This window comes from Gouania willdenowi, chromosome 24 (genome assembly GCF_900634775.1).
Source record: "Gouania willdenowi chromosome 24, fGouWil2.1, whole genome shotgun sequence".
NCBI classification, from domain to species: domain Eukaryota; kingdom Metazoa; phylum Chordata; class Actinopteri; order Blenniiformes; family Gobiesocidae; genus Gouania; species Gouania willdenowi.
The window spans coordinates 1,203,999-1,348,177 of record NC_041066.1 but is presented as its reverse complement, the minus strand read 5'-3'; the positions used below and the strand labels follow the sequence as shown (position 1 = coordinate 1,348,177).

General features: G+C 39.2%; 1 protein-coding gene across 1 annotated transcript; it reads right to left on the bottom strand.

The window, feature by feature from the left end:
* Positions 1-31,068: 31,068 nt before the first annotated feature.
* Positions 31,069-82,009, bottom strand: lama4 (laminin, alpha 4). The gene is made up of 41 exons (XM_028439595.1): positions 81,914-82,009; positions 81,393-81,809; positions 70,465-70,566; positions 70,256-70,383; positions 70,068-70,148; positions 65,765-65,979; positions 64,719-64,819; positions 61,767-61,947; positions 61,314-61,397; positions 61,063-61,214; positions 59,518-59,628; positions 59,288-59,399; positions 57,354-57,518; positions 56,048-56,241; positions 55,721-55,837; positions 54,021-54,169; positions 50,954-51,095; positions 50,771-50,864; positions 50,568-50,684; positions 48,384-48,569; positions 48,153-48,292; positions 47,908-48,072; positions 46,848-46,993; positions 44,716-44,878; positions 44,510-44,643; positions 44,170-44,341; positions 43,819-43,950; positions 43,586-43,728; positions 42,883-43,012; positions 42,664-42,801; positions 42,418-42,551; positions 42,015-42,179; positions 39,384-39,534; positions 37,953-38,137; positions 37,664-37,853; positions 37,382-37,537; positions 35,078-35,237; positions 34,617-34,744; positions 34,441-34,534; positions 32,163-32,282; positions 31,069-32,076 (listed from the first exon to the last, which is right to left on the bottom strand). Exons 2-41 carry the CDS (start codon positions 81,525-81,527, stop codon positions 31,931-31,933), a joined length of 5,658 nt encoding a protein of 1,885 aa, XP_028295396.1. The 5' UTR covers positions 81,528-81,809; positions 81,914-82,009; the 3' UTR covers positions 31,069-31,930.
* Between the last annotated feature and the right edge of the window lie 62,170 nt (positions 82,010-144,179).

The window sequence follows — 144,179 nt, the reverse complement described above, 5'->3', positions numbered from 1 at the left end:
CATTTAGCGAAGTGATTTTTTTCCTTCACACTTTCAGCAGTCCTTTCCAAAAGCTGGGCACTGTTTGGGCACATGCCTGCTGCCGCACCGACTGCAGCCCGCTGAGCTCTGCTGTTTGCTTTGCTACTGCTTTTTCTGTTGTCTTTAAACCACACAGCATTGTATTGAGTGCACTACTTCCGGTTTCGGGTTCATGACATCACTATGTCGCAGTTTGTTTGGGTTAAAAAAAAACACACGCACACACACGGCTGATGCGCGTGCGTGTGAGAGTGCCGGGATGTGCAATGCTGAATGCACACAGAGCCGTTTAGAAAGAGAGTTGCGACTTTGGTGTTGCAAAACATTTATTTCCGGGTCTCTTTTTTAATCTCTCAACAACCTGTGACGGATTATGTGCATGTGCGTGGATGCATGCACATAATCCGTCACAGTCACACACACAGTCTTTATAATAAAAAAAAATACTAAATTAGTCAAATCAAAACAAAAAAACTAAACAATATTTATACAAAAAGTACACAAAACAACAACAGAAATGCACAAAAATATACAAAAGGCTCCAAAAACACATACATTACAGAAAAATACACCAATCAAAAAAAATATAAAAATGAGTCAAAAAAACAAACACATTTATCATGCGCATGTCCCATAGAATTAAACCAGGGAAATCGCACACTATTTCACTTTGCAGCTGCAAATATACCCCTTTATAACACTACAGAGTACAGAGTATGTACACCTCTTTGTACATCCAACTTTGAAACACATATTGACCATTTGACCATAACTGACAACTTTACTTAAGCTACTCCCAATATATGAATGCATACTTCCGATGGGCACTGTACTAGTGTATATAAATTAGCCATTATAAGACACCAGCCCGGTATTAGAGTATGAGTTCTCACTTTGAAAAGGTACATTTATGAGGTACACCATTTATTAACCAGGTCCATATGATTATTTTTTATTAAGATTTTATATTATTTAAATTTACAAATTTGAAGGAAGTGCACAAGATGAACAGGTCCTTTAATTTGCACATTTTCCTGCGTAGTCTTGCTCCTTTTTTCTGCACATTCAATTATCATTATTAGTGTTGTTTTTTTTTAATACACTGCTCTTTGCAGTTTATACTAAACTATATATTATACTTTATTAAACCCCTCGGTGTTAATAAAGTATTTTCTGATTTTGATTAAGTGAAACAGCACTGATCAGCCGATTCATGTTTACAAAATTTGAGTATAACCTGGATCACTGTTGAAACATCAGGCAAAACCGGAATTTTCAGTTCATGTGCAGCATTAGCTTGAGCAGCTAACTCGATCTTTCTGCCATGGAGACTGATGCCACGTTTGCGTAAAAAATATTTTAAGGAATCAGTGTTCCATTGACAAAAAAAATCTAAATCTCTGTCAAACTCGCTTTTTACACCGTCAGCCATGGCGAAGTCAAAAGTCAAGCGGGATCTCTTGCGGAAAAACTGAACCAGAGCAAAAGTGTGAAAAGGCTTATTAAAACAACACAATTTCAAAGCAGTTCAGCACCACGGATAGTGACCGCATCATCTTGACACCCACTTTAACCATTTCAACTCAGAGCCTGTATCAGTAGTGTTAGAGTTTTTGAGCTAACTCTCGTGTTCAATACCTGACATTGCAGACAGAGAGACACAGTCAGAAGTTTTGCTTTGCTGAATCAATCAATCAATTTATTAGAGATGAACAGAAAATGAATCAACAGCAATATCAAATCACTAGAAGAACCGGCACTCATCTAAAACACAGATGTAGGCATCAGGGTCGGTTTACTCAATGGGCCCCGTATGTAGATTTCTCAGCATTTTTATTTTAAGTTATCTGGTGTTTCTCCTCCCTTGCTTGGCACATGGCTGGGACATGTGTCTTCTTTTGTTATGATATGTAAGACATTTGTGATTGTCAGGGTAAAACATGAGCTCATCAAAGAAAAAGACATACATGCAGGAAGAAATTTGCAAGTCAAAGCACAGTTTTCAAGTTACTTGTAATTAGTTAAAGATGACATTTAGTAGTGATTTACAACAATACAAATTATCTTCAAGATTATTGATTATTATTTTTTTTATCATTTAGGGGACTATTGTGTCCGTTTTTTTGATTTACAGTATTTAGGTATAATCTATGAACATGAGTTGTTTAATGTGTATTAAGTTTAACTTTTAAAATGTAATTATTGTTAGTTAATGATTAGTTAACTAATTAATGTTAATGATTTAGATTCTGTGCATATCTGTTTTGTCTCTTCGCTTACGTACATGGTTGTGTTTTTGTTAGATTTAGATTGACTATATTAAATTATGAATAAGACAAACAATTTAATTCAGACTATGTTTTAATATGTTATATTAATGTTATTTGGACATTATAATATCATGTTACTTAAAATAAGTTTGTTAATTTAATTAAACTTTATTTTATCCTTTAATTTTATTTCGTTATATTCCTAATTTCTTTACTATTGTTAAAGTGAACAGAACAAAATACATGATTTGTGTTTAAACTGAATATACACAGCAAACTTGAAATTAGCCACTTATAAAAATCTGTACAAACAATAACTGGAATACCTGCTCATCAGAATCAAGGTTACATGGAAAACATCACATAATTACAAAAGGTGTTCTAAGAATTATTCAATACAGATTTTACAATTTCTTTATTCACATACAAACACATATAGTGGGGTGAGTCCATCCATCCATCCATTTTCAAACCCACTTGCTCCCGTTTAACAGGGTCGCGGGGGTCTGCCGGTGCCAATCTCTGAGTAACAGAGTGTTTAACTTTATGTGCACAGTGTGCAGCAGGGGTGAAAGAAAGAAGGTAAATAATATATGAATAATATATGAGCATTTAACGACAACCTAATGAATCCGTGTATCTTTCGTTATTTGGTTATTTTGTTTCAAAACCAAATTGAACGAATTTAAAAAACGGGTTGGTTTTTTTGGTTTTATTAAAACCAGAAACAGAAAAACCAAACAAGCAGCGTTTTTCTGTTTCTGGTTTTATTTTTTAAGTTTTTATTCATATTTCACGCATTACAAATTATCGTCACTCATGTCATAACATTTATAAAGCTGTAGTGAAGTATCCTTTTAACAAACAAACAAAACAAACTCTTCGGCAGACGGTCATTTAAGCAACGCAAGATATGCGGTAATACAAAAGACAACAATAATCATAGTTGTAGTGATGAAGTATGGTCAGCGCACTTATAACAGAATCAAGCACTGGTATGATGGGACCGAAACATTTATGTCAGTCCAAAATAGGTAATAGCCGGATTCCACCTTTTCTTGAATAAGTCCATAGTCAAATTGAGGCTTGCTGTTATTTTTTTCATTGTGTACACTTTTATGAGTCTCTGTTTCTATTGTCCACTGTAGAGGGTAACGGTTTCAACCAAGACACTGTAATCATCTTCTTAGCCACCAACACCAGTATTTTAAATAAGTACATATTTGGTTTATTTAAGTATTCAGGGGGAGCACTCCAAAGACAAAAGCCAGCGGGTCACTTTCAAAGTAAGCGTGTAAAAGATTTGAAATTTCATTCCTAATTTCCTCCCAGAATTTTTTTAATTTAGGGCAATCCCAGAAAATGTGTGTGTGGTCTCCAACCTGACCACAGAGTCTCCAGCATTGGTCTGTTGTTTTCTTATCAAACTTGGAAATTAAAAAAGGAGTTTTAAAATATCTAGTATTTACTTTCCAAGCAAATTCGTTCCAAGTTGGACTGCTGGTCAATTTGTGCCCACTTTCACACACTTGTTCCCAAATTTGATCTTCAATCACAATGTTCATCTCCAGCTCCCACCTTCTCTTCACCTCCAGAGATCCCCCCCCCAACTCGCCTGCAGACATTTATATAGGTTTGACACTACTCTTTCACATTTTTGTTTCTTATTTCCCCCTCAAACAGATCATTTATCAATAAAAGCCCTTTATTTGTCCATTCTCTGAATCCATTTTTCCTGGTTTAAAATCTGCAATATCTGTAATCTTCATTGCCCTAGATATAGAAAAAGGAGAATTGTTTTTTTTCCATATGTTGGTAAAAATTTTAAGTGTACATTTCATCCGAACATTTGAGAGTTTATTCTTATTCTCGTTGGAGCACCGCGGCAGAGCCTGAAGAGGAATTTCAGGGCATGAACTCTGCTCCAGTGTCAACCATGTTGTTTCTTCGTTTTGTGTCTGCCACTCCACCACCCCGCGCAGCTACGCTGCCCAATAATATAGTTTTAAATTAGGTAAATTGAGGCCTCCGCATGTTTTAGAGTTGGTCAGTTGTGTGAATTTGATTCTTGGTTTTTTTTTTGCCAAATAAAAATAGAAATCATTTTTTGCAATTTCTTAAACATAGTTGCTGGGATCCAGATAGGAAGTGACAAAAACAAATATAACAGCCTTGGGAGAATATTCATTCGTATAGTGTAGGGGTCTGGAACCTGAGGCTCTGGAGCCTCATGTGGCTCTTTGACTCTTTTGCAATGGCTCCCTATAGCTTTAAAAAAAACCTATTGAAATAAAGAGTTGTTATTTTCCTACAGAGGCTATTATTGATTAATGACAAACAAAATCAAGATATAACAATTTGTTAACCTAAAAATAAATCACATTGTGCAATGACTCAGCACCTTCCTACTTCACTTCCTGCAACATCTACAGACCATCAACTTTCCTGCACCTGTGGCTAACCTTAAGTTTTAAATCCCTGGTAAGAAAACTAAACCAACAAAAACACTATTCTGGAAGAAAATAGAGATTTTAATAGTGTGGGGATGGATTCATTTAACCACCAATGTGCAGGTTAAATATGCATGTTTTATGTGTGGCAAGAAATGAGAAATTAGCATGTGTTGATCACATGATCATGTGTTATCAAACTTCAAGTTACTTTTTGTAGCTCTTTAAATACATTAACATTGTGTTCATGTAAACTGAGATGTGTAAGAATTTGAAGATGCAAGATACTGTTTAGTTGTTATTTCTTGATGTTAATTTATTTCATTTTATTTTAATCTGTTTTTAAGTTGCCATTTACATGATCAATATAAATCAAATCATGAAATCAAACAGTATTCTATGTCATTTTAACTGTATAGAATTTCATTCACTGTATTGTCTTCATTGAGAAGGTTTTTTTTCTGGCTCCAGGAGGACTTTAATCCAGGTGAGATGAGGCAAAATGGCTCCTTTGAGAGTAAAGGTTGCAGATCTCTGGTATAGTGTCAACCATTCCAAAAAGAGAGAGCGGCAATATCTCCCATCTATCTAAATCATCACGAATTTTGTTTATTAATTTTTCAAAATTTGCTTTATACAGCCGGGAGGTGTCAGCCGTGATCAAAATACCCAAGTATCGAAACCCTTGTGACCAGTTAAATTGAACTGTGTTGGATAGCTCTGGAGGGCAGCAGCCCTTATTCATCATTGCTTCAGATTTAGTTTAATTTACTTTATAGCCCAAAACATCGCTGTAGGCTTTCAAGCACCTCATAACTTCAGGTATGGAAGTAGCTGGCTCTTTAATATACAGGATGACGTCGTCTGCATACAACGATAGCTTGTGAGTCCTGACTTTATCTGATATACCTAATATTAATGGGTTAGTCCTAATACATTCAGCCAGAGGTTCAATACAAACAGCAAACAGGATTGGTGACAATCCACAACCCTGACGGGTGCCTCTTTGTAAAGGGAAACTGTCTGAAATATAACCGTTTACACGTACCTTGGAAATGGGATTTGTATATAACGCATCAAACCAATCATTAAATCTTTCATCAAAACCCATCTTCAATAACACATGTTTCAAGAATATCCAGTCCACCCGATCAAATGCCTTCTCAGCATCTAGGCCAAGAAGCATTGATGGGTGGGACTGCTCTCAAGCAGCTGATATGATAAGAGTGCGCCTAATGTTATTTATTCCAAGCCTTCCAGGTATAAAGCCTGTCTGGTCTGGATTAATGAGTTTATTGATTACTCCCTGGAGTCTTCTAGCTAATAAAGCACGTTAAATTTTTACATCGTTACATAGTAAAATAATTGGCCTGTAGGAGGCGCACTGTGTGGGATCTTTCCCATCTTTATATATGACAGAAATTAATGCTTCCGCCCAAGTCTTTGGTGGGTCTTTTGAACTCAACGCGTGAAAAAACACTCTATGTAAAATGGGAGTGAGCTAGCTTTCAAAGCATTTATAAAATTCACCTGGGAAACCGTCCGGTCCGAGCGGACTTAGAATCATCTTCATCAAGTTTTGAGAGACTAATTTGTTGAAGAAACAGCTTAATTTGTTCTGATTTATCCAGAGAGGTTGTTGAACTATACAATTGAGCGTAGTACTTTGAGAATGCATTTGCTATGGTCTTGGGATGGGACACCATGTTTTTGGAAGTGGGACATGTAACTTTTTAACTATTCGATTGGCTTGGGATTTCTTTAGTTCAAAGGCAAGTAATCTGCTTGCTTTGTTTCCATATTCATAATACTTTTGATTAGAGAAACGTAAAGCGCCTTCTGCTTTATATGTTAGTATTTCATTTAGTTTCTGCCTATATTTGTTAAGTTCTGTTAGTGTGTTGTCATTATTTGTTCTTTTGTGATCCATCTCCAGCTGTTTGAAACTGTGAAGTTTTTCACTTTTTATTTTTATACTCTTTGGACCTACCACCGCAAAACAAAACTACAGCGTCAGTACTGCCCGCAAATGCCCCCCCATGACGCCGACATTGGATCAGGTTCCAAATTGGAATAAATGTAGTTTTAATTGCCTGTTCTATTTCTATTTATTATTATTATTATTATTATTAGGTTCCGATGTCCCAGAATGGGACAGAGGAACCTATTGTTTTCGCTTTTATTAGGTTCCGATGTCCCAGACCCAAACCTATTGTTTTCGCTTTTATTTACTATTATTATTATTATACCCCGTCCGCCTTTGATCGCTAATTCGACCCCCTAAAAATGCCCGAAAACTCACCGAAATTTGCACGCACCTCAGGCCTGGCGAAAAATTTGATAATTTGGTGGCGTGAAAAAAAGACGGACAAACAAACGATGGAACCACACGACCGCCAGGTCTGACCGATTTGCATGAAAATCGCCACATGTAGTCTTCGCCCCAGAATGAGCAAAAAGTTACATTGTGACCCCGCCCAAAACCAAACAGGAAGTCAGCCATCTTGGGTCAAAGGTCAAAAATGGCGTTTCGCCCTCGAAACGCATCTGCGCTATCTAGTCTGAGGGGATTCATCCGATTCGCTTAAAACTTGGCAACACCACATAGGACCCATTGAAGATGAAAAGTTATCGAAAGAATTTTCGTATCTGTCACGGTTTGGTCATGGCGCCGCCACAAAAATGCAATGCTAATTTTCGTTAGCACGCAAAAAATTCCAAATCTCCATAACTCTGACACACAAACTTCGATCAGCTTCAAATTTCACACAAAGGACATGTGCCCACGCTTGGTCATGACTGCTTTGAAACTTTTCCCATCATGCCTTGTGTTTTCGACCGGTGTCATTTAAGGTCATGTACACGGTTAGCATTTACAGGACGCCGTTCTAGGAAAAAGCTTATAACTCTAGAATGCAAACTGCTTCATATTTGATACACATGATGACCGTACAGCCATAAACAAAACTCGAGAACCAATTTACCCATAATGCCTTGCGTTCTCAGAGGGCGCCGCTTCTGTGGTCGTTCAACACGAGCAGCTGTAGCGGACAGACGATATGTCGTGTTGACTTCAAAACACTGTAGGATGAACCTACACAGAGGGTAGCAAATTGCTATGGAAGAAAAAACAGGCTGTGATCAGTGGGAGGGGCCTATAATGACACGGGAGAATCCTTCGCCATCAGCACGCTATAATAGGAAAATGCTTATAACGCTTCAATGCAAAATTCAAACTGCTTCATATTTGATGCACACGATGATTGTCCATCCATAAACAACGCTCGGTGACCAAATTACCCATCATGGCCAGTGGGAGGGGCCTATAATGACACACGAAAATCCCTCCCCATAACTACGCCGTTATACGAAAACGCTTATAACTCTAGAGTGCAAAGTTCAAACTGCTTCATTTTTTATACACACGATCACTGTCCAGAGCTAAACAACAAACGATAACCAATTTACCCACAATGCCTTGCGTTCTCAGAGGGCGCCGCTTCTGTGGTCATCCAACACGAGCAGCTGTAGCGGACAGACGATATGTCGTGTTGACTTCAAAACACTGTAGGATGAACCTACACAGAGGGGAGCAAATTCCTATTGAAGAAACAACAGACTGTGGTCAGTGGGAGTGGCCTATAATGTCACTGGAAAATTCTTCGCCATCAACACGCTATAATAGGAAAATGCTTATACCGCTCCAATGCAAAGTTCAAACTGCTTCATATTTGATACACACGATGATTGTCCATCGATGAACAACGCTCGATGACCAAATTACCCATCATGGCCAGTGGGAGGGGCCTATAATCACACAGGAAAATCCCTCGCCATAACTACGCCGTTATACGAAAACGCTTATAACTCTAGAGTGCAAAGTTCAAACTGCTTCATTTTTGGTACACATGATGACCGTACACAGCCCTAAACAACAAACGATAACCAAAAACACCCACAATGCCTTGCGCTCTCAGAGGGCGCCGCTTCTTGGGCCGTCCTACGCCAGCAGCTCTAGCTGCAAGACGACATGTCGTGTTGACTTCAAAACACTCTAGGATGAATCATATTAGATGGAAGCACATTGCTATGGCAAATAGAGCAGGCTGTGAAAAGTGGGAGGGGCCTATCATGACACAGGAAAATCCTTCGCCATAACTACGCTTACAACTCCAGGCCAATTCCCAAATCCCCAACAGTGGTATACGTGACCGTGGGTTACCGCCCCCGGCTGCTTCATCGGAACCTATGACGCCGCTCGCGGCTTTAATTATTATTATTATTATTATTATTATTATTATTATAGTTCTTATTCATATTATTATTATTCAAATTAATATTTTTTCATATTTATTTTTATTCTTATATTTATGTTTTGCTATTTTCAAAAACAAAGTTGCCCGATATTGGATCAGGTTCCAAATTGGAATAAATGTATTTTAATTGCCTGTTCTATTTCTCCCACCTTTGATTAGACGTTTTGGGAGGTGAAGTTGTCTTTATAACCTCAGGTGATCAGCCACTGTATCTGCATTCTGGGCCAGGGTCTCTATATATGATTCCTTAATGTATTAAATGAATGTTATCCTAAACCTAGTCTGTTATTAAAATAATTTATTTCTTTACCTTTTATCTAACAAATACGACTTTTATTCAAGCTACAACTGTAAAGTATTGGGGAGTACAACAAAACTAAAGTCAATCAACTCTGTTCATCAAAAGAAAGATAACGGTACATGAAAACTGCAAGTATGATATCCAAGTTATTCTAATTGTAATTTCGAAAACATCAACGTATGACCAATAAGAAAAAGTTTTTTAGTAATTATAGTTAAAAAGAAAAATGCAAACCCATCTTAATTTAAAATATTTAAAGAATTAAACAAAAACTGGTATGTGTGTAATCCTGTATGTATATGTGTGTATGTGTGTAATCATTTATGTATGTATGTGTGTGTATATGTGTGTAATCCTGTATGTATATGTGTGTGTATATGTGTGTAATCATTTATGTATGTACGTGTGTGTATATGTGTGTAATCTTATATGTACTGTATGTATGTGTGTGTATATGTGTGTAATCTTATATGTACTGTATGTATGTGTGTGTATATGTGTGTAATCTTATATGTACTGTATGTATGTGTGTGTATATGTATATTCTGTTGTGAGTGTTTATTTTCTAGGGCAAACAATGTTATTTTTATATTCTTTCTGTATCAGTTGTGAACACGTGTGTTAGTGTGTTATATAATGTTCTTTCTTTCACTGAATTACAATCACACACACAAAGAGTTTCTTAATCCTTCATCATTTATGTCAAAAAGAGAAAAAATTGATTGGTGATCTATTTATTAAAGTTGTTATAATTTTTGTATGTTGGTTTGGACATATCTCTTCTCTCTCTTTTTTCTGAATTAAGATCAGAAAAACATTTGTTTAATGCATATTTATATATATATATATATATATAATTATTAAATAATGTAATAACGTGAAAGTTGTGACTTTTTAGTGATTTTAAGTTAAATATTCAATACCAAATTAAAACAGAAATAGTGTTGTAGTTCTGTGTTTTATACATTTTAGGTTTAACTTTTCAAGAACATTATTGCTGGTCTATAGAGGGGATATATTTTATGCCAAACATTTCAAATCTAACTTAGAAATAAAGGAAATTCATCTGAACTTGTATATCAAGTTTCTAAACCAAAATATGTTTTAGTTTATTTTTCTAATTTGATATTACAATTTTTATTTTTTAGTTTGTTCAATTCAGTCTGTTATTTTTTATCTTATTTTATTATTTTATTTCATTTTATATTATTTCATTAATTTATTCATTTTTTTAATTAAGCATGAGATAAATTACAGAATTCCTCATGGGAATTTACCATATAGTTTTGATTCAATGATTTCTAAACTGATCCGTTTCATGCCAACATACACTGGAAAGCCATTGAGAGACCAGCAGACAAAATCACCATGAAGCTTCAATGCAATATCAGTGTTCAATATTCAGAGATCAGAGTTCATTCCAAGTGGTTTAACGTCTCCATTTATTCCAGAGTTCATTTTAGCAGCAGCAACATTGAGTTCAGTGTCCTTCAGCCTTCACATGTTTTATCAGGAAAGGATGATAACAGTTTTGTTTAGTCTTTTTTCAGTAGGCAGCTTTTGAGAGTGTTTTGCTTTGAGGGAGAGTTCCAAAGTGTTCATAGTAGCAGAGGTCATCTGACCAAATCACCAACAGCCACTGGCAGATGACATGTCCGAGATCAGTTCAAATTAGATTCGTATTTATTATTATTATTATTATTATTATTATTATTATTATTATTATTATTATTATATTTCTTATTCATATTATTATTATTCAAATTAATATTTTTTTCATATTTATTCTTATTCTTATATTTATGTTTAGCTATTTTCAAAAACAAAATTGCCCTGCTTTTTTATTTTATCTTCATTTTATTTTAGCATTACGTGTGAGGTTTTTGGTGGCTTTGGAGATCAAGTTATTTATTTACTTATTTAAGTATCTATTTCATTAATTAATAATTTTTTTAAATCTATTTGTGTGTCAGCCTTCGTTTATAATTTAATTATTTTTTTAGCCTACATTCTATAGTTGCACAAATTAGAGTAGTGAAATAACTTTAAACTAACTATTTTGCTCATTAGTTCTAATGTTAATTATTTGTATGACGTTGTTCGACTAATGCTCAGGTCTATGTTTTTTTTTTCTTTTTTTTCTTTTCTTACGTTAATTTAGTATGTGTGTTGTGTGTATATGTACAGTATGTATGGCTGTAGACTAGGGATGTAACAATTAATCGTAAGGCAGTTAAAAATCGATTCATAGGTATCACGGTTGACATCGATACTTTGAAAACTGAATCTTGTCCAGCAGTGTACTGGCGGGCAGAATCTGCTACTACTTTCTTTTTGGCCGCCTTCTACTCTTAAACACGGTCATAAATGATTCCTTACTCCTTTAGCACCGAAAGAATATCTGTAATATTACGTGAATATCTGTAAAAGTCACGTTTTTCTATTAGCTCTGTCTGCTAGCATAGCATCTCTTTTTCACTGCAAGAATTTCTGCATGCCAACCGACCACTGGGTTACCAGCGCCCTCTGCTGGTTGAAACAAATATCTGACGTAAATCAGTTCGACTGTTTTTTTTTTTTAAGTCCAATTGTTAAGGCACAAAATACATTTTCAGTTGTACTTTTAAAAATAAAAATAACTATTATGCAGTTTTACATTGTTTACTATAGAACCAGAATTAAAATTAATAGGCTTCTTCTTCGTTTGTATTATTCCTTTATTTATTTCATCCAAGGTTTATTTTTTAGTTAAATTGCATTATTTTGAATAGTTTATCAAGGGATTCTTTTGACAATGAAAAATAAAAGGAAAATAGTACAGTATTTTCTGTTTTTTTTCCCTAAAAATAATAAAGGAATATTTTTCAGTCATTTATCTACAGTCCCATTTTGTAAAATAAATCGTGAGAGAATCGTATCGGGAGTTGAGTGAATCGTTACATCCCTACTGTAGACTGTATGTATGTGTGGAATTACATTGAAGTTTTCAATTTTATTGATCTCTATATATCATGTATATATGGGTGTGTAATTGCATGTGTATGTATATATGTACATTTATGTGAGTTATGTTGAAGTTTTAGATATAAAGTCATCAATACATTTTATCAAGATTATTGTTGTTATTTATTAAAGAAAAGTGTTGAGAGGTTACAAATTATATTTCTGTGAATGTGTTATGTCTTATGTTTAATTTTCCCTTTTATTATTTTGTTTTTGAAATAATCACTAGATATTGGTACATTTTGAGTAAATTATTTGTTTAATGTTAATCCCTTGTCTTTTATTTGTTCTATGGAATAATGTACTTTTACAAAGGTATATGAAACAAAAAGGTTTGTTCAGCATGTGTATTCACTTATTTCCTAATAGAATTTATTAGAATCTATAAGACAAATGTATATAAAGAGATCATCTAAATACAAAAATGAAAAGAATAAAATCTGTACTACTACCATAATAACTTATTTAAACTGCAAGTTATAACTACCAAGAAGACTTTTACTCAATACATGAAAGATGAAGACATAAAGACTAAACAAAAGAACCCATTTTACCAAATTAATCATAATATAATGTTTGATATTGCGATTATTATTCCAAATAACTACTGCAATCCTATTCAACAGCAAAAACGTAATCACAGTTATTGTCCATTATAAGTACAGTATATTAACTCTAATTAGAGAAAAAAAATAAAAACACAAACAACTAATCATGAATGCCTATTACTTATAAGTCAACTCTTATCTGAAAAAACAAACAAACTGTCACGGTTGCATGTTGGTGTGGACCCAAATGCAAGGAGAGATGGAGGCAGGATGGATGCATAGCGTTCTTGGAACCAGTCCATGTTTATTTCTCAGAGAAAACGTAACTTAAATCCAAAAAGACAGGAGGTACAGGGCGCAAGGTCCAGACGCAGCAGAACACGAGGAAGGAAGACAATGCCATTAACAACAACAATGAACCAGCAAACACACTGTGACCAAGCACTCAGCTAAATAGTTTAGGAGGCCTGATTGGGAATGGGCCACACCTGGGTGAAAACATAAAGAAGCTAATCAGTCACCAACCAAGCACACATACATCACTGGGGGGTGGATCCACAAGCAGGAACACCTGAAACACAGACAAGAGTTAAACACATGACCAGACTCAAACCAAATAAACAAAGACAGAATAACTTAAAAAAAGACCCCAAGGACTAAATAACAAACAGAACCTGACACCAACAAAGTCAAAATCACAATTATCTTAGCAAACTACTGACCATATTTAATACCAACCTATAAACACAAACAAGTGATTAATGTCGAACATTTACAAGCCAAAAGCAAACAATGTTTAAATTCACCCCAAAGACAAAAACAAATAACTTATTCATGTAACACAAATAAATATACCAACTCTCCCCTCACAAACCATAAACAGTTAATGTGTAAAATCACAATTCCAAAGCAACTCATGCTTAAAATGCACACTAAATAACATTACAGTCAATGTCAAATGTATAGCCAAAAACCCGTAAAGTTTAATAAAAATGTTAAAGTCAAAACAATTTTTAAATCACTGTTCTTAAAAATTTGAAAAAACACCAACATACTAAAATGTTTAATTAAAGCTAATAATTAACTACAACAAGTTAAATTAAGTCAATATTAAGCTTTTCAAAGTGTTCAGTTTAACCACAAACATTTAATTTCAACAGACAATAATCAAACTCAGATAAATTTCTATGTTAGACTTTTTTTTAAGACTCCTCATTAATTAAATTACACACCAAAAATTAAGTTATACACGCCCGCTGGGTTTTCCAAAGGGTCTGACTCTGGGTGGGTACAGATGCCAGTCGGCTATTCTGGTAGATGGCCAGTTGACCTCTTTGACGTGGGGACTTTCACCCCACACGCTTTTTTTTAAATGGAGTATGAACTTATAGTATAACTCATAGACGTAAGGAAATATCTTATCATGTAAGAAATTTTCATCTCACAATTTAAAATGAAGTCGGTTCTACTGCTTCTTATTGACTAGCTATAATAACATTACAAATGTAATTAAAGGACTTCATACATAAAACCAATAAACCACATTTACAGTCATTAGTTTTTGTGAGGTGTTTTAATAGTGCTTAATTTCCATTCATGTGTTATCACTCCTGAGAGAGAACCCCAGCTTGCATGTACTACTTGATATACCTGGGGAGGACAAAGATCAAGCAACCAGTTTTATTGCTTGTGTTCTCAAACCAAGATTCTCTGTACCGGGGTGTAACTGGGGGTTTCCACTGGATACGTCTCCACGGCACCGATCCGGTTTTGCTCTGCTGTCGGCCGTCTGGTAATCCCCGCCGGTTGCGTTTTGACCGGTTGGACGACTGTGACGTCACGAGACAGATGAGTTCTCATGATATTTATATAATCGTGTGAGAATGCAGTTAAAGGTATGTATTATCAGTGTTGGGAACGTTACTTTAAAAAAGTAATTAGTTATAGTTACTCACTACTTGTTCCAAAAAGTAACTGAGTTAGTAACTGAATTACTCTATAATAAAAGTAACTCATTACCAAGGAAAGTAACTATTTGCGTTACTGTTAAAAAAAATAAAAAGTTGCTATATGTCAAACAATTCCGATTAACTCATTAAATTTGAGTTGCTTACAACGGATGTGGACAAAGTCTTCACTCCTGGATATAATGTACACTTCACATGTACATTCTTGCCTTTGACCACAATTAATTTAAAGTAGTGTTTGTATCGTCATCTTAAAAATGACAACTTTTCATCGGACTGCTCCACGCTCACCATCTCTGCTGCTTCATCAAATCTGCTGTGCGTGTCGCGTGTGTGTGTGTCGCGTGTGCTGGCACGTTGCCTTAGCCAATCATAATCGCTCACCTTGTTTTTAACCCACCTCCTCACTACTATGAAGCTGGGGATGCTTTCAGGTAACAGTTTATTCAATGAATACATGTAACGCACCGTATTTAACGTTCAGTAACGATAACGGCGTTGTAACGGCATAAAAAGTAATTAGTTAGATTACCCTGTTACTGAAAAAAAAACGCCATTACCTAACGCCGTTATTTTAAACGCCGTTATTCCAAACACTGTGTGTTATAAACACAATAATAAACAGATAAACAGGTCAGTGTTCCTAACGTACACGAAGGTTGGACTCTCTGGGTTTGTCATTGCCACATTTTTTAGCAACAACCAACAGAGAAGAGATAAAACTGCATCAGTAAAACATGAAGTAAATCAAAGTTGCTGCATTTTACAGTGCAGTTACAGTATGAGAGGAAACAATATAGTGAATGTGATTTTCTTTTTACACATTATGGCGTTTTGGTAATGTTGTTACTTGAAATATAATCTGAATTGTTTTATTTTGAAAAGTAACTGGATATTTTATTGCGGAGTACGTTCTTAATTTCCTGTTTAGCTTCATTTGCTCTGTGCTGATAGATGTGTCGTGCTCCGCCAGATATACGCAGGGCTTTTATTTCTGGCGGAGGGCACACTGGCAGATTCATTTTAATTTAAACTCATGATGTTGCACTTGTTTTGTTTATCTATCTCAAACACAATTATTTGTATGGTTGCTTATAACTGACAGACTTGATTACTAAGTCCTATACGTACCACCTTACCAATTCTTAGCAATGAATATAGAGTAGGTTTGTCGCCAGATTACCAATACATTCATCCATCATCAATCAAGTAGTTGTTGACTTAGTTTTCCTTGAACTTGAATAATTTCCAGCCTCCAAGTAAACACTTTTTTCATTTTGCTTTTAGATAAAGAGTCGACAGAGACAGGATTCTAACCAAGGACGAGGAGGTACTCATGGACACTTTGAGCCCTGGTCACATCTTTGCATTTGCTACAGAGAGCGCTGTTTAAGAATGCCACAAAACTAAACCAAAGTCTGCACCATAGTGGCTTAGCTGATCCAAAATATTGTGAATGAATGAAAGCTGTAATATATTTGTACAGTACATCAATGTTCATCTTTATACTTGAGTTTATGTTCACAGTAAATGTTTTTTAACAATACTTTACTATTTCAAATGTCTGCTTTTACGCTGCTCCTGTTTAAACAGCCATAATTGGCAATTTATGACACCAATCACCCTACAACTTTATATTTCATTTTCTTCAATTGTTAGTAGGGATGTAACGATTCACTCAACTCCCGATACGATTCGATTCACGATACTGGGTTCCCGATACGATTCTCTCATGATTCTTTCACGATTCTCTCACGATTCTCTCACGATTTATTTTTAAAAATGAGACTGTAGACAAATGACTGTAAAATATTCCTTTATTTGTATTTTTTTCAACAAAAAAAAAAAAAACTAAAAAATACTGTTATATTTTCCTTTATCTTTCATTGTCAAATGAATCCCTTAATAAGCTATTCAAAACAATGCAATTTAACTAAAAATAAATCCTGAATGAAATAAATAAAGGAATAATACAAATGAAAAATTTATTTTGTGCCTTAACAATTTCACTTTAAAACAAATCCCATAATAAAGAAATTATATAAAGAAACAAACTACCTTCCCTCTCTGTGTTCCTCTTAACTGGGATTTCACATGTTCTTTTTAAGAAAAATCAGCATGTCTACATGTTCAGGGAGAAGCTGATACCTCTGGTTATTCACAATGTCCCCTGCTGTTGAAAAGACCCTCTCACTAGGGACAGAGGTGGCGGGTATGGAGAGACGTGCTTTTGCGAGAGGGGAAAGAAGTGGGTACAGCGGACCTTTTTCTTTCCACCACTTGAGTGGACAACTTGTGAGGGGAATGGGCGTTTCATTTTTATATTTATCCATTTCTGCATTCATTCCATTGCTGGAACGTGCTGCTTTGGGGAAAGTCCCTCCCAGGAGGTCTTCCAAGGCCGTCTTCTTGGGAGGAGGTTGTGCCAGCTCATCTCCTGCTGTGTCTGTGTGGTCAACAGACTGTTCTGCTGCATCCCCATCCGTTTCCTCCACATTGAAATAGGACTAAATAGCAGTAATAGAAAAGGAGCAACAGTTAGATATTATAATAATACAGGCAAAAACAAACATAACATAATAAAAATCAATAAATAACAAAACATAATAAATGTAATACAGGCAATAACAAAAATAATAACATAAAACATAATACATTTAATACAGGCAATAACAAGTCAAATAAACCAAGTCATTAAAAATCAATGTACAGATTCAGAGAAAGAGAGTAAAATAAATATTAAATACCTGGCTGTGCAGCTGCAAAGCTTTTTCCTTCAGGCTGTGAAACACATCCAGTCGCTGGTTTTCTTCTAGGTGGGGCAGACTTCGAAATCTGGGGTCTAATGCGGTGCACTCCAACAGGTATTTGCATTCCCCACTGTATCTGTCCGAGAGGTTGTTGAGGATAGCTCTCTTCATGTTCATATGCTTTAATGGCACAATGGGAGACACAGTTGGGTTTTTTTCGTCACACAACACGGTCGTGGCTTTTTTCAGAGGTTTAAGAAGCCTAACTATGTCCTCAGCATCACTGATGTCAGAGCCATCCATGGTGTCAATTTCACGTGCACTTCGTCGGACATCTGGGCTAAGGAGAGCTGCCGTCACAGCTGCTTGCTGTTCGAGATAGCGTTCCATCATATCCAGACTGCTATTCCATCGCGTGGTGACATCGATGATAAGCTTGTGCTGTTCAAGCTGCAGCAGCTTCTGTTTAGACATTAACACAGCAGTGGCTGTGGGGCTTCGGTGGAAGAAGCCTGCAATCCGTCTCACTCTGCCCAGCAAACGGCTGACACGGGGCACATTCAAACCCGCTTGAGTGGCTAAGTTTAACGTGTGGGCAAAACACTTAACATGAGGCGCTAGCCCAGCCTCTCTAACGGCAACATCCATATTTCTTGCATTATCTGTAACGACAGCAATTGTGTGATTAGGCCTTTCTAGCTGCCATTCTGTAATCGCCGACTTCAACACTTCAGCAACGTTCACCCCCGTGTGTGTTTCAAAAAGGGGCCATGTTTGAAGCACAACGTTAGCCATTTCCCACTCGCTGGTGATTACGTGGGCTGTGATGGTGATATAACTCTGTGTAGCCCTGGATGTCCAACCATCTGTTGTTATCGCTATGCTAGCGGCATCTCTGAGTGTCTGAGCCACCTTTACTTTAGTTTCATTGTAAAGCGCAGGCATTACACACTGACTGAAGTGCGGGCGTGATGGGATGTGGTATTTGGGCTCAAGCGTGTTTATCAAAAGCCGAAATCCATCATTTTCAACCACAGAAAACGGCCTCATGTCTTTTGCCATGAAAACACCAATGCACCTCGTAATTTCTTTGGCTCTTGCACTCGTTTGGGAGAGTGGGGCCGCAAACCGGCCCGTCAGTGTGGTTTGTCCTTTTAATGTTTTTTTAACAAGGGGAGGTGACTGGAGTTTCTCGCTGTGGTGTCGGTTTAAATGCTGCATCATGTTGGTTGTGCTATTTGTGTAGTACCCTGTCTTCCTGCAATATTTGCACACAGTTTTTGTCCGTTACTTCCTCACCTCTTTCATTTTCTGTCTTGGGGAAGCCAAAATGCTTCCACACCTCCGACTTAAAACACGGCGGTGCATCCTGAATTTCAAACTTCTGCTCCGCAGCAGCCATGTTAAGGCTTGCTCAACTAGCCTACAACCAATCATTGTGCTCTCCTGGCGCAGACGCTCACATCACGTGTGAGTGACGTAGTTCAAGCAAGAGAAGGATAGAGCGCCCTCTGCTGTTTAAAAAAAGTACTGCGATTCAATTTTTAAAATATCGATATGAATCGTGACCCCTATGAATCGATTTTTAACTGCCTTACGATTAATCGTTACATCCCTAATTGTTAGTCATGTGAAAAGAAAATTACATTTTGGAATCACAGAGTACCTTGTTATATGGTTTAAGCAGAATACAGTATTAGACAATGACATGCAGTTTTGGAAGACAGTCTGTTATACAAATCTATACCTGTGTAACTGAATAAGACAATAGAACTTAGAGACTATCTATACTGTTGTATTTTACTTCAGTACTGCTTTTATTATTTTGAAAAATGTTTAGCATTTTTAATATGCGCTTTAATGTAATTTTCAAACATCAACACATTGGCGAGAGGCTTCACTTCTAGAAAAATGCACAATTTCAACTGCCACAGTCCTTTAGTAGCAAGACAAAACTTATTCTTTTTGCAACATTTAGGGGTACTTTTGAAAGTATGTACATATAAATGTTAGACAGATTTTGGTTCTGTTGAGGTCACACATTTACAAGTTTATTAAAAATAAATTGCTGTGTTCTCTGAAACATTTTTCATTTTCTTTATTGTCATAATTTTCAAGAGGGTTATGAGTTGTGAAGATGACGTAAATGAGTTAAAAGCTGAACTGGAGTTTCCTTTTTTTTGATGAAATAGAATGATTGTTAGATCCAGATTTTAACTCCTCCGGTATGTGGTTGATTCTGGTAGGAAGACATAATGGCACCAGGTGTTCCCAGACTTCATCAAGTGTGCACTTCTTGAAGAAAGGTAATCTGGAAGTGAATCTCCCAGAAATGAAAGCATTTTGAATTTTTATATTTAAACAACAAAACACATTCTGTTTAAATGTTTAAATCATATGTCAGTGAGGGAGAAGCTAGTAATTTCTATCACACCCTCTTTTGTATTCTTTAATCTTTCTACTTCTTCCTTTCATCTCCTACAATTGTTCCTTTTCTTTTCATGATCACCCCTCTTCTCCATTTCCCAATGTCCAGCTTTTTTTTTTACCCAACAATATTCCTCTCCACCTCACATGGGGGTTATTTATGATAAAGATCTGATAAATGCAAAAATGTCCTGAAATATTGCTTTGGTGAAACAATCTCCACATGAAGTCTTCTTCTCACTGCCCCAAGTATGCATATCAGTCCATTTACAGCTTTTTATGGTCACTCTTTAGTGTAACCTGACTGATACACCGTTAGTTCTTAACGTGTACTATCGCATCAGGAGCGACTATGTTGAATCCAGACGTGAACGCTTCTGAACAAACCTAACGTGGTGATTTGGCAACTTTATGCTGTTTATTGTTTCCTTCTATAACAAACGATCTCATTTTCAATCCAGGCTATTGCAGTGATTTCTTTTTATTTCTCTCTTTATGTGTGTATGTCAGGTACGTAAGCTTCTCCATCAGCCTGTCCTGTGCACGATCTCTTCTGATAAACCAAACATGGTGATTTGACAACTTTATGCTGTTCAATATTTCCTCCTATTAAAAACTGGCTGAGATATCTTATATTTTAAAACTTATTGTACTTTTTATACACTCTTCCCACCATAAATGCATACAAGCAGCACCGCTCCCCGGTCCTGAAACTTCCATGTATGTGTCAGGTTTTGTTTTAGTTTGTGTGTAGCCCTTGTGGTTCTTTTTCAGTTGTTCTGTGCCTTTGTTTATTCTGTTTGAGTCTGGCCTCCTGTGTTCAACTCTTGTCTTTAGCCGTTTCTCAATTCTAAGTATGCATACTCCGTACTTGTGAACTCCTGGGTACGGACTCGTGGGAGCAGACTTGAAGAACGGACTTGCGGAGTGCGCAAGCGCGGACATTGCATACTCGTCATTTTGGGACAAAGCAAACTTCCTGACATTGTTGTGAGCAACAGTGTGGAGTACTGTATGTGCGTTCCACTGTAGACATCAAAGAAAATTATATTTATCATTGAGTAGATGTCATTGTTGTACATATTAATTATTTTGTAAACCAATAAAACATTTGGTGATAAATAAAAAAATTCTGAACAGAATTTATGAACATTTTATGTATAACAATAATTAAATATTTTATCTCAAAATAAGGTGTAATTTGAATTCTTACTTAATAATTCGATTTTTTGGTATTGAATTCCTAATAATTAAAAAAAAAAAAAAATAATAACAATAATTCAGGATAGATTTTGGAAATGCTATAGGCCCACAAACAACAAGAATAATGTTATTAATAATAATGATAATGAAAAAAAATATAAAAGTAATTCTCTTTGAATAAGGTTTTTTAATTCTCAATGATTACATGTTTTAGGTATTACATTTTTAAAGAAAAACAAAATTCTGTCCTGAAAATATTATCTGTAAGACAAAACAGAATCTGCACCACTTCAGGTATGAAATTAAACTTCTAATCTAATGCAGTAGCAGCCAGTAGCTGGAGCTACCAGGCTACTCCAGTAACAGCAGCAGCCAGTAGCTGGGGGTACCAGGCCACTCCAGTAGCAATGTAAGGCCTCAGGCAGCAGCTTCTACATCAAGACACAGTTAGCCTAAAATGTACGAGCTATTTCACAATGCCACCTCCGAAGAAAAACATTACTGCCGAGGAGGCTGGCGAACTCAGGAGATCACTAGAAACCCTAACTGACGATGTTGCCATGATACGAGAAAACCAAAAGAAAATATTAAGTCTGGTTGAAGAAGTCAAGAAGCTGCATGACGAAAATAAGGAAAAAGACAAGATGATAGTGGACCTTGAAAAGAGAGTCGACGAACTGGAGGATCAATGATGTTGTCATAGCGGGACTCACGATCAGACCCAGATCATATGCTAACGCTGTGGCCATTGACAACAATGGGGAGAGCTAAGTGAGGAAGAGTCGTGCTCCGCTGAACAACAGGTAGCAATTGTTCTCCAGGCTAATGGTATCACCCTCAGCGTGGATGACTTGGAGGCCTGCCACCCACTTCCAAAAAGAAGAAAGGAGGACAAGCCAACACTGATCTTACGGTTTAACAACCGGATAAAAAAGATTGCACGATTGAAGCAAGGACGAAAATTGAAAGGTACAGATGTTTACATAAATGATCACCTGACCCGAAAAATGCTGAAATTGCCAGAAAAGCCAGACAACTGAGGAAACTGAATAAGATACAAAGCCGTTGGGTTAATAAAAGATTTTCAGGCCAGGGTGATGGTGATCAGGAACCTCAGTGCTTTGGACAGATTTGACAGAACCACTGCCAGCGCGCAAGCTATTGGATTATGAGCTACAGATCATATGAAGACAAAGATGAATTTCATGAGGTTATGAGTAACTGTTCAGTCATATATTATAATTTATATATTGGCTTAAGCTTACAATAACTTATAATGATTGACTCTGAACCACAACAAAGAATTTTAAGTTTGGAGAACATGGAACTGAACTTATTTTCATATACTGAGCATGATGAACAAGACTTGCAAAATGAAACAGACCCTGATAAGTTTTTCTCATTCTTTGATATAGACAGTGAATACTAAACAGTGGATGATTATTCACAGTATGTAAAATCAGAAGGAAAATTGTCGATAATCCACTTCAACTGCAGAAGCATGCATGCAAACTTCAGTGCTATCAAAGAATATTTACATCAGTTTTCACACTCATTTAATATTATTGCTATGTCGGAAACTTGGTTCAATGAGGAGAAAGGGATAGATTTTGAGATTGAAGGATACAAACTTAATTATGTTAACAGGAAAAATGAAACTGGAGGAGCAGTAGCGTTATATGTGCATAACAGCTTAAGGTTTGAAATAGTTGACAGTATGACAATTGCTGTCAACAATATTCCTGAATGCATAACAATAGAGGTAAATAATAAAAAGAAAGGGCGTGTTGTTATAAGTATTAGTATTTAATGATTGGGTAGAAAAATATTTTCCAAAATAAGTAAGAAAACTATTTTTATATGTGGGGATTACACCATAGACCTGTTAAATCCTGATAAGCATAAAATGACTTTATTAACAGAATGTTTAGCACGAGTATCTATCCAACTATAACTAGACCTAGTCGCATAACAAATCACAGTGTGATTGATAACATTTTCACTAATAATATTAGGAATGACACTATCAGTGGTCTGATGATCTGTGATGTAACTGACCATCTACCAGTTTTTTTTACTGTATGATGAAAATTATTATTATTGTATTATATATATTAAAAGTATAATAATAGTAATGAAGATAAACACATATAAACAAATACAGAACGAAGATCACTGAAAGACTAGACAAGAGAGCAGGATGTGGACAGAGCTTTTAGTCATTTTTTGGATATGTTCATGGTCTTGTACAACAAAAACTGTCCGTTAAAGAGGTATGTCCCTAACAAGAAGTTTGCAAAATGTCCTTGGATGACTAAAGGGTTGCAGAAGGCCTGTAAAAAGAAAAAATAATCTTTACAGAAAATCTATTAAACTAAAAACAAAAGAATCCAAAAATAGGTATAAACTGTATAAGAATAAGTTGACTGATATAATGAGATCTCGTAAGAAATTATATTATAAAAAACTCTTAGAATTGAATAAAAGTAACACCAAAAATGTTTGGGGAATATTAAATATTGTAATAAAGAATGATTCTAAAAAGATAGATTATCCAAATTATTTTATGGATGACAATGAAGAATATGATAATATAAACAAGGTTGTAAACAGTTTTAACAAATTCTTTGTCAATGTTGGTCCGGATCTTGCATTCAAAATTACAGATACAGGTCCTATGTCATGTTCTGTTGGTTAAGTTCAGTTATTCGGTGTCTTTGTTTATTTTGAGTCTCGTCTGTTGTTAACTCTTGTCTGTGTTTCAGGGATTCCTGCTTGTGGCTCCACCCCTCAGTGATGTCTGTGTGAGTGCTTGGTGATTGAGTAGCTCCCTCATGTTTGCACCCAGGTGTGGCCCACTCCTAATCAGGCCTCCTCCACTATTTAATGAGTGCTTGGTCACAGTGTGGTTGCTGGTTCGTTGTGTAATGTCAGGTTCGTTGTCTCCCTGTTCGTGTACGTTAGTGTCTGGTCTTGCTCCCTGTTCCTGCTCCCCTGTTTTTTGAGTTTGGATTTAAATTTTGATTTTGAAGAATAAATATGGACTGGTTCCACGAACGTTATTCCTCTATCCTGCCTCCATCTCTCCTTGCATTTGGGTCCACACCCACACTGGACCGTGACATCCTAACAATTTTGCATTGACAGAAATCCAAAATCAATCTTTCTTACTCCCGTAGATGAGCTAGAGATCATAACAGTTGTGAAAACATTTAAAAACAAATCTTCAAGACTGCTTCAACATTGATATGGCACTCGTCAAAAAAGTTAGAAGTAGCATTGCAAAGCCTCTTGTATACATCTGTAACTTATCATTCTTATCAGGAAAATTTCCAAGCAACATGAAAATTGATAAAGTAGTTCCATTATACAAAAACGGATATAAACACATTTTTTACAAATTATAGGCCAGTCTCTTTGCTCCCACAATTTTCAAAAATTCTAGAAAAATTATATGATAGCAAATTAGAATGTTTTTTAGAAAAATGTGAATTATTAAATGAAGGTCAATACGGATTTCGGAGTTAAAGATCTACGTCTATGGCGATTATTGAAGCTATAGAAGAGATTAATAATGCATTAAATAAGAAAAAGTATGCAGTGGCCATATTTATAGATCTAAATAAACTTCTGATACGATCAATCACTCAGTATTGTTAAGAAAATTAGAACTGTATGGTATTAGGGGAGTTGCTTTGGAATGGATGCAAAGTTTTTTGTTGGGGAGGATGCAGTTTGTAAAAATGGGTAAGCATGCATCGAAATGTGTTTGGACATTTCCTGTGGAGTGCCCCAAGGTTCAATTTTGAGTGGAAAATTATTTAACTTGTATATAAATGACATATTTAAGAATTCTCAGCTGTTAAAAATGATTCTATTTGCAGATGATACTAATATGTTTTATTGAAATGAAAATTATTGTAAACTAATTATTACTGTCAACGATGAACTAAGGAAAGTGAAAAAATGGATGGTCATAAACAAACTATCCTTAAATCTGAACAAGACTAAAGCTATGTTTTTTGGAAACTACAAAAATAAACCTGAAAAACAATTAAACATAGATGGTATCCAAATTGAAAGGGTATCTGAATGCAAATTTTTCGGTATAACAGTGGACAACAAACTATCATGGAAGCCACACATAAGACTTATACAATCTAAAGTTGCAAAAAGCATTGCAGTAACAAACAAAGTTAAAAGCATTCTTGAGTATGATGCTCTCCGCATGCTGTACTGCACATTAATATTACCGTCTTTACTGTAACTTATTGCTCAGAAATATGGGGTAACAACTACAAAAGCTCACTACATCCTCTCTTTTTATTACAAAAGCGTGCGATAAGAGTTATACATAAAGTTAGTTACATTGATCACAAACTGTATAATTTTAAAATGTGGACTTCTGAAGCTCACTGATTTGGTAAAATACTGTACTGTAACAATAATGTATTGCCATATAACATCCAGAAATTATTTTGTAAAAATGAAGGGCATTATAACCTAAGGGGATGTGGAAAAGTTGGTGTGTGTCAGTATGCGGAGTCCTGCTCTGGAATGGTTTGCAGAACCATATAAAACATTGCACAAATATTTACAAGTTTAAAAAGAAATATAAAGGGAATATGTTGTCAGAGTACGGAAATGAAGAGGAATATTGACTACTGAAAGTGAATTTTGCAGGGAGTAGATGGAAAAAAAAAAAATAAAATAAAAAAAAAATATATATATATATATATATATATTTTATATATTTATATAATAAATGGCAATAACAGTGCTAAAAAGATTGTTGTGCTTGATGACGCTGGACTATAACAATAGCGATGATTTTTGTGCCTAAAAAATAAATAAAATAATAAAATATATGTATAGACTATAAAGGTAAAGGGCGTACCTGGGTGAACAATGTGGGAGGTGTTCTTAGTATAAGAATGATATGAATATATATTATTAAAAAAAAATGTTTTTGTATATTTATGTGTATACATATGTATGTTTCTTGCATGTAAACTGTTTATGTGTTATGTTAATTGTTTTGTGAGGATCAGCACCTCCAAATCTGAGGCCATGGTTCTCCACCGGAAAAAGGTGGCTTCCCCTCTCTGGGTCGGTGGAAAGTCCTTGCCTCAAGTGGAGGAATTCAAGTATCTCGGGGTCTTGTTCACGAGTGAGGGTTGGATGGAGTGTGAGATTGATAGACGGATCGGTGCGGCGTCAGCAGTGATGCGGTCGCTGTATTAGACTGTTGTGGTGAAGAGGAAGCTGAGTCGGGGGGCAAAGCTCTCAATTTCCCGATCAATCTACGTTCCTACCCTCACCTATGGTCATGAGATTTGGGTAATGACCGAAAAGACAAGATCGCGGATACAGGCGGCCGAAATGAGTTTCCTTCGCAGGGTGGCTGGGCGCACCCTTCAAGATAGGGTGAGAAGCTCAGTCACTCGGAGTAGAGTCGCTGCTCCTTCACGTCGAAAGGAGCCAGCTGAGGTGGCTTGGGCATCTGTTTCGGATGCCTACTAGTCGCCTCCCTCGGGAGGTGTTTCAGGCATGTCCTATTGGGAAGAGGCCTTGTGGAAGGCCCAGGACACGCTGGAGGGACTATGTCTCTGAGCTGGCCTGTGTCGCCTCGGAGTCCCCCCAGAACAGCTGGAGGAGGCGTGCGTGGATCGGGAGATCTGGGCATCTCTGCTGAGACTGCTGCCTCCGCGACCCAGCCCTGGATAAAGCGGAAGAAAATGGACGGATGGATGTATATATGAAAGTATGTTAGTTTGAAAAGAGTCATGTGTATATGTAATGTATAATGAACTCGGAATAAACAATCAATCAATCAATCAATTATTATTTTTATTATTATTATGTTCAATAAACTGTCAATGTATTTTTTGTAACTAACACATGTGCGGCTCATCCTCCTCCGTCGTCATCTTTCAAATCATGCGCTTGTTCGAAGAGCATGCTGGGAAATATGGCTGACGGAGTACGCACAAGTCTCCTCTGATGCATGCTCGGTAAAATGGGCGTGGCCAGTTCCCATCCGAGGATTTACAGCGGACTTGCTGAGAAGCGGACTTTGAATTGGAACAGGACTTGGGCTGTGTTTGATGACGTTTCACGAATCCACGAGCATTCAAGTCTGTACAAGTACACAGATTGAGAAACGGCCATTGGTGTTTCAGGTATTCCTGCTCATGTCTCCACCTTGATGTCAGTGTGTTTGAGTTGTGACTGATTAGCTGACTCATGTGTTGTACCCATGTGTGGCCCATTCCCAATCAAGCCTCCCTTACTATTTTGTATATTGTCGACCTTGCTCGTGTCCTGCTGTCTGTTTCTTGCTCCCTGGTTTTCCTTGTGCCCTGTTGGATTTTGTTTTTGAGTTTGGAATAAACATGGACTGGTTCCAAGTACTATACGCCTGCCTGCTGCCTCCATCTCTCCCTGCATTTGGGTCCACACCACCACCACCACATCGTGACAGTATGACCGGTATTTGCTTTTTATTCAAACAATCTTATTTTAGACAGAAAATAAAGAATAAAAATTCAACAGATGTATTATATCTGCAGTCTCTCGCTCTCACTCTCACACAATTTCTGTCCACTCGGGCACCATCCTGCAACCGTCCTGTCATTAAGCTGTGCGTGCTTTCCCTTTTCCTACAATATCCCAAGCTCATTGTGATGTTCAGTGGCTGTTCCAGTTCAGTCATTTGGCTGTAAGGGTGACTGTCAGTAATAATTCTGCCTCCAGACAGCAGCTTTCACTGGACTCATGTTTGCAATTTAATGAAAAATCCACACATAGAGCGCTCCGCGGTATTGTTCCGCAGCCCCAACTTTAAACAAAAAAATAGCATCCCTTAGGCCATAAAATATGGTGCCTGGTCAGTAATTGCTTTACTGTGAGCTTTCAGTCTTGCAATGTTTTTTTTCATTTTATTTCAAAATGCTCAAATTGTTTTTCACTCCGAGAACGTCAACTTTTGACAGCTTTATGTGATCCAAAAATAGGGTGCTGATGATGGGGATGATCAGAAACTACAGGATATTGGAGTGATGATTGAGGGTGGTGATTTTTTTTGCTCATCTACACCCTCAACCTGAGCTATCCCCAGAAAGTGTTGATGAACTTGGTAGCAGACTATCCCCAAAGGTCCAAGCACTTAAAATAAAGATGCTTCAGTGATATCACAAGTTGAGGTGCTGGAAAATTGAGCCAGCTTTATTTTGGCTCATTGAACATTGCCATTGTGATCTTTAACTGCTACTTTGACTTTGTTTGAAACTGTGGATTGTTTGTGCATATATATATATATATATATATATATATATATATATATAGGTGTATATTGTGTTGTTGGAAGGGATGAAGCATTTGTTGGAGGAACCTGCTTCTGGACTACTTGGCCATTTGTTTCATTGGCATTACTTTTCAATTAAGAAAATATTATGGGGGCAATTTTGGCAGCGTAGTCTAAAAGATTGAAGCATTTTTAAAATGACTGGGGGACATCGAAAAAAAATGTAGTTAGAGCTTGGATATTTTCATAGATTAAAATACACTGTAGCTTCAGTCCCATTCTTTTTCAGAGAGAAGTTTGCAAGTAGTACTTCAGCTATTACAGAAAGATATAGGGAAACTATGGGTTTATTTAGCTCTTAATAGCCTATTAATATTAAGCAAAACATAACCTTAAAACAGTGCAATGCAAACAGAAGTACAATATGCTGGTGATGGGGAGGGGTATCTATATCTATCTATCTATTTATCTATCTAATATAAAGTTTTTAAAGACAATTAAAACAACATTTATAGAAAAATAAAATAATTTTTTCCAACTTAATACCTCAACACTGGAAAATGCTTCAGTAATAGCATTTACACATTGAAAAAAGCTACAATATCTGACTCAAATAGAAATTCTTCATGGGCTGCTTATTTGTGCATGTCGGTCACTCTATTAGTGTTATTGTATGCTCTGTTAGTGTTATTGTATACAATAAAAAAATAAATAAATAAAATCTAATATAGGGGGCCGGGGGGACTCCCGGCGGCCCCCTGGTGCCTTATGCGGCTTGGGGTGTGGTCGTCCTCCCTGGGCGGGCTGCTCCTGGTGCTGCATCCGTTCCGGGTCCTTCCGGCCTGGGGTCGGGCCCCTGCTGGCTCTGGGCTCGCCGGCGGGTGCCCGCTGGCTGCCTGTTCGGCGCGGCTCTGGTCGTCTGCTGGGCGTGGGCTTCGGCTCCTCCGCTGGGGCCTCGGGCAGGGAGTTCTCTGGGCCCTCCCCTCGGGGGGTTGGGCGCGGGGGTGGGGGGGCCGATGGGGTGGGGGGTCTGGGGGTTGGGGGTGGGATCGGTGGCGTGGTGCGCTGGGTCCTTGGCTCCTTGGGGCTTTCTCGGGTGTGTATGGGGGGGGGCGATGGCTGCCTCTCGGCTTGGGATCTTGGGGGCGTTCGGGGGGCTGCTTGGCCGTGGGGTGGTCCCCGGGGGCCCTTAGGCTGCCTGCTCTTGCTGCTGGCCTGACTGCTTCTTCGGGCCCGGGGGCAGCTCTTGGGTTTTGCAGTGGCGGTTCTTGGAAATACATTTGTCATGGATGCACTGGCCTTGGGCTGTGGGATAACACTCATACTGGGCTCAACCTTAGACACGTTGTTCCCAAATACCTGTTTTATGGAATTTCCACTCACCTCTTCCTCTGTTCACAGCCACCACCAATATTCCTAAACCGCACACTGGTCACCAAACTGGCTTGACAACACAACAATAAGCACAATATACACAACCACAATTTCACATCGCATCACTTAAAACCTAACAACTATTCCCCACCCATTCTATATCCTATCTTGTATCCCTCTTCCCTGTTAACTTCCCCACCCCCCTCCAACCCCTCACCTTGGTGTAACACTGCCCTCTCTCTTTTACATCCTCCCTTTAATAAAGTATTTCTTACCCTTCCCTAGGGAGGGCTGGTGACGGTCACAATTATGCAATGAAATAAATAAATTTATTTAATTGCAATAATAAAATATGCATTGCTGTTAAAAGATTGCACTTCTTGTAGTGTTAACCTTCGACAGCATGTGCAGACAAGGTAAAAAAAAAAAAAAAAAAAAAAAAATCTAATATATAATTAAATTTTTTTCAAAAAAAAAAAACTGTGGCATTACATATGGGGCCAGCTTTGTCTTGTAACAAAAAATTAAAAATTATTGTGTTTCACAAGTCGGTACCGATGAGGACAGTGGCGTTAGTTTAATGCTAATATTTATTTCGACATGATTACATGTTAGCTTTTAGCCTTCCATACAAGTGTTGAATCTTACCGTAAGCAAATCGGTGGTGCTTTATGGTTTGATGACATTAAGTCATGTCACTTTTTTTTTTTTTACAAAGATCAAAGAACACCTTAAATATGAGAAATGTTACTTCTAACATTCTAAGGGATTCCCTATCTCACAATGCAATGCACAAAACAGACAAAAACAATCTTGCGAGCAGCAATTTCAATCTTCAGCATTTGTATTCGAGTAAATTCTTCCATATTGCGAGAAAAATACCTTCAATTTATTGATCTATGAGGCCTACACTACGATTTTATCAGTTCCCCGGCACCTTTAATCCTCCCTGACTTTTTCATTTTCACATATGTAAATGTTCCAAACACATAAAAACAATCTCACCCATGTTTTTTCAAGGGTTTTTTTCTTGCTTTCACTCACTTGCATCACGATTAATGAAAAGTACTATATCACACACAACTTTAGGAATCACACAAATGGCACAAGAACAGACTTGAATTTCCACTTGTCATGTTACATATGATTTATTAGTTAGCAAATAATGTGTCATCAAGAAAATACAGAGGAATAATGCCTTAACATCATGTGATCATTTAAAGAGCAGAAAGGAAAAATAGCATGGGTTTTAACAGGATGGCAACTGTAGCTCAGGTAGTAGAGTGGTTGTCTTTTGATTGACAGGTTGAGGGGTTTGAGGCTCAAAGTAGGGCCTCTGCTTTTCTGTTATCACCAAAAATGAGGATATTAGTGCGTTTTCACTGGCGGTATCGGCTGGGCTCTACTCTCCTTTTTCCCATTACCACTGGGAAAAAGTACCTCCTCCGTGGTACCTGGTGCGGCCTTTTTTCGTACGTCCTTTGTTGAGGTTCCAAAAAAAGCAGCCCTGGTCTGAAAATGTGACGTAGGCACAAAGCAGACAGTGATTGTGTCTGAAAATCATTACAGTGTAGAGTCATCAACTCACGCACAGAGAGGTCATCATTGATTTTTGTTGGCGATCTTGTGAGAATGGCAGCAAAAAAGTGCAATCCGTTGAGTCTATCAGTTTTGCCTGTCAGGTTGGTGCTCAATGGAAATGCTCCGGAAAAACAATATCGAGTCCCAAAAGCGAGGAGTGCGGAGCCGTGTAGAACCGATACCGCCAAGGAAATGCATATGGGTGAGTGTGGCTTATATTGTAGAGTGTTATAGGATTGATGTAATTAAAGCCCTATATAGATGAAGTCTATTTACAAATGTGCACATTTCTGCTTTACTCCTGGTCTGAATCAAAGAACAGTGATGACAATAGAAGAGAGTCTCAGAGAATGTTTAACAAAGTGTAAATGAGCTCTGATCAGTGCTGGGTTAAGGACAGGCAGGTGTGAGCTTTATGCTGCAGGACAGCTTCCCACACTAACAGCTCCACTGACAAGTACAGCTTTACTGAAGCTCGCTCGACTGTTGTTGATGGTCAGGTTCCTCATGCAGCCCACATAAGCCTTCCTGGTGGGAATGCTCTCTGGGATGAATATATCTAAATAGAGACAGAGAGCAAAGAGAGGTGAAATGTGGTTTCACACGAGCAGGAGGAATCAGGAAGGATTGCTGTAGTTGGCTCACCTGGAGCTCCACCAATGAACACTGGCTTTCTGATGTCAGTGGAGGTGAGGGTTACTGGTCCAACCACATGGTTTATTTCAGAGTCCACGTCCAGCTGAATGACGTTAGCATTACGGATTACTGAAGACAAGCAGAGCACAGTGTGTTCATCTAATACTAAAATACAAGGATGTAACTCAGAAGATGGGAAAATAAAAGATCGCTGAAATTTTTCTAGCTGGATGTAAAAATTTAAGCCGGTTCCGGCTATATGCAGACTATGCAAACACATAGGGCCCCAAAACTGAGTCCTTGGCCACATCCAAGGAAATTTAAATTGACATCTGTTTATCCTTAATATGAAATGAAATATATAAAAATCAGCCTTTATTATCACATATCTAAAGGGGCATTTACATATATTTCCTTATTTCTGTTAATTCAATAATTTTAGGTGAGAAAAAGTGCAGTTTTAATATGCCCCATTTTGCATATACAGTGTGTAAAGCCTAAATCATGCTACTGCATCACTCGCTGCGTCAATGCAGACCCCTAAGCCGTAACCTTACGTGCGCCTCACAAAAATCCTAACCACTCGTTGCCGCAACGCGAGCCGCAAGGGCTATGATTGGTCGGCTCCAAACCTCATCCTGCCTTTTCCAGTCCACACCACCATGTTTCAACTTTTTGCGCAGTCAAAGAGAGAACTGAGACGGATACAAAGTGCCAGACAATCACGGACAAAAGGTGTGCGTTCCCTGTTTGGTATCGCTAGTCTACCATGTCTCTGTACCTACAGTGTGTGTGTGTGTGTGTGTGTGTGTGTTTCATTAACAGCAAACAATGACTGACATGCTGTGGAGGCTGCCTGGGGAGCATGACAGTATGTTTAAAATCTACAGCTCCATTCACTTATACTTTGTTTGCATGTTGCATATGTTTATAATGAAGAATAAAGCACACATTCAGGTGTACAGGGAGGAGGAGCTGTATAAAGGGGCTGAGAAGACCAGGTGAAAGGAGACCCAACATGGGTTGAAACCAATGTTTTGTCATCAAGCTCTGCAGAATGAAGCATGATATCGAGCCATTCACGTGATTCAGGTGTGTTGGAGCAGGGACACATCTAAAAGTCTCAGGAATCCGGCCCTCGAGGACAAGAGTTGCAGACATACTGTATGAGGTGAATATGAGGTAAGTCCATTCTGCTCCCCACTCATGTAGATGTAGTGTTTTGTACATTTTTGTAGTTTAGAGGGTGGATGCTGGGTGCAATGGCCCTGTGTAAGGTTGGCCCAGTGTCTTCCTTACTTTTGTTTGGTTTGGCCAGGGTCTCCAGTCCCTTTTGTTTCTTCTAGTTATTTTTGATTCTGTTGCTACTTTTGAAGAACTTTGCTTTAATAAACACTTTATAGTCTTTGTTTCTGTTTGGCGTCATTTATGTTGAGGCCCCTCAAGCATTTGGATAGACATCCTAGAGGGGGTCGTAACAGATGCTTAAAAAGATATTGTTTACTGTGACTGGAAAATAAGGACTTTTTAAATGCCCTTCTGAAACCACACACACAAAGCCACAACCCTCTATGGTTGTGGCTGTGTATGTGGTGGCATTGTGGTAAAACTGCAGAGCGACGTGTTTTCTCGACGCAGAACTGTTGTTGGTCAACCTCTGCATCACCTCTATGCCCTAGGTCCAGACGCGGTAGCGTAATTCAGGCTTAAGGCACCCACGACATCCAAGCACTAAATGACAAATATCAGTGCTGGATCTTCTCTGGGCCCCCCAAAAAAGCATCTTGCATTGTGGCCCCCATAAAGCAAACAAAAGGTTCTTTTAAAGATATTAGCAGCTTACTTTTTTGCAGTCACAGAAGATGTCAGTCTGAGCTTTGGAGATGAATACAGGTAAACCAAGCTGTTTTCATCCCAAAAACATAAAATCTATGTTCATTTGCTCAGACATGGGCAGCTGGTGGCCCTGTGGCCCCCTGATTTTGGTCTAACTTTGTACGCCCCCCCGCTAAAGTAAATATATCTAAAACAGCAAAAATCCCAAAATTTCTATGAAAAACAAAGAATTACAGAAAAACACATAAAAGTACTCCTTAATGCTCGAATGGAATTTGATAATGTGGCCATAATATTACACAATTCACATTAATCTGGCCCCTGCTATGATGGAAGTTGCCTATCTCTGAATTCACTTCACAGAGGCTGAGTTGTGTTCAAATTTGCTCAGAGTGATATAATCCTCTACTTCGAGTCATCATCTGTTTAACCACTGAGAGGATCTCCTCACCTGTGATTCTGTGCCACGTGCCATCACACATGCCCAGTCTCGGTGACAGTTCAGTGAAGAATTCATTGGTTCCATCATTTACACGAGCCACCACCTGAAGGACACAGAGATCATACTTTTAGCCATTTCAGCTATCCACATAATTGAATTAAAAACCTCTTTAAATGTGGACTTACAGCTCCTTGATGAATGTATATTGTGAAATATCCTTCATCTGAACGCACATGCATTAGCACAGCTGATGCCACACGAGGGCGCACCTCCATTACCAGCTCAAACTTCAGCCCCAGGTCAAAGGACTCATCTGTAGGGGATGTGAGCTCAGGTTACCACATGTGCTCATTCCATCTAATTTTTACCACGTTATGCAGTTCTTGGATTGTTAAACAGCTGTAAGTCCTCCTTTGGATCCTCACTTGCCCCCAAATCGCCACAGCTGCAATGCGGGGGGGGGTTAAATTCCCCCTCTAAGCCTTTAGCCATGAGAAATATAAGCATTGGTGGCTCACAGGACAAGATAAGCCAAACACGTGTTGATTGTTTCATTAGTAGGAAACAAGCATTCCTAAAATTCTCATTTCATAAACATCCACAGTGGTTTCTGTTTAGCATATCAGTGTAACTCAATGTTACATACCCAGGATGAGATATCCTCCTTCCTCTGAGAAGTATGTTCCTGCCTCAGAGAGTCCCTGAAAGCACGGGGTGACCCCAAACGTCTCTGACACAGAGGACAGCCACTGTCCATCCAGCTGTAGATTCTTTAAACACCCAGTGAAGCTGTATGCAGAGTTCCTCTGAAGAGAGAGAATGGGATTATAAAACAAGATCAAGGATACAAAGCTGCAGTCATTTTGATTCTGGCAAGGTCTAATCACGTGTTTGAACCCTATAACGCCAAACGTATCACATTTGATATATGAGTTTTGGAACTCTACATAATCAGTGTGATGTATTTTTTTCTCAGAAAAACCCAATGTATACCGTTATATACATGCAATACATGGATAACCCACCATGGGGCAGTAATTAGTTGAGCAGAGGCCTTTCCAGCAGCTCTACAAGATTGTTGTTGTTTTTGAAAATATTACGGTAAGAAAAACATTAATGTTGTGTTCACTGTGAGCAATGTTATGTTTGTTGCTTGGTAAAATGCGCCATCTAATGGTTGTTTAAAGTCCGTTTTATTTGAGACAGTAGAAGAAGAACTCAAACAGGAAGTTGTTCAGAACGATCTCACTGCAGTACATGGCAGCTCCACTTTCCTGGGTTTTCCTATGTTTTTGTTTGTTTAAGCATTGTCTGTAAGTATTGCTGAGTGAGAAGGATTAGACACTAAATTTATTGACCTTTAGTTGCACATTTGAGAGTCAGGACATTTTTTGATGTGCTTTTAAATGTGTTTATCTGTATGCTAATTTTAATGCTAATCACTATGCTAACGGAGGCAATTTGGTTCTTTTATCTGTAAATGTGCTAGTTATCGCCCTTTATTGTTATTTTAGCACAAGACTTACATGTATCTTTCTTGTTTTTCTTTATTGTTGCAGTTTCACAAAAAAGATATGTTCAGTAAACGACATTGATCATCTTCGAGAGTCTGTGGAGTTTCTGGATCTTTGTTTAGCTGTTTGGATAGCTAGATCTGCTTCTAGCAAGGCCTTTACAATTAACATTTTTACTGAAACATCAATAGAAAGAGTTACTGGGTTGATGCAGTATGATATTAGTTTATATTTCATAATCTGTGTTTTGGTAAAACCGGGTTTAAAATGGTGACCATTTTATTTCATTTCATGCATTTTACATATTATCAAGCAACAAAGTTTTTTTTTTTTGGTTTTTCAAGTAAACTAAATGAATGTTTAAATTGCATAATTTGGGAAGTAACATTGGAAATCAACAGAGATGTAAGCACCATGCAGGCCACTTTTCCCACGTGTGCTGTGAAATGCCGAGTGCATTTCTATCTGAACAAGGACAGGAACTGTTTTCACCACCATGCAAAATAAAAAGGCTGTGAACAACGAAATGAGGAAAAATTAGTGAAATGTGACATGTTATAGACTTAGTAAAAGTAGCATTAAAAAATGCTCTTTTGTATGTATAGAATTACCAACTTGTTGACATAGAGGTTATTTATTATATTTTTGTTGGTTTAAAAAAACAATATTTGTGCATCGAGAAAGGATGTATCAAATATAATACAAATTAAAACTCATATATTGAAATTGATAATTTAATTATTACTTTTGGTTATTCATAGGGACCAATACAGGCTCCAGTTTCAAGACATTGGAATTTTCTGTCAATTATGTAATGATTCAGGCTTTACAGGGTTTTTAAATTGTGCAACAGAGGTTACCAAAGCCTGCAGTCTCTCTTCGAAACAACAGACAACGGTGCTTTTATTTCCACTTGAGACAATGCTTTCCAGACCAGAGATCATCCTTCTGAACATTGCTTTCTAGCTGCTGCCATTTTTCCCACCATGATGGTTACACCCTAAATAATTACAGGACTAATTTAAGTGTAGTTTTATATAAAGAGCCTTTCTGCTCACATTGGTACAGTAACAATATCTAAGGTAGAAACATCCAAACTCTGGTTTGTAAGATAGGTTAGTTTTGGTCTGTGGATCACATGTTGTAGCACAGTAGTCACCCTTACACTGCAAACTAAACAGGCAGAAAAAAAAACAGACAAAAAACAAACACAAGAACAATGAAAGTTGATGCTGTGTTGCCGAGGGGAAAGGCTCACAATGAATGCATCCTGCTGTCTGTGGGAATTCCTGTGTTGAGTTGTTTAACAATTTCTTTCTCAAATCGCACCATAAAAACATGGGTGAGCTTTCTAAAAATATCTACTAGTTTTTTTTTGACCCGATCCATTCTGAGGCATAGTTGATGGTTCTTTTTTTCCCAACTTCAAACTTTACCTGAATGTTTTTCTGGGCTGTCCCTGGAGGAACGCCACCCACGTACAGAGGGCTGATAAAGTGCCAGGAGACATTAGTTCCATGAGCTCTGTCTTCAAGCACGGTGAGGCCATCAATTATCAATCGACCCATACTTCCATCACGAATACAAATAACCTGCAACAGATGAGAGAAAAATCATTGAGAACATATAGTACTTAACTGACCACACACTCTTTTGTGAGCATTTATATGCAGGAAGATGATTTGACTTGAATTAATAAATGCAGTGACTAAACTCACATTGTGCCAAGCCCCATCATTGTATTTCTTATCACTCCTGATTTTAACTCTTTGGTTTGCTACATTAAAAGTGTAGACAAGCTTTCCGTGGGCCAGAAAGAGAGCCATGAAGTCATCCTCCTGGTCATCAGAGACGTAAAAGATGAGGCCGAAGGATGAATGGGTCTTCAGGGACAAAGAGAAGTGTGACCTGGAAGAAAGATAGTGATTTTATTGATGATATCAGATGTGCATTAAATTCATGTTCAGACTGTTTTCAAAAGAACTCTTGGTTCTGGCCCTGACTGACCTTTCAGAGAAGGTGTTTGAGATGTCTGTATAGTGCTGCCTGCTGTTGGAAATGCCACCATAGTGGAAGGCTTGACGGGTTGCTCTGGGGCTTAGTGGGAGGTAGCAGGGCTCCACATTGGCCTCCTTGTCATCGATCATCTTATCCATCAGGCCCAGGGGGAGGCTGGATTTATCCCTGGCAACCTGGAGAAGCATTCAGGGAGATCAAGCACAAAGTCCAGGGTGATGTCTCACTCTGCTGCTCTGTTGATCTACTTCAAGTCTGACATTGCTGATTTTAACATGAGCTGAACTATTTTGATTCTCATTCTTTTCCATGCGTTGTTTCTAATTTAATGAATATAATCATAGAGTTCAGTTCCATCTGTTTGTGTCTGAAGGTCCTGAGCATATTCTCTGTGGTATGTAAGTTATCCAAAAATGATAAACTAGGGCAAAATATATTTTAAATGGCACTTAAAATAGCACTAGCTGAGGCATCTGTGCATCTACCATTGACTTTATCAACATTTACATCATGAGTCATCAAAGGCTTTATTTTATTTAACCTTGGTATGTTTGTAATCTGCCTTTGTGTCAAGCAAACATGTCCATGCCTCTCTGCACACAGAAAATAACCACATAAACTCTGATATTAAGCCCTTCACTACGAAACAGCAACAATTCATAACTATTCCTTCAGTGATGTTTGATTATACAGCAGTGGGATGTTTATTCAAAAACACAGCTTTATTTTTAGTAGCCGCACTCCACTCGTATTACCACTATCTATATGAAGAGACGAGTGCCGCCACATACAAATAAACCAGCTGGTTTGGTTTATGAGTTAATGCAGTACAAACAAACCAAGGCAAAAGTAGGAATTGTGAATGTGAATCACATCGGAACATTAGCAGGATGTTTAGGATTGAACAAGGGGAGAATATCACAGTTTAGGTGTTTCTTTCTGTGTGCAGTGAGGAGGAAGATGTGTTCAAATCACTCACACGGAGGTTGAACAAAATAAAAGCTCTGACGTATAATGATGAGAATGTTGATAAAGTCAGTGGCTGTGTTTCCATTAAAGATTTCCACAAAATGAAAGCAATATTTCTAAATGTTGACAAAGTATAATTGCGCCTTGAACGTGTTATCATTGAAAATTGTTTTGAAGCCTCGTAACAACCGCAAAATCTCATCGCTGCAGATGGACGCTCAAAACCTGCATCATTTTGTTAGTTTCTGCTCTCGATTACTGATTACCAACATAAACAAAGCAAACTCAATGGAGTTTCACTGCAAAGATAGAAGGTGTACTATTACACCTAATCAACCCATGATGCTTTGAGGCAATTCATGATTGGCTATAAAGCCCGTCTTTAAAATGGCCATGAAGCTTTTAGGTCAAACTTGTAAGTGCAGGGTCCCTTTTAAGTACTTTCATACTTACTTTCTGGGCCAGGCCCTGTCTGGATTTAGGGTTGTCCGTGAGCTGTGACAGCATTGCAGAAGGGGGGCTCTGTATAGGACAGTCCTGCAGTGAAGCCTGGACCTTATCTGTATACTTCTGAAAGTCTTCAGCCTCAATGTCCCGGTCTTGCCTACAGGACCACAGACAAAAGGAGCAGGCTTTAAATCAACACATCAGTTCTCTGCCATCTGGCCGAAAAGTGAGTCTAATCACGTCTGTCCGTTTTGGTTCTCTCTTACCTAATTATTTGTAAAAACAACACTTGCACCACTCCACAGAGTTGAAAAAAGCTATTTTTCACAGACTAAACCCTCACTGACATGTTTGTGCATCTGTTTCGGTGCTTTTCTGCTGTGTATGAATATTAAAATGATAACTATAATTAACTCCATTAACTATATTAAGCATGTTTGGCATGATTTCAGGAAGTTTAAGAACATGTAATGATGTGTGATTAGGGAAAGCTGATGACGCTTTCCAATGATGTCCACTCAGAAATAATATAATATAATATAATATAATAATGTGAAAGAAGTTGTGGCCATGTGAATGTTGTCACAAGGGAGAAAATGGTCATCAAATATTCTTAAGTTTTGGTCATCCCGGAGCAGCAGGCTAAGGGGGCAGAAACAGAGACCTCCATTCTTTGCATTAACCCATCCCCCTAGCAATGGTTGTGAATAGCAGTTTTAACCATTTGAATGCGATTTATCCACATCTTTCAGTTCAGTATATATGTGAATCAAAGCGCAGCACAAGCATTCAGAGACAGAGACTTTTAGGAGCTACTTCTATCACCTTTATCGGATGAGCTGATGTGTTCTCCACTTGTTTGACTCAATGAGATGCTGCGGTAGTAAAAATACAATGGAATACCATCTTAAATTGATTTTTTTTGTGGTGAAATAAGTGAGAAGGACATGCGTCTCTGGTGAGTGTTTCCAACAGCTGACTGTTGGTATGCAGGGTTCTCGCCAGCGCTGTTGAGTATAGGGGCCCCCGGTGTTGTAATTTTGCTCCCCTACGAAGCAATGACGCCCCCTACTTTCAGTTTTCAGCAACGTAAGGGGAATTTCCTGTTGTTTTTTTTCCATTTTTTAATCGGTACCGTCATAATAATTGTTGCATACTTGGAAACAAAAGAGACTTCCAGGTGTGCACGGGTTGTTTTAACTCTCTTTTAATCTGAATAACTGATAAATGCATACATCAGTCTATTTAATACAGGCGATCTGGTCGGAAGCTCCCATCTTTACCTGAGCACCCCTGCAGCCCTTTAGCTGTCCCCCGATGCTGCCTGTGTGTACCATCCAATATAAACAGTGCTTCAACCATGACGCTGCTCGTCATGTTTCTAAAACTCACAACAATAATTCTACATGCACGTGCACGGATGTGAATACCCTTGAGTTCGGGCTTAAAGAAACATCGGCTTAATTCTGGTCGGATGGTTCTAGGCCTTGTTCTCTCCGGCCGGGTCTTTTTTTCTCGGCCCAGTTAAAGCTCTACTGTGTGCGTATGTATACGTGCATCTTCCGTGTGTGTGTTCCAATATTACTGCAGGTCCCACATAATACCTCATTTCAATTTGAAAAGCACGTCTTGGAATCGGTCTTCAAAAGATGCTCTGTCCTGAGTTGTTTAACACATTTAGATGTAAATATCATGAAATAAAACATATTCATGTTTTCATCTGAAACCCAAATGTTTTCAGTATACAACAAAAACAAAGGAATTGACGTTGCCATTCCAATACTTTTGGAGGGGACTGTAGGTATCACGCCAAGAGCTGAGAGCAGCAGTTTGATCCTGGTTGCCTGCATTTACATACAACCAGAGCTCTTCTTCTCTGCTTCATGCAATTTTGTTAGGCATAGATCTTCTAATAAGGACATTTCAATTGTTTTAGGTCACATTTGTAAAAACAGTGGAGGATCTCTTTAAAGTAAGGCTGGAACAAACATAAAAAACAACAACAAAAAAGCCAACACTTTCACTTTATATTAAGGAGAACTTTAGCTTTACTTCACTGAATTTGGCACTCAGTGTTAGAAATTTCAAAATTTTCCTTAACAACAATTTGAAAAATTCCTGTTGAAAACCCTGGTATGATATACTCTGCTGCTGCTGCTGCTTCTGCAATAAACAAACACTCCTGAAACAGCATTTGTCAGACTCATAATTTTAAAACATTCTTAAGTAGCAATGTGTTATACTTAAGCATGTAGTTTATTGGACCAAATCGATAATAACAGCCTTTGTATAGCCAAATAAAGTTGGTATGTTAATCAGCTGATTAACAGATGTTGCTCTGCTGTAAAACAAGGCATTTTAAAACCTCCGATACAGTTATTTGAAGCATGGAGTGCTTTCATTATTACTATATAATAATATATAAAGGTTTTCATTCTATTTTCTTTCATGCCGACTTGTTCCTGGTTTTGCAATGGCGCGTCACGAATGTGTAAACTGACATGGAAATGGGTAAACTCTAAAAAGGAATTAGGAAAATTTTGAAATGTAAAATCTGAGGCTTTCATGAAGATAAAAATCCTAATTAAAAAAAAAAAAAAAACAATAAAGGGATGCAGTGATGTACAACTGATGTACCTGTTGATGTATGCATAGCTGATGCAGCCTGTGAAGTTTTTGAAGCCACTGCTTGGTGTCCCTCCAAAGTAGAAAGTCTTCACAGAAGCCTCTGATGACAACATGGTGGCAGATGCTGGACGCTTCTTTTCCTGCTTGTCTTTGTCATCCACCAACAGTGAATACCTGAGGATTGAAACAATTTTAGGTTATCATCTACCCCTCTTTATTGGGGTACTGGGTCTAATAAATTCACATACTGGTAAAATTTTGAAGGCTCAGCAGTATTGGGCATCTTGAGATCTATGGACCCACTGGCCTTCTTATTCAGAATGATTCCACAGTAATTAAGTATGCGCACAATGAAAATAAATAGCAAATCAGTTTTAAAGCTAAAAGCCAAATAGCAAAGGTAAATACTTACTTCTGATTGTTCACCGAGGCTACCAAGAAGTGTGTTCTTCCGTCACTGTACTGTTTCTTGTGAGATTTCACTTTAGTGCCTCTGGTGTTCAGCACAACTGCTCCATTCTCTATAGAGATGCTGAATTCCTCAGACTTCAGAAGGTGAAAAGAGATTTATAGTAACTTCTCAGGAACAAAAATATATGCCGCCCCCATTCAAAAGCTATCTGCATGGCCCTGTTTAATTGTGAAAACATGTCTTTACCCCTTCATTGTGGTAAAACAGAAGTCCACTGGGCTGCAGCGTTCTGAAGTTAAGGCCTCCCTCAAAGTTGTCAAAGGGAGAAATCTTTGCTGTGGAGCCTAGGTAGCTTTCTCCATCAAAATAGGCTTTCCGTGACATCTGTCAACCAAACACATCTCTCTCTCAGCATCTATGGTCTCATGGATCATTCTTGCATGCTTAAAGGAATACGATACTCACAAAGGACTCCTCAGGACATCCGCTGCTGATGCCAATGGTTCCAGGTTCCTCTAGCAGGTTGAAGTCTTTTTTCTGGAACTGGAAACCTTTTACACAACCTTTCAGTCCAACCACTGAGGACAGCTCTGGCCTGGGTGATAAAAGACAAAGCCCAGAAATTGAAAACTGAGATATCAAGCATTTTTCCAAAATTGAGTGTATGTCTGTGTCGGTGTGTGGTAGATGTTCAACAGTTTTGTAAAAAATTGGAAACCATATGTCAAACTAAAGGTCTGGGAGCCAAATCCAGCCTTTTAGAGCATTCAATTTGGTCTACAGAAGAAATGAATTGCTGTGTAAATTATTAGTAATAAGTCAGTTGTGGATATCTCAGTAGGTATCCCCAAATTCAATGAAATTCCACAATGCTTGCTAGGGTTTGCAATGTCGTTTTCAGACTTTTTATATATATAGTACAGTATATTCAAACTTTTGTTCATTCCATATATTCCCAGAGCCAATCAATATATATATTAAATTTCCCTAAATTACGACAATATTTCAACAGCACGTTTCCTTTTTCGGATTTAAATGAAGTTTCAATGCAGTTAAAGCTCCAGGTTCACGATGATACACAGATCTATAGATATAGATATATATTTTTTTGCATGCATGTGTCAACTGCTGCATTTAACCCCCGTTGTTCCCCATTACGTCAATTTACCTTGATTTCAAGACATTGGATGGAGCACCACCAATGTAGATATCTGAGAAGGGCAGTGTGGTTCTTGGATTCTCCATAGATTTGACATGACTCTTGTCTACCAACAGGATGACTTTCTTAGACTGATGGTAGATCACAGTCACCTAAAGAGATGTTTAATTGAAAAATGTACAGTTTACACATCCACAGTTGAACTGTGATGTGAAAAATGAAAGTGAGTCAAATAAATCTACCTCGTGATATCTTGCATCGTTTATTTGCAGTTTGGACAGATGGCTCTCTAAAAGTTTTGGCCCTTTGCTGAAGCCGAAGTCATACATTAGACGCAAAAATCCATTTTTTAACTCCAAAAGGAAAAATTTAGCCTGGAAAAAAAAGAAGTGTTGCATTGAAGTGTAAATTGAAATAATTTTAATTGAATTAAAAATAATGTGAAAAGCATACATTCATAGAAATACAAATAATTTTAAAAGCACATCCTGCTTATGTCAAGTATGTGTTTTTTGTATTTTTCTTCACAACTGAGCTGCTTGGGTACAACTTTTTTTCCAAGAAATCAAAGCACTATCTATCTGTGGACTTACCTCATTGACCATAAGGAAGAGGACACCATTGTTTGCCACTGTTCGCACTGCAATATCAAATCTTGTCACAACACCAAACTTGCTCCTTCTTTCTATATTATTGACAAGTGCGTAGCCTGTTCCATCAAAGAGGTAGCTTGCAATGCGACTCTGGGAGAAAGCTAACCTATACCTGAATGTAACAAAAAGACACTTTGAACACCTTCATTTCATTCAGTTAAAATTCTTATGCAGTGATTAGACAAGAATGATGTAATGCTGTTGATTGTGTATAATTTCATTTGTATAGGAAATGTAATGACTGTGCTCTGGCAGTCATTTACTATGAAAATGTACATACCTGGGGCATGGTGGTGATGAAAGCATGTCTATTTTGTGAGTCTCTTTGAAATTATAAAGACTGATAACGTCATTGTTTAGTGAGGACAACTCAATGCAGCCAACAAATGGAGCAAGACTAAGGGGAGGTGGGAGCTAATGAAGAAGAAAAGACAATGGTTAGGAAAAAAACAACTAAAACTGACAAATGAAAGCACAAAATCTTACCCTGACATCAGGTGGAACACCCCCAACAAAAAATACTATATCCTTTTGGTCAATGTCAAACAGTGAGTCGGTGCCCGGAGCTTCGCCTTTCTGAATAAACTTCTGTTCATCTGTGGAGCTCTGGCTAGGGATGGTCAAGAAGACTTTTCCATGTCTGCCAAGCCTGCAAACATAGAGCAATGTATTGTTTTTCAGTCAGGACACATAAAGATGTAAAGTTGAAAAATAGTGTTGTACTGAAGACAGACCACACTATCTGAGACCAAGGTTTCCTCAAGACCAGAATCCATCAATAGCTAAGACAAGACCAAGGATTTGGGAGTCGAGACCAATTCAAAAAAAACTCTCACAAGGTTGAACAGTTAAAGGGGTGGTATTATGAAAAAATCACTTTATAATGGTTTTGCTACTGTGATATACATCCCTTTAGCTTATTTAGAGGGCCAAAGTTGAAAAAGTTCTGTTTCCTCCCTCCCCTGTTATTCCACATTTTGTAAAAAGTTAGTTCCAAACGGGCGAGTTGTACTTTCCCCGCACGCTGGCGTCAGCGAGCGGAAAATCCTCCTCTGGAGCAGTTCCATTTTTAGTACCCATTATATTGCCTCATATCGCCTTTGACTTGATCTGACATGTTTGTGACCCAATGTGATTCAGTGGTTGGACAAAACAAATCACTTTAAATTGACTATTCCTGTGGTTAGGAGAGGAGAGGAGGAGAAGAAAGCAACGTAGCAGCTCTGGTGAGTGATTTTGATTCTGAAAACAGCTGATACCTCCGCTGCTGCTGCCGCATACACACAATGAAACAGTGTATGACTGACTCACAATCACAATAGCCGCTTAAATAGCGATGTTTTAATGTAATGTGCATTTATTTGACTAAAAACAATAACAACAGTGTGGACAGCAAAATAATTTTGCTTTGGTGATCACTGATCACCCTCGCAAGAGCGAGGCATGAAGTATGTATGCCTCTACAGACACGCCTACTCATGAATATGCATAAGCAGGCCCCAAAACAGCCCATTTTTACAACTGCACAGAAAGTCACTTTTCAGAGGGTTAAAATTCTGGAAAACAGGCGAATTTGAGAAAATAAACCTCAAATACTATGTTTTTGAGGTTCTTAGAACAGGAGATGGGTGGAAAGTAGCATAATGCTGCACCTTTAAAGAACATTTTTTTTTATTTGTAGTTGTTTTTTAAAATACAATTGACAGACCAAAACCAAGCTTTGTGCAACTGTTTCAAAGGACAACATGAAAAAATCTCAAATCTTGCAAAAAAAAAGATAATTGTATGTATTTAAAAGCTACTGACAAGTTCCGAATTATTTTAAATATCTGAAAAAAAGATGTTTATTTGTCACATGAACAAGACCTGAAGTTTTCAGAGGTAGTTCTGACTAGAAATAAGACGGACTGATGTCCCAGTGTTTGCAGGTGTCGGACACACTTGTCACTGGAAAATATTTCCAAAGAGGCAGAACAATCAGTGAGCAAACACTATATGTTTTCAGTCAAGTGCTTCTCTTTTTCATCACATTAACAAGTTCCCCAGTCCAAGATCAAGACAAGGCCATCTTGAGACCAAGACCAGTCTTAGAATTTACAACACTATTAGTCGCTAAATCAGCAAGACAGTAGGGCTGGGCGATATGACCTTTTCTTAAATACCTCGATATTTTCAAGCTATATTCCGATACACAATATGTATCTCAATATTTTGCCCTTGCCTTGAGATGATGCTTTGATGCATACAATCGAACCAGAATGGCAATACTTAATATATATTGATGTTTTCTCTGTGATGTAATTGGGGTTTTCCCTAACTGTTGTAGCATAATGTACCTGTTAGTTTCTTTTTTTCAGAAGCAAACCGTTAAAATAAGGTAAGTTAGTTTTTGCCACATGCCAAATGTCACACAGGGACCTTTAGTAACAGAGGTGTAGAGAATTAATAAAAAAAAATATGTGCATTTGTGCACATTTTAAAAACAACTTCAGCTGATCAAAGTGCTGTACACTTTTTTATTATTATTGTAATTAACTATCAGTTATTTATTATAGTGACAATTGTGAATTTATCAGATACTATTATCCAAAGTGGCTAAATAAGTGCAATTCAAATACCTCTCTATTTTGACAAAGTTGAAGACTGCAGGCCATTGGCTGACAGGCTTTGAACTCAGTGCAATCTCCACATCTTCTCCACCGAGGTTGTAAACAAACACCAGGTTGTCATTCTTGATGGCCAGACCCATGTAGTCTTTTCTTCCCTAATGACAGAAACAACAGAGCCGTTCAGTCATTCTTCCATCTGTGCTTCATAAAATTAAACATACAGTAACAAATGTATTGCTGTAGAATGATTTTTGAAGTTGTAATATTGTGCAACCTAGAAGACTCACTGATGGTATTTTGGGAACTAAAAATGGAATTTTTGCCATAAATTGGGCTTTGTACATTACTGTGTCGGCAAACTCTTGATATTAAAAAGGCTTAAATATGAACTGAAGGTCATCAAACTGGGTGGGTTGCCATTGAAGTACTGTGCACTTTAAATCAGTCATTGCTGAATAACAACTCATGCCTACAAACAGCTCTAGCCTTTCATGTGTCATTAGCCGGTGGATCTAAATCAGACATGGGCAACTCTTATCACAGTGAGGGGGCAGAAAAATTAAATTTAATTGTTTCCTCTGAGGGCCACATGATCAACATTCATATCAACATTTAAAACAATGACAAATTGGACCATTTAATACCGCAACAAAGGGTTTGCTGTTGTTGTTGTTGTCATTTTGTATATTTTAGTTTGATGTTTTGTAAATTTTTGTTGTTGTTTAATGTCTTCCAGTTTTCTTTTCTTTTTTTTATATTGTTGTTCCATTTTGTGCTTTGGACTCATTTTTGTGCATTTCTGTTGTTGTTTTAAATATTTTTTTCTAGTATTTGAGCAGTTGTGTTTTTTTCTGGAGGAATTTTGTGTATTTGGTTGTCCTGTAATGTATGTTTCTGGCCTATTGAGTGTTTTTGGTGTAATTTTGTGCAATCACTCTGGGAGCCGCAAAAAAATTAGACCAAGAGCCACATGTCTGATCAAAGTTTCACTTGGCATTTGTTCTAGGTAAACTGATGGCTTGGCCCAAAAGGATGCAGGTGTCACATTGAATGTGTGTGGTTTTCTTACATTTCTGTCCCCGAGGTACAATACGAAGCGGTCTTCTATAGGGTCTTTATCAGGGTCCACCCTCATGAACAAGCTGATGGATGTCACTGTCTTCAGCTCTTCCAGGTTGCTGTGAGGATGAACTTCCACAGAAGACTGGCCAGTGAACTTCATTGACACCTGGACCTAAAGCAGAACACAAGAAAGACGCTGCTCAAATATCAGTGTTACAAAGAGATAAGAGTCTTCTGAAATCTGAGCCAAACCTTCTTGGCCACACTTCTGGCCTGGGCAATGAGCTCTCTGATCCTCACGATGTTAGTGGTAACATTGTTGACAGGCTTCTTGTTCTCCACCACTTTCAGCTTGTCCAACAGCTCAGGAACCAGCCCGTTTAGGTTTTCAACTGTAAAACAGGTTTAGATTAAAAGCAAACGTGTATTCTTAAAAATAGTAGGATCAAAAATAGATCCTCTCTCAAGCTTTGAACCAACTACCTGCTTCCCCTGCAGAGTCTACAGCCTCATTATATGCAGTTGTAGAGTACTCATTGTTTTTCATGTGTTTGGCCCACTCCTCCACCTTGTTGCTGATAGGAATAATGGTCTGAAGGACATCTGAGGAGCGGTTGAGAGTCCCTTCTGCCACTTCCATCGTGAACTCCAAACGCTGAGGTGTTCTATCTGAAAAAAGATGCAGATTATGCATTTCTTTTGATCCATCCAATGGCGCAGTATGGCAGCCTCGCTTCCGTCGGTCTGCTCCAGGGCAGCTGTGGCTACAATAGTAGCTTTTGAATAATGCTTTGAATGTCGATGAAAGGTGCTGTATACAATCCAATACATTATTATTATTGCTGCTTTTTACATATTTGCCTTTGTGTTCATTAATGCATTTCACTTATTGGGATTTGCAATAAAGTGAGGTGTAGTGTAACTGTGTGGCTCTAAGAGCTACAGTCTTATGTTAATGTTGAACAGAGGTCTGCTATGTTGGTGAGTGTGCGCGTGTGTGTATGTGTGAGTTGAGGGATAAAGGAAATATATGTTGTGAGATTATGTACACTAATTGTATGAGCAAAGTTTAATTATTGTTAGAACGTTATCTTAAAATATAATATTGTATATTATATATAATAAACCTGAAAACTAATTTAGATCACTTTTGAGGGGTCGAGACTTAGTAGACGTTTAAATCGTGATTGTAAATCTAAATCATGGAATCCTGGTCCTAAATCTTATTCATGGAATGGATCAGCTGGTCTTTCTTCACTTTTGGTCAAATTTCTCGAGGTGTACGGGCATTGGGAGAGTCCGTAGAAGACGTCCACCAGATTGGAATTATGATATTGGTTCTTCTGCTGATTGGATTTGGCATTTTCCTGATTTATCGCAAAACTCGGATTACTTTGGCAGCAATCTTGGAAGCCGATTGTCATCGATAGAAGGGGCCAAGCTCTCAGAGCTCTCTGATGGATTTCATTGTGGTGAACTTTAAGAGGAGTGAATAGTTTGACTCAAGGAAATGGCCACATTATAGGATTATTGATCAAATGAATAGGGCTGGAAGTCATGTTGTAGCTAGCCCGTCTAAAAGCATCTGCTCTTATCTCTTTCGGCCCCCCTGGGAACAGCCTGTGGCCGACCTGCAAACTACCCATCATAAGAACCATACCCTGTGCCAACGTACTGTTGTATTGAATTGAATGTTGTGTTTGTTGGTTTTTGTCGCAATGCTTTTTATGATCCCAAACTCCGCCCCTCTCTACAAGGGCTTAGTTTGGTTTTTGCCTTTTTTTTTACCTTTTCTTCCTACCCATTGTTTCATATTTCTCATCTAAGAAACGGAGCACTACTCTGCTGTGGCTGCTCCCCAGTACTGCCCTACCTGTCCCCTCATGTGATATGTTATTGTTTCATGTTTCATGTTTTGGTCGGGATGTATCTGAAACTGAATTGCCCACACACACACACATACGCACATGCACACGCACACGCACACACGCACACACACACACACACACACACACAGCATCATAAAAAACACAAACACAAGGCATCATAAATAGGAGTCTACAAGAGGACACTGAAGATAATGACTTTTGGAGCAGGAAGCAGATGAGAAAACAATGGTCCCAGAAAGGGACCCCCATTCTGCTGTTGTTATCAGAAGAAAATAGCCAAGTGAAGAAACTTCAAGGTGAGCCAAACCCAATAGATTGCAGTTAATTTTGAGATCTGCACAATAAATGTTCTCAAAATTACATCTTATGTTTTTATTTAAAAAAATAAAAATAAAATCAATTTATCTTTGTTAACGGACTATATAACCCATTCAGAAATATTTTTAATTATAATTTTTACACTTTAAGTTTAGATCACGATGAATCACATTACCGTGAAGAGATTCAATTCTACCGTAATATCAATTTTAGAACTTATCGCCCAGCCCCCGAGTTTATCTTTTGGCTCTTTGGTAAAACTTGACTACGTGCCTTTAGAAACCCAATTATTTTGCCACTATTGAGGTAGCATTGCTTGAATATTCTGTGACTGTCTAAATTAAACTTATAACTGAGTATCAATACCAGTACCAGTTATCTACCCATATTTGGCACACACATTAATGCTCATAGTTCATTTAATTTATTATTGGCAAAATGTTGTCAAGATTGTTCTTACCTGTATGAATCCCATCAATGTCCTGCACAATGTTGGAGAGTTTCTTCATGTTTTTAGCCATAACCTCCTTTGTCTCTTCAATGTACTTGAGTTTGTCAGCCACATCTATTTCTACCTCTGCATTATAACAAAGTCGCAGTGAGCAAATAAACACAGCAATAGTGGCTAACTTTTAATACATGTGACTTTATGAAGCTTTGTACCATTTTGTTCCGAATGCAATGATACAGATTCTTTGAAAACATTGTCGCTCTGGGTTACCAGGTACTCCAGCTGATTATTGATCCCAGTGACGGCCTACAAGACACACATGCACATTTGAAACTGTTTAGTACTGACAAAAATGAAAGAATATACATGATGAAGTTTGGCGCAATCAAACGTACATCTTCAGCTCTTTGGGATAGGTTGAAGGTGGTGAGAGAGGTGATGTTAGCATCGTTGATGTACTTTATAATGTTGTTGTAGACATTAGCGGCACTAATGGCCCTCTGGACAAAGCCGTTGGCATCTGCCTCCCGTAGATCTCTGGAAGAGTAGTGACACCAAACATTCACACAATCATTAGTATTAAAGACAGATTATAGCTGATGCGCAGCAATGGTTTTATGACAAAGTACTTTACAATATTAGCTCATTGACTCATCAATGGGACAGAGCTGCAAGGTACTAGTCAACCATTTGGAGGAACTTTAATATCCTGCCTAAGAACACTTTCACACATGGACAGGTATAGCCTTTGGATCAAACCCACAACCTCTCAATTAGAAGTCTGCACCTGAGCCATGGTCGCCCGTACTTCAGGTGGTACAGGGTAGGAAGATGAAAAAAGTTGACATTCTAATGTGAATTTTACATCAGTGAAAGCTTAAACTTACAATTTGGGCAAAAGAGACAATAAACCTTTTCACTCTCTGGAACTGCGCATGTGCGACCTGGGGGGTCATAGGTCAAGTGGGATATAAACGTCAACAAGCTCGGTCTGTCTGCTGCTATTTCCAACCCAACAGCATTTGGAATTTTAGTCTTAAAGATATTTAGTGTTTTAATCGTGTTTATTTTATTCATATTACAGAGATTCTGACTCGAGGAGGGACCAGGGTTTTCCGCTGATGCCACTTTCGGTTTGATCCGAGCACTTTTAAAAACCGATGACAGCAGCTCAGCAGCAGTGTGGAAGATAGCCCCCTCGCTTCCACACAGGTGACCCTTGGTGGACAAAAACACAGACTATCTGGGTGTCCTGCAGGTGGAGCTCGGACTCTACCTGAAAATGATGCACTTCTCAGAGCACTTTTGTAAAACTGATAGGAGAAACAGTATCAAAGCGACAGATCTCCTCCGCTTCCACACTTCCTCTCCCATTGATGGCACTTAGTCTCTGAGCGGCGAGCCCCGACTTCCAGGGTCTCCAGCGGGCGTAATTCGGACTTTTCTCGGGAACAACGCACATATTCGGACCGGTGGGGACTATGGCTTTCCGCTGATCCGAGTACTTTGTAAAACCGATGGGAGAAGCCATATCAAAGCAGGGACCTCCCTTGCTTCCACACTCCTTCTCCCAAGCTTTTAACTTATGATTGTTATGTATTTTCTATATTTACCTTTGTTGTTTATTTTTTGACTTGTGTAGTTTTAACAACTGTAAGTTTTTCAAAAGTGCTTATAAATAGAATGTATAATTATTGATGGGACAAGCAAGATTTCCGAGTGTGAAAAAGACAGTGTGAGTTCTCACTTTGAAAAGGTAAATTTATGAGGTACACCATTCACTAACCAGGTCGATGATTATTTTTCATTAAGCTATTATTTTAATGAAATTTACAAATTTGAAGGAAGTGCACAAGATGGACAGACCGATATGTGAAACAGCACTGATCAGCTGATTCGTCACTGTTTGAAAAGCCAGGAAAAACCTTCATTTTCAGCTCGTGTGCAGCATTAGCTTTAGCAACTAACTCGGCATTTCTGCCTCAGAGAGCAATATTACATTAATGTAAAAAATCTTTCAAGGAATCAACACTCCAACAGGAAAAATAATCTACATCTCTGTCAGAGATGCGCTGACAGGGGGGCTGCCGTCAGCCAAGGCGAGTTTATCCCTATTGTGAAAAGGCTTATTCTCTATGTCAGAGTTAATTAGCAAGAGACAACTCTGCGGTGCACGTTTAAAACTTCTGTCTCATTATAGGAATTCTACAGCTACAATACAACTTGATAGAACATGTTCTATGTCACTGAGCTAATTAGCAATTGGAAATGTCCTGATAGCTTCACTAATTGACTAAGCCAGTCACCTGTGTGCAAGACAGCAGCTGCTAGCGTTTAAAGGCAGATTTTAAATGGCTACAGGGTTCTCACCAGGAATTTTTCACAGCATAGGCGTGGAAAAGTTTGAAATGTATAACTCTTTGAGGGCCAAATTTAGTGAAGTAAAGCTAAAGTTGTTTGTTACTGCCGTACTTTAAAGTACTCCCCTAATAAATACTCACAAACACTGTATAGACAAGAAATAACATTGAATTATATATCAGAGATGTAAAAAAAAAAAAAAAACAAACAAAAAAAGCAGTAGGCTTAAAAAAAAAGTAAAAAAGTAAAAGGCTAAAACTCGTGGCAAATTCAGATTAAAAAGACAGTTTAAACAACCTGTGTGCATGCCTGGGAGTACCTTTTGTGTTCAAGTGTGCAACAATTATTACGACGGTACCAAAAACAACAGAAAATCCCCTTATGTTGCTGAAAACTGAGTGTAGGGGGCGCATCGCTCTGTAGGAAAGCAAAATTACAGTGTTGAGGGCCCCTACGCTCAACAGTGCTGGCGAGAACCCTGGGCTGTAAACAATTCTCTTATTAAGACAGTAAGAACACAAATTGATGGCATGAGCAGTTGGTAATTTGCTTTTAACAATAATCTATGGGCTCCATTAGTGAAAAGCTGATTTTTTGCATTGACTCAATTGTTCATGAGAGCAAAATTCTAAATTTGGTAAGAAAGTCAGTTTTTGTGATGAAGTTCTGACATTATCCAAACATAATCTACCAGGACTCCAACATTTTTTCATTTGTTTAGATGGACATTGAGAATGTATTTCGCAATAATATGCAAGTATATGTTTACAATACTGTTTACAGTCAAACATTAAGCTCTTTTTCTTTTTTAATAAATCAAAAAATCTGTGTAGATCATACCATTGATAAATTTCACCCTAAACACTAATTGCAGTCGGATTATTTATAACATGGTAATAATTTAAAAATAAAAATGATTGAAGATTGACCACCTTATTGATTAATATTTTACTGTCCATGGTGTATTTGAAGACAAAAATAAGAAGAAATCTGTGTGTATGGTTTGTATGGAACAGTCTGAAGATGAGCTGTTGCCAATATCATATGAATCTTTTAGATACAATATTGATCAGATAAGATATTTATCAGAGGACGTCTCACTCCTCCAGCTGGTTGGCCTCTCGGTCCAGTTTTTCTGCATGGTCGTCAGCCCTCTGAACCAGATCTCTGTCACTCAGTGAGAGGCGCTCTGTCTTCTCTGTCAGTTTCTGGCTGGCACCATCGATAGCAGCATGATACTTGGACACATTCTGTGTATATGGAGACATAACACACATTACAGCTTTCAAAGGGAGTTAGGCTCCCCCCACATGAACTTTACTGGTCATGTGAACCAGATTATCTTGGCATTCTTTAGCCCAAGGAATGACATCAATGTGTGTACACATCTCCAGGCTAATGATGTTGCCTCTGGATTTTTTTTTTTTTTGCATATAACTCAGTTGAGAGTATTCAACTTTTATAAACTCTGATAATCTCTTAAGGCGGGCATACACTGTGCGATTTTTGGCCCATTTTGAGCCGATTTTTGACTTGTGCATTTATTTTTGGGATCAGGCCGAGTCTCTGCTAAAACTGTTGTGAGACAGGTTAGTTTTACCCCACTGATGATGTGTTGTTGCAATAGTAATCCTGCATCGTGTAGTATACATGGTGTCGTATACATGGTGTTACTATATATGGGGTCACGAGAAGCAATTAACACCTCACGACCAGCTCCCGATCAGCAATCGCAGGGCTCTACTCAAACTTTTCCAATGGTGGCAGCACAGAATTTGTGTATAGTTTTGTATGAAGTACAGATTGACAGTGACTCCAAATATGATATTTGCCAAATGTTTTAATATTTTAGTGTCAATATTAAGTGTTTCTGCAACAAGCAGTGGCTGATGCATTTTTTTTGTCCACGTGTGGCTAAGTTTTGGGTCAGTGTACTGACATGGTTAAGGTCTATCGATATTGTTTTGCGAATCACATTATATTTTGTTATGTTTTTGAAAGTAAATGTACACAATTGTCTATTTTTAAAGCTAAAACTATGTCAATTGTATGTATAAAACACTTTAAGAATAGAGTTTATCATCAGTATATGCTACAAAAAATTATAGCAACAAATAATAGAATAACTGAGTATGAACAATAAATGGAAAGTTTGCTTACTTGACTTACAGATATAGTTATTATGTGTACTTTCTTAATGGTGTGCCATTTATTATGTTATAAATGTATTGGTAATTGTGTTGTTTTTTGATTAGTGTTATTGATTTTATTTTATTTTTCATTCTGTTATGTTATACATTTTGTTTGCTTTGTGCTCTTTATTAATTTATATTTATATTTATATTGTGGTTGTGATTGTGGTATGAATGTTCCAAGTCTGATAAGTGCGCGCCACATGCGCTCTGTCACTCCGCTCAGCGCGCTCTACCCCGCCCCCCCATCTATCCATTTCCGGTTTCTTCTTCATCTTCTGTTTAAGTGGCGACACTTCAGAGTTCTTCTCCTAAATTGTACATTGCATTTCCGGAAACAAGACCCCAACGTTTTGTGTATGGACGTACAGTGTGACAAATCAGATATTGTCAGTGTCGGTCCGTTAGTGTGAGAACATGAAACGTGAGCTGCAAACATTCAGACTCTGCAATTGATTCGCACAATTTGAGCTGGAGATGAGTACAATGACTGAAAAATTGCACATTGACCGCCAGCCTTTATACACCTCTACATGGGCCACTGTCACAATATTGATCAGGATTCACTATGTTTTACATCTGTAATAGAATAAGAAATTGTGCTATTACCTGTACAATAGCATCCATTTCAGCCACCACACCTTCTGTTTCTGAGATGAAGGTGCTTGCTGTTTCCAATGTGTTGTTGACAGCAGTGTAGTCCTCAATTAGCCTCTGCTGCACAGTCTGAGAACCAGAAACAATCATAGAGCCACTCTATTAGAGGGGGTTTCATTGCGTTTTTATACTCATACAGTTTTTATCAAATTGATAAAAAAATAATAATAACATTTTGTAAATTATCATATCATGTACTCCCATGTGCTCTAATATAGTCTCGCTCATTCAAGAAAGACTTAAGAGTTGAGCTGGGAAAGAGGTCATCAGGGAAATCACCTCTTTCCTCTGGAGTTTTTGGCTGTTCGCTTTGTTCTTATCCTCTGTCTCCTGCACAGTCGTGGCTGCCTTATGCAGAATCTCCTGTGCGCTCGAAAGGCTGCTGGATAATTTAGATAGGCCTTCTCTCACAGGCAGAAGGCGGTTGTCAGTCATCATTAACTTCTTTTCCAACTGACGGATGCGTCTTAGCACTGAAAACATGACCAAAACATTTAGCTTTGACTAATAGGAACATCCAACATGGTAGATCATGGTAGATCACACAACATTAGACATGAATATTGGAACAAATATGTTTTATTTGGTATTGAAATCTGCTCAGGCTGAGGTTTGAATTCAATTCTCGATAACTAACTTAACCAAATGCCTAATGGTGGTTGAAATGAATTTTACTCATCCACAGCACAAAAGCTTAAATCCCTGCTTTTTGATTAAGACAATTCTTTATATTTTGGTCAAGAAAAAGTAGACAATTCAGGCTGGCGAGTGTGAGCCCGTGCACCAATTGACCAAACCCCCCTCCCCATCCCCCGCAACGACAAAACCTAATATCAGGGCAGAGATCCTGGAGAAACACAGAAACGTGTTGGTTATCGGCCTGTTGCCTGCATGCTGGAAATGATAAAATAACACATTAAAATGAAATAACAAATCTCTTAAAAAGCCTCAGTGGAGGCTGAGCTGCCACTGGTCCAGTTTGGGCTCCTCAAGCAGCGCTGATACGTCTCAATTCAACAATGCAATGAAAACAGCTTAAAATAATGTCACACACTTCCTCTGTGTTACACAGCAGTGTTCCCACGCTTGTCCAACACTGAACAGAAGCAGCTCCTGTGATCCAGGTGTATGTTGCAAACTGTTGAACCTATGCTCTCCTGTCTAGTAGCAGAGCTTATCAGTGGGTTTATCAAGTATTCCGTTGAAGCAAAGCCAATAAAGTGGTATCAGTAATAATTTGGGCTTTTTAAAATGTATTTTATTTTGTTTCAATAATTAAAGAATAGTTTTCATATGTTCTGAATGTGTGTCTGCTTATGCTTAAATGATGGTTGATGTTTGTTTAATACTTTATTTTCAGATTTGGTCTGATTTTCCTGTGCTGCAGCACAAATGCACTCACTCAGTTTATCCTACACAAGCTCCAATCTAACGTGAGATTTGATCGTAGCATACGCTCACGTCAGAATTGATAAATACCGAAGCTTCCATCAATTTGGTCGAACGCACATTGTACGCTCAGATCTGAATGCACGAATGGTTGATAAATGAGGGTTATTGTGTTTGCATGTGTGTGAGGACTCACAGTCATGGGCCTCTGTGGATTCATCAGTGGTGATGGGCTCTTGAGGGGACAGATCCAGGCCCCTCATCCAAACCACCATTTTCTGTGCAACCTCTGTGTTTTGTTTGATCACCTCTGGGTCCACATCCTGATACTCATTGTACAGCTCCCAATCATGGATTATCTCTGCACATACAAACATTTACAGCTCAAAGATGACTTTGCTCCCAGTCTGCTGGTTTACTTGATGATGATGATAAGCAGAATTCGCAAAGTACATGGATCTGGGCCACAAAGAAACAATAACCTTTTTTTCAAAAACCAAAATGTATTTTATTTTCATGTGTAAATAGATATCCACTTCTGCTCTCACATGCATCACTCCAACACTTAGTGTGTGAATGAGGCACAGTGTTGCACGATGAAACTCCAGAATCATAACGTGTTAAATTATTTTTAATCATTAATCATGATCATAATTTCTGCTTCTAGTTCAAGTTAAGATGTGTAATTCTGTATAATTCTCTATAATTCATTTTTATATTTCAAAAGTGTGTGTCAAACATTTTGGTAATTGGATTAAAAAGATTGGCCACCCCTTCTTTAGGGTAAAACATAATTACTCCTATTTGTGTCCTATGACCACATTTCCAAAGCAGTGGAAAGCATTTTCAGAAGTATTGAAGCCATTCTAGCACCAAAGGGTATCATCTTAAACCCTAAGGATTACAAATGGGACGTTGACCAGTGGTTCTGTTTCACTGCAAACATCTCTGTCTCCTCTGGATTAAAGCAGGACGCTATGTGGGATTATTTCCTCAAACCTCCAGCGCGTCACACTCGGTCACGCTTTAGAGCAGATACCGTATTGGTGACAGATGATGATGATGTGCTGATCATTTCTGAATGCAGGAATAGAAGATGTTTATAAAATCTGGCTTTCCACACAAACAAACATTAATCTTTTGTTAATATGAGGGGAAAAAGAGATTTGAACTGTGGTTCGGACAGAAGAATGCAGCCGATCCTTACACTGCAATAATCTGATCAAATCAACCTGTTACATTGTTTATCAACAAAGGCATTTCAAATTAAAAGTGTGCTTTATCATTTTCATGGATTTCAATGACATTTACAAGCGCTGGGAAAATTCCATGTTCCGTGATTTCTAGACAGCCCTCAAAAAAATGACATCATGGCCCAGTCCACCTCCTTTGCTTCAGACCGCCTTCATTCACACACTACGCACTTTTGGTCAATTTCCACGCGGTGGGCGTGTCAGGAGCCTGGACCGGAGAATACACGCAGAAGAGAGGCGCATAACTGCAGGCGCGTAAAAAAGCACTTGAGTCCAGATGAGAGAATAGACCCCATAAGGCCCAATTAGGATTTCAATTACTAAAGTTAGAATTCAGTTAATCACAATTACTAAGCCTCTTTTCTGTTAGTATTTCCCTGGATTTTCTTTTTTTTTATATTGATAAAATGATCCTGAAAAGCATTGACAGGTAGTGGAAAAAATTGTCAAAATATTTTATTTTTATTTTTTTTATTTATTTATTTATTTTTTTTATTTTTATTTTCTTTTATAAATATTTTATTATTTTTTAACTATGTATGTGTAAGCCAGAAAACTGTAACATGATTCCACAGGTTTACATTCAATTCAATTGAAAGTTTTTATAGAGTTTCCATGCCAATTACAATTACAAAATCAATTATCTGAACTCAATTACAATTCAATTATGATTACAACAGCAACAGATTTTTGCAATTAAGAATACAATTAGGTCATAATTGTTACTAATGATCAATTACCCAATTACAATTATATTTGACCTTAACCCTGCACAGTGTCTATAAATTGTACTAAATCTGTCTAACAAGGCTTGGATCAGACGCATGGATTGCTATGGGCTCAGAGAGGCCCTGGAATGAGCACAGCTGGTGGATACCTTCAATGCGTGTATTGAGGTCAGTGAGGTTCATGTTGAGCTGCTTGGCAAAAGTAAAGCTCTCCAATGTGTTATTGTCCAAGTTGTTTCCCAGAGAACTGACCAGCTCCTCCTGTAACACCACAGAAACTACTCATTAGTGTCAGACATTCAAGGGTTTCACAAGGATTGGGGTAATATGTTATTCAGACATTTATGGTGAAAACTAGATGTGCAGTGATGGTGCTGACCGATTGTTCCAGCTGGTTGATGTCCAAGACCACTGAGTTTGTTGCCTCCTCCAGATCATCTGTCTGCTCATTCATCACAGAGGACTTGTTTCTCCAGCCTTGAAACTGAGTCTGAAAGTCAAAAGTTGAACTCCTCATCAAAGCACATTCCAGTCAGCCAAAAAATGGTGCAAAGCTTGATGTAGTGTAAAAAAAAAGATGTGACCCAAAACTGTTCACATGAGGCTCTATTCTCCCCTGCGCAGAAGTCAGAAAAGCGCGCTTACATCTCAGTTACGCACTCTGGGTGGCGCGGCCCTGAAATGTGGGCGTTCCCATTCAAACTGGCCTTACGCGTATTCTCTGGGTGGCTTAAGTTATTTTTCTCTTACACGCTCCTAAAACAGAACTAAGTAACGCGGTGCTGTATTTTGCCTGCTCTTTTAGTTTGTTTTTATTATTGTGCCAGTGCAGGTATGAATTTTTTTTTTTTTTTTTTTTTTTTTTTTTTGTTAGATACATACTGGGTTTTTTTTTAGTCTCTCACCATCTGTGCACGTGTACCTGTAGTTAGGGATGGGTACCGAATTCGGTACTTTTTTAGGTACTGTACCAACCGAACTCCTTCTGTACTACATGGTACTGATTCACGTAAAATCAAACGGTACCATGTTTCGGTACTGAAACACATCCTTGTGACTGTGAGCGAGTGGAAGAGTAGGCAACATCCCATGCAATACCTGAACAAAAAATTGCATGTACCTGACGGCAGTAACTAAAGTTCTGCTTTTTAAAAAGCGCTGCAGCCCGAGCACCTCCCAAACACCCGCTCCACGCAGAAACACGATAGGTATAAATGTGAGCTTCACTTTGGAGCAACGAGCAGTACCGACTACAAGAGAGTTGGAGAACAAGCTGCTAAGGTCTTCAGATCTACGTCTGAACTAGCGGAGTGCAAATATAGTTTTCGGTTCTAACACGTGCACTCACACAGGCCCCCGTGTCCAACAACTCGCTGAAACGGGCAGAAATTTCCGGTAATAAAGAGAAATATAAGGGATTACGTCGCTCCACTCCTTAGTTAGACTCTGTCTTCACCTCGCAACTGCATGGGCATCTTCAGATTATCAGGATTAGAACCAACTAATCTCTAGCCCTAGCAATAGCACCAAACAAAATCCAAGCTCTTTTGGCCAAACTATAAATAAGTTCATTTTTGCCGTTCGCACACATTTGACCTATGTGGGCAAATGCAACTTAAATACTGGCAATATATAAAGCTGCTTTATAATTTGTGCATTATAGGTAGGTAGTTGTGGTTTAAGGTTTTCATGATTAAGAAGTTTGTGAAACAAATGTTGCTACAATACAAACAGATAGATCTCAGTTTGATGGATTTGTTCAGGCTGTTTGTTATTGTTATATTATTATTATTATTATTATTATTTATTTTGTGTTTCATCATTTACCATTTATTACCACACACAATTACCAAAAATTGGTACCGTTCAGTACCGATTCACAGGTACCGAGTATCGCTTTAATGTGAATGTTACCCATCCCTACCTGCAGTCGATGAGCGGTGTAATTGTAGTACTTGAGCCTATCATTAGCAGCAGCACCAGTGGAGATGTTCAACACTCCAACTTTCAGCTGATCCAGTGTTTTATTGGACAGCTGCAAGTCCTCAATCAAATGCCAAATGCACGTATCACAATCTAGAAGCAAACATGAAAAAAGAGAATAATAAGAAAACGATCAGGAGTAATGTGATGTAATACTGAATGTTGTGTTGTCTCAGTGCCTGCTCAACTCACTGGTGTCACACAGGTTGAAAGTAGCAGCCTCAGCCAGACATTCTCCTGTGTGTGGGTCACAATGTCCACTCTCACAGTCACATTCTGTAAGAGAAGCAGACGTACTCAATCACTGAATGTAGCAAACACTTTTTCACAGTTGGATTTCCTCTGGATATGTTATTCTATGCATGAGGCATCAGTTGACTCCCACACATCTATGTGGCTGTCCCATGGCTTCTCTTGTGTGATTGTTTCAGCAGCTGTGTCCACAGACCTAAGTTTTAAAGTGATGTCATCCGACTCTGGCCACAGGGTCAGAGCTTTCAGCAGATGTTTCTCTCAGCGGCAGTAGTGGGTGTGAGAATGAGAACACTCATTACAACATCATCAAGGAATCTGTGTTTAAGGTTTTTGCTAAGGGTATTTCATTTGAGGAACATTTGGCATATATCATGAGAGCAGACGACTCACTCTGACAGCCAGAGGGGCTGTAGTCCCAGTATCCTGGGAGACAGCGCTCACAGTAACGACCTCCGGCGCCTGGGCGGCAGGGACAGCTGTGAGTGAGAGGGTGGCAGGTGGAGCGCAGGGAAGCGAGCCCACATTCACACCTACGGCAGCCTTGACAGCTGGAGAAACCAGAGTAGCCCTCCTGGATTACATGAATGACAAAGCCAGACACATTTTAGCTAGCTGTCTATTTCAATTTTCTAAATTTTATTGTTTTAGTGTTAGTCCATCACATTTCCATCATTAATAGCTCCCATATTTCATATTTATGCAGTTTGTTTTAAAGTGCTAAATTTTCCCCCCCGAAAAACCTTTATGAGTGGAGTTTACATGTTCCATCAAAGGTGCATGGATTTCATTAGGTCTTGAATTCCCCAGATATTATAAATTCCAAATATTTCAAACTCAGCGATTAGACTCAGGGATGCAATCAAAACCATTCTCCTAGCAGGCGTTGGCAGAATTTTATGCTCAGAGATCCAAAACTCATAATATATATTGGTAGACAAAATAGATTTATTTTGAAATAAGCAATGCTCAGACATCTGCAGCTGTGAGTTGGGAGGCTTTGAAAGCTACCCCAGAGATAAAATAACAAGATCTGAACACAAATCTTACTCATTTGAAATGAAACAAATTGAGAGAAGCATAGAAGAGACTTTTTCTTTCAAATTTTTTCCCAACAATTGGCACAAAAAAATCAACTTAAAGAGCCCATGTAAACAGAAACGCCCACAAAGGTGAGCATTTCAGCGTCCTTTGCACAGTGCTATGTATGTATTTTCTACAGTCTATGTATGTGCCGGCTAACGCCCCGCCCCCACTCTTTGTCTCGTGTTTATAAAGCAGCATGAGCTCGGCTACAGAGTGGGTGGGAGGAGGGTGGACCGTCCTCTGGCCATACGTCACCATGTGGGGAGGAGGAAGTCAGTGTCCTGTCTATAGACACGCCCACTCATGAATATGCATAAGTAGGTCGCAAATCAGCCTGTTTGTGTAGAGTTGCTCAGAAAGTGACTTTTCAGAGGCTAAAACTCTAGAAAACAGGCGAGTTTGGAAAAATAAACCTCAAATACTATGTTTTTAGGGTTCTTAGAACAAATGGAGATGGGTGAAAAAAAGCATGATATGGGACCTTTAAAGCAAAACACACCAAACACTTAATAAGATAAAAGTCTGACTATGAACAAAGGTAAAGAGCTGGTAAGCTTCTAGCTTGGAACACCAATGCAAGCAGAGAGGGATATAAATTAAATCCAACCAGAAGGAGCAACTTCAGACATTTCTGATTTCTAATGCAATTTTCTCTAGCCTCTGACGCCATGTCCAGTTTGAAGGGAGGAAAACTTGTGCATCACATGGTATCATAATCAAAATATACAAAATATATGTACAGCAGTAAAATGGTAAAAATGGTAAATGGACTTGATTTATATAGCGCTTTATCACCACACTGAAGCAGTCCCAAAGCGCTTTACATATCAGCTCATTCACCCAATCACTCTCACATTCACACACCAGTGGGACAGGACTGCCATGCAAGGCGCTAGTCAACCACTGGGAGCAACTTAGGGTTCAGTGTTTTGCCCAAGGACACTTCGTCACATAGTCAGGTACTGGGATTGAACCCCCGACCTCTCAATCAGAAGACGACCCTCTACCACCTGTCCCACGGTCGCCAACAATATTGTGAAAAGGTGGAAAAAATCCAGAACAATGTGGCTCTTATAGACCAATTTCCTTTCTTAATAATGATCACAAAAAGGTATGCTAAGTAATGCATAAATTCTACCTAAAATTAGGTAGATTATTTTGAACAAAATTGATTTGTACAGGGAGGACAGGGGTTTAATAATATAAAGAGGGTGCTCAATATTTTATTTTGAGTGGCATTATTCATTTGATGGACTTGAGACATTTTAGCATAGGGGGTAGTTTCTTAGATGTGTATGACTCCTATGTTCAGAAACACAAGCAGAAATGTATCTTCACTCATAAAGAAGGAACATAACTTCCCCCATCACCTCTAGTGCTCATCCTGACCATTGAGCCTAGCCATTGAAATTCACAAACAAACATATTAAGAATTCAAATTCAAACTAGAGATAACAATCACAGAATCATGCTGGATGTGGGTGATACAATGCCCTTTAGAGCATCCAAGTCAACATGCAGAAGAAAGTTAACAATACAGAAAAAGATGAATTCAATTACCATATAATTCAGATGTAAATATCTCAGTCAAAATACACAAATTCAATAAAACTTCACATTATTTACAGGGGCTCAAAGTTTTTGAAGCCTTATATAACATGATGGCAGTCATTTTTAATCACACATTTTTACAAAAACTTTGACTTTTTCCAAAATCCTTCAATTTTTTCTACAAATTTCCCACCAATTTAAAAACAAAACAAAACATATGATGTCACTTATTGCTTGCTTTTTCCTGCATCTGTTGCCCACTTGAGATAAAAATGGTCTGTATTTGGCCACTGAACTAAAACTCTCTATATCTCTAATCGGAACCATTGATATTGTAAAGATGACAATCTTACAAATGTTTTTGTAACTGCTGTCATTGCTCCAGCTTCACCTCAGCTGCTTCTTCTTTTATTTTATTTTTTACAGGTACGTGGTCACTATCTGGATAAAACGTTCCAAGCTTTCTCAATGTCAGTATACCATTGGAGGTGTCCAATACCCTTCCTGCTCTGATTAATTAGGCAGAATTGATTAAACCCAAAGAGTGTGTGCTTGAGGCTGGTGGTTTCCTCATGCAGGTATGTATTACCTACATTCTCACAGCCAAAAAACATGCATTTTATACTAATTGCTAAATTGGCATGCTATGAATGAATCATGTGTGCTTGCATGTGTGTTGATTGACTTCTTAGTCGATATTTGTCTTACCTCACACTGGTCACAGAATCGTCCCGTGACTCCAGGCTTGCAGTGACACACCCCTGTCCTATCATCACATGACGAGGTGCCGCATTTGTTGCACTCACACTCTGCAGACAGACATAGGATGCATGACGAGAACGTTGGAGGTCATATTATCAGGAAGGGTTATTTTTGGCTTCCTAGGGCCTTGGAAGATATACTGCTGATCCTTGAACACTGACCTTGGTACATTTTTTCACAGAGCAGCTTCCATGTCGAATGTATTAGTAGAAAGGGTTTAAGAGCCAATTTACTGCATTAAGCATTATTGTATTAGTCTAATTAAGTGCTTCTCAAAGTGTGAGGTGCGCCCCCCTAGTGGGGAATGAAGACATGACAGGGGGAGGACACGACATACAGAAGAAAATTTCATGCCAATCTTCTGAAATGCCTTTCTTCATTGACAATAAAAGTCATTAACACTAAACAAAACATTTATACACAAAGAAAGTAATAATTATTAGCCTAAAAATGTAGCAGAAATTAAAAGAGCATTAAATTATTAGACTGCATTAGATATGGACCGGGACCAAAATGTAACATGGAAGTTCCAAGTTACATTTATTTTTACATATTAGTTCCACAGTTCTACTAAAGTGCAAAAATAATGATTTATGTTTTAAATTTAGCTTTTTTGTTTTCTTAAGACTTTTGGCACAAATTACAAACAATGTTTGGTTATTTCCTGTATTTTTGAATACTGCACCTTCACATTTTTTTTTTTCTGCAGGTAATTAGTTTTATTTAGATTTTTGATTCATTGCCTGTTCCTTGGTAGTTCAATAAATTTGAAAATGTTTTAATTGTCAAGATTATTTGGGGGGCAATGGGCGTAGGTGGGACCTTTATTCAAAGTGGGGAATACCCAAAAAAGTTTGAGAACCACTGGTCTAATCTATGATTCTGTGAGTACATTAGCATACGGTACATTAGCATATGTGAGTCACTGGACTTCTGTTATAATACACAGGGCTATTTATTGGTTAAATAACTAATCAAAGTTTTCCTCTCACCTCTGCAGTTTTTGGCACTGATGGCGTCGCCATAGAAACCTGGAGCACATTTTTCACACTTGGCCCCGGCTGTGTTTGCCCAGCAGTGCTGACAGTGGCCCGTCATGTTGTGGCACTCATTGAAGATCAGGTTTGGGTCAGAATTGCCATTACAGTCACACTTCTTACAAGAGCTACCTATTGCCATTGGGTTGCCATAGTAACCAGGAGCACACCTAGACAGGGAGAAAAAAATCAGATCGCAGTGAGATTTAAAAACAAAACAAAACAAAACAAGAATAAACATTTTTTTTAAATTGAATGTTCATTGATTTACCACTCAAATCCAACCATTTTGATTTATTCTGTATTTTCGCCATGTTTTTAAACACATTTTTCATGTGCCCTGACTTTGCATCATATAAACTATGTATATAATATATTTGTTAAATGTAGTCTCCTTGATCAATCAATCCCGATAGTAAAAGGGTGAGGAAGAAAGTGATCTTGCCTCAACTAAAGAGGACACTAAAAAGACTCTTTTACCACTGTTGTACTCCCGCTGCAGTGCAAGCAAGGTAGCAACAAGGGGTTATCAAATTGCAGCTATTTAATGTACTCTTCCCCCACTTTAAAAGACTTGGGAACCTTTTTCTGAACCGGCTGCGTTTCTGGTCGTTGAGCGATTTACTGGGGCTTCTTCTTCTTCATCATTGTCTTTTTTTGTCTCTGTGTTTACATTATATACTGTATACCAGTACTTTTTAATTCCATGGAGGGTCCATGTTCCTCTCAACCATTCCCATCTTACATCCAAGCATCTGTTGGATAATTGTTGCTGGATAGCTTGTTAGCCTCAGTACTGGCACCTTTCAGGATGGTACAGCACTTCACATCTGCCAGAGCAGTGGTTCTCAAACGTTTTTGGCTGAAGTTCCCCCTTTCTCTTATTTCTGAATCCAAGTACCCCCTTTGTTTGACTACAACGTTTTGTTTAGAAAACGATTTAAAAACAACTATAGAGCATAATGATGGAATGAATGAATGATAACAGAATCTCATTTTGTAAATAAGTTTTTCTTGAATTACTTTTTGATCACGTTTGAGCTCAAATATATACAGTACATATACTGTATATATTCCGCATTTTAGTTGACCTGCATTTTTATTTCACAAAGTAAAAGTATAGCAATACAGTTGTATTGTGTGTTGTTTTAAATTAAAACTAATAATAATTATAGTTTTAAAAATTCAAAAATCTATTTACATTTTTCTGAAATTTCAGGCAGCCACAGAATGGGGTCCTGACCCCAAAGTTGAAAAACACTGATTAGGGGCTCCTGAATAGCTTTTACTGCACCAGGCCCCCAGCTCATTAGCATCAGCCCATCACCTGGACTCTGCCCTTCCTGCTCCCCCCACTTCCCCTCCTACCTCACCCTCTGTCCCCCCACCTGCCCTGAAGATCAATGAAAGAGATGTGTGCCAGCTATTCAAGAGACAAAATATCAAAAAGGCTCCATGTCCAGACGGAGTATTTCCCTCCTGCCTGAAAGCCTGTGCTGAGCAGCTGGCCCCCATCTTCACACGGATCTTCAATACATCACTGGAGCTGTGTGAAGTACCTTCCTGCTGCAAAAGCTCCAGCATCATCCCAGTCCCAAAGAAACCTGCCATCACAGGACTCTATGACTATCGACTCTTTGCTCTGACGTCGTTAGTCCTTTGAGAGGCTGGTACAGAGCCACCTGAAGGACATTACAAGACCCCTGCTGGACCCCCTGCAGTTTGCCTATCGGGCAAACAGGTCGGTTGAGGATGCAGTAAACATAGGACTGAACTACATCCTGCATCACCTCGACTCCCCAGGGACTTACGCTAGGATCCTGTTTGTGGATTTCAGCCCTGCGTTCAACACTATCATCCCGGACATCCTTCACCAGAAACTCACCCAGCTCACAGTGCCGGCCTCCACCTGTCAGTGGATCACCAACTTCCTGACTGACAGGAAGCAGCAAGTAAGGCTGGGAGGCATCACATCCAGCACCCGGTCACTCAGCACTGGCGCCCCCCAGGGGTGTGTTCTCTCCCTACTGCTATTCTCCCTCTACACCAATGACTGCACCTCAGGGGACCCCTCTGTGAAACTCCTGAAGTTTGCAGATGACACCACCATCATCGGTCTCATCAGGGATGGGGACGAGTCTGCCTTCAGACGGGAGGTGGAACAGCTGGCTCTCTGGTGCAGTCAGAACCATCTGGAACTGAACCCGTTCAAGACTGTGGAGATGACAGTGGACTTCAGGAGAAATCCCCCCCCCCCACTCCCCCCCCTTACCATTCTGAATAGAAAAGTGGCTTCCGTAGATTCCTTCAGGTTCCTGGGATCCACAATCTCACAGGACCTGAAGTGGACCTCCCACATAGACACAACCGGGAAAAAGGCACAGCAGAGGATGTACTTCCTGCATCAGCTGAGGAAGTTCAACCTGCCCCAAGAGCTGCTGATCATGTTCTACACCTCCATCATTCAGTCTGTTCTGTGCACCTCCATCATTGTCTGGTTTGGTTCTACAACCAAACTAGACAGACACAGACTACAAAGGATAGTCAGGACTGCAGAAAAGATCATTGGTGTTGATCTGCCCTCCATCCAAGACTTATACCTGTCCAGGGTCAGGAAACGGGCAGGTACCATCACTGCAGACCCCTCACACCCTGCACACAATCTGTTTAAACTCCTCCCCTCAGGCAGATGCAACAGATCACTGTACGCCAAAACTACCCGCCATAAAAACAGTTTCTTCCCCCAGGCTGTCACTCTGATCAACACTAAACAGTCAAAGAGTGTCAGACCTGTTTCTGTGAAATAACCCTGGAACTAAACATAACAACCCTGGATCAATCTGACACTGAGAATATTCATGTACATAATATTTTAATTTAAATGTTCACCTGCACTACTCATCAATGCACTACTGCACTATTATTATTGTATTTTATTTTATTTCATTCTTCTTCTTCTTCTTCTTCTTCTTCTTCTTCTTATTATTATTATTATTATTATTATTATTGTTATTAATATCTTGTTATTTTATTTAGTTTGCACATATTAGTCTAACTACTGTTTATATTTATGTTTATACTTTTACTTTTTTTTAAATTTATTTTTCTTTTTTTCTAGTTGATTGTTATTATTTAATGTTTTTCACTATCAGAGAGAGCACAGTTCACCAAGACAAATTCCTCGTGTGTATTCATACATTACTTGGTCAATAAAGTTGATTCTGATTCTGAATAGATTGACTTCTATAGTTTTTATCATTTCTGGTTATCTTATGCTTGGGGTGGGACTAAGACTGACAATTTATTTATTATTTTTCCACTTTCTCTCTCTCTCTCTCTCTTTCTCTCAAGTACCCCCCATATAATGCCATCACGTGCCCTTAGGGGTACACATACCCCCATTTCAGAAACACTGTGCTAGAAGATCATCTGTTGGTACTTGGCAGCTCAGCAATGACAGTCACACTTCTTAATTCACTTCATTTGTGGGTTTCAAGAGTTTCCAAATGTCACACTGTATGCATATATCCCCTCACTCTCTCAGATTGCTGGTATAATGGTTTTTCATCAGTTTCATGTTTTTCACCCTCATCTATTTATGCTTAGTTCCAGTAGTCCATCTAGTTCCTCAACCCCTGACACCTTGGAGGACCAAAAACATCCAAGTTGGTGTGTCTCTTTATCGCTATCTTGCCTATCTTATGTCTGTGCTATAGCTAGTATTCACTTGAAGTCACAACACACACGTGTTTTGTTCAATTTGCCCGATTGTAGTGGAGCAGCCGTAAGTTCCTGAAGATGGCGCCGCTGGCCCCAGATGTACATCAGTGAATACTATTTATTGCAATTACCAACACCATTGCTACATATGCTCACGTATACATATATGCTCCTATGCTGTATTTATGTATGATATATACATAAATACATTCATGTAATGACATGAAAAAAATCGATTCACGTAAATTACCCAATGAAAAATATGTATTTCTTACAAGATATATAAAAAAGAAAGATAAAAAAAACAACTAAAATTCAACTGTATACCCATAGTTGTACTTATTAGGTTTCATGATTTCAAAAGACATAGCAGGTGTACAGTTGTCCAGCAAGACAGCATACATTCAATTTCCATGTGCTACTATGTACTAATGGCCCTTTTTTAATTTTTTTTAATCAAATTCAAGGTGAGGATCCTTACACATGAGTGAACACTGGGTTTTAACTCATAACTCAGTGATCTTCCTCTTCCACTGACCTTTCACAGAAATGTCCAGCATAGCCCTCTTGGCATTTGCAGCGTAGAATGGAAGATCTTCTGTCACAGCGAACTGCAAAACTGGCCACAAACACACACACACACACACACAATAAAATATTTGAGAGATTGCACACTGCCTGCCAACTCTCTACTTGTGGTTTGCAAACTGGAATGGACTGGCCTACTTGTTGGAGGCAGTGGAAAGTGGGCATGCGCATGGTTGGCAGGTGTGGCGTCCATTCGGACTGCGAGTCAGCATATAGCCGTCTTCACACATCTCACAGAAGTCACCTGTGCTGTGATTCCTGCAGTTCTAGAGGGAATGGCATATTTAAACACAAAGCTGGTTGACTTGGATGCCTTTAATTGTGTAAAATGATTGTGGTGGACCTACTATACAGATGCCAGTGATGTCATTACAGTACTCAGCGTGACCCTTGCAATTACATGGTAGGCAGACGTCTTGTTCACTTAGAAAAAATCCTTTGGTGCAAACCTGCAGAGGCACAACATAAGGTTATTTAGAAAACACGATGTGACAGACACAGATCCTTCAAATCACTGGAACTTAGGCATGCATTAAGTGAAATGGAAATATTATCGGGGAAAACATTTGTCAATTTGTCCTTTACTGTAACCTCCAGTACAATATTTGATCATGAAGATTTGTTAGATTTGTATTTTTAAAGAGCATCTAATCATTGCAGTCACACAAAGAACGTCACTCTACTTTAGATTAGTACTGACATATTTACCATATTGTGTGTATGTATAGGGAAATAACTTCCAATTTGGGCTATTGGCCAATTTTATGTTGTTGTTTAGTTGGTTGTTTTCTGTAGTTTGTGTGGAACATTTTAATTTTGGTTCCAAAAAAGGATGTGTTAGTGCTTTAGTCAGTCTTGTTTTGGAAATTCAATTAGGTTTTTTCCCCTGTCTCTGTGTGGGCCAGATTTCTTTCTTGTTCACAACACTCCTTTTCTTGCCAGTGTGTAAGTTCAGAGGTTAGGTAGAGCTTGCTCCACCTTCTTGTCTTCATACAGGTGTGCCCAGTTCTCTGATTGCCATACTCACTAGTTAAAAGAAGTGTTTAATCACAAAATGGTATGCTTTTGGTCTTTGGTTTGTACTTTGCTGGTTCTCTTTTTTGGTTCATTAAATGGACTTTTGCTATGACGAACTACCCCTGTCTTCCTGCCTTGTCCTTCCCAATGGGACACATTTAAATTAGCACACTGCAAAAGACACACTTTAATGTGAATGGATCCTTGGCCTGGTGTTTGAAAAGTAATCAGCTCGGATTGGATAAAATCTTGAAAACGAGTTTTTCTAAAGAAAAAATGAATTACGTAATCGGATTAGATACCGTAATCAAATCCCTGTTTTGATCGGGATCAAACTTTTTGTTTCAGAATTTTTTAGTAAGATAGAAATCACTTTGATCCAAAAAAATCTGGATTTCAGGCCCAAAATGTAATGAAACTTTAAAAGTGTATCAAATAATCCTATATTTGGATCATGTAGTATAGCCTATAAGATATTATTCTTAAGGTTTTCATTAGATTTTTATTCATCTGTCAGACGACAGTGATTCGGTAGAGTTATAACAGTATAGGCCTACAGCAAAGTAGAAAGAGTTTAGCCTCGTAAAATAATCCCCCAAACATCTCAATATTGACCAGACATAATATATTTAATTGTGTCACTAATTAATGTATATTCATCACAATCCAAAATATTGTTGTTGATTATTTTTTAGTGATGCATACAATCACACAACAGGATGATGAAATCCAAAACTAGAGTCTAATTATTGCGTCTCTTGTTGCACGTCCTGTTTACTGGTTCTGGCAGAATGCAGTAGGTTGGTCAGGGTCTCCAAAGGCTTGAAGCACCGTTCATCAAACTAAGATGAGCTCTGGTTATCCAGATCCTAAAATGTCTTTATCCGGATCCGAATGATCCAATCCGATATTGTTTTAAATAACTGGCTCAAACGTAAAATGGATTACACATGATCATGGAAAGCAAAAAAGGTTCCAGATCATTTTTATCTGGATTACACCTTTTGAAAAACCGGGTGACTATGTAATCATAATGTCAGGATTTAGAAACTGAAAGGTGACTTTACGCTGACTCGAGCTATGGTGACTCGACTACGACACTGGCTCATTTGACTGCTCCCCAGGGATGGGTTAAAATGCAGAGGACAAATTTCAATATATGTGTAACAACATATACATGACAATAAAGGCAAAAAAGCCCAATTTAATTTAATGGCAACACAAAGATTAAAGAGAACATTTCATTTGATTCTTTGACTTGGTGAGTCGTGCATTCACATATTGTAACATTTTTGCAGATTAACGTTATGGTACATAACAATAGGCACAAAAGAGCTCAAAAAATATATATGAATCATTATGTACTGTATACTCTTCATTAAGTATACAGTACATAATGATTGTGGCTCAGTGGGTCACCCAATAATCAAAGGGTTGGGGGTTCGAATGCCGTTCTGCCCAAGTCATTGTCGTTGTGTCCTTGAGCAAGGCACTTTACCCATAATGCCTCATATGGAAGTGTTGTGTGAATGAGTGTGGTGCAGTATGGCAACCTAACTTCTGTCAGTCAGCCCCAGGGCAGCTGTGGTTACAATAGTAGCTTACCACCACTGTGTGTGGAGTGAAATAATAATGCACATCAATGTAAAGTGTTTTGAGTGTCTATGAAAAGCTCTACATAAAATCCAGTGCATTATTATTATTCATCTCCATGTTGCACATTTTGTACCACTTCCTACATTTTCTACTGCCAAAACAAAGTGAGTTAATGAGACATCTGTGAGCTATTAGGTGGCCTATTTGAGACTTTTATACATGTTTGTTAATGCAGAAGGTGGTAGTGCAGAGTTTTTAACCACATTCCTAACCTTTACTAACTCTCCAACACTATAGTCTCAGTTTTGTTGTTGATTGTTGCTATGGCTGTTATCCTTGTGAGGTCTTTTTGGGGGGAGGATGGGGGCTACATTTTTGACTTGAAAAGCAGCAGCGGTCTGTGAGGTGTACAATAGCACGCTGTCTACAGCTGTGTGTAAGGCATCCATAGGCGGTCATTAAAAGACAGAACATTCCTCACACATACAGAATGGCATGGACAATTGGAATTTCTCCTTTCCTTTGATTTATTCCCTGATCAAGCAGTAGACAAAGACCTAGTTATGTTTCAGGGTAATGTGTGGAATCCTGTGGACAGTGGCTCTGTTTCTTCCTGCCTCCTTCTTCCTGTGAGCTTCAGTGACCCACAGAGCACTGAATGCAGAGCCATCTGTTACAGTCAGACACGCACACAATAAATCAGACTTTCCTGTAAACATATTCATGTAAACATGTTCTTAAAATTGTAACATAACTCCAGATTGTTATGACATTTTGAATACCAGACTGGATTTGTTTAGAGGAAACCAGCTGAGAATCCCTCTATCCACCAGCTCTGTGAAACTGCAAGCTTTTAGCTGTGTGTGACTGTCTGTAATGAGTCAGGATTTAAGTGCACATGGAGGAGATGGTTTGGAGGCATGTGTTTGTTTGAACATATGACAATTTCGATATATATAAAATTCAAAGGTTAAAAAAATAAAATCAGTTCAAAAAGTTTTAAAGGACTGCAGCAGCCGATGACATTTGACCCTCTTGCTTCCCATAGCGGCTCAGAGCTTTGTTTACAACATGGTGGACACAGTGGGTGCTCCGTAGACTCATAAGTCTGTTGTTTGTAGTGATGTAGTGATCTCCTGGCCACAGGAGCACGCATGCATTCAGCAAAGGGTACTTTGTTTTGTCACATTTAATGCCATGATCTACGGTGTTGGACTTTTAAATGCTTTTACCTGTTGTCTAACTTAGTAGTTTACAACTGACAAAGTGTGTCCCTCCATGTTAAAGCGTATCCCCAAAATTAAAGCACGTGTCGAATATTGTATGATACATTATGTAGAACATCATAAATAATAACATTGCTTAATTTGAGCAACTTTACTCTCTCCTTTTTTAAGTTGCAGGGGGGGGAGGGTACAAGGGTACCTGTAGTAGAAATGTATACAACAAAAAAAATATTACATACAGTGTCAATTTGTCTTTATTCTTTATTTGTGAGGCCACACACTTTTGCAATCAAATTGTTTTGAATCGACAAAGTTTTGCAACACATTTGTTACTCTTCCCTTAGAATTTTTGTCATTTTTTATATTGTATCATGAGTATTTTGTATTGTGAGCTCTATATCATATTTCATATTGTATCGTGAGTTAACTATTTTGTTACACCTATAATGACAAGGACAGCTAATTAGGATGTGTGATTTTTAATTTTTTATCTATTATGAAAAAAATTAAGGTTTGGCTTTGAAGTTATGAATATTTCATTTTAAAGCATTTCTGTTAAAGATAACTGTACCATTGTATTGTTTTTAATAGTGACTTGGATGCTTTTAAAAAAAATACAATCAATGATTAGACAACCCACCTAATCCATGAAAATGTATATTTTTTAAAAGCCAAATTTGAAAAGGGTAAGACCTCCATGACGCTGTGGAAAACTGATGTTTGTGATGTTTTTTGTGTGCTGAGAATGTAAATCCCAATGCGATACTTATGGAATAACGTATTTTACAAATTCAACACCAACACTTCTCAATGCATGTATTCTTATGCCATGTTATCCTCTGTAGGGTTACATGCAGGAGCCGATCTTCGCTAATGTTAAGCACAAACTTGGGTAAAACCTGGAAATTAGTCTAATCCAGGTCAACATTTAAGAAACATCAAACATAATTACACACAAACACAGCCAATTTGATAATCCCAATTAACTTAATACATTTGATCAGAGCAGTGTTTCTCAAACATTTTTTGGCTCAAGTTTCCCCTTTTTCTAACTTATGAATCTAAGTAGCCCCTTTAGTCCTACTACAACATTCTGCTCAGAATTCTGTGAAAAAATAACTTTAGATCATAATGATAGAATGAATGAGTGATAACACACATTTTAAAGAATCTAATTTTGTAAATAAGTGGAATGAATCAGTATTAAGTATTTAAATGTATTTTATTTTATAATTTATGTTCATTTCCTGCATGATGTGGAACAAAGACTGACTTCAGATCATGTTCTAATCAAAATCATTTCTATCATCATTTTGGTGTCATTTTGTGTGTTTTTTGGTGTCATTTTGTGTGGTTGGTATTATTTAAATTATTATCTGTGTGTTTTTGATGTGATTTATTTCTTATGTTGTTTTGTATGTTTTTCTGTTATTCTTGTGTATGTTGTAGCAATATTGTGTATTTTTCTCTCATTTATTGTCGTTTTGTGTGTTGCTGATAACAGTATTTTTCTCTATTAGTCTCTTTTTGGTGTCATTTTGTGTATGTTGTTGTTTGTCTGTTTTTTTTATTTTTTATTAGCCATTATATTTTTTCTCTTATTTTGTGTGTTTTTGTGTTCGTATTGTGAGTTGCTGGTATTTTTTTTAATATGATAATAAAACCCTATATTTGTAATGCTTTCATTTGTTAATTTTCCCCTCTCTTTCTCTCTCTCTCAAGTGCCCCCTGTAGTACCATTGTGTGCCCCTACCCCATTTGAGAAACACTGGATTAGAAGGAGGAAATTCTGGATTATTATTATTTTGAAGGCCACCTTCCTCGAGAGGTAGTCTGACATACTTTCTCCCGCTGTGCACAGCTGCTGGTGATCATAACTCTACCTGCACTCAGTGCCAGATTGTCTGCATTTCTCATGACCAGCAGCAATCCTTCATTGTTTCTTGTGTTCTGACTGATTCTGCTGTGTATGACCCTCACTCTGTTTCCTGGTTTCTGCCCATCGGATAATCGTCGCCTGGTTGAACTGCTCACCGGTGTCTTAAGGTCTCAGGCTACATTCACAATGTGGGCAAATGCAACCCAAATCTGATCTTTTTGCCCATATGCGACCTGTGTCCGATCTCGTCTGAACAACACAATTCCAATTTTTTTAAATCAGCCCTAGGTCACTTTCATATGTGGTCCTAAATCAGATACCTATACAGTATTTAGGCCGGGCTACTGGACTCAAAACGCCACTCACTTTGTTGTTGTTGTTCTTCTTCTTCTTCTTCATGTTGTGTACACTAATTAAAAAAAATTGCTACTCCTCTGATATTCAAGAACAAATCGGGAAATTTGCTAGGTATATTCTATGGATGTGTATGCATAGATAATCGGAGCTCGATTTTTGATTTGGGGCCCCAAAAGAAAACAAAAACAAAAGTAGATTCTCATTTGTTTGCGAGTTAAATATTATGACGGTTGGTCGTATCGAATCATTGGCACATACCAATATATAATTGAGGCCCATTACCCAGTATGTGTCACGGTGGCACCAGGGGGCCCCATTTTTCAAATGAATACTCCTCCGGTAATGCTCGTTGAATCGAGGTGTAATTTTACATGGATATTCTAAGAGCGGATATGAAAAGCCTCTCAGAGACCTTTTTTTACTTGGTGGAACCGAGTCATTTGACTAAATACTCGAGAATGTGGTACGTGCTATTCAGCGCGGAGACGTTCCGCAGGCCCAGTCGTAGTTCATCCAAACTTGTTTATTATGCAATGTGACTGCAGTCTGGATGGCCGAGGCACTTTCTATACAAACTTCTGATTCTAATAATTAATGAATAGTTGATAATAATGAATTGTTCTTTTTGTCATTCGGAAATTCAAAATGATCTCCTAATCATTGAAACCGCTGACATCCCTATCCCACCACTGTTGACTCCGACTTTGCATCCAAAAAGTCCGTTGTAAAAATGTAGCAACCATCACAGCAAACGGCTAGAGCAATAAACCTGGCTCTCTTCTTTTTCACTTAAAGTTATGAAGTGCTGACTTCTGTTGGAAAGACATTTTCTCAGTGCGACACATAGTCCTACACTGGACGCCTCCATATTTACTTCTGTAAACACCATACGGGCCTGTGGGGTCATGGGTCTCCTTTGGACCACTTCTGCGCATGCGTCTCTTCAGGGTCACATTTTATTCATACTCCAAACTGACTGAAGATACATTTAATATGTAATATGGATGATCACGCACAAAAAAAATCAGATTTTTTGTAAAAATAGGAATTGTGCATTAAGACCTGCAGTTTGGACGAAGTGTCAGTCACCCGGATCCTTTAACTTTACTGTTGCTCTTGTTGACTGTTTACTTGTGTGCTGCAAAGTTAAACGCTTGAATCGTTCCTTTTTTTTTCTGAGTCCAGCGTTCTGTCCTCATAGAGTCCGAGGTAACCAAATCCCTATGGTGAGAGCATTAAATACTCCATAATAGTGACATAGTAACCACTACACCAGATTGCTACTGGATTGTTTAAACCTCAATGAGAATAATCAAAAAATTGTGAGTCTGACAATATATTCATCAACATTTAAAAAGAAAAAGGTGATCTGACCCTGAAGCCCTGTGAACAACTCAACTATAACTAGTTCAGGATAACATTTGAGTCGGCATTCAAATACATTGTGTTCAGATGAAGCACGTGTGACTGCCACAGAGATCAAAAGGTGCTCAAACTGACCTGATTTAAGATGAAAAGAGTGATGGAGCTTTAAACACCTTGCATGACTTATTTAAAGTGCACAGTAAGGAAAGTTACTGCTGCTTCATATATTCCTAAGACATCCTAAACCAGGAGAAGGCAGAATTACCACAGCATTGGAACATGGGTTAATGTATTTTATTTTATTAAAAAACCAGCCTTGCCTTAATGCTGATCCATTACCATGTAAAGAAGAAGGTATTCACATCAGATAATGACATGTTCAAATTCAAGATGAGTAAAACATTTTTGACCTCTGTGGAATCTTCTGGACCAGTGGCCACAGCAGTGTAGAACAAAGCAATGATCTATGAGAAGCCTCACACATCCACTCTTTGTTTCACAGTGCTATACTCGGGAATGCAAAGCTGCTTTCAAGCACAACGTTCTGATTTCTGTTTTGGCTAAAACCAACTGTGTTGTTTTAACTTTAGAAGTTGAGTTAATAAGGCCATGATACAGCCCTAGGACAGGTCATGAGAAACTCACAAACTTAGAGTAAGTAAGTACACCCCCAGGTTTTTGCTGACTTCCCACTAGGGGGTGAATTAACAAAATCCTCAATTATAGGCACTGCTAGAGTAGTTGACACGCGCATTCACAGCAGCCCACCCCCACAGCGCGATACAGTGCATAGATGAGCTGGGATTATTATGAACACACACACAATCCTGACGTAATGCTCATCCATGCACAGACACTATAGCGTGTACGAAGCCCTGGAACACCAACTCTCACACACATGCAGAGACAGATGGGGATACGCACACAATGGCCCTCATTAAATAGCAACTTTTACAGATTAAAACAGTAACACATCAAAATGTTTTACCACCAGCAGGATTTGAACACTAAACGATATATTTATGCTAAGTAATGCATGACTAAGAGACAACCATAAATTGTTAAGGTTTTTATTTACTAAGATCTGTTTCTGGCCATGGTTTGGTCTCAGTTAGATTTTCATCTTGTGCTAGTTTTCAGTCATTGATAACACCTGAAGCCTTTTTAAATTATAAATACTTATTTCAACTGAATATACTCAATTTTCTAAAAACACAATATGTCTTATGCCAAGTTGTTTTGTTGTTATTGTTGGATAGGCCAAATGTAATGTGTTTTTTGGAGAAAAACATTGTCACCTTTCATTAAAGGACACCTGAAGTAAATTTCAATGAAACGTCTATCAAAAGATTATATATAATACGGCGGGTTCAATCAAATAAGATTTGGGAAAGTTCAGCAGTATGTTACCTCCTTTATAGGTGATAGTGACGCACCTTCTTTATTCAAATCTGGTGCCATGCTTGACTCTGGCAATTTTTTTTTTTCAGAGTCCCTAAAATATAATCTCTTTCTCCTCTGCTGGAATTTTCAGTCCTTTCGCTTTTGCCATCTCTCAGCGTAGAGCATAGCTGCAGGACCAAAATGTAAACAATGCAGCTGACCGAAGACTGCGGGCAGCACAAAAGCTCTACAATTAAGAAAAATGCATGCTCCACATCTGTAGTATTTCAAGTAATAAAAATGTCAAAGAAGGCTCAACTGAAAGAGTATTCTATGTAACCTTTACCAATGAGAATTAGAGGTGAAGTAAAAGCTGCAAATGCAATAAAAAGCACTTTAGGGTGAATTCACACTGGAATGCCAGGCCAGGCCACAGCAGGATTGCCCCCACTTGCCTAGCTTGAATGCGCACTTGCACTTTGCTCAGGCCGTGTTGGGTCATAGCCTGGCCAACCTCTTCCATTCAGGCCAAGCAGGCCATGCCCCCTGTGGTGTCCCACATGCCCAGACCTGACTTGGCCCGACTTGAGTGCAGTGCACACTTTAATGCACACTTGTGGAGGTCGACATTTTTGAGAAAGTATGACTTCATGATTACTCAAAGTAATGCCCCATTCACATACCTCCAACTGATTTGATCAGTTAAAAGCATCTGATAGTTTCCATGGCAAGATGTCTCATTTAATGGCTAATAACTCCTTCCTGGTACGTGCAATGTCCAAGTCCATACATCTTAATAATCCTGGCCTCCTTAGGAACTGGATGACACAAAAATGTCTGACTGAAAAGCTATTTGAAGTGGAAATACATGAAGTAGTTCTGATTTGACTAAATGAAATGTCAATGCTGATTCGCTGAAATCTCCAAAATGGTGATGCCCAGGTATAAAGGGATATTATGTCTATTTGAGGCTAAAAGTTTCCATGCAAGCAGACCTGCTAATACTATATCATGTTTTTCTGCAGTCTGTGCCTTCTCCCCGCCCTTCTCTCTCCTTTCTGTTTCAGGTGTCTTGACGCTGGAGCTGGCAGTTCCTGATCTTTGGTTCACGGCTCAACTAGTCTGGGACACTATGATGTTCTATCTCTCTATCCTGTTCTGTTCTCCTCTTTCTGTTCATTAACCCCAACCAGTCGAAACAGATGGCTGCCACCTCTGAGCCTGGTTCTGCTGGAGATTTTTCTGTTAAAAGGAAGTTGTCTGTCCCCACTGTAGCTGATGCATGTTCATGTAAATTTGTCGGGTTTTTTCTTAAGAATTTTATGTTTTGATAGCGCTTCAAGGTGACTATTGTCACATAAATTGACTATTGACATAAATGACCCTAAAGACATTTCTGACACTTTGACAATTCTGACAATTGTAACAAGTTGTGGTTGTGAATCATTTTTTTTAATGAATGGAATTATTTACCAGAATATCCTTTGCTGTCTAATTTGACCTTTTTGGAAATATTAGAAACAGCTTTTTAGTATGAAAAATATCGAAAGTGAAACACCAAAAGGAAAACATCCTTAGCCTAAGCAACCTCAGAGTTTGTGCAGTACAAGGAGAACCAAAGAAAAATCCACAATCTTAGTACCACAGCTTGAAAAAGGCCCTATTGGTTTGACGGCTAATGTGTAAACAAAGGTGTACTGTAATCTTTAAGAGATGGACACCAACAGAACACTGTCACATTGCATGAATATCTAACAGTGTAAATGGATGTTCACAATTTATTGGGTTTTTACAAATGAAACCAAAGACAGATTGCAAAAACAAACAAAAAATATCAGCATGTGAATAATGCAGTGATGCTGTGCAGTTTGCTAAAAACTAAAGGATTTCGACTTAAAGGTATTTAACCAGTGAACCAGCATTCTCAGCTCAAAGCCAAAAATATTAAAAAGGAAGTAACATTGAAACAAATTAAGATGAACTTCATATTATTTCAAAACCATTAGTTTTGATGCAGACACACAAGGTTCACATGTACTTGTGTAGCTTATGTTTTACTCTGCAAAGGAAATTACTCATATCCTTCTGCCAATTGTCTCACTGTCTCTCTCTCTCTCTCTCTCTTTCTCTCTCTCTCTTGCTTAACATTTGGCAGCTGCTTTAGATTAGAGGACTGTCAGGGAGGAGCACCAGCAGCATGACAGGAGTGAAAAAGTAACTCAAAACCATGGGTTGTCTTCATTGACACAAACACAGGCACATCAAAAAATTACAAAAAAACCCTGAAACAGCCAGGCTCATGCCTACATTTCACACTCCAAATACCTTTAAAACCTTGAACCACCTTAAAACAGTCCTGATGCACTGCTTTCATACATTTGACACAGAAAGCTAAAGACAAGCCATTTCTGTGAACTGAATTACAAGAAGTGATGAAAACCAAATGTCTTACTTTCAGAACTAACTGTTGCTGTTCCCCAAGCCTGGCAGCTGAAGCTGGGTAGACAATCACTGAGAAGATGCACAGAAGGCAAAGGTAGGGAAGAGCTAAAGCAGCCATGTTTGGATATGCCCAGTGGTCCACCATTCTGTGTCCTCTTGGCCGTGGGGATCTGTCTAGGCAGCTCCTTTTGTGCAGCTGCACTCGTCGGCTTCAGTTTTCCAATGTTCCGGACGTCCAGATGGAGCACTATGTCCAAAAACAGCCCGTGATTTCAAACAAACTTGTATGGGAACTTCCTCCCTCTCTCTCTCTCGCTCACTCTCTGTCTCTCACTCTCTCTCGTTCTTTCCCTGCTGTGGTTCCTCTCCCCTGACAGACTTGCCTCTCCCTTGAGCTTGCTGTCTAAATCACATACAGATGGGAAGCCTGGGAAAGAAAGAATGAGGTAAAAAGAATAACAGGCTGAGAGGCAAATGAGCAACAGAGGGCTTCTGTCCCTGGAGAAGGCTTCAGTGAGACAGTGGACTCACCCACAGAACTCCCCCCACCCAACCAAAGCCAACAGATTGAGTGTTAGTTCCTCGTCTCCATTTGCAAGCACCCCCTTTCACCTTGGGCTCCACAGTCTGCGCCCCCACCCTTGTCGTCCAGGGTGGGAAGAGGGTGGCAGGCTTCAGAACTCACTGAGCTCTCTGCTGGCAGAAGGAAAACAGCTGCTGCCGTATCCCTTTTCCAACTCCACCTCAAAGCCCCAGTCATGATCCAGGGCTTGGTTTTCTAAGGTCGCACCATCAATGGCAACAAAAGGACCTCTGCATGACACTGTCAGATGGTACACTTTATAAACCAAGGTTCCTTAGTTTATGTACTGTAACTCACTACTCTATGGGGCAGATTTACAAAGGCCCTAAATACTTTAATGGCATGATTTTCTTGTGTACAGCACCTTATTTACTGAGATTGCTGCGCAAATCAGTTTGTGTGTTCAACATGGAGAATGCAGGAGAGCTATGTTGGAGAAATGAAATGGCTTCAAAGTGTAAAGCCATTGAATTGGAGGTAACCGTGCAATGGGGCAGCAGGTGCATGTTCTCTCTGCTCTCAGCCAATTACTGTACAAGTGCTTTATTTAAAGGCGGGCATATACTGTGTGATTTTTGGCCCATTTTGAGCTGATTTTTCACTTGCATCTATTTTTGAGATTGGGCCTAATCTCGGCTAAATCGTATATCGTGCATTGTGTAGTATACATGGGGTCACGATAAGCGATTAACACCTCACGATCAGCTCCAGATCAGCAATCGTATGATCGCAAGAAAATCAAACCTGTTTGAAATCCTGGTCCCTCCTCATGAAGGTATTGCACTGTTGACCGGCTTACCTCAAACTGTCACACTGCACATTGGCGAACACCGTAGGATCGCTGCAAAATTGACGGACCATACTGCCCACGTCTGTCCAGCCAGTTCTTAGTCCATCAAATCGCAGCCTTCTTTTTTTAAAGCTCTTTTTGCTCAGATGAGTTATTCTTCTCCTTCTTTCAAAGTTTAAGTTCCATTATGCCCGCCTTTAGTGAATACATTAAATGTGTTCATTTATGTAGGCTACAAAATAAAGAAAAGTGCTGTGACTTGAATGAACTTATAGACCTATATTTGCTATTTTCTCTCCCTGCACAAATCCACTACTAGTTATCAGGGAGTGGGACTCATTTTCAGCCCTGGAGTTTCATGCCTCAGACTGGCCCACTTGAGATCAAGACATTTTATGAAAGTCATGTTGTAACCTTTCATGTTGAGTCTACAATGCTGTTCTGTAAACCCTTGTATTTCAGTGTATTGTTGTAAAATATTTTCACTTCAGTGCAGGTTGCTTCAAAATGTAGAATTATTTCAACATGAGTGCACATCTCCAACATATGGAAGAGTCTTAGGACCACTGGAAAAGAAAAAAAGCAAAAAACAGAACTGGTAAAAAAAACAAAAAAAAAAAACAATAATAATCAAGACTAAAATAAATATCACAAAAAATTGAGACAAAAAAAATAAATTACAATTGTGATTTTTTTTTTCTTCCACTACTTGCTCCGTTTTTTTTTTCAGAGGCCCTAATCCTCTTCCGTACCCCCCATTGTGACAAAATGTTAAAACCTTTAAAAAAAAAATAAAAATTTGATATTCCTAGAAAATAATGTACAATTTGTAATCACATATTTTAGAACAGTAATACAGCTCTTTATGAATAAACATTTGCTATTTTGTTGAATGTATTATATATCAGCATGCACTTATAAGAGAGCTAGAATGGATAAACAAAATAACTTTAATATTAAGAACATTAAAATAAAACAATAATTTTTCAATTATGCTGCTTGGAATAAAAAGAAAAAAAGAAACAGAGGACATGACCACAACACCATCTTCAGCAAATAATTATTAATTATACAGACAAATTGAATTTTATTTCAGATTCTCTCTTTTTTTTTTTTTTAAGTGTAATTTAGTAGGGATTCAAAGCTGATGGGCTGTGGGGTTGCAAATGGAAGGGGGTGCATCTGTAATTCCTACATCTATACTGACTGAGTGCACGGAAGTAATAAGTTTGCAAAAATGGAAAGAGCTGCCAGCGGAGGCCCAGTGACAGTGGTAGCAGCATACATGATCAACCTAGTGTGAGGATTGAGGATTAATATGGAACAGTCCGTCAGATGAAAATCACAGATACTCACTGATCTCTTATCCAGAACATAACCTGCTGCAGAGCAAGTTAGCTGTTCAGCACAAGTTACCTTGTTGTGAATGGGTGTCGTAATACAGACAACCCAGACATAATCTTGGAAGTTACCTTCATAAGAAAAAATCTTGTTTTTAGTGGGCCCATGCATAGGCAGAGTTTGAAAAGAAAAAAAAATATATATATATATACTGTACATATATAATTTCTAGAGTCGCGTCAACCACAATGTGTGTAACATATCCAATAGTGCAAAAATGATTAGTAACATAATTGATAATGATGACTACTAAAATGTGCCTCAATGTGTCACTTAATGCTGTAAATTATTGATAAAATCAAGCTGGAACCACTTTCTGCTTCATTTTTGCTGCAGTACCATACATGAACTGCAGGGTGCAGTGTCTGCAGGGTGAAGAATTGCGCAACTGAAGAAGAACCAACCTAAAGCCTCAAAAGTTTGGGACCATTTCACTGAAAACTTATACTACACACCAGAGGTAGAACAACACATTAATTGATATATATTTTCTACATTCACTGTGTTTTATGGCACTTAAAATATTTGTAAATTATGTACATTATATTAAAAATGTTATTCTTTTGAATGAATTTGGGTGAGCAGGTAAGTGCTCCTTTATATCCTCGATTGCTGCCAGTGCCCACAAGGTTCATCCCCGTTGGTGATTTTGCAGCATGGCAAATTGCTACGGCTCTAGCAGTGTATATGTACACCATATAGTTTGGTTTCAGATAAAACTGTTCTTTGCAGTGATTGTGGCACATGGCCTCGCCTCATGTCTAGCTTCACTGAAACATAATGGCTAGATTGCACTGGCTCACTTGCATGGAAAATTACTTCTCTCCATGTTTCAGCTGTTGCATATTGGTATTCTGAGCACAGGCAATGTATAAACAGCAAAGTCTTCTGTGATTAGGGAGGTTTTACAGGAGCATTTTTTTTCTGAACTTCTCTGCAGGGCACTGGGTTTGTCCTGGGTGGTCGTCTCTGCCATTCTGTTCTGCTAGGACCATTTGTCTGAGCAGAGGCCACCACTGAGTCTGGCAGCTATGGCATGACAAAACACTGGCCACTAAGACAAAAGAAAAACAGAGAAAAGCAGCTGCACTGTGACTTCTGGTAGTTGCTGAAGCGTATGCTTCTGGTAAAGTATCTTTGGGGTTTTGCTTCCTGTTCTGAATAGTTGGTTTTAAATGTCAATTTTTATGCTATTTATTTTCCCAAACTCACCTGTTTTCTTGAGTTTTAGCCTCTGAAAAGTCACCTTAATGACGCTTCTAAAAGCAGGCTGTTTTGGAGCCTTCATGTATATGAATGTGTGCGTGTCCATAGATGCAGACTTCATGCCTCGCTCTGAGAGGGTGATCACCATCGCAATTTTCTTTTGCTATTTCTTTTGTGAGTCCGACAAAAACGCTGCTCCCACGGTGTATGTTTATCACAGCAGCCGCGGAGTCAATGAGCTGTTTCAAACACTCACCAGAGCTGCTACGTTGCATTCTTGTCATCTGCACATATTCTGACAACAGAAGTAGTCCATTTTAGACAATATTCCAGAGTTTTGTCTAACCACCGCGTCACATTGGGTCACAAACACATCAGATGATGTCAATAACTGGTTGATTCATTGTGAATTTTCAAAATGTTGAACTTCAGATGCTTTCTTTAGCTCCACCTTCAGAACTATTGGCCTGTTTTTGCAGATAGAGCTGTCTGGCATGGGACTGGAGCTTTGTATATAATTTGGTGCTTGTTTTCAAATGGGAAGTATGATTTGTTCATAAAATGAAGAAGAAAATGCAGGATAACCATAGGTTCCTGGCCATTTAGTCTGTCTGGCCCCTAATTATTTAGATATGAGTATGTAATTTCTCCTAGTTATTGGTAAGGTAAGTATCCAAGAACACCTTTTTTAGAAGTAAAAAAAAAAAAACGCTAGCTAGATATGTTTATTGTGTTTTTAAGACAAACAACTAAGAGAAGTATCTGAAACGGTAAAATTATTATTGTGTAGCTGGCTGTCCTAAAGCTGTGTGTGCTGCAGTCAGGTTCACTGCCAGATCAAACAGGGCTAAAAAAATGAGCGAGAGGTCAGTGTGTACAGGAGGTCAGCGCTCACTCCCAGCCTGTGGTGTCTGCTTACACTCTCCACACATACCAGAGAAAACTGGAACCTCTATCACAACAAACGGCTCCTCAAAAGGATACTGCAGAAGTCAGGGTGTGCGGAAAGTCTTCCAGAGGAGACAAGGAACCACACACACAAGTGTGCTACAATGTCCTCCTTTTTTATTCTTTCAGTGCTGGTGTGTTATTGAGCAAATATTTAAGATTATCCTAAATTTCAGAGCATTCACTATTCTTAGGTATAATAACATATATTCTTATATCACTATCAATGTAAAGGATGCAAAGTCGTCTTGTCTTAGGGGCGGATTCACTAAAGGTTTCAGGGTATTATAACGTGTGTCAACATCACTCCACGTGCTGATAAGGGGAACAAACTCCAGGGAATCAGGACTGCGCGTGTTCAGCGCGTCACAATGCACCCACAATTCAATTTGCGCATTTCCCTCTGATGAATATGTAATGTAGGCAGATCACAAAATAGGTGGGGAAATGCAAATAAATTAATGCAGTTGATGTAATGCAATTAATCAAATCTGTTACTGTTTGCCGAGACTGTTTCTGCACCGGAAAATAGTACGACTCACAGGCAAGTGCAAACTCACAGCTTTACACACAGAGATCATAGCTGACACAATACACAGCGGAGATGGTTAGTGCGCAGAACCATTTTGTAGTACTATGAGGAAACCCATATTGTTGGGAACCAGATACAATAAATACCCCTGGTCTGGCCTTCTTGGCTTCCAATCCCCCCCCAATGTAAAGTGATTCCAAAATGATGAGACTTAAGTGTCATACAGTACCTCTAGACTGAGCCCCCGCCAGTCCCTCCTGTTGCTCCTGAGCTCATCAGCCTCATTAGTTTCACTGTGTGTGATTACTCTCACCTGTGCCTCTGCACTTCTCCCCAGTATTGAACCTAGGCCGTTTCTCAATTCTAAGTATGCATACTCTGTACTTGAAGAACGGACTTGCGGAGTGCGCAAGCGCAGACTTCGCATACTTGTTGTTTTGTGACAAAGCAAACTTCCTGACATTGTTGTGTGGAGTATGTATCATTGAGTAGATGTCATTGTTGTAAATATTAATTATTTTGTAAACTAATAAAACATTTGGCGATAAATAAAAAAATTCGGAACAGATTTTATGAACATTTTATGTATAACAATAATTAAATGTTTTATATCAAAATAAGGTGCAATTTGAATTATTACTTAATACTTAGATTTTTTTTAGGTATTGAATTGATAATAATTGGTAAAAAAATAAATAAATAAAAATAAGCTAAAAAAACTAATACATAAATAATTCAGGATATATTTTGGAAATACTTTAGGCCCACAAACAACAAAGAATAATGTTACAAATAATAATAATAATAATAATTTAAAAAAAAATTCTCCTATTTGAATAAGGTTTTTTTAGTTTTGCTAGCTAACGATCTAATGATGAGCGAGTCCGACAGCACTCGTAGCGCGGACACTTTTAACAAGGAGAGATCATTTAAGGTGGGGGACTTTTTGCCTCCAGAGTCTCCTCCTATCACCAGTCACAGCCATGATGGTCCAGAGCCGTACCAGTTTGAACTATTAGCAAAAGGAGCAGCCGGTGACGAGGAGATGGAGTTGGAAAACAGGATGGGGGATGTTTCAGAGTTGTGGATGATGCGCCAACCAATTTGTATATTGTGATTAATATAGTAGCAGAACAAATTTTAATACAGCCAAATTTTTGGACCTTTCCTTTGTGAATTTAATACCCCACCAGTTACATTCCATTTTTCTTTGTAACAGTTGATCTAAAATATCTGCTGCAAGGAGGTGGCTGAGGTGACATTACACCTCGAACAAAATTATATCAAAACTTGAGGTTATAATACATTTGCCCGTACATACAATAATAAATATATATATATTTTTTTAATCAAACATAGGGTATGCATAGGTGTAAGCAGATTGGGGGGTGCATCCCAAGTTACTATAGGTTTTGAACCTGTTGCCCTCAACCCCTACGTTCTACAGTCTGTTTATGGCACACACCTGCAGATGTTTAGACAGATGGCGGAACCTGTGCTGCATAGGTAGGTTTCAGGAAATTACAATCAGTTCAGGCATACAGTATATAGAATAGAATTTTCATGATTTTATTTTAAATGGGTATATAGTTGCAACTAATTATTATGAAAAGCACCTGTGTCACAAAACAGCAACTAAAAACAAAAAGGTTGACTATTAATATAACATTCATTCTTCACAGTTGCTACTGACACCTGACCTACAGAAACGCTGTGAGTTGATTCTAAGGGTACTTGGGCAGTCATGTTAGGGTTATCATTCCATCTTGTGCCGTCACCCACATTAGGCAGGAATTCCCTGAAAATGGGCAAAATTACCCCGGTTCCTTACTCCCCCAGCAGCTTTACCATGTCATTTGTTGTCAACTTTCTCCATTTAATGAAAATTCTTTTTGGACTCTATAATGTCCATGGCTGTCAATTTTATGCCAGATTTTTTAGGTAGAGAGTAAAACAAAAGAATGTATGCCCCATGTTGGTCCTGTAAGGTTTCTTTTGTATGTTGGAATGCTGTATCCCTGTTCGTAAAACATTTTTTGTATTTGTTAATTTATTCAAGGGACAATGCATATTAAAAACAAGAGAATGCCAGATTGTAGCCAAAGCTAATTTCCATCCTCAGTTCCCCTGCTGGAACAGAAGCCAGCCGCCTAACTCAAACACTATATTTATTTCAACACATCACCAACATCCAAGCTCAATCTCAAACTCTTAAGCGTCGGTATCCAACTTTAAAATGACAAACATGTAGGAGTTCCGGTTTGGCTGATGGAGTAGAGAGACGTAACAGGACCAAGCTCCCGGGCTAAAAGCTTTTTACACACAATAAAAACTCTAATAACTTGTTTTTAACGACGGGTAGTGTGTGACTGTAAGATAAAGATGCCCAAAACCCAGAAAAAGGACAGAGATACGCCGGAATTAAGAGAGAAAACACTCCACATTGACGGCGCTAACCACGCTGCGAAAGAAGCTACAGCTAGCGCTCCCACCGTCAACATGCTTGAGGCAGAAAGAGCAGGAGCAGGTAACTCCGACGGAGATGTGATTCGAGTTATCAAAGAACTGAAACTTGACCTAAAAAGAGATAACGACAACCTAGCAAAGAAAATTAACGACATGGGACTGGAAATTAACGCCAAACTTGACGGAATGGCAGCTGAGCTCCAAAAACAAACCGAAAGGCTCGAAGAGGCAGAGACCCGCATCGAACACGTAGAGCGGAGGGCAGCGGAGGCAACGGAGATGCTGTGCACCTGTTTGGAGCAACAAAAAGGGCTGGAGCTGGAGTCACGGTCCCGACGCAACAACATGAGGATCTTTAGCGTCCCGGAAGGAAAAGAAGGAAACTCCGTGACAGACGATAAACTTTTGAGAACGGAGCTGTCACTAGCGGAGGACCTGGACCTGAAAATGCAGCGAGCACACCGCTCCTTGGCCCCTAAGCCCCGCGCTGACGCAGCACCGAGGCCAATTATCATAAACTTCCAAGAATTCATGGTAAAGGAAATGATACTCAGAAGCGCTTGGAAGAAAGGAAAAATTCAGATAGATGACAAGATCATCTACTTCGACCATGACTATGCCACGGAAATATTAAAGAAACGCAAAGAATACGTCGGGATCAAGAAAGCTCTGAAAGAGAGAGGAATCCGCTTCCAAACACCATTCACAAACATTCGTATCCATTGGGATAGCGGAGTTGGAACATATGGCAGTGCACGGGAGGCGCAGCTGGAGATGGAGAGAAGGGGATTCATCATGGAAGCCCGCGCAGCAGAACCGGGAGTCGGAGGGACGGAGAAACGGCTTAAGAAGCTGCTGGGCTGGCAGCAGGACGTGACACGACAACCGGACGGAGCGGCTGCTGGATTGAGGGCGAGAGAGAGGCTCCGGGACTATCAACATCGATGAAACAGGAAAGTGAAATCAATCTGCAAGTAATATCGACTGTGACAACGGACTGTTTACAGAAACATGGAATATTACAGAAGCAGTAATTTGAAACTTGTCCGAAATTAAAAGTTTGAATTTAAATTACAATCTATGTTGTTATATGTAACTAATTGGCAAAACGAAAGTAAATTGTAAAAGTTTAAACAAACTGTAACTCCAAACATATGGGGGTGCGGAAAAAATAAGATAAAAAAGGACAAATCTGAAAACTAAAACATTAACATAGCAGATGCCAAATAATTTCTTTCTGCACTATATGGGGTTAACAGGCATGATTAAGATTGGGAACCTGGGAGACACGGTTCTGTAACATTAATAGAGATGCGTTGGACATTTAAGGTGGTAAAACCGAGTTTTCGGTCCATGCTTAACAAAGGGCCCTCTCAAGCTGGGAGACTATACCCTCGACCCACCAACGGGGTCATGTTTCTTGATGAGCAGAAGTCTCATCTTTTTTTGGAGGTCTTTTGTGTTTTTGAAGTTAAAATTTTTTTGTTGAATGTTTTTTTTCTATGGGGAAAAGTTCCTGTGTTTAGTAAGTACATTTTTATGGGTTCAGGTGATGTAAAAATTTCCTCATTGAATGTGAACGGTCTAAGTAATCCAATTAAATGAAGCAGAATGTTGTCAAAAATGAGAAGAGATAAAATACAAATTGTTTTTTTTACAGGAGACGCATATGTCCAAACTCGAACACGATAAATTTAAAAAATTTGGTTACCAAAATACCTTTTCTAGCTCTTGCCATAACAACCGTAAACGGGGCGTGGCAATACTGATCGCTAATTCGGTTAATTTTGAGCTGATTTCGGAAAACAGAGATAAAGAGGGTAGATATACATTAATTAAAGGGAAGATCAATAACTCCTTGGTTACATTGGTAAATGTATATGCTCCACCAGAATGCAACAAATATTTCATAAGATACTTGTTTGATCTGATATTAACAAAAAGTGAAGGCATATTAATCTGTTGGGGGGACTGGAACACCATATTAAATCCTCAATTGGATACTACGAGTTCCAAAAAACAAAAAGTGGCAAGATCAAAATTGCTTAATATATTTGTAAAGGGGATGGGATTGTGTGATATTTGGAGAAACATGCATGAACAAGAAAGAGACTTTACACACTACTCAGCCACTTATCGAGTACATTCCAGGATTGACTTCTTCCTGATTAATCTCACAGACAGACACCGGGTGAAAGAATGCTCAATAGGAACAGCAGATATTTCTGACCACAATATAATATATTTAAAATTACATCTAACAAATCAGCCTAAGAACACTTTATGGAGATTAAATCTTGGTGTTCTGAACAGCGAAGATGTAATAAAGGAAATCCAAAAAGAAATTTCTGACTGTATGGAAAACAACATGAAAGGTAGCCCCAAACCTACCATAATGTGGGACACAGTTAAAGCAGTAATGAGAGGAAAACTTATAGCAAAAACAGTATTTTTAAAACAAAAAAAAAGAGGAAAAATATGATGAACTACAGACCACTCTAAGGGATAAACAAATTGAGGACATTCAGGATGAAGACATAGAAAAAAAACTGAGATATATAAAGCAAACCTTTTACGAATCAGGACCAAAGGCGACCAAGATCCTGGCAATACAACTTAGAGCAAAACACATACGGAACTCAATACATAAAATTAGGGAACCCGAAACTAAAAATGAACTATTTGATCCAGAAGAAATTAATGAAATATTCAGAAATTACTACAAATCTTTATATTCAGAGGGAAAACAAGTTGATGAAATGGAAATAAAGAAATATCTATCTGCTCTTGATCTCCCTTCATTGGGAACTTTGCAAAACAATAAATTATTAGCCCCTATAACACTAAAGGAAATACATAGAGCCATCACACATTTGAAAAATAACAAAACCCCCGGGAGTGATGGTTTTCCAAATGAGTGGTATAAAATCTTTAAGGAGACCCTTGCACCGGTTATGTTGAAATCCTTCAATTGGACACTAGATAAGGCAGAAATTCCACCATCTTGGAAAGAGGCTACCATCTCTGTTATTCCCAAGGAGGGTAAAAACAAGGAATACTGTGAATCTTACCGCCCAATATCAATGTTGAATGTTGACTATAAAATATTTACATCAATTTTATCAAAAAGAATAGAACACTTTCTACCTGATTTAATAGACGAAGACCAGGCAGGCTTTATTAAAGGGCGCCAAACTCAAGATAATATAAGACGAACTTTAAATATAATAGAACATATTAACAAAGAGCAAATCAGTGCAGCAGTGATGAGTCTAGACCCTGAAAAAGCCTTCGATAAAGTGAGCTGGAAATTTTTAAGCAACGTACTAGAAAGAATGGGCTTCAACACCAAATTCAACAAGTGCATTCAGGCGCTGTATAGTGAACCAACTGCTAGAATTAAAATCAACGGACACCTTACAAATAATTTTAGACTGTATAGAGGTACTCGCCAGGGTTGTTGCTTAAGTCCTACTCTTTTCGCAATATTCATGGAGCCCCTGGCCCAGGCCATTAGACAACATAAAGATATAAATGGAATCAATTTAGCTAAAGAGGAACACAAAATTGGACTTTTTGCTGATGACGTAATTTTATACCTTCAAAACCCTAATGAGACACTCCCTAAAGTGATGGAAACGTTAAATGATTTCGGCTCTCTCTCAGGTTACTCTCTAAATATCTCTAAAACACAAATACTCTCAATCAACACGTCTATAAAGAAGGCGATAAGGAAAGAATACAGACTGAAAAAAGAAACAAACTCAATTAAATATCTGGGAACTTGGATTACACAAGACACAAACAAACTTTATGAAACAAACTACACTAAAATAAATGACAAAATACAAAATGACTTATCACAATGGACGGCACTATCCTTAGATTTCAGCGCTAGAATTGAAACTATAAAAATGAATGTGCTGCCAAGGTTATTGTTTCTTTTTTCAGCATTACCAATCAAGATACCAGAATCTCAATTTATAGCCTGGAATAAAAAAATCTCAAAATTTATTTGGGCAAGAAAGAAACCAAGGGTTAAATTCACAACTTTACATCTGAACAAAGATAGAGGCGGACTGTCACTACCAAACCTGAAGGAGTATTATTTAGCTGCTCAGATGAGATATATTGTCTGCTGGTGTTCTCCAGATTATCAGGCTAAATGGAAACAAATTGAGTTAAACACGGGCCAATCCCAACCACAAACCCTGATAGGTGAGACAGAAATAAAATGAATGGGTGCTAATGGTATTGTAGAACACACACTAAAACTATGGAAAATGATAAGGAAAAAATATAACTTGGAAAATGACTCTAAACTACTAATCTGGCCTTCCCAAACACTTCGATTCACAACAGCAAAAATAGATGATACTTTTAATAAATGGAGAGATAAAGGGATAACTGCGTTATGCACAATGATGGAAGATAAAACACCTAAAACATTAAAATCATTTGACAAACTTAAAAAAGAATTTGATTTAGAAAATGGCTATTTCTATAGATATCTACAGATAAGAATTTTTTTTGATACTGAAATCAGAAAAGAGCTTTCAGCAGGAAACGAATTAGTAGAAATCATAATACAAGCATACAAAGCCACTCCCTTTAAGATAGTCTCAAAACTGTATAAAAGCCTAAAACAAAATGGACCTAACACTTTTTATATAAAACAAAAGTGGGAAAGGGAGTTAAATATGATGATATCTGTGGATGAGTGGTACAGCATGTGCGATACGCAGCACACCTCCACCAGCTCAAGGAGATGGCGGGAATTCGGCTGGAAGAACTTGGTACGTTTCTTTATAACACCACAAATTTTAAAGAGAACACTGAAATGTGAACAGCTGTGCTGGAGGGGCTGTGGGCAGGCGGATGCTGACCACTCACACATCTTCTGGTTATGTCGAAAAATAAAAGCCTTTTGGAGGGAAGTTATACAAGTAATGGGAGATGTACTGTGTTGTACTATACCTGTGGACCCTGTCGTTTACCTTGGCCTTGTACCGGTTGAATGCAGAGGAGGAATTCCATTAATGTACTAACATTACATGGCCAATTAAAGGCGAAAGCCCCGATTTAATCTTTAATCTTAATCTTAATCATCTCCAAAAGTGATATCTATCTTTTTAAAATAATGACGATTGCAGCGAGAAAGAACATTACCAAAAACTGGATGAAAGTTGACCCACCAACAGTGACTCAATGGACAAATACACTGGAGGAAATATACGTAATGGAGAAATAGACTCATTATCTAAGAAACCAGTCGAGACATTTTGGGAAACGCTGGACAAAATGGATCGATTACAGGATAAAGGACTGAATCTTCACAAGGAGCACTACCCCCCTAATTTATTTATTTTCTTTTTCTTTAATTATTTATTTAAAATTATTATTATTATTATTATTTTTTATTTTTTTTATTTATTTATTTATTTTTTTCTTACTTGTTGTTTATGTAATATAAAATTGTAAATAAAAAGTATAAAAAAAAAAAAAAAAAATGACAAACATGTATATTCACTCACACTACAAAAACTCACGCAATATAAAAAATAATCTATTTAAACATATAAAATACCAAAGATTATTGCAGTTTCTGGCTCCTGTGCAAAGTGCAGTCACATGATTGTGCAAAGTTTTGTTTAGTTGAGTGGACAATTTTGATTGAGGCGCGGTATGAGAAGACAATCTGTCCAAAGGTGGTTTTTCTGTATGGGATTTTACAGTCATGTCTGGGGCTTGCTCTTGTGGGTCTGTTTTGATTGTTTTTAGTGACAAATTCCTGTAGTGGAACAGGGGCCACCTCCTGGTACAAATAAAGAAACCTAAACCTAAACATTTGATGATGGTTGATGACAAGCTGGACGACTCGCTCCTCAGTAAAGACATTGCCAAATAAGATAAGAAGTGTACATACAAAGGGATTCACTAAGACAATAAATGATCAGTGAGAAGAACAAACGACAAAGGTAAATACATCGCCCAGAATTTTGTAACGAAGAGATGATTATTTTAATGAATGTAAAAACGTGTGTTTTCAATAAAGATTTTGTTATTTTCTCAGTGGGGGAGCCTCTCTTTGGGCCAAGTGCGTCACAACTTTGGCAATGTGTGCTGATCAGAAACGGATGGAAAGTATAGAGTGTGTGGGAGGGAGAAAGTAAAAAAAAAAAAAATGTAGTCAAGACCAGTTTGTGGGAAAATGGCATGATGAAATTTCTGCTATGCTGCATTTGCTGTAAATATCTGATTAGCTTTCAATCCTGCAGGCAAATTCCAGTTGGATTTATGTGATTTGCTGAGCATATCCTCACATTAACTGTGAAATATGTTCACTTTCCCATGACTACACTGTAAAAAAAAAAAAAAAAAAAAATTAGTTTGTTCAACTTAACTTGATCAAGTCATCTTGTTGCTTTGACCAAGTTAAGTTGAGTTAACTTCATGGTGTCAAGTCTTTTACACTTCAAAACACAACTTGATACAACATGCAGTGTGTTGACTCTACTTCCTATATCAAGTAATACCTAATACCTTAAAACATGTAACAAACAAAAAAGTTATGAAACTAAATAATGTAATACATACACATATGTCTGAAAAGTGTTAATGTCTTTCCCTGTCACCCCTTTATTGTTAGTTTTTTATCTTTATTAATTTATGTTTTACTCTCCTTTCTCTATCTTTAATTTTTTTTTTCTAATTATATATGTCGTTCAATCTATTTCCCTGGCTATTAACCACATAAATGCCCGTCTGTATCTGTACTTGTTTGTGAATATCGCTGCACTTTATTAATGCATATGTCATTGTAATTCATTATTTAAAAAAAAAAAGAAAAGTATATAACACTTCCTTTAACTGCATTCTCGTGTGATTATGTATATATCGAACCGGTGGGGATTGCCGGATGGCGGACAGCAGAGCAAAATGGGATCGGAGCCGTGGGGCAGCAGAGACATATCCAGTGGAAACCCCTGGTTATCCTCTGCGGATGAAAGTGAAACAGCATGTTACTGTTGAGCTGCTGCTTTAAAACTACATTCAAAATAAAAGTGAAAATAGTTCTTATTATGTGGTCTTTTATGTTGTAGCCGAAAAGAAAAGGTTTGTTGTGTGTTTTTCCCGATAGACGTGATACGCCACTTTCGCCCCCTGTTCTATCAGAACCCTTTCCAACCCCAAATTAATTAATTAAATAAAGCTGAATACACCGGTTTTCCATGTAAATCAGTTTACTTACGTTTAGATTTACTATTCCCATGTAAACACAAAGCCTAACACTAATTCTGAATAAATTTATTTGAAATTATTAATTTGGAATTAAAAAAAAATCACGTGGCCAGTGTACTTGTCCTTCATGACAATAATATTTTTTTTTCCTTTTTAACCAAAGCGAAATCTCAGTAAAACCAAAAATGCTTAAATGTTTTGAAAATCCCATCTTCTCTCCCCTCAAGAAACAATCAGTACCACCCATCTTCTCGACGATACCAGGCCCAGGAAGACTGATACTGCAGAATTTGAAATCTGAAGAGCTGAGCATAAATACAAATCAGTGTGCACGAATTCAATGATGGCTTAAAGCAAAGCAGCAATATTATTCTGAAATTATTGCTAAATATGTCAACAACTCTCATCAATTGTTTTCTGTAATTGAAAAGCTCACAACCCCCCCGGATCAGATATCCCCTGAATTACTGTCAAATGGAAAACTCAATTAATTTGCTGTATATTTATAAATATTCATGTCAAATGTCAGATTCTCCACACATTTCTCTGTTGTGTTCTTTCTGTGAGGTGCTTTAGGAAAGTGTAGAGAAGGGGTTAGTTAGTGCCCTCTGGTGACCACACAGGGAACTGCACTAAATCAGACTCACTATGGAGTAATGTTGCCAGGTTGGGCTTCTTTTAAACATCGTAGACTGAGGGGGGTGGGAAATGCTGGGGATTGGATCAGTTTTTCTGCACTTTGTGACAAGTTTGTTTGGGTTATTTTTTTATTATTTAAATTGAACTCAACTCAAATTTATTTATAGAGCTCTTTAAGGCAGCCACGGCTGGCACAAAGTACCGTATACAATAAATACAAACAACAGCAAAACAATAAAATAAGTAAAAGAAGAATAAAAACTGATGTAATTATAAAACACAAAAGTGAAAAGAGACAAGCCACAAGAAACAAAAACAAGTGCAGAGCTTCATAATGGTTTAAAAGCCAAGGAATAAAAAAGGGTTTTAAAAGCAGTTTTAAAACTGGACAGTAATAGGGCATTACGACACGGCAACCGGGACAGGTAGCGAGACACACACACACACACACACACACACAAGTGGATGTATGCACGCGGCTAATGCGCGCGTGTGTGTGTGAAAGTGCGGCCTGTTCTTTCTATGTGGTATCATCTTTAAAGAGCGTCAGGTGTACGGGGGTTAACTCCGGAGGAAAAGCAGCCTCAGGCCGAGAGTACAGGTCTCCCCTGTGGCCCCCCCAACTACATAAAGGAAAGGTTTTAACAGCACCTTAACACCTACAATAAACAGCACTACCCATAATAACAAACACACACACACACACAATAGAGAAGCACCCCTGCACTAAGAAATGTTAAATGCTAAATAAATAGTTTTATTTGTAAGAATGAATGTGTATTTTATCAGATTATACCTAAAGCGCCGCATTGGTGCAAACTTTATTTATCAATATAGCCTCCATACTTTCACAACAAAATATCTCATGACACGGCAGCACATTCGTTGTTTGTGTTGGAAACACAGAGAAAATGACAACAACAACTCAGAACAGCCTCAGTGAGGAGCATCCACAAAGCCAATATTTCCCTTTTGTACCATTCACTTTGGAAAATACAAACAATTTTCTGATCTTTCCTTTGCTGAAGGTTTGGTAGCTCAGGTGTTGGTCTCCCATCTTTTAAAAGCTGTCGTTTTTCCTCAAAAAGTTTCTTTATCATCCTGCCTGTAGTGTTATCCCACCCACTAGCTAGAGAACGTAGCAGGCCACGCTGTATCAGTTCACTAATGCACTGTAAACGTACATATAGCATTTAGCATAGCACGGTTACGTCCAAAGTCAGCGTAAAGAGATGTGAGAGGAGCTGTAATCTACTGTTACATAATTGTATGGTTTTAGTTTTTATCGATTTTTTTTAATCCTATTTTGTTTTATCAACATTTTACTGTTCATAATCACTCGTCTATTTAAGTATTTGGTTATTTAAATAGACCAGTTGTCAAAATGTGTCCTCACTGTAGCTAAGGTGGAGAGGTGTGACATACCAAACAACCTACAGTGAATAAAGTATTCACAGCGCTTCGCTTTTCTCACATTTCATCATGTTACAGCCTTTTTCCAAAAGGGATTAAATTCACTTTTTTTCTTCAAAAAAATACCCCATAAAAACTAAGAAATCACTTGTACATAAGTATTCACAGCCTTTGAGATCAAGCTCAAAATTGAGCTGAGGTGCATTATGTTTCCACTGATCATCCTTGAGATGTTTCTACAGCCTAATTGGATTCCACCTGTGGTAAATTCAGTTGATTGGACATGATTTGGAAAGGCACACACCTGTCTATATAAGGTCCCACAGTTAACAGTGTATGTCAGACCACAAAACAAGCATGAAGTCGAAGGAATTGTCTGTAGACCTCCGAGACAGGATTGTCTCAAGGCACAGGTCTGGGGAAGGGTACAGAAAAATGTCTGCTGCTGTAAAGGTCCCAATGAGCACAGTGGTCTCCATCAGTGAGGGAGGCGACTAACAATCCCATTTTCACTCTGACAGAGCTCCAGGGTTCCTCTGTGGAGAGAGGAGAACTTTCCAGCAGGACGACCATCGCTGCAGCACTCCACCAATCAGGCCTGTTTGGTAGAGTGGCCAGACGGAAGCCACTCCTTAGTAAAAGGCACATGGCAGCCCACCTGGAGTTTGCCAAAAGGCACCTGAAAGACTCTCAGACCATGAGAAACAAACTTCTCTGGTCTGATGAGACAAAGATTGAACTCTTTGGCATTAATTCCAAGCGTTATGTTTGGAGGACACCAGGCACCGCTCATCACCTGGCCAATACCATCCCTACAGTGAAGCATGGTGGTGGCAGCATCATGCTGTGGGGATGTTTTTCACCAGCAGGAACCGGTAGACTAGTCAAGATTGAGGGAAAAATTAATGCAGTAATGTATAGAAACATCCTGGAGCGCTCTTGACCTCAGACTGGGGCGATGGTTTATCTTTCAACAGGACAACGACCCTAAGGACACAGCCAAGATATCGAAGGAATGGCTTCAGGACAACTCAGTGAATGTCCTAGAGTGGCCCAGCCAGAGCCCAGACTTGAATCCCATTGAACATCTCTGGAGGGATCTGAAAATGGCTGTGCACCGACGCTTCCCATCCAACTTGATGGAGCTCTAGAGGTTCTGTAAAGAGGAATGGGCCAAAGTGGCCACAGATAGATGTGCCAAGCTTCATATTCCAAAAGACTTGAGGCCGTAATTGCTGCCAAAGTTGCCACAACAAAGTACTGAGCAAAGGCTGTGAATACTTGTGTACACATATTTTCATTCTTTATTTCTAATAAATTTGCAAACATTTAAAAAAAAAAGTTTTTCATGTCATTGTGTGTAGAATTTTGAGGAAAATAATGAATTGAATCCCTTTTGGAATAAGGCTGTAACCTGATGAAATGTGGGAAAAGCTTAGCGCTGTGAATACTTTCCGTATGTACTGTATTTGAGGTGACTTATTTAATCTTCACATGTATAACGACAAACTTTCATCACTCTGGAACACAGTTGGACTGAGGAAACCCTGGTTCCATTTTTTGGTGGCTGCTATCAAAATGTGTCCTCACTGTAGCTCAGAATCCTATTGTCATTGTACAATGAAAATGAAAATACCCTTCTCATAACATTCAAGTACACTTAAAGATTCAAGCCAGGACAGACACAGTTATCATTTAAAAAAACAAGGTATGATTAAAGCCTGTCAAATTAAAACGTTCATCAGTATAAAAGTTAATCAGAATAAAAGTGCATTGGTATAAAAATCAATCAATCTTTATTTGTATAGCGCCAAATCATAACCAATGGTATCTCAAGGCACTTTACAGTAGAGCAGTCTTAAAGTTCATCAATATAAAAGTGCATGAGGTATAAAAAGTGCATGGTATAAAACATTACAAAAAACACAAGTTCAGAAAGAGACCGTATGTCATTTTTTTATTATACAGTATAAGTAGTGATGCTGGTGTCTATGGTGTGTATTTATTGATTTAGAGAGTGGATGGCTTTTTGGAAGAAACTGCTGAGTCTGGTGGTGCGTGATCTCATTGTCCTCTATCACCTTCCTGAGGGCAGTAGGGTGAACATGTGATGACAGTGGTGAGAAGTGACTGTGACAGTGATTTTTTTTTTTCTGCTGTTCTTACTGTCTTCTGTAGTGATGGTTTGACTGCAGCTGAGCAGGCTGCGTACCATGTTGTGATGTTATATATTAGGATGCTCTCGATGGCAGAGTGGTAGAAGGCTACCAGCAGGTTTTTACACACTAGTACAGTTCCCGTCGGAAGTATGTATTCATGTGGGAGCATAAGGGGTATATTTGCGGATGCAAAATGTGGGTGCAATTTTCCTGGTTTAATTCTATGGGACATGTGCATGACTTCGTCATCACTTTTATATTTTTTTGTATGGTGTATTTTTCTGTAACATATGTTTTTTGGAGTCATGTGTATTTGTGTATCTTTCTGTTGTCTTTTTGTGCATAAATGTTTTCTGTTTTTTTATTTAAATTTTTTTTGTAATGTATGTTTTTTTGGAGTTGTGTATTTTTGTATAATTATTGTTTTTGTTGCTATTGTAGTGTGATTCAGGAGTAATTTTGTGTATTTTTTGTATAAATATTTAGTTTTGTGTATTTTGAACCATTTTCATATTTTTATTGTATTTTTTTGTAAATGCATGTTTTTTTGAAGTCGAGTACATAACCGGACTAAATGGTGGTCCGTTACACACACACACACATAGATGGTGATCGATAGTGAAGTGCACCTTATCAGTTTGTGTGTGTGTGTGAGAGACTCACTACCTTGGACACAAATCTCCTCCCTTGGTTCTCTCTCACACACGCGCGCTGCTGAGAAATGTGCAGCTTCGACACAGCAGCCATTACCGTCAATAACTTCCGGGTGAGGTCTGTCCGGTCTAAATAGAAAATGGTCAAACTAACATGAAAATAAACGTTTCGAAATTTCATCACCAAATAAAGAACAGTAAAAAAGTATTTTTCCTCAAAAGAGAAAAGAGAAGTCCACGGGAGCTCGTGCACACACCGGAAGTGAGCTGTGTAGTGAAATAGATATAGATGGTGTGCTAGCGCCCCCTCACATCCTGAGGTCAAAAGCTGAATAGGTTTCATTTCGGGGCCATCCAGGAGTGAAATAAAATTAAAATAAACATTTTGAAATGACCAACTCACTCCAAAATAACAGATGCACCCACTTGGGGTATTTGGAACTCGTTGACTAAGTTTCAGGTCGAACTCGCACCGTGTCTGGGAGATATTTGCTCCACACACACACACAGACATCCCTTGGTTTTTAGTTGGATGTCGTCTTGTCAGGATCTGGAGGAAATGAAGGCGTTGCTCAGCCTTTTTGACGGTGGATGTCGTGTTTGTGATCCAGGAGAGTGCGTCCATGATGTGTGCCCAGGAATTTGTAGCTGTGCACTATTTCAACATAGTCATCATTTAGGGAGATGGGGAGATGGTCGGCTCTGGTTTTCCTGAAATCTATAATGAGTTCTTTGGTTTTGTTTGTGTTGAGAGTAAGATTAGCTATGGTGGAAAGGTGTGATATACCAAACAACCTATTTCAGGTGACGTATTGACTCTTCACATTTATAACCACAGACAGGGGACACAGGAACGCTAGTTTGGAAAATAGGAAGCTCAGGAACGTTAGTCTGGACACTAGGGAACACAAAAACGCTAGTATGGAAACTAGAAAACACAGGAAAGCTCGTCTAGAAACTAGGAAATTCAGGGACACCAGGGGACACAGGAACGCTAGTCTGGAAACTAGGAAACTCAGATCATACTCAAAAAATAAGAATAAACTAAGACTTTGAAAAACTGAAAGAGGACCTTAAGGGCTAAACACAAACAAAACTAAACATAACCTGACACTATGTACAGCTTATAATTCACATGCTGCACAGCTGTAGCTCTTCATGGGGGCTTTTGCACACACTCAACATGGTACCACCGGTCACACGTCACACTGGATCTGTAACAGCAATAAAAGAAAATTTTCAGGGTGTATACCTGAGATATAGAACATATAGCTGTGATATGTACAGTACTTTATATATGCTAATAAAAAAAGGTAGTCCATGTACAGGTAATTCAGAATTATCAAAACGCAGTGACGGACCATGTTATTTAAAAAAAAATTACCCAAAGAATCGTTTGTGATTTCTTTTGTGTTTTTCCCACTGTCCTTTCTTGCTCTTGCAAAGTTTTCTTCTCCCCATAATGGCAGCACGGCTCACTAAGATACAGTAATCTGGTCAGCATTGAGAACAATATGAATTTTTGTATCGATGTGTTAATCATTTAAAAAATGTATACAATCATGGAGCACAGAATTAAACTTAGTACCAGTCTCATTTAGCAGCGTCATGGCCACCTCTCTTCTGTAGCCAGTCACTGCTTCAGCCGAATTTGGAAATGTCATTGGCTCCTCTGCCAGTGGTTTCTCTGCATACTCATGACATAATTTTAAACAACTGACTGGTCTATGCATAGGAAATCAGTCCAAACATATCAACCATTAACTATTTAATTGAGAGGAAAGACATTCACATTGTTTTTAAATACTTTACTTTAATAAATGTCGACATACATTGTACAAAGACACAAAACTTACTTTCAGGACAAATATTTCACTTGAGGTGGCATCCTTTGCAGACTGTGCGGGGCGGTGTCTGCTGTTCACCTAGATACCGGAATACCTCGTGTTCGAATGAAGGCCCTGATCGATATATTAAAAAAAAAAATTCAAATACTTTTGTTTGACTTTTAAAAAAGAGCGCTTTTTGTATCATGTTTCAGTTGTTACCTTGTGGACTCCAAACACTTTTTGATCTTGCGGGAATCATTTCCCATGGGATCCACCACAAGGCTCTTTTTGTCATTCGGGAAGATCGCCTGTTGAATTGGGTATTTGTTACATATGCTTACACTGATACAAAATATTGTAACTCTCAAAGAAGGTCAGCAATACACAGGGCAAGGTATTGCCCTGTTTCACCCTACTGATTATGTGTTGTTGCAATAGTAATCCTGCTGGTCACTGGATATTACTTTTACCACCAATATCAGTGACCAGGCTCATGAACAGCACCCAAGATGGTGTGAAACTTTGTTGAATCACACTAAAAGGTCCACAAGTATGTACAAAATCATGTAAACAAAATCTTTAAAGTGAAATTCACCAAAAAATCTTAAGGCAAGGCAAGGCAAGGCAAATTTATTTATATAGCGCATTTCATACTCAAGGCAACTCAATGTGCTTTACATGATAAAACATTCAATTGTTTAAAATCAATAAGGACATTTAAATCAATAAGAACATTTAAAATCATCAGTAAAATCTATTAAAATCATCAGTAAAATCATCATTACATCAACAACATGACAAAAAATCTCTCTCTCAATCATACGCAGTAGAGAAAAAAAGTGCCTTTAACTTTGATTTAAAAATGTTCACATTGGATGCTGACTTCAGCTCCGCTGGCAGTTTGTTCCACTTCTTTGCAGCATAACAACTAAAAGCAGCATCACCATGTTTACTGTGAACTCTGGGCTCCACTATCTGATCTGTGTCCATAGATCTGAGAGACCTGCTGGGTTCATACCTGACTAACATCTCACTGATGTATTCTGGACCAAACCCATTCACAGATTTATACACCAGCAGCAGAACTTTAAAGTCTATTCTGAGGCTGACTGGGAGCCAGTGTAAAGACTTTAAAACTGGAGTAATGTGCTCTGACCTCTTTGTTCTGGTTAAGACCCGAGCTGCAGCGTTCTGAACCAGCTGTAGCTGTTTGATGCTCTTTTGGGGGATTCCTGTCAGAAGACCATTACAATAGTCCAGTCTGCTGGAGATAAAAGCATGGACCAGTTTCTCCTGGTCTTTCTGAGCCATTAAACCTTTCACTCTGGAGATGTTCTTTAGGTGGTAGAAGGCTGTTTTTGTGATAGATTTGATCTGACTGCTGAATGTAAGTTCTGAGTCAATCAGAACACCAAGGTTTTTGACTTGGTCTTTAGCTTTTAAAGATCGAGACTCAAGATAATTGCTGACACCAGTCCTCTTTTCCTTGTTACCAAAGACAATCACCTCCGTCTTGTCATGGTTTAGTTGAAGGAAGTTTTCACTCATCCAGGAGTTTACTTTTTCTAAACAGTCACACAACACCTCAATGGGACCATGGTCATCTGGGTTCAGTGATAGATATAGTTGTGTGTCATCTGCATAGCTCTGATAATCAACCTTACAGTTCTGTAAAATTTGTCCTAAAGGAAGCATGTAAAGGTTAAACAGAAGGGGTCCAAGAACAGATCCCTGAGGAACCCCACAGGACATTGGTAATCTGTCAGATTCAAAGTTTCCAATGCTTACAAAATAGCTTCGCTCCTCCAAGTATGACTTAAACCATTGCATTACTTTTCCATTTAGTCCAACCCATGTTTGCAATCTGTGCAACAAAATTGTATGATCTACAGTGTCAAATGCAGCACTTAGATCCAACAGAATGAGAACAGATACTTTTCCTGAATCAGTGTTCAACCTTATGTCATTGATCACTTTGATAAGAGCAGTTTCAGTGCTGTGATGAGAACGAAAACCTGACTGAAATTTATCAAATATTTTGTTGAATGTTAAGAATTGACTCAGTTGGTTGAAGACCACCTTCTCAATGATCTTGGCCATGAATGGAAGGTTGCTGATTGGTCTATAGTTAGCCAGTATAGAGGCATCCAGTGTTCTCTTTTTTAACAGCGGTTTCACAGCAGCTACTTTCAGAGATTTTGGTACGGTGCCTGATTGGAATGAGCAGTTAATTATCTGACACAAATCAGTGACAATTGACTTTACAACAGTTTTAAAGAAGTTTGAGGGTATTGTGTCAAGGCAACACGTTGATGGATTCAGCTGCTGAACAGTCTCCTCTATTGTTTTTGGGTTCACTGTAATAAACTCTAACATTGTAGTTGACTCATCCCTCAGTGGTTGAAGCTGTTCAAGCTTTTTGTGATTTTGCTGGTTTGTTCTGATGTTTGACCTTATTGATTGTATTTTTTCATTGAAATATACAGCAAATTCATTGCATTTTCCAGCTGACAGTAATTCAGGGGCTATCTGATCTGGGGGGGTTGTGAGCTTTTCAATTACAGAAAACAACGTGCGAGAGTTGTTGACATTTTTGGCAATAATTTCAGAAAAGTATTGCTGCCTTGCTTTGAACAAGCCATCATTGAATTTTCGCAGACTTATTTTGTACAGTTCTAGATGAATTTGGAGTTTTGTTGATCTCCATTTACGCTCAGCTCTTCTACAGTCAGATTTCAAATTCTGCATTATCTCAGTCCTCCTCCAAGGTGTTTTCTGTGTGTTTGGTTTTCTCTTAGTTTTGATTGGAGCCACCACATCTATGACATTACAGACGTTTCTATTATACTCATCCAGAAGATCATCAACTGAAGAAAAATAAACTTATCTCTTATGCCTGCCTTCAGTCTTGAACCCCTTCCTTCCCATATCCGGGTCATTTCAAAGGAGCCAATGTGAAAGGCCTTTTCCTCCTTTACGATGTTTTTTTTTTTTTCCCGCTGTTGGCAATGTATGCATTGATCACCTGAGGGACAGGTTAAAAATGTATATAAATGTACATCAGTTATGAATATCTAGCTTTTTTATGGATGTTATTTAGATACAATTCAAGTAGACTGTCATTATATTTCATAATTCAGCTTACCTCACTCTCGAGCTCTTGATTGGGAGCTGTCCTGGCAATGTCTCAGTAAAAAAGTTTATAGGGCTACATTACTGACAGGACATGGGAATTATTTCCTGCCCAGGTGTCTTTAATGCCTTTGTGTGATATAGAATGCTATTTTTATGCACTGTATATGAAATCTTACACTTTAAAACAAGAGCTTCAGATTGTTCACTAGAACACTGATTGAAACATAAATGAAGTTATTTTTATTAAAACAGAAATGACATTCAGAGTTCATCAGAATTACTTACACTTTTTGTAAAAGGGGGCTATATCAAGATATGATTCCCCAGCAGGAGGTATAGAGGAGGTGGCATCAGGTGGCTGAGAGGGGTCTGCAAGAGAGGGCTCCGCAGCGACAGCTGGAGATGGGTCTGCAGCAGCAGCTGGAGGAAGAGAGAAGGTGGCTGCAAGGGAGAGAACTCTTGAAGCCTCCTCAGCTTGTGTGGGATCCTCGGGGTCTCCTTCTGATGGTGCTTGAGGTGGTCAATGTTCCCCTTCTGTAATGACTGACCCTTCAAATTAACAAGATCAATACTTTTCCCTTCTATTTTTGTCACCATAAAGGAACCAAAATAATCAGGGTCCAGTTTTCCCCCTTTCTGCTGCACGCTGCGGACCTTTTTTCTCCACATCATATCGCCCCTACCTGAAGGCTTTGTTGTCTTTGTCTTTTTTAAGAGCCTTCCCCTCGTTCGTGAGTGTTTTCTCCACATTTTCCTGTACAATGTTCATGATTTAATCATGACAATAAATGTCAATGGCCACCTCTTCTTTGTTGTAATCCTCCTCAAAGGAACCATCAAGCTATTAAAATGTTTCACGTACATTTGGTGACATCTATGGGCATCCTCAATCTGCACATCATTAATAACTCTGGAGCATAGTAATTTTGTTGCTGCAACAAAAACTCTCCACAAAGAGTAGTCCTCTTCTCCTATGACTCCTTTAAGGGCAAAGGTGGAATAGACACAAACCCAGAGTTTCCACTGTGCTTCAGTGAAACCCTCAAAAGCTGCCTCAATCTTTGACGGTATACCAGAGTCAATGTTACTTAGAAGTTTCAGCGAGTTTACCCTTTCCTGTATTGTGGCAAATCCTTCCTAGGAGATTACACCTCTTTTTTTCCAAACTTGCATCACTCTTTTAGCTCTACCCTCCAGCAAGTTATGCATTGGATCAATAAAATGCATTCGAACAACATGGAAATACGGTAATTCTTTTAAACAGCTGTATCTGGCTCCATATTTACCCTCAAACTTGCTTTTGCTAGTTTTGTTTTTTGCCCCCTTAGCATCTCTGGCATATCTACAGTGGTCCGTGTTACTTCTAACAGGCCATGTATCATCAAACCCAGAGTAATTTGGTCAAATTACGATAACAGAATTTTCTTTTGGGTTAAAGAAACTCTTTTCCATCTTTCCCGGTAACAGATTTCATTAGTGCAGTGTCACACTTCTTACAAAATATTTTTTGTGGATGTCTGGGAAATTATATATGGCAACATTTTGTTGACTTTTTCTGGATGACCTTCCCACTTGCATCATGTTTTAATATTACAGCTTCATCCAAGGTATATACAGAATGGCACTTTGGACATACAACAAATGTTGTAAAATCATTTCCATTTACAGTTATAGCCTTCTTGAGCATGTATAAAGTTGCAGGGAAATGTGCTGCAATATTTTGTAAAGCAATGTACTACTCAGTACATTAAACATAAATTCTGAAAATGTTTAAAATTGACTCAAATGCCCTGTCAGAGACTGTAAAGAATGACCCACTTTGCCAGTAACAAAAGCAAGAATGTGATTATGACATGTGGTTCACAACCACCAGTTTCCTCAGGATTTTCTCTGTCTTCATTTTCACTGCAAACTTCTTGGTCCTCAGAAAACTAAAATGAGAAGAAACACACAAAACATTATGATCAGCAGAATAAAAAGGAAAGGGGAATTTTTCAACAGGGATAGGTAACTAGGATACGCTGTAGTTACATCTGCACCTTCGACAGCAAGACAAACAGAGGTAATCTATAAAGATACAGTCAAAGATTAGCAACACTCTTATGGATTGGCTGTTATCATTCAAATGACTGAACAGTGTTAATGCATATTTACCAATTAATTTCATACCTGCTCATCTTCTGAGGAGTTTTTAGTGGAGCTACATGGGGGGCTTCTGGTCACGTGGAGCACAAATCATTAAGACAATAACTGGATTGTGGAATGTTTCACATCCTAATTATTTAGTAAAGGTCAATGTCACTCAAAACAATCTTGGCCAAAATTTAATATGAAACCAGGGAATAAGTAGCTTCTCTACAATAATGCTCATGACACAAGCTTCTTCTGGTGTGTTTTTGTAGATGATTAGTAAAGCAAAACAAATCTATTTTTAAGTGTAGCAACTAACAACTAACTTTCAGTTTATTTACCTGCTCATCTTGAAAAGATGTTTCAGCCGAGATAGAATGGAGGTTTCTGGTCATCTGGAGCACAAAAGACAAACTTAATAGCAGGATAGTATTTATAACAAGTACATGTGCCTGGACCTTTTTTCCAGCATTTCTATCAGTGTAGTTGTTCATCACTTCAGTTAATTTCTTATTTTCCAAAAAAATAAATCAAGGGCTATAGCCTTGATATTATGCAGTTCATTTAATACATGGTTAAGACATTTAATAATTGAGAGCGTAATTGTAATTGACTTTCAGGAGGAAAAAAACAATCGTAATTAAAATAAATGCTGGTCAGCGTAATCATAATTTAATTGTAATTGAACATGGATAATTGAAGATGTAATTGTAACTGAAATTTAATTGACTCCAACCCTTTCACACACACGCACACATACACAATCCTTCAGTTACCTGTTGCTGATGCTGTTGTTCATCCTCTGATGACGACTCAACAAATAATTTTGGAAAAGGTCTGCTCATATTCTAGAGGTCACAATACAAAGAAAATATTACTTAGTCATTAGCACGCAAATACAGTTTACTCGTGCATATAGTCATTATTGAATGTACACACATGTATATTATTTAAATTAAATGATCATCTTTACACACTCTTTAATATAAATATTGGAAAAGATAACTACCTCATGTTCACTTCATCATCCTTTTGCACTACACACCACTGCAATATTATCTATATATATATATATATATATATATATATATATATATATATATATATATACAGTATATACTACACACTACAATAGTATCTTATTTTTTCTTGTACATATTAGTCTTTAAACTACTTGTTTATTTTTAGTTGACTGTTATTATTAATGTTTAAACTGTACAGTGAAAGCACAGTCAACCGAAGTCAAATCCCTTGTGTGTTAAACATACCTGGCCAATAAAGCTGATTGTAATTATAACTTATACGAATTGCGCTAAGTTTGATAATCTTACCATTTCTCGATGACTATAAAACGTTGACTTGGAGACGTATTCTTCACAGTGGTCACAAAACAGAAGCCCCCACATTCTTTTCCGCCGTTGATCCATTTCGTTTTCTCGGTGTATCACAGAAAAGAGGGAAATGAGTGGGTCTTTTTTAACAGTCTATGGTGGGTTGCTATGGAGAGCGTCACCTATACAGTATCCCAGTAGATAAGCGTGACTTCAACCTGGAAGACCCAAAATGCATCTTTAACGGTCCAAAGTTTAATGTGATTGGCTGTGTGTTCTATATTGTGGCAGTGAGTGGCTCTTGAGATTACAAGCGCCAAATATGAAAAAATACAGCCCGCGTATCGTCAGGATTGCATTCGCATTTTAAAAGCATGGATACCGTGGAGGAAAATATGGACCAAAAGAGAACAAAGAGGTCTTCTAGGACTCAGACTCGTTCCAGATTGAGGTCTCGTCAAGGTCTGGGTCGTGTTTGTCTCCTAGCCGCTGGAGACCGGAGAGGACTCCTCTGTCTGGCGGGGGAGAAACATCGTCTCTCCGGACGCCAAACGGAACACTGAACGGGATACCGGCACGTCAAAACTTGGGGTTGATAACCCGGATTGACATATGGAGGTGTTACAGGGACGCACGGTGACGTAGGGCCAGAGGACAGCCCACCCTCCTCCCACCCACTTCGTAGCCCAGTTTATGCTGCTTTATAAACACGAGACAGATTATGGGGGCGGGGCTTTCACCGGTTCATACATAGACTGTAGAAAATACATACATAGCACTGAGTGAAGGAGTCGTGGGCGTGTCTGTTTACATGTTAATCACGGCAGAGCGCTTCCTGGAGGCGTGGCTTCTCCAGCTCAGTGCTGCGGCAAATTCGTCATCAAAGTGGGAACATAAATTGAAGCGAGGTGTTTGGGCTCGCCCTGCAGTAAAGGATTAAATCACCCTCTAACTAACAAATGAGGGAATCAATGAAAAAAACACTTAGGGCTTCATACACATGCCCAAATAGCACTTTATGATGTTTAGTGTTAGACTTTGAATTGTGTGAGTGAAAAAAGTATCTAGTAGTTTTATTTAATTTACTATGGTGCAGTACGTTTTTAATATTACCAACATATGGCTTTAAAAACAGTTGATTTTACTATAACAAACTGTAACCAGATGGGGAAAAAAGTCTCACTGGCATATTATTATTAATATTATTATTATTTTAGCATTGACATGTTAATGATACCACACTGTTATATAACTAAGTATAAAAACGTATTTTAAGGGGCATATGAATCAAAAATAACCTCACGGTTTATTTGTTTTGATTTGGTTTTAAAACGGAATAACCACAGAATGAAGGGTACACAGATAATAATGCTACATATATGGTTTTGATAAAAAAATATTTTTTTTAATATTAAATAAATATCTCAAGTAGACTTCCAGACACTTGTTATTCAGTAGTCCTGTTTATTTACATAAACAGACACTGTTTGTTATTACTGAAAGTATCAGATCTCAGTTTGCATGCCTGTGCTCTCACGTGCGTGCTAAACTCCTAGCAAAACAACCTTCTTCAACCCAATTCTTATCGTCTTAAAATCAGCATCACTACTATAGCGCTGCGCTTTCATTATTATTTAATTTCCTAATATATATAATTCATAATTTTTACCTCTTTCCTTGCGTGGCTTTTTCTCCTCGCTTTGCCGAACAACAATATAAGCAACGTAGGTTCGGTGCCGTTCTCGAGTTACTGCCGTGTCTTCTTTGTTGGTGTTTTATAGCGGTTGGCTCCACATTCAGGAAGCGGCAGCGGGGCATTACTGGTCGGCGGCTGCATAATACCATGTACTCATCGGGGTGGCAGCAGGGCTTTGCAAGGCTTTGTTGTCGCGTGGCATTTTCAACATTATGTCACCATCTCTGCGCAGGAAATTGTGGCACGGACGTACATACTTGCTATGTGAATTTCAAAATAAAAGCGTAGCTTAAAGATGACGAAGTTGATCGATGTTTTCATTGTGTATCGATGTGGATCGATATATTGTTACACCACTATTAACTTATGTACTGTATATGTATACGGGCGACCGTGGCTCAGGTGGTAGTGGGTCGTCTTCTGATCGAGAGGTTGGGGGTTCGATCCCAGTACCTGACTATGTGTCGAAGTGTCCTTGGGCAAGACACTGAACCCTAAGTTGCTCCCAGTGGTCGACTAGCGCCTTGCATGGCAGTCCTGTCCCACTGGTGTGTGAATGTGAGAGTGAATGGGTGAATGAGCTGATATGTAAAGCGCTTTGAGACTACTTCAGTGTGGGGATAAAGCGCTATATAAATCAAGTCCATTTACCATTTACCATTTATGTGACCACCTGTTTTCCAGGAGGGTGGTAGGACAAACAAAGGATTTCGCATTTTTGTTGGAGGATTCGGACGTTTCTTTGTTACTTTTCCTCTTGGGTCAGGCCTGATGCCATATATATACATAAACCTGATGCATCAGAACTATAAAAAACTATCAAAACTATAAAAACCACTAAGTTTCTAAAAGATTGCACTGATTTATTTTCTTTTTTCTTGTTTAGGACAAATATTTGGTTTAAATCACTAAATGACACGTTTAGATAAAGACTTGATGTGTTTAAGTGTTAAAGTACACTCCATGTAGAGTTATCCCCGCCAATTCCCTTACGAATCTAAGTTCTTGTGTAGATTTTGACTATTTTGTACTTCTGTGAGAATGGAAGGATATAGATTTAGAGTTTCTCTGACTACTCAGGGAGAAAGGGTGACATATACAACATTTTTTGTCGAAGTCTAACCTCTTTCAATCTGTCACACAGCTCTTCAAGAAACGGGTCAAAGTGGGGCAAAGGATCCTTTCGCCAGAGGACTGGGTGTATCTCTGTGGGGCCGATGCCAACTTCATCAGCGACGAGAACCATATACAAAGGCTATCGAGCCAAGATCCACTCACATACGTAAAGACACTGAACACTTTTCAACCCTTCCCACCCCCCCACCACTTCAAATAAAAAAAATCTATCTGCATGTGAGTGAGGAGGAAGAAGGCTGAGATGGAGATGTTTAACACTTAAATTGTTTCTGTGGTGTGTTTTTTTTCTTTTCTTTTCTTACCTCATTCTCGAGACCTATTTAAACTGTTCCTACATCTTTCTAAATTATTTTTTTGATAGAATAAAAAATTATGTGCAGTAATTTGTTTTTAATATTTATCTTGATAGTCTCTTTCTTCAAAGTCGAATCAGCCATTTATGATGAGACAATTGGTGTAGAGAGAAAAAGGATCAAGTGAACCAAGTATAGTTAGAATAGAATAGAATATCCTTTTATTGCCCTTGTACAGGGTACAATGAAATTTGAGTGCATCTCCAAGGTGCCAGTGAGTGAGAGAAAAAAAATATATATATATATAAAACACAGCAAAAACAATAAATAATAAATTTAAATATGACAATAATATGTACCGACAAATACTTAGATAAATACACAGATAGCAGCTTGAATGTACAGATCTACAATAGCAGCAATATGTTTTATTGCACAAGATCAATATGATCAGTATGTGTGAGCGATGTGAGCGGATTTGTTTGTTACAGTGATAGCTCTGGGAAATTAGCTATCCCTGAGTCTGTTTGTCCTGGTTTTGTGTGACCTGTACCGTCGGCCCGATGGTAACAGGTCAAACAAGTAATTACTGGGGTGGGAGGAGTCCTTGATGGTGTTGCCTGCTCTGCTGAGGTAGCGAGAGTTAGCAATGTCGTCCAGGCTGGGCAGGGAGCAGCCAGTGATCTTCTGGGCTGTGCAGATGACCCTCTGCAGAGCTCTCCTGTCTGCTGCTGTGGACCCTGCATACCACGCTGTAATGCAGTACGTCAGGATGCTCTCTGTGGTGGCTCTGTAGAAGCCACCACAGAAGCAGTTAGACACTGCACTTAACTGTCCTGGGTATGGTGAGTCACCCTATGGGCCATGAAATGTATACTGAAATATGCAGACTGTTGAAATAATTTGTAGGACTTCAAATATGGTCGGGGAGAGTATCAGTGCAGTATTCAGAATCAAATTACTAGTGGTGTTCGGACTTCAAATATGGTCGGGGAGAGTATCCAGGAAGAATTGAACTCCGGTATTCGGCAAGTATAAAAGTGTTCCCATATCCGCAGTTCGACATGCTCCGATATCACCGTATTTGACTCATATCTTGGAATATTCGGGGTTTGATTCTTGGGTTTTTTGCGTAGTGAGTTCCAAAAGACAACTCGCCTCCCAAGATGAATGCAACCAATGCAAGCAGGCGGAAGACCCCTGTCTTGTCATAACAAACTATACAAAACCATATAACCACAGCCAAGAGGAATGTTGCCATTTTGTGTATTTTTTTGGATAAATATTTTAGTTTTTTCGTCATTTTCATGTTTGTTATCGTTTGGTGTATTTTTCTGTAATGCATGTGTTTTTGAGCCTTTTTGTGTATATTCACAATACTTTGTTAGTTTTTGTTGTCATTTTGTGTGTTTCTGGAGTCATTTTGTATATTTTTGTGCATTTCTGTTGTCATTGTGTGTACTTTTGGTATATTTTTATTATAAATATCTTATGTGTGTTGAGGGCGCGTTTTGCGGTGTGTGTGTGTGTTTCCTTGCTCACTCTCTCTCTGTCCCCTCTCGGCATGTGGTGACGGTGACTTCAAAATAAAATGAAAATAAACGTTTGCAACACCAAATAAGTCCAAAATAACGGATGCACACACTGGGACTATGTGCAAGCTGCTAAAAAAGTTTAAAAACAGCCAAAAAAGCAAGCCGTTAAGCCCTTCATAAACATCCGGGTCCCGTCATAACTTTCGGGTTCCGTCCTTCCAGTCTAAATAGTGAACAGTCAAAGTAACATGAAAATAAATGTTTTGAATCGTAATCACCAAAAAAGGAACAGTAAAAAAGTATGTTTCCTCAAAAGACAAGTCCACAGGAGCTGTGGCACGCACCAAAGGGGAGCTGTGCAGTCAAATAGATGCCCTCTCACACACTGAGGTCAAAAGCTGAATAGGTTTCACTTCTGGGTGAACATGAATGTGCTGTCCGGGTGACAAAAAATTTAAATAATTGTTTTGAAAGCAAAAAAAATGGATGAGCACACTCGGGCTTTGTGGAAGCTGTTAAAAAAGTTTCAGGTCGAACAGACACCATGTCTGGGAGATATTCGCTCCACAAACAAACACACACACATGCACACAGACCTTCTTTGCTTTATAGCTGTGGGAAGGTTTGAGATCAGTACAAACTAAATTTTGGCTGTTGTACATGATAATGGCGCTAATATTGTCTTGGCTGCAAACATTTTACAAGAAAAGCATGGGTGAATGTCAATTCACTGTGCAGGCTACACTTTGTGCAGCAAGATGTCTTTTGGAGCACTTCAAAAAAAGTGAACTGGCTTCAAGCAAACTTGAGGTCAAACAGAAACAGATGGGAACCCCAGAACATAAACTAATCCAGGATGTCTTAACGAGGTGGAACAGCACCGTTTACATGGTGACTCGTCTGCTGGAACAAAGAAGGCCACCGACAAAAGCCTGAAAGTCCCCTTGCTAGGTGGAAGGCGAATGAGGCCAAATATCCAACCTTTGCGTCATTGACCAAGTCATACCTATGCATTCCTGCTACCTCTACACCAGAGGTCTCATTCTCAAAGCCGCAGGCCGGACGATAATTTGTGGCCTGCAGGACAATGTGGAAATGTAATGTTAGTACGGCCCGTGTGTTTTATACTGTATTGTAATGACATGACTCGAGCCGTTATCAAAGGTTTATCAGCCTTTAATGGAAGTCTTTAAAACATTATGTACCCCTCATTCTCCGCTTACGCCCGCCCTTCCACAGCCTCTCAGCCAATCAACACGCAGAACACATGTAAACAAAGATGAACATTGGCAGAGAAAGCTGCACGTAACGATGCTTCAAATGCCATGGGAAACCACAACACCTGTTAAACATTGAAAAAACTAGACATGGAATGGCACTTTACAGCATTGTGCATTGACGATGTCACCAATGGAAGCACACCTCTGATGGAGCCACCCACCCAGCCAGCTCGTACCCGCCCTCCCGCTTCAGAGGCTGGTGGCTCATAGGGGACCTTACCCACCTCGGTTATAGTCAACGAAACATTGGTGTTGGCTGGAACGTACAGCTAATTCCATGGGGTTATTATAGAAAATAAAAGCCAGTAAATAATTCCTCTGTGGCTGCGTCCCATGGTTTATATCGGCTATAATTGGCTAATGTCCCACTGTCCTGACGGATTGCAAACGTCCCACTGGCGATCGCCTTTTTTCCGCTCTCTATCTTGGTACTTTCTACCATAGACAATTTCTTCTCTCAAGCCAAATGTGTGCTATGTGAGAGGAAACGCTCCCAGGTCTCTGGCAGCAGGAAGTAGGCAAGAGAAGCCATGTTCAGAAGAAATGTTGGTCAATGTTGCATTCATGTTCAGGGCAGTTCATGTTCAGAAGAACCCACTGAAATTAGCTTTAGGTATTCCACAAACAACAACAATAATTTAGAGTTGGTGATTTTCTCCAGATGACCTTATGAATAAAGCTGAATAAAGGAACAAAGAAAATTTGTAGCAGCTGTAAATCTGTAATAACTTCGACCAATGGAAGACGACCTATGTAATATTACGTCAATTGCGTTTTTTTTTTCACAGAGGTTGCTAGAATACACTGACAGAGTTCTACTGTGAATATAAGGCTTCTCTGTTGATGTAGTGACCACCTGGTGCCCTAAAAGTGGCAGCAGGGTAGATTTGGATGATAGATTAGCCATTGATGCTACCATTAGCTAAGGAGGTGTGAACTTTCCAGAAGCTCACAGCACCACATACTAACACAGAACATGTATGGACCTGAGTGGATCATCAAAAATGTCGCGATCGTGAGATAAAACCATCAACTAACAGGGCCAAACGGGTCATCTCTGCATGTCAGGAGGGTGATTGACGGGGGGGAGCAGATACAAATTTATTTATTTATTTATTGGAGGATATGCCCCTTGAGATGGAACATCTTGTTTTCGAGGGGGTCCTCAACAATCAAAGTACAGTAAGCAAAACAAAATACAGTAAGCAAAACATTCAACTGAGACAGATAAGCCTCGTCTCAGTGTTTTTTTTAGAAGTATACCAATGTTCAGATGTTAGTTTTCAATAAAGCAAAAGAAAAGTCACTGACAGGCTTTCTAAAAAAAAAAATCTGTTTTCTCAGCTTTTTGCTCTGAAACTGGCGATTTATGTAAAACTTGCTCCATTCAACTATTGATTACGGAAGAATGAATCAAACTACAAACAAATTTATTTTTTCTGATGAAAGTGGAGACTTTGATTTTTAAAGACCCACAGAATATTTTGTACTATGACAATCAGATTCTGAAAGATTAGTCAAAATGCTCTCAAATGGATGGCACTGAGGTAGGTTCATATTCATTTTTGCCAAGAGGTGCCACTTAAGATAGAATTTAAAGTGTCTTAAGTCACTTGATAGTTATTATTACCTTGTCATCCAGGGTTGTGAACTCCTGTCAAGACTATCTGCTCTCCATAAAAAAAACATTATATTGAATTACCCTAAGGAAGGCAGGAGTTAGATCCACTGGTATGACCTCCTACATTAGTTATCACCCGCTGCACTATCCATGCAGTAAGCTAGTCAGCTCTGTGTTGCCGTTATGCTTCGCATGCAATTTTCCGCGTGATATTGCATTTTTCACATAATCGGTGCGGTGTCAGCAGTGATGCGGTCGCTGTATCGTACTGTTGTGGTGAAGAGGGAGGTGAGTCGGGGGCCAAAGCTGTCAATTTACCGATCAATCTACATTCCTACCCTCACCGATGGTCATGAGATTTGGGTAATGACCGAAAGGAGAAGATAGCGGATACAGGCGGCCGAAATCAGTTTCCTTTGCAGGGTGGCTGGGCGCACCATTCGAGATAGAGAGGAGGAGGAGCTCGGAGTAGAGTCGCTGCTCCTTCACATCGAAAGGAGCCAGCTGAGGTGGCATGTCCTATTGGAAAGAAGCCTCGTGGAAGGCCCAGGACATGCTGGAGGGACTATGTCTCTGAGCTAGCCTGGTGTTGCCTCGGGGTTTCCCCAGAATGGCTGGAGGAGGTGTGCGTGGACTCTGCTGAGACTGCTGCCTCCGCGACCCGGCCCCGGATAAAGCGGAAGAAAATAGATGGATGGATGGATGGATTTCTCACATTTACAAAAATAAAATCAGTGAATAATCCAATAGTTTATCTTTGCTCAATTACATTCACTTGCAAGTCTTGCCCATGCTGATATGGCCACTACATGGAGATGCACAATTACAAACACTTTGGCCAAATCCTGCAAATCTAAATAATTATATCCTAGATTATTATCCGTTAGCGGCCTTCAACTAACCAAACATTCCCTGTCAGAGAGAAGCTGTTTTACGACCGCCGATCACAACACGCTAATTTAAGCCAAGTGTTTTCAGCCTGGTTACGTGCGCGTTCACATGAAAGGGGTGGTAATTGCAGCATCTGACCAATCACAAAGAACATGAAACTTGCCGGCTGGCTGGCTGGCTCCCCACACCGCGCAGAAAGTAGGCCGGTCTGTTAATGACTCCCAGGCCATGAACCCCCCCCAATCCACCCCTGACTCTAGCCATATGCTTACAACATTTTTTCTTTCAGTACCAAACCCAAGATCCAAACTTCCCCAGATCTGAGCTAGCATAGGATCTGTGGCTTTATGCCGCATCGGTTTTGACGATGACAACACCAAAAAGCAACCGTGGAGAAAACTCTGTATTTTTCAAAGACAACTGCAGACGGAGCAGGAAACAACAAAGCTACCCTACCTCTGTCGTCTAAGATTCTTAGACGACAGAGGTAGGGCTATTAAACAAAATGTGATTTGCTTTTCTAGGATTTGGTTCATTCTAGCAGTTCATCTCTTGAAAAAAGTCCATATCGGCCAACCTTTAGTGTGTGTGTATGACAAACAACAATCATGTCTTTTTTAGAGCTATTGGTGGCCACAGAGTCATATTCAGACAACCCAATTGCCAAGAAGAAAAAAAAGAATGCAACTTTAACCCACTAACCCACGATGCTCCCGTCCTCCACACTATACTGCACTTGTAGATTGTTGAAAATTAGTTTACAGTTTTTTGAATAAAAATAAAATAAAAGAACGTATCTATCGCCTCCTTGTAACTTTCATAATTATGTTAACACCATAAAAGCCTATACCTTATTTGCAATAGTTTTTTCAAACAAAATAACAGTTGTTTAAAGTTTATTTATTAGGTCTATGTTTATATGCGTATAAATAACTTCTGGATACAGTGTGTCATGCACGTAGTTTGTGGGGCGAGACTTCGAATTGGATCTTCTGTTGCGTAATTGTTGTTTCCAACGTAAATGGTAAAGCGACACTGCGCCAACAGGTCATGTATGATACTGCAGCTGAAATGAAGGAAAAAGCAGCCACCGGCCTGACTTTATTATGAATGTACAACAAAACGCGTCAACGCAAATTTTTGTAGTCAACATTATAAATGATGTTACTAATCTTTTTTTTCTTTATTTTATATGTTAAACACATTGTGGTTTGAGCAAGAATCTCACACTCTGCCTATGATGTGTGTATATATATATACAGCCCAACATATTAATCAATGTCTTGGGTTTCTCGCGTTTTAACTGAATAGTGAAATAGCTGACCGCAGTCAGGTTACTGTGCACGCATTTAAAAGCAGTAACACAGAACACTAGACACATGACAACGTAAATGCTGCAGCACCATGAAGAGCAAAGCAGAAATATTAATCCAGAGCTGAGCTCTCTCCCGTCTGTGTCACTGCGAGAATGAAACCCTGCATCTGGCACAGCATGCGCCTTCACGCATCATTACCACTGTTCATAAAACTGCACTGGACAACTACAATAAGACAGAAATAAACTATTGCATGTAGTCCTATGCACTACAGCTATGACAGTGTGAAGGAGGAGAGCAAAATAACTCGAAGGACCTGATGTTCCTCTCACCTGACGTTCCTGCTGCAGCCTCCTCCCACTGCCAAGAGCACCTAATCCTTTCTGTGTTTTTCCTAAGTTTGATCCGTTTGTTACCTGACTGAACAGCCAGAACACTTCTTGAGCCTGGAACACGGCGTATAGGGATGACTCCCATCGCTGGGTCTGCCTGGTCACCTTCCATCACGTTGGAACTGATGACCTGGGCAGCGTGGCGCTGCTCTGTCTGTGTCATCGACCTCCCCCCTGCAATCCCCGCCACACGCACGCCTCTTTGGAAAACATTTGGATCAAATTATAACCTGTTTGTACGCAAATAATGCAAACTTGCTCCTGAACTCCGGTGCATGTTTGTACAGAAAACTCCGTATAAGATGCGACTGGGGTATTCGATCCATGTATGCTGTTTGTAAAAGGCTGTATTGTAACAATTGAAAAATGTATGAATGGATGATAGTCTAAAGGCAAATGTCATCTCTTTGAACAAAATATGATAGCTATATTCTTTTTTTTCTTGTCTGCACATGCTGTCAAAGGTAAATACTACAAGAAGTGCAATCTTTTTAAGACATTAATGCATGTTTTGTTATTGCAATTAAATAAATGAATTTATTGCATAATTGTGACCATCACCAGCCTTCCCTAAGGAAGAGTAAGAAACACTTGTAGCTGTTTTCAACATGGCGTCTGCTAGGCTGCGTCTACTTCTCCTCGAGGAAGAGGAAATTTGTATACATTTGTTACTACTTTTGAGACGGAAAAGAAAGCGAAGATGGTCGACTCAACCTTTAAATTGTAGGAGGCGTGATGAGGGGGAGTACAATTTGCTTGTGAGGCCAATGCGGATGGATGAGGAAGTACACTATTTTCAGATGTCAGCCTACAGATTTGATGATTTGCTGCATCGCATTTGACCTTTCATCAAACATTCAGGGACTCACAGTTGCCCTATAAAACCACAAGAGAGACTTGCTGTAACCCTTTGTGTCCTGGCCTCGGGAAACAACCAGCAAAGTGTGGCACAGAGCTACATGATGGGACACACTACCGTTTCCCTCATTGTGACGGATTTTTGTGAAGCAATATGGGCGGCGTTGTGCAGCAAATGTCTTGCACTTTCAAATACAGCCAAGTGGTCAGAAATCTCCCAGGAATTTTGGCGTGTGTGGAATTATCCTAATTGTTTGCGGTGAATTGATGGGAAGCATGTTGTCATGAAAGCGCCACCAAACACAGGGAGTGACTATTTCAACTACAAAGGAACACATTCCCTTGTCCTTACACCAGTTTGACCACTGGACCCCAGGCAACATCAGTGGTGGCAAGATGGGAATCAAGTAGTGGGAAACAGCTGACATCTCCCTCATCACATTTCTTCTACCATAGTTTGAGCTTTTTTGTGAATCCTTTAACTTTGTCATACATTTTCAGAATGTGCGAATCCTTTTCCTGAAGCAATAGGTTGAGCTCGTTAAGTTTGGTAAACACATCAGCGACATACGCCAGGCACGCATGAGACTCAACAGTCGCATCAAAGCCCTGGAGATGGATATGTCCCTCAGCGGGCGCAACCTGGTGCAGCTGAGCCAACGGTACCGAAAGCAGATGGAGGAAATGCAGAAACCTTTCAACAAAACCAATATTAAACGTCAGAATAACTAAAATAGCAGAAGAGCAGGACCAACGTCAGACTGAATCCATTCACCTGCTGCAGGGCCAGCTGGAGAATATGACTCGGCTGGTTATCAACCTGTTGGTCAGAGTCAGCCAGCTGCAGAGCGAGGTGTTAGACAGCCAGAAATACCTGCTGCTTTCTCTGCTGCTGTGCTTGGTTTGTGGTCTTCTGCTGTGTGCCTACAACTGTTGGATCTCCATCAATCCTCTAATCACAGAGCCTGAGCCCCCATACCTAAGAATTACACCATCTGCTGCTCCGAGAGAGAGTTCTCCTGTGATGAGTCGACGTTAAAGAGAAGTACATCCTATCCACTCATTCATTCCGAGTCACTTCAATTAGAAACCACTGAAGGCTTTTAGAGGCTCCATTCAGAGGAAACAAACAGAAAGAAGAAGCGTTGTAAAATGAAATCCATGATGAACACAGAAACACTTCATCCCTCGTTGGATTCATCTGCTCAACTGTGTAACGAAGCTGTTGTATGTAATGGTGCCCCCATCACCACGGACCCCCCAACCACACACAGAAAGGTTACTTTATCCGTCGTTTAGAGACTTGTCGTCAGAAGGCAGCTCAGAGGCTTTGTCTCATTCAGATGACTCACTGTTTTGTGGCATCACCACGGTTTACTCTGGGTTCTGTGTTGGCCTTCCTGAAGCCAGGAGCACAGCTGAGAAACATGAACTAAGATGCAGGCATCCCAAAGGCAGCTATGCAGCAGTGTATCTGCTTCAAGTTTTCTGAATGCACTGTACAAAATAATGAGCCTATTTCTATCAGCTGTGACATCAAGAACAGAAAACTCTTGGTTTTTATAATGTGGCTCTCTCAGGTTGTTTCTGATTTTAAAAGACAAAACTTTATGAGGATGCTGGTTAAATGGCAGCTTTAAGCTTCAACACAAACATTTATGCTTCCCGTTCATTGTGTTTACATCCACTGTACTTTTGATTTGTTATACTTCAAATTAAAAAAGTATGTTCTAAGCAAAAAGACATGCAACACACCATTAGCCAAGAACAAGGACACAGCTGTCTCTAATACTATGGAAAGGATCTGAAACTATCAGGCCCCTGAAAGGAGGTTCTAAGATACTCTGGCCAGTTGTGGAGCACAATCATCATCACACCATTTTAGTCACAGTCAAGGTTAAAAAAAGAAGACTAGAAAAATGAAAGGGCAGAAAAGACGAACGGAGGGGCGACGAAGTACGGAAGTAGTGGGGAGTACTGCTGTGCAAATGGGCCAGAGCATAATTTACAATTACATGAAGGTGGTTAAGCTATGAAGGAGGAGAATGGAGGAGGCTTGGCAGACAACTGGAAGGAGAAAAAAGAGGAGGAAAAGAATCGAGTCTGAGGAGCATTCAGAACAACAAGATGAGGATTAAGTGTGTTGTCTGATTTGGCATGAACACGGGAGGAATGAGTACGATTAATCCCTCAAGCTAAGCAAAGCACTGGATGACTCTATTGAGCATATTGAGTTTGTTAAGGTTTTGCAGGATGGCAACCTGTTGGTGGGATGTACTAGGCCTGAGCAGGTGGCAAAGGCTTTAAAGATGAGAGATGTGTTGGGAGTGAAGGTCGTGAGTGCGAACAAAGTTGGTTCAAAAAAGACAAGAGGGTGTAAAGGTGTCATTACAAAAGTACCTGTGGGTATAAGTATTGAAGAAAGACAATTTGACAGGAGGAAGTATTCTGGATGCATACCGTATTAAATCATGGGTAGATGGGATTTGACAAGATACGGAGACTGTGGTGCTTGAGTTTCAAGAGGAGGCACTTCCAGGCAGGGTTATGCTTGGAGTGATGAGTTACTTTGTGAGAGGGTTTGTGCCTCAACCAGTAAGGTGCTTTAAATGTCAAAAGTTTGGCCATGTTGATGTGCACGGTGTGGTGGAGAGCATGAATATGGTGGGTGTGAAGATGCGGTGCAGCCAAAGCGCTGTAATTGTGGTGAGGCTCACAGTGCTGCTTACAGGGGGTGCCAGGTGCACGAGCAGAAAGTTGAGATACAAAGAGTGAGAGTGGAAAATAAGGTAAGCTACACTGAAGCTGCTAGACGGGTGGATAATAAATTAAGCTATATTGAAGCTGCTAGACAGGGGAGAGAGCAATGTAGTTGCCCAGTGGAGCCAAGTGTGAGGGTTATTGTGGTTTCTAAAGGGGAGTCAGAAGTGGGAAAGAAGAAGTTGGTTACCTTTATTGTTCATGTCATCAATGGTACAAAACCCAGAAATGTCAGATTATTGTTAAAGCAGCAAGCCTTCACTCAGGGTTGGCTGATATGAAATGGGAGGATGTCATGGATGAACTTCATGAACTCCATGCGATAGGTGAGCAACAACAACAGATGTCATGATAGTGAAATACTCATGTATGGTCACTTATTTCTAACAGGCATGAGTTTAAACACTATGTGGATGAGTTAATTGAGAAACTGGATGTTATATGTATACAGGAGACTTGGTTGAAGCCACACTTGGACTTTGTAGTACAGGGGTACACTATTGTAAGGCAAGATAGGGAATGTGGAAATGGTGGAGGATGTGCAACTCTTGTGAAAAATGGGATCCCGTATAGAGTGATTGGGAAGGATGGGGAACAAGAATTTCTGGCAGTGGGAGTGTGGTATAGGAATAAAAAATTAGCAGTGATTCATGTTTATAACCCGTGTCAAAGTTTAGAGGGAATAAGCTGTTGCAAATACAAAGGGATGAAAGGTGTGAGGTGGTATGGTGTGGTTATTTTAATGCACATAGCACTTTATGGGGTGGGAACCACGTTGATGCAAATGGGCAGGTGATGGAGACCCTTCTAGAGGAGAAAGATTAGGTGTGCTTGAATGATGGTCATGGTACTAGATCTGATGTGCGTACCGGGCATGAGTCCAGACTGGACCTCACTTTAGTTTTCAGTACTTTGGCAAGCAAATGCAGTTGGAATGTGTGGAAAAACATAACTATGGGTAGTGACTGGTATCCAATTGTAACTTCAATACAGATTGACAAGAAGCAGTCATTTGGTGGTGGAGGAGGAAGATGGGTTCTCAGAAGAGCTGATTGAAACCATTTCATGGAGTTAAGTGGATGCCAATTTAGTGAAGACTGGCTGGGGCAGGATGTCGATGAGGTGAATCAGGTTTTTTGTGATAAAATCCTGCAAGCTGCATCAGGTGCGATTCCAAAAAGCATTTAAGTTACTTCAGAGAACACATAGTTTTGATAAATTGATTAATTACCAGAAAGCGCAAGCTGTGGTAAGGAAGACGTTAATCAAGTTAAGCGTGTTGGTTGGTGGGGTAGAATGTTGAGATGAATTAAAAGCCAGGATTATGTGAGCCGTGCTTGGTGAAGGAGTCTATTATACATGTTTATTTAGTTGCAGTAGGTAGAATGAGGAAATAACTCAGATGAAGGATGAATTAAAGAGAGAGGGAATTCATCAGTTCAATATTAAAAAAATATTGTAAATAACCAGAAAGCACTTGCTACATTCATTTAGTGTTTATCATTAACCATCAAATAGTGTAAATAAAATAAAGTACCTGGTAGCGTTGAGAGAGATCACCCCAAATGCTCTCCTTGGCAGTCCTCACAAATGCACAGTCGTCATCTGCGATGGTGTAGTGAGCCACCAGCTTTTGAAGGATTGGGATGATATGACCACAGGTTGGGCTCTTTTCACTGGACATGGCCAGAGTTGAAGCGTAATGCTTTTGCATGAGGTACACAAAGTCTTCTGCCTTGTGGAGGTCCCCGTGATGTATTTTTCACCAGTCTGCAATATATCCAAACATTGCATAAACAATCCTGTTTGTGGCTGTGTTTGTTTCTTTGCCTGTTTGTCTCTTTTGCTTCTCTGTGTGTCAGTGTTTCACGTCTAGATGGGTTTTTTAGCATTTGCAATAAGTACGATATTTCCCTTTAAAAATATGAACTTACTTCTCCTTCTCCATGGGCTTCCTTATCCTTGGATTGATCGCTGCAGCTTGGATCACAGCAAACTGCTCACAGAATCTCTCTATCATCAAGAGAACACTATATCTTGTCCTTACATCCAGCACGAGCATGTGCTGTGGCAGCTCTGAAAGGAAAAATACACATTATCAATAAATATTACAAGACAGTGTCACGGTAAATTTGCGGTTGACCTCATTTGGAGACATGATGGAGTCCAGTCAAAGTATGATGATTTTATAAAAAAGGGTTTATTATAAACTAAATTAAAAAAAAAGAGTATAAAAAAGGTGTCCCATCCTGTATAGGAAGGAAAGGCGGCCAACAACAACGCAGGATGGTCAAAAAGCTCCGGCCAGAGGAAAAAGCAAGACTGCCTCAAGATCACACTTTACACACACATTTCTACCGAATTCAGCTGTTCTACCCCCACCTCGAGAGATTAGAAGGAGAAGGCAGGGAGGGGGTCAGTTCGCCCTTGGAAATGGGGCCACCCGGTATCAGAGCGATACCCAGGTGCGCAGATGAGCGTAGGAATGTGTGTGTGCGCGTGCGTGCGCGTCTGGCCTTCAGATAGAGGTATGTTTTGGGATTGTGAGCAACTGACCTCCAAGAGCATGAGACAGCAGAAATGAAAAGTTACAACTTAAAGCATTAAGTTGAATAAGGTCTATGAGCAAATATATGAGTAAACATAATTAACCAATTTTGCCATCACAATAGACAGTACAGGCAGTTAATCATTGAACATTGACATAATTCATAACTATATAATTCAATTTATATAATGCATAGAGTGACTGGATTAAATAATGTATTTTAAAGAGTGTTCTTACTGAGTTGTTGCTTTTCCTTCAGCACAACTTTTGCCATGTGGCACTTCTGCATCCACACTATGACTGGCCGGATCCATGCTGCCCAGTTGTTGATGGCCACGCAGTTCTAGAGCTTCTGGGCTGTGATGTTAAGTGTGTGAGCAAAGCATGCTAACTTGATGATGGCGAGATGTCGGATGGCCACATCCATGATTGATGCATTGTCCATAGTTGCTGCCACTATCTTCACTCTCACACCAAACTCCTGCAGAATCTTCTCTATCTCTTCTGCCATGACTGACCCTGTCTGTGCTTCATACATAGCTGTTTCAGGACCTTTTCTCTACACTGGTCATTGCTAATGTAGCGCAGAGTAACAGTGAGGTAATGATCCTGGCTAAAGGCTGTCCAACCATCTCCTGTGATGACAGCCTTGGATACACCTTTGAGCTCTGCAACCAGGTTGCTCTTCTCAACATCATACCATGCAGGGATCAATATGCTAGCTAGGGTTTCTCTGCTTGGGAGACGGTACTTTGGGTTGATTAGCTTTGAGTACTCTCTGAAAGACGTGAGGACGTGGAATTTTCTGACAACCGTATAAAATTTATAACTGCAATATACAGTACAACTATACTAATATATATATATATATATATATATATATAATCTGGGTCCTCTACCAAGGTGAAAGGGTGCAAACCCTTCTCCACTAACCTGGTCAGTGCCCTGTGTATCTGATACATTTCTGCCTTGGGCATTTTCCTGCCTGCCTGGATGAAGATGTGGGCTAAATGTGGTCCTCCTGCTGCACTGCCACTGACTTTATCTGCAGACTGAGCAGGAGACAGACCAGAGCCAGCCGCAGCCTGACTCTGACTGCCTCTGCAATACATGGATGGAAAATGCAAAATGCACAAGTGAAAGCTGGTGACACGTGGTGTTAAATTAACCTCATTTTAATCATCATTATCACACAACATTAGCCAGTTGTATAATTTTACCTGCTGTGTTAGTGCTAGCACTGTAGCTGCTAAGTGCGTCAAAGACACGGCATTGTTCGCGTACAATGCCGTTTTGTGTGGCCAAATGTTTAGACATATTTGTTGTGTTACCGCCTTTGGTGCATAGATCCCTCTTGCAGGAATTGCAGGTGACGATCCTTTGGTGTCTTTCTTGGTGAAATGCATCCACACTTTTTTCCATGATGACATTTCTCCACAGCGCATCGCATGTAGAAGCTCATCTTACCTCTGCTCTCGTCTGCAGCAGCTTGTGTGTGTGACATCATTGCAAATTTGCGAGTAGGGTACGTTTGTTTACAGTGGCGGCCCAGCCCGGGAAGAATTGATAGTGGAATCGTAAAGGGTTTTTGTTAGCGATTCTAAAGAGTTGTTATACTAAGAACCAGTTTCCTAACGAAACCGGTTAATGATGGCCATCCCTGGTGATAGGTACAACTTTCAAGTTGCTAAGAGCTTCCTTTGCTAAGATCTACCATTGAAAAGACATTTTACATTCATATGCAAATTAGGTTATTGCATTGGACACCTGGCCGTGTTGCATCAGCCGAGTGTACACATGGGAAAACTTCATTTTGCTCTCATTTGGGCTCTGGATGTGCTAGAGAGAAGCTGTTTTTTTCACTGCTCTGATTTAATCCTGCTCTTTACCTTGATTTGTGTGCCCTGTCTCTTTATATTGTCTATAATTGTTTGTCACTTACCTGCCTGTTGTATTACCTATCTTTCACTCTGCATCACCAGAAAACATGTTTGATTGTGACTTTGATGGATAATTTTCACATGTCGATGAAGAACATCAGTAATCTCTTTGCCCAATACCCAAAAATATATCATGAAGTTACTTCATTCCTGTACAGTGAGTACCTTAGAGTCCCACTGTATTCAGCCCAGGTTTTAAAACCTGAGGAAAACATGGAGTTGAGCTTTGAATTGAATGGGATGGTGTTTGAGATGAGGAACCTTAAAGGTGCTTGGGCCAAACTGAACCAACTACTACTCTTGAAGTTTGCAGTAAAGCACCTCAAACCAATGTAAACATATCCAACTTGTGGGGATCACACAAATGCCTCATAAGTGCCTAAAAATGATAAAGGGTGTGAACATTGCATGGCTGGACAAGGGCTTTGTTCTTTCTCTTTCAGTCCTGCTAAAGAATATATTGTCTTCCTCAATGCAATAAGGGATGACTTTATACGCCGACTTAAGAGCCTCCCAGTGAGGGAGAAGTGCCGTCCGATCATTAAAAAGTACACTCTTTGGGCCAACAACAAAATGGATGTGCTGTAGCAGTACTCAGGTGGTAGTGGCTCAGGTGGTAGTGGGTCGTCTTCTGATCGAGAGGTTGGGGGTTCGATCCCAGTACCTGACTATGTGTCGAAGTGTCGTTGGGCAAGACACTGAACCCTAAGTTGCTCCCAGTGGTCGACTAGCGCCTTGCATGGCAGTCCTGTCCCACTGGTGTGTGAATGTGAGAGTGATTGGGTGAATGAGCTGATATGTAAAGCGCTTTGAGACTGCTTCAGTGTTGTGATAAAGCGCTATATAAAATCAAGTCCATTTAGTCCATCTTGGACCTGCTTGAGTCCTCTGTGAAACGTTTCAGCGACGCTAAACACGGTCGTAATGTGCCTACAGTGAGAAAGTTCGGCCAGAAGTCGCCTAGCTGTTGTCACTCAGGGAGGTTGTAGACCCATTGTTCATGAGCTCAATGAGCATTCATGCAGGGTGCAACATAAAGGCACCAGACGAAGACCTGGTGCTAATGTGGTCTTGGGCAGGACTGCAGGGGCATTTCGGCCAACATGTAAAGATGTTCACTGCTCTTGGCAGGTTTGAGACAATGAACATCCAGGCAACATTTGATGGGCGACCAACGAATGTCAGCAGCGAGCTAAGAGCAGTGTGTAAACCCAAATACTTAAACTTCCTGCAGGTATACATTGACTCGCTACACGTGCATGTAAACATGCCATATAAACATCCTGTGTCTGGCACAATCGTGACCATGGGGCGCTCACGTCCAATGATGCAAGGGGCAATGGCTTGAAGAGCCCAGGAATATCTTTCTCACGTGCAAGACCTGGGGGAAAAGTTCCTCTGTCCCGTCTCCCTTAGGATTGAGATGGTGGGTCTCTGTAAAGAAAGAAAGGGGATCCCTGAGGCCGAGGATGCCAAGAAAGAATTAAACCTGTTTCTGGCTCAAAACCCAGTCTATGTGCCTTTTAGGGAGGGCACGAACTGGGAGACCATCCAGCTGCTCATGAATGATTTTAACACCCTCTGCCTCAAATTAATGCAAAATTTAACCACTAGAGAGCACTCTTTATGTATTTGAACACCTTAAACTATATAGGTTATATTACAATGTAATCACTAAGGGATTTTTTTCCCCTAAAACTAATGATTTTTACACCCTAGACCTCAAACTAATACTACATTTAACCACTAGAGGGCACCAAGTCATCGACGGACAGAGAGGATGCTGGCGTTGATTGTTCGCCGCTTCTCCACCCCTGCCCCTGCTTTATAAACTTTTTTTTTTTTTTTTTTAAAGGGACATATAATGAAAAATTTTCACCTATTAAAACAGTTCTCTGTGGTCTAAATGGCATATCTGTGCTGGTGTTTGGTCAAAACATAACATGAATTAAGCAACAGAAGAGGATTACTACTCTGCAAAAACAAGTTCTGAGAGCACTCTGTTTTGGGGGTGTGCCCCTGGATTTGCATAGACCTCCCCCTTCCCTGCCCAGTCCTTCACTGTGTGTATAGAGCCAGCAGCAGCCTCTCGCTCCCGCTTTGCTACAGTGACACGGCTGCAGCTTACCAGGACAAAATTATAGCGGTTACCTTATTGAATAAGCCTACTTTCTGAGTGAACTCATCCTTTAGTAACTCTGTAAATTGATCATTTACACCGTAAAAGCGGCGCTGTTAATGATATGTGATCATCTCTCTCTCTTCCCATCACCCATTCATGAATGAGGACCTTGCCAGTCTGCTGAGAGGATTACTGGAAAAATTCATAAAGCCAAGCGTCATGCAGAGGGCTACCAATACATTGAAACTCTTACAGGTTGAGTATGAAATTGAAGAGAACCACGTTGATGTAACAAAAATCAAAGCTGGATTTGTGATGGAGAGAGCTTTAGAAAAGCACAAGAAGAAGCACCCAAATGCTCAGAGGTTTAGGTTGGATTTTAGACAGAACTGTAAACTGTCTTTAATGAAGATGGTCTCCAAGTTATTTGAGAAGGCTCCAATCAGGTATCCTCTTGCAAGACATCCATCTGTTCTAGACCCATGGGTGCTTATTACAAATAAGAAAGTGAGTACTAGGAAGCTAACCTTGGTTCTTTAGATCCTCGTGGAAGCTGAACGCATCCATGAAAAAAGCTGCACCGGGGACCACAAGCACGCCGGGATCACAAGTGTTGCGAGGCGATATACACGCAGGGGCAGAGGAGGACTCTGCCTTCCATGTGAGTACCCTTGGGGAACGTAGTAACACTTGTTGGACAAAGTCAGATCGGGGATATTGTTGTGGGACGTTTGACTGCCGATAGCTGTTCTGTGTAGGTGTCCCACCGTGTGGAGGACTGGAGCCAGCGGGAAGTATCGAGACTGATTGGAGTGTTAAGAGCCACATACACGCAGAGGCAGAGGGGAACTCTGCCTTGCCCTGTAAGTGACGTGGCAACACCCCACCCTCGGACGTAGTTTTCGGACCCCCGTGCTGGCCTATGTTTTGCATTTTCAGGGGACCCTGAGCCTGTGACCAGAAGAATCTACCGCCTTGGGACAAGAGAGAGCGGAGGACCTGGGCGTAGCTGCACATTGCAGTTTATCGTCGACAGTGACTTTTACCCTTATTTTATTTGTTCCTTAGCCCACATCGTTAATGGATTTTTGGTAACTAAGGGGTGCTCACACCCGGTCGCTTTACTCTCCCTCCATAAACATTTGGTCAATTCATTGTGATTCAAACTTCCCCAGTACCTCCCCAACCCCCATTACATTTACATATATGTGTGCGTACACACATAAATGTCATGTGTAGGTGCAGACCCAAATGCAGGGACGGAGGCAGAGCTCAAGTGCATAATTCCAATATTTATTGTTTTCTGGGGCATGGTCAGTCCAGGCAGAGGTAATCAAAAACACAAAAGGCAAACCAAGAACACAGAGCGAGGGTCAGAACGTCCAACTGCAGGGGAAAAACACTTGTCGATCCAGGAGTTACTGGCATGAAAACCGAGCCTAGTTCACAAGTAGTATCAAGTAGAATGAAACAAAAATAATGTCCCAGCACTGACCTGAAGCAAAGCCTCCCTATTTATACCCAGCAGTTAATCAGTTGCAGCTGGAGACCAATCAGCAGGAAAAGGCTGCTGAGAGGGAGGCCAAGGTCTCCTGCCTGCCCTCCAAAATAAAACCCCATCCTGACACATGTAGATAATATTAATATTATACCATTTCATATTTATGAAACAAATTTCATCAATTCAATTTTGAGTGGCAATATATAAATTAATTAAAACCTTTCATTTTATTTATTAAGGATTAATATATGTTATACCATTGTATACATATTATTGTTTATATTTCTGCTGTTTATGTCAGAGGATCTATGCTGTAGAAAGTGGAAGGGCCTCAGAGACACTTACATGAAGGAGAAGAGAAAGTGTCAGGAGAAACGGAGTGGGTCAGCTGCAGGGACATCAAAAAGGTGGAAATACTCTGCGGTCATGTCCTTCCTCGACCCTTTCATTTCACCCAGAGAGACCAGCAGCAACATGATGCAGGGGGTTGAGGAAGACAGGGTCGCAGAGTACGGTCATCCATCGGAGACTGGAGGTTTGTTTATGAGTGCAGACATATATACATATAGAAAAATGTACCAGCTTCATAATCAGACCTTCATGCACCACATAGCTTCTTCTCGTTGGGGTGGAGGTGTGTGTGTGTGTGTGTGGGGGGGGTTGCTGATTGGCGAGGCTGATGTTGCAGGGGTTCCTGCTAATTCTGCAGCATATCCTGCAGGATCTAGTGCAGCCAAACCATCTGGTATGATCATGTCAGAAGTTGTTTTGCATTCTATTATAAATAAAATGTATCTATAAATGCTTGGTATAGCAGTGATGACAATGTTGATAATTACCTTATTTAATGTTTAATTAAAATATATCTATGATCGGATTTAAGTAACAGTGACTTGATAAGATATTAATATATATTTTTTGTTTTTTGTTGTTTCTTTAAAGGAAAGCGAGCAAAGAAGAGACCCAGCCAGGGCCCAAGTGAAATGGATCTGGTCATCATGGAGGCCCTCAGGAGACCTCCTCCACCACCTATGTCAGCAGATGAGATGTTTTTCAAAAGCTTGCTTCCTACCCTGCAAAGAGTGCCCCCAGAATATAGGGACTTCGTAAAATTCCAAATGTATAAAGTACTTATTGATAATCTTCCGGTAACTCTAAATTTAGAAAAATGTGATTAGGTTTTTGATTTGGCTGGGTGGGGTGAGGTGGGGGCAGGGACACTCTTTGCATGGTAGGAACCACATTGTAAATAGTTAATTTTGAAGTGTTGTTAAGTTAATGTAGTTTGTTTAAAATCGAGGTATTACAATGTTAATGTAAATAGTATTTTTTAAGAATAGTTGAGTAAAAACACATTTTCAAGTTTACTTTTGCTTTCTTTGTATTTTTTAGCAATGCATCTAGACATCTATGTGTACTCCACATCAAGGTTATTTATAATGTTCAAACTCCGGGATATGGCAAGTATAAAAGTCTCTACAAGATCCACCTGCCACATTTGGACAGCAACACTAATCAACATCTAAAATATCTCATCAGACATGGACTGCTGTCATATGTTGAGATGATCCATTACTCATATCCAGTGTCAAGATATTACTACAACCCATATTTCAAGCCCAAACACTAGTTCTATCTGTCTTAAAAACAATATTGTATTGATACCACTTTTAACCATATTTCAAGCTTTAACACCATTTGTATTTGATGATTCAGAATACCTCTATATTGGGCTGAAGCCTCACAGATAACAAAACAAAGGTGAATGTAAAAGGTCACTGGTGGAGGGAAGCATCAGCAAGGCCTGCAGCATGGACCTCAGCTGCCAGGCATAGAGAGAGGGAGTGAGGAAAAAGCTGGCCAGTCTTTATAGCCTCTGCTGGGAAAATGCAGGTGTTCCTGATGACCTGCAGGAAGTGACAAGGAGAGCAAACCCCACAGTAACACCCGGAGGAGACAGACAGGAGAGGCATGCTCCCACAGGGCCCGTAACAATGATTTTTTTTGGGTGGCCTAGCTATGACGCAGAGCCAAATGGACAACAGATGCAGAAACTTTGACTCACTAGGTACAACTGGGGCGAATTTGGTGTCCATATCCTCCCTGCAAGTGCTTTAAGATCCAGATCAAAGTTCACACTGTTGCCATGTTTCTTAAATGCTGTTTTGGGCGTTCTTGAGGCCTAGCAACAACGCAGAGACAAACAGAAAACAGATTCTGAAACTTTGACTCATTAGGTGCAAATGAGGTGAATTTGGTGTCCGTAGCCCTCCTACAAGTGCCTTAAAATCAACATTTGTTATTTTCCTCAGCTCAGACAGAAAGGAATGCGGTCACAGATGCTGTGGACCTTTCTGTCTGTGCATGGTGAACTGCACCTGCAGGCTCCCCACCTCCATGCTGTTCAAGTAATTATCCAATCAAAGCACAGGTGCAGAGCAAATAGTGATTAGAATTTCTGCTTTATTTAGAGAACTTGCTTTTTTTGGCTCGGCTCTCTAAAAATAGTCGGTTCTTTCGGCTCCCAAGTGGCTCTGCAGATTTTTTGGTGCTTGAAATAATTTATTACCTATAATAATGTAAAAATATGCAATTTTTTTCTTCATTTACTAATGTGAAAAAATGCACTATTATCAAATGTTTATCACAGAAAAACACCTACATTTATACACACTGTAGAGCAGGGGTCTCCAACCTTTTATTGTCTCTGAGCTACTTTCGAAAAATTAATGTGCCAGAGAGCTACTGGTGTAAGATTTATTCAGATCGCTAATTTCCATATAGAACAGGTAAATGTGCTTATTTTGGATACGCATTCAAATATATTGACACAGAACACATAATGTCCATACAATGTTCACCAGCATGTGCATTTTTAAACTAAGTAATGAACAAAACTTAAAACTTCCACCTGTAAATGCATTTTTAATGCTTCAAAATTGTGAAAATGGAACTTTCCAAGTTGAAAAACTTAAATCAAAATCACTTGCAAATGCACACTGTTTTTCTAACTAAATTTGAAACATTCTCAACAGTTACAAAATTGTTAAACAGATCACTTATATAATCAAAGAAAAGTCAGCAGCATGCTGAATATGTAACTATGCTTATCTTTTCCACATTCAAATATGCTGTCAAAACATTTATAAACAGTGAAATAGTGTAACCTTCTGAACACATATCACCGTCCATTTGCTGCAAAGTTTCAGTCAGTGAGAAGACTGGTACTGCATGGATTCAACGAGAGGTTGACTGATGCATTCATTTAAATGTTCATCTGTCAGTCTGCTTCTGAAATTTGATTTCATGTCTGAAAAGGCTGAGGTAAGCAGTGATGGAACTACATCTTTAAATCTAGCTACAGCTTTTTCAGATAGTAATCTACTATAGATACTCTTCTCTCAGAGTTTAAACAGGTTGATATTCTATATTCAAAAGATAACAAAAAGTGATCTGAAAGAATAGGATTTTGAGGATATATTGTCTGGTGATCAATATCTAAACCATATGTTAGACAAAGGTCCAGGGCATGCTTAAGATCATGCGTTGGGTTTGTTTAATTTTGTGTAAAGCCAATTAAATCTAATACTACACTATAGTAGATCACTGTCTGAAAAAGCTATAGCTAGATTTAAAGATTTAGCTCCATCATTGCTTACCTCTGATCCATATGATATCACAAGAGAGAGCAGCTATCAATGTCTAACAACAGAGGAAATAGATGATCTTGTCAAAAGTACAATGTTGTCACTGCACACAGCTCTTGGTGCTGTTGCTCCACTTAAAAAGAAGTCTTTGGTAACAAGGAAAAGAGGACTGCTATCAGCAAGTATCCAGAGTCTCAATCTTTAAAAGCTAAAGACCGAGTCAAAAACCTTGGTGTTCTGATTGACTCAGACCTTACGTTCAGCAGTCAGATCAAATCTATTATAAAAACAGCCTTCTACCACCTAAAGAACATCTCCAGAGTGAAAGGTTTAATGAAGATCAGGAGAAACTGGTCCATGCTTTTATCTCCAACAGACTGGACTGTTGTAATGGTCTTCTGACAGGAATCCCCCAAAAGAGCATCAAACAGCTACGGCTTGTTCAGAACGCTGCAGCTTCGGTCTTAACCAGAACAAAGAGGTCAGAGCACATTACTCCAGTTTTAAAATCTGTACAGTGGCTCCCCGTCAGCCTCAGAATAAAGTTTAAAGTTCTGCTGCTGGTGTATAAATCTGTGTATGGGTTTGGTCCAGAATACATCAGTGAGATGTTAGTCAGGTATGAACCCAGCAGGTCTCTCAGGTCTATGGACACAGGTAAGTAAGTAAAATTTATTTATATAGCGCTTTTCGCAGACCAGGGTCACAAAGTGCTTCACATTTTACAGTTTAAAACAATAACAGTAACAGAGTACATATGCCAGAACAGTGCAGTGTCGGTAGAAAGCAAGAAATAAAAGGGTCCATACAAAGCCTACACTGGACAGATACGAAAGTGTGGCTAGAAAGCCTCCCTAAAAAAGTATGTCTTTAGTTGACTTTTAAAAACATCCACAGAGTCCAGCATGCACAGAGTGTGTGGGAGTTGATTCCAAAGGCGAGGAGCTACCGCTTTAAACAATCGATCTCCTCGAGTTTTAAAGCGAGTGCAGGGGACCATCAGCAGGTTTTGAGAAGAGGACCTCAGGCTATTGGAGACGTAGGGCTGGATCAGGCCTTTAATGTATCCAGGCGCCTGACCATGAAGAGCCCTGAATGTCAGTACCAGGATTTTACAATTAATCCTGTATATGACAGGAAGCCAATGTAGAGATTTTAAAATAGGAGCAATATGGGCTGTCTTGTGGGTGCGGGTCAGGAGCTGTGCAGCAGAGTTTTGGACTACTTGTAGGCGAGCCCAGTCCTTTTTACTAAGGCATGTAAACAGGCTGTTACAGTAGTCTAATCGTGAGGAAACAAACGCATGCACAATCATCTCAAGCTCATGACAAGAGACCATGTGTCTCAGCTTAGAGATGTTTCTCAGATGGAAAAAACAGTTCCTAATAAGCTGTTTAGAATGCCGTTCTAGGGACATCCGTTCATCAAAAGCTACTCCAAGGTTCCTCAGACTACCTTTTACAGAGCTACTTAGGGCGCCAAGGTGCTGCTTAATGAGAGGCACAATACTGTCCGGAGCAACGACTAGGGATTCTGTTTTACAGGAGTTCAGCTGGAGGCTATTTTCACTTAGCCATTGCTTTATTTTGGCCAGGCAGTTTGTGAGGGAAGTCAGTCTCTGAGGTTCGGAGGACTTGAAAGAGCAGTACAGCTTGAGGTCATCAGCATACAGGTGATAGGAGACCTCACTGAACTGCTGGATCAGCTCGCCAAGGGGGAGTAAATAAATCAGGATCAAATTCGGCCCAAGGACCAAACCCTGGGGTACACCCCACTTTGTCTGCAGTTTCTGACATCATATTGTTAGAGGACACAGAGAACGTTCTACCAGTCAGGTATGATCTGAACCACTCTAACACAGGGCCTGACATGCCGACCACATCCCGCAATCGCTTAAACAAGATTCCGTGATCGACCGTGTCGAACGCAGACGAGAGGTCTAACAGGACTAAAACAGAACATTTACCAGAGTCGGCAGCCATCATGATGTCACTGGACACGTTCAGCAGTGCTGTTTCAGTAGAATGGAACTTTCTGAAACCAGACTGGAAAGTGTCATAAATGTTGTTAGCCTCCAAAAATGATGTGAGCTGATTACAGGCTAACTTTTCTAAAACTTTAGCCAGGAACGGAATCTTTGAAATTGGCCTAAAGTTTTGAAGTTCTGTTGGGTCCAAGCAAGGTTTTTTCAATTTAGGTTCCACAACAGCATGTTTAAGAGAACACAGGAATACACCAGCAGCAAAAGAAATGTTTAACATTTTAGTGATCAATGGGCCGATTGACTCCAAAACATTAATAAAAAGTCTAGCTGGGATGACATCTAGACGACAAGAAGATACTTTTATGCTTTTTATGGTCGATAGGACATCCACTTGGGAGACTGACTTAATAGAAGACCAACTATTAAGAGGAGGGTCAACACAGACTTGACTGCAGGAAGGAGGAGAAGCAATATTCTCTTTTATTTTCCTAACCTTGTCAATAAAAAAGTTCAGAAAGTCATTGCATCCATCCCTGGACTGTGCAGAGACAGTGGTAGCGGCAGGTGAGACAATTGAACTGATTGTGTCGAAGAGCACTTTCGGATTTCTCTTATTTGAGGTGAAAGTAACTTGATCTAGCCTCCTCTAATAGATTGTTTAAGGAGGCAACAAGTTCCCTTCGATGGAGTCTATGGACCTTGAGCCTGGAGGAGTGCCACAGGTGCTCGATTTTACGACATGATCTCCGTAGATTCACAATCTTGTCGTTAATCCAAGGACAATTCTGTTGACGGGACGCAGTGTTAGATTTAAAAGGCGCCATTTGATCCAGGATAGTAGTACAGTGCTTGTTAAAACAATGCAGGAGTTCATCAATTTCAGTGCAGCCATTAAAAACAGAGGGGTCAAAACTGTCACAGAAGCTATCTGCTGTTGTCTCTGTGATGATCCTCCTCTCTACTTTAACGGGTAGAGGGCGGGGCTCGGGATGGACCCCCATGTCAAAAAACACACCACTATGATCGCTTAGGTGAATGTCCTCAACATTCACGTTTTCCACCTTCAGACCAAGTGAAAAGATCAGGTCCAAAGTATGACCTTTCAAGTGGGTGGAGCCTGAGACATGTTGAATGAAGTTAAAAGATTCTGTCATAGATAAAAGATTCGCTGCTGGAGTAGAAGCATCATTATCAATGTGTAGATTAAAATCCCTCAGAATTAAAACCTTTTCCAGTCTTATGATAGATGATAAAAAATCAGTAAAATCAGATAACAATGCACCAGTAGGACCAGTGGGCGATAGATTAAAACACAATAAAATGAGTTTTCAGAACCGAATTGCATCATGTGTGACTCAAAAGTGCTAAAGTTCTCTGTGCTCATCACTCTACATGTGAACGGATCACTGTATACAGTGGCCAGACCACCGCCGCGGCGAGAGGGGCGGGGCGTGCCAACAGTTGAGCAGCCGGCTGGACACAATGCGTTCAGATGAATGAATTCTCCCTCCCTTTGCCACATCTCGACAAGGAAGAGAAATTGCAGGTTTTTCCTGGAGAATAGTTCATTTAAGGAAAATGCCTTATTTGCAATGGAGCGCGTGTTTAATAATCCAAAGCGGCTGGGCGAAGGGGAAGCAGGTATCCCATCTGAGTGCTCTGTGATTGGCCGCATGAGTCTTGTGCAGTCACGTGACGTCCAGCTGTCATGACTGCTCAGATGACGCTCCGCCGAGGTAAACACGGAAGGCCAGAGCAGCGTCGGTGTCCATGGATTACTTTCAACTCGGAACCGGACTGTTCCCTCGTAGGATGGAGACCCGCAGAGCGGGAGCAGGGCAGCACTATGACTCACGTCCTGCTGCTGGAGGGGAACGGGTCGCAGCCACCTGTAGACTCGCACAGGTCGCCTGAAGCCTGACAGACCCATGCGGTTCGTCGGATCAGGGCTAGGACGCCAGCCTCTGCGTCTCGCCCTCTTCTTGGGGTTGCCCGGGGGTCGTACCAGCAACAGGTAATCCTGGGAATTGGGGGCGCACACGAACGAGGGCGGGAAAGTGTTCCTGTAGCTGTTCCAGTCATTGAAGCGGTGTTCCATCGCCACTTTGATATTGAAAATAGAGCTGCGATCATACGTTCACACAGCGACAACACAATGGTCATCAGAAAAGATATGATGGCAGAGATTATTAGAAATGATGCAGGAAACCGACATTGTAACAGAGAGGCAGCGGCACAGCCAAACATAGGCGCCATCTTGGAGTTACGCTCCATTGGTCATGTGACATGATCAGATAGTAGAGCCCAGAGCTCACAGTAAACATGGTGATGCTGTGTTTAGTTGTTATGCTGCAAAGAAGTGGAACAAACTGCCAGCAGAGCTGAAGTCAGCATCCATTGTGAACATTTTTAAATCAAAGTTAAGGACACTCTTTTTCTCTACTGCATATGATTGAGAGGAAGATTTTTGGTCATGTTGTTGATGTGTTTGTTGATGATTTTACTGGTGATTTTAAATTATGTTCTTGAATGTTCTTGTTGAATGTTTTCTGTTGCACTTTTTGATCATGTAAAGCACATTGAGTTGCCTTGTGTATGAAATGCGCTATACAAATAAATTTGCCTTGCCTTGCTTTGCCTTTATAAAAGTGCAAGATCCCAGATATAGATCGAGCGCTGAATTAGGTTCTTTTCCAGAAATATTGACTCACCAGAAAATATCTGTTCTCGCCATCTTCTACATGTATCTCCTCCTCCACTAATACCTGCAGCCAGTCCCTGAACAGACCTCTGTATGAACAACTACACCAAACTTGACATATTTTAACCTATTTGCTTCACCTTTTCTTGTCATGTTTTTGCTCTTTTTATTGCATTTCTGCTACATTACTCCCATTTCTGTCACTTCTCAATCAAATTCCAATGCCTTTTCTGCAATTTTTTTCCACTTTCAAGACACTTTCAGCACTTTCCACCACTTTTCCCACCAGTTTAGTCTGCTGTGCTTGTCTTCTTTTAGTCTCCAAGCCATCTTCTTCTCATTTTTTTATTTTTTATTTACGGTAATGGTCCGCCTCTTTAAGCCATCGAGAACGTGCACCAGTGTCATTTTACGTCACCATCAGCGTCATTTGACTTCACGTCCACACAACTGCATGGGAAATTCACGCCCAGAACAGCAGTACAAAATGTATCACACAATCTGTTCAAGGCAATTGGTAGAAATGTGTGTGGGCTCATTTTCTTTGGTTTAGAGCATTTCATCACCCATCAGCATTAGAAAAACTTAAAATGAGTGTTTATTTTTTCTGAAATCTTGCCCTAATCACCTTTGGCATCTTGGAGACCGGAAAGTATCGACCTCCTCCTCAGCAGCTCTCTTGTTGCTTTTTCTGGAGAGAGAGGAATGCTGAAAAGATCATCCATCTGGTCAGTGTCAGCGTGTTTGGCTCATAGCAGAACAGGGGTTGAAATTTGTCTGGATATTGCGGTATTTGGTTGAGAACCCCAAGAGTTTTAAGTCAAACGTGGAATTTTGTACAACCCATATTTGTACACATTAAATTGTCACTTAGTTTTAGACAAACAAAATACATTTAGTGAAGCTTGTCTTACACCTTGTTAGATCAATCTCAAAAGGAGTAATAATTATTTTATGCACTGACTGACAATACAACACCTAACATTGAATACCTTTGAAATGGACCTTGAACCCTGTGGATGACCTGAAACATGACAATGTACCAGTAGAACCCTGTCTCTTATGGACCCCATAGGCCTCAGACATCCTGCATTGGTCAAGTAGTATAGCAAAGGTGTATTTGACTTCTGATGACTTATTCCACACATTGTTCTGGACAGATTGTCAAAGGTTTTCTGAGGACCAATCAGGAGCTATGGGCTACACCTGTGATGTTCTCCCTCAGCTGACTCCAATCAGTAGCTCAGAGTCTATATAAGGGGGTGGCAGGTCTTTTGCTCAGTTGAGTGTGTGCTATCAGAGAGTCAACACCATCAGTTGACTTTCTGTTCTGTTGTTTGGAGTGAGTTGAGTTTGACATTTATTTTTGGCCAATATATTATTTATTCCAAACCTAAGTATAAATCCAGTCTGATCAGAGTTGATGAGTTTATTAACATTTTGAAGCATTTTTGAAAGAATAGGTCTTATAATTTTAATATGAGTTTTCTCAAAAAGCTTAGTTTACTTTTTGCATGGCTCTTTTAAACTTGTCCCAACTTCAGTGTTTATTTAATAATCAGTACTAGTCTTGCATGGAATGGCCAACTTAAATAAGAATAAAAAGCAATATCATGTTCAATCCACTTTATTTTTTATTGTTTATCACACATTAATATATGTTTCAGGTAGCGCAAAACAAATAAAGTACAATTAACATATTTATGCATATTTAAGAACCTAATTAATTTAAGATATAAACTAGACAAAAAATGTTTTTAACTCAAATGTTTATGCAAAAAGTAAAGTTATCAATCATAATATATGCAACTGATTTTTACTCAAAGTAAAGGAAAATAAAAATAAAAAACTTTACAATTTTGTTTTTATAAATAATATTTTAACATCAGTGAGTTAAGACTTCCACATTGTGGTGTACTATAGGGTATTCCCATATTGAAATGAAGTGCATATGCAGCAGACAGCATCATTAAAAAATAAACATTCTGTTTTAGCTGTAAACAATACACACTAATATATATAAGTCAAGCTTTCCAGAGATAAAAGTCAACTTTTCAAATTCTATCAGTGAGTTAAGGAAATCTTGAATCAAAAAAAGGGTCAACACGTATGTAGCTGACAGTACCATTAAAAAGGTAAACATCAACAATACACATGAGTCAAGCTTTCCAGAAATGAAAAGCAACTTAAAAGAACACGAGCAGGAACTTTCAGGTAATGGCTGGATGACAAGACTGCAAAACTCAAGGAAACAACTTACGAGTAATCACAGTACACATTTTAATTCATTTATTTAGTTATTTGAACATTCAGGTAAAGTGTTAACTAGCAGCTTTTGTTTGAGGGATGAGACTTTTGGGCTGACTTTCTGAATGTCTACATCTAGGAACACCTTCGGAAATACCTTGAACGTGAACTGGAGCTCCCGTGGGTAGCTCAGATTGAGGGCATAGATGAGGCCCATCAGCAAAGCACAGTCCCTGGTCACATTCAACCCCTGCAGGATTCCTGATGATGGTCACGCTGGCAGGATCAGATGCTGAGGCACCTCTAGTCACTATAATCTTAATCACCTGATTCTCAAAGCCTCTTATTTGGTCCTCAGAATCCTAAATGTCATAAACAAATATTAGTATTCAATGTCTTAAAATTGTCACTCGATGCCTCTTAAAGTGAGGTTGGGAGAAAACATTTAATGGCTGCGTTTCCCAGATTTGATCGTTCTTAAGGTTTGGCTAAGAAAGAGCGCTAAGATACGGGTGTTTCCCAGACACATTCTTAAGGTTGTCCTAAGGCAATTAAGATCAAGCCAAAGAAGGTTCTTAAGAAGCTTAGTGGGAGCTGTCCACCGTGGTGGTGCTGAAACTGAATCAATTGATGCCAGGCAATGCTATCACCCACTCTTTTTCAGCGCATAAGTCATACAGAGCGCGCCGTGGTCCCCACACACAGGTGTAATTAGGCTACGCATGTATCGCGCGTGTCATCAGGGGTATCCAAGTAATAATTGAGCCCATTAGTGCATATATACCCTCGTGGATCTAGTGTGCAGTATGTTACCTCTAGCCTACATCTGCTGGTTCTGTTTATTTATTTCAGCCTTCAGGCCTGATGGTTGATATAGGGTGGTGTCGTGGTTGTGGGTTTATGGTAAATGATCAGTGCTTGGTGACTGTTGGTGAAGGGGTAGGGGCTGGGGTTGTTGGACATCAGAAGAAGTTGATGAGTTCCTCTCTGGTCTGCGCACCGGCCTGATGGAGTACTGCTCGCGCATCGCAGGGGAAGGGTTCGGGACTTTGTCCTCTGAATGTTCCTCTTCGTCATCCACAGGAGGCGGCTCATCTGCGCCAACACACACTACATTGTTGTGCAGCATGGCAGTGACAACAATCACCCGGCAACACTTGAGTGTTGACAAGTGCAGCCCCCCGACATCCTTATGTGGGTTCGGGCATGGCGCAGGAGAATCAGTGTCACAGCTGACACCGATGCCTTGCTGAGGCCGGTGCTGTCCCCCACCACCTCCAGGAAATTCCCCACTGCGTAAAAACGCAGTGGGGACGGGGCGCCTCCAGGCTGATTGCGAAATTGCAGCGAGTTGCTCTCTGAATGTGTGGAGACACCTAAGTGATCAGCCATTGGATCTCTGCATGGAGCAGCCGGTATTTTGCCTGGACAGCCCGGTCTGACAGCACGTCCAGTGGGGAATATTGTTGACTCACGTATGCGTTTATGTAACCCGTCTGGCTTTGTGCACGTTGACGCTGTTGGTTTGTGAGAATGTGCTCTATTGTAGCCATGGTTTCTCACACGCGTGAACTTTGGCAATGCCTTCATACAGAGTAGCAGGTGGAGCCTCTCTGGATGAGGTTCAGAACCTCCATGCCCCGAAAAAAATACAAAATAAAACCGATAGCATGCCCATGTCGGCTAGGCACTTCGGAAGGTTTATCTGGGTTTTAATACCTTTGTTAACCGGATTCCTCAGCAGTGTTATTTTGAAAAAACAAAGTATAATGCACCTCAACAACATATAAATTGATCAGCATATCCGTGAATGATTTCGATCGTTTGGATTTCCTCTAGAGACAAAATCGTTTTATTTGTGCTGCAGTCCT

Bases quoted from the DNA above. Each gene is read 5' to 3' on its own strand.
- lama4 (XM_028439595.1), bottom strand. From the start codon at position 81,527: ATGGTGGACCACTGGGCATATCCAAACATGGCTGCTTTAGCTCTTCCC. The intron at 48,570-50,567 runs GTAAGAACAATC...ATCTTTTTTCAG, and splicing joins CATTGATGGGATTCATACAG to ATAGAACACCTCAGCGTTTG. The intron at 32,283-34,440 runs GTGAGGAGATCC...GCTTGTCTTCAG, and splicing joins CACGTGGCACAGAATCACAG to TAATCCGTAATGCTAACGTC.